This window comes from Trichogramma pretiosum, unplaced genomic scaffold (assembly GCF_000599845.2).
Source record: "Trichogramma pretiosum strain Unisexual culture from Peru unplaced genomic scaffold, Tpre_2.0 scaffold111, whole genome shotgun sequence".
NCBI classification, from domain to species: domain Eukaryota; kingdom Metazoa; phylum Arthropoda; class Insecta; order Hymenoptera; family Trichogrammatidae; genus Trichogramma; species Trichogramma pretiosum.
The window spans coordinates 192,328-332,010 of record NW_019640789.1 but is presented as its reverse complement, the minus strand read 5'-3'; the positions used below and the strand labels follow the sequence as shown (position 1 = coordinate 332,010).

General features: G+C 45.1%; 14 protein-coding genes across 35 annotated transcripts in view; 5 read left to right on the top strand and 9 right to left on the bottom strand.

Annotated features, from left to right (window-relative positions):
• Positions 1-27,332, bottom strand: part of LOC106658401 (bromodomain adjacent to zinc finger domain protein 2B) — a 36,243-nt gene extending 8,911 nt beyond the window's left edge. For 3 of the 8 annotated variants that reach the window (XM_023461198.1, XM_023461262.1, XM_014380335.2), the window contains exons 1-10: positions 20,629-21,426; positions 14,191-14,248; positions 11,067-11,265; positions 6,310-6,732; positions 5,553-6,229; positions 5,122-5,455; positions 4,281-4,990; positions 3,931-4,202; positions 3,775-3,856; positions 1,984-2,448 (exon numbers count right to left, since the gene is read on the bottom strand). In XM_023461198.1, the coding sequence (XP_023316966.1) occupies positions 1,984-2,448; positions 3,775-3,856; positions 3,931-4,202; positions 4,281-4,990; positions 5,122-5,455; positions 5,553-6,229; positions 6,310-6,732; positions 11,067-11,256 (3,153 nt within the window). In that variant the 5' untranslated portion in view covers positions 11,257-11,265; positions 14,191-14,248; positions 20,629-21,426. Of the gene's footprint in view, positions 1-1,983; positions 2,449-3,768; positions 3,857-3,930; positions 4,203-4,280; positions 4,991-5,121; positions 5,456-5,552; positions 6,230-6,309; positions 6,733-11,066; positions 11,266-14,190; positions 14,249-20,628; positions 21,427-25,987 lie in introns of those variants that run through there. The other 5 variants (XM_023461319.1, XM_023461362.1, XM_023461221.1 and 2 more) reach the window with 4 other exon arrangements.
• Positions 27,333-28,676: 1,344 nt separating this feature from the next.
• Positions 28,677-31,589, top strand: LOC106658346 (NAD kinase 2, mitochondrial). Of its 2 annotated transcripts, none has more exons than XM_014380252.2 (6): positions 28,677-29,463; positions 29,560-29,845; positions 29,916-30,236; positions 30,318-30,402; positions 30,470-30,728; positions 30,798-31,589. In XM_014380252.2, exons 1-6 carry the CDS (start codon positions 29,424-29,426, stop codon positions 31,028-31,030), a joined length of 1,224 nt encoding a protein of 407 aa, XP_014235738.1. In that variant the 5' UTR covers positions 28,677-29,423; the 3' UTR covers positions 31,031-31,589. The 2 variants fall into 2 exon arrangements, with proteins under 2 accessions (XP_014235738.1, XP_014235737.1); XM_014380251.2 differs by having other exon boundaries at positions 29,557-29,845.
• Positions 31,590-35,022: 3,433 nt separating this feature from the next.
• Positions 35,023-70,350, bottom strand: LOC106658430 (one cut domain family member 2). Of its 6 annotated transcripts, XM_014380397.2 has the most exons (6): positions 68,040-70,350; positions 63,086-63,235; positions 46,158-46,230; positions 38,857-38,880; positions 38,413-38,528; positions 37,512-37,599 (listed from the first exon to the last, which is right to left on the bottom strand). In XM_014380397.2, the coding sequence occupies exons 1-5, from the start codon at positions 69,934-69,936 to the stop codon at positions 38,414-38,416; spliced, it is 2,259 nt and encodes a 752-aa protein (XP_014235883.2). In that variant the 5' UTR covers positions 69,937-70,350; the 3' UTR covers positions 37,512-37,599; position 38,413. The 6 variants fall into 6 exon arrangements, with proteins under 6 accessions (XP_014235881.2, XP_023315752.1, XP_023315796.1 ...); XM_014380395.2 differs by lacking the exon at positions 46,158-46,230 and having other exon boundaries at positions 35,023-37,599; positions 38,827-38,880; positions 68,040-70,346; XM_014380396.2 differs by lacking the exon at positions 46,158-46,230 and having other exon boundaries at positions 37,366-37,599; positions 68,040-70,345.
• Positions 70,351-75,838: 5,488 nt separating this feature from the next.
• On the top strand, positions 75,839-76,632 carry LOC106658379. Its single transcript, XM_014380291.2, has 3 exons — positions 75,839-75,970; positions 76,043-76,312; positions 76,400-76,632. Exons 1-3 carry the CDS (start codon positions 75,931-75,933, stop codon positions 76,477-76,479), a joined length of 390 nt encoding a protein of 129 aa, XP_014235777.1. The 5' UTR covers positions 75,839-75,930; the 3' UTR covers positions 76,480-76,632.
• Positions 76,633-78,186: 1,554 nt separating this feature from the next.
• Positions 78,187-79,561, bottom strand: LOC106658321 (jmjC domain-containing protein 4-like). Its single transcript, XM_014380216.2, has 6 exons — positions 79,286-79,561; positions 79,076-79,200; positions 78,777-79,001; positions 78,562-78,697; positions 78,350-78,479; positions 78,187-78,276 (listed from the first exon to the last, which is right to left on the bottom strand). The coding sequence occupies exons 1-6, from the start codon at positions 79,559-79,561 to the stop codon at positions 78,191-78,193; spliced, it is 978 nt and encodes a 325-aa protein (XP_014235702.1). The 3' UTR covers positions 78,187-78,190.
• A 2,548-nt stretch (positions 79,562-82,109) lies between these two features.
• On the bottom strand, positions 82,110-105,338 carry LOC106658439 (catenin delta-2). Of its 7 annotated transcripts, none has more exons than XM_023459329.1 (13): positions 103,485-105,338; positions 90,567-90,678; positions 89,160-89,201; positions 88,904-89,033; positions 88,440-88,776; positions 87,831-87,890; positions 86,708-87,721; positions 86,001-86,314; positions 85,615-85,918; positions 85,406-85,544; positions 85,062-85,185; positions 84,674-84,772; positions 82,110-83,356 (listed from the first exon to the last, which is right to left on the bottom strand). In XM_023459329.1, the coding sequence occupies exons 2-13, from the start codon at positions 90,596-90,598 to the stop codon at positions 83,153-83,155; spliced, it is 2,799 nt and encodes a 932-aa protein (XP_023315097.1). In that variant the 5' UTR covers positions 90,599-90,678; positions 103,485-105,338; the 3' UTR covers positions 82,110-83,152. The 7 variants fall into 7 exon arrangements, with proteins under 7 accessions (XP_023315097.1, XP_014235902.1, XP_014235898.1 ...); XM_014380416.2 differs by having other exon boundaries at positions 82,110-83,359; positions 88,551-88,776; XM_014380412.2 differs by having other exon boundaries at positions 82,110-83,359; positions 103,485-105,337.
• Positions 105,339-106,978: 1,640 nt separating this feature from the next.
• LOC106658356 (28S ribosomal protein S2, mitochondrial) lies at positions 106,979-108,024 on the top strand. The gene is made up of 3 exons (XM_014380262.1): positions 106,979-107,070; positions 107,149-107,247; positions 107,325-108,024. Exons 1-3 carry the CDS (start codon positions 107,034-107,036, stop codon positions 107,975-107,977), a joined length of 789 nt encoding a protein of 262 aa, XP_014235748.1. The 5' UTR covers positions 106,979-107,033; the 3' UTR covers positions 107,978-108,024.
• A 23-nt stretch (positions 108,025-108,047) lies between these two features.
• On the bottom strand, positions 108,048-110,107 carry LOC106658355 (dehydrogenase/reductase SDR family member 7). Its single transcript, XM_014380261.2, has 7 exons — positions 109,490-110,107; positions 109,233-109,385; positions 109,049-109,155; positions 108,720-108,959; positions 108,533-108,652; positions 108,296-108,462; positions 108,048-108,224 (listed from the first exon to the last, which is right to left on the bottom strand). Exons 1-7 carry the CDS (start codon positions 109,611-109,613, stop codon positions 108,149-108,151), a joined length of 987 nt encoding a protein of 328 aa, XP_014235747.1. The 5' UTR covers positions 109,614-110,107; the 3' UTR covers positions 108,048-108,148.
• Positions 110,108-110,385: 278 nt separating this feature from the next.
• On the bottom strand, positions 110,386-113,234 carry LOC106658320 (phospholipid scramblase 1-like). Its single transcript, XM_014380215.2, has 7 exons — positions 113,186-113,234; positions 112,942-113,016; positions 112,678-112,821; positions 112,000-112,259; positions 111,254-111,421; positions 111,031-111,177; positions 110,386-110,940 (listed from the first exon to the last, which is right to left on the bottom strand). The coding sequence occupies exons 1-7, from the start codon at positions 113,193-113,195 to the stop codon at positions 110,914-110,916; spliced, it is 831 nt and encodes a 276-aa protein (XP_014235701.1). The 5' UTR covers positions 113,196-113,234; the 3' UTR covers positions 110,386-110,913.
• A 1,852-nt stretch (positions 113,235-115,086) lies between these two features.
• On the top strand, positions 115,087-119,122 carry LOC106658337. The gene is made up of 5 exons (XM_014380237.2): positions 115,087-115,259; positions 115,948-116,264; positions 116,338-116,716; positions 116,784-117,420; positions 117,490-119,122. The coding sequence occupies exons 2-5, from the start codon at positions 115,973-115,975 to the stop codon at positions 118,312-118,314; spliced, it is 2,133 nt and encodes a 710-aa protein (XP_014235723.1). The 5' UTR covers positions 115,087-115,259; positions 115,948-115,972; the 3' UTR covers positions 118,315-119,122.
• A 597-nt stretch (positions 119,123-119,719) lies between these two features.
• On the bottom strand, positions 119,720-120,242 carry LOC106658319. Its single transcript, XM_014380214.1, has 2 exons — positions 120,146-120,242; positions 119,720-120,061 (listed from the first exon to the last, which is right to left on the bottom strand). Exons 1-2 carry the CDS (start codon positions 120,240-120,242, stop codon positions 119,862-119,864), a joined length of 297 nt encoding a protein of 98 aa, XP_014235700.1. The 3' UTR covers positions 119,720-119,861.
• Positions 120,243-121,403: 1,161 nt separating this feature from the next.
• Positions 121,404-129,118, top strand: LOC106658456. 3 transcript variants are annotated; one of them, XM_023459682.1, is made up of 7 exons: positions 121,404-121,660; positions 124,907-125,408; positions 125,807-126,167; positions 126,249-126,545; positions 126,630-127,480; positions 127,565-127,852; positions 127,930-129,118. In XM_023459682.1, the coding sequence occupies exons 3-7, from the start codon at positions 125,931-125,933 to the stop codon at positions 127,985-127,987; spliced, it is 1,731 nt and encodes a 576-aa protein (XP_023315450.1). In that variant the 5' UTR covers positions 121,404-121,660; positions 124,907-125,408; positions 125,807-125,930; the 3' UTR covers positions 127,988-129,118. The 3 variants fall into 3 exon arrangements, with proteins under 3 accessions (XP_023315450.1, XP_014235935.1, XP_023315412.1); XM_014380449.2 differs by having other exon boundaries at positions 121,405-121,660; positions 127,568-127,852; positions 127,927-129,118; XM_023459644.1 differs by having other exon boundaries at positions 121,405-121,660; positions 127,927-129,118.
• A 67-nt stretch (positions 129,119-129,185) lies between these two features.
• Positions 129,186-133,607, bottom strand: LOC106658318 (ionotropic receptor 25a-like). The gene is made up of 4 exons (XM_014380213.2): positions 131,660-133,607; positions 131,110-131,589; positions 130,704-131,027; positions 129,186-130,635 (listed from the first exon to the last, which is right to left on the bottom strand). The coding sequence occupies exons 1-4, from the start codon at positions 132,025-132,027 to the stop codon at positions 130,332-130,334; spliced, it is 1,476 nt and encodes a 491-aa protein (XP_014235699.1). The 5' UTR covers positions 132,028-133,607; the 3' UTR covers positions 129,186-130,331.
• Positions 133,608-133,624: 17 nt separating this feature from the next.
• LOC106658317 (ionotropic receptor 25a) lies at positions 133,625-136,744 on the bottom strand. The gene is made up of 4 exons (XM_023461021.1): positions 136,400-136,744; positions 135,518-136,332; positions 134,104-135,272; positions 133,625-134,027 (listed from the first exon to the last, which is right to left on the bottom strand). Exons 2-4 carry the CDS (start codon positions 136,313-136,315, stop codon positions 133,625-133,627), a joined length of 2,370 nt encoding a protein of 789 aa, XP_023316789.1. The 5' UTR covers positions 136,316-136,332; positions 136,400-136,744.
• Positions 136,745-139,683: the final 2,939 nt, after the last annotated feature.

Sequence of the window (139,683 nt, the reverse complement as noted above, 5' to 3'; positions counted from 1 at the left end):
ATTGATACGCGAGGCGTCACCCTTCGATTTCGAGATATAACTAGTTACCAAAGTAATTGATTTTCAAAAATACTGTACAGTAAAATATAATTTAATAAGAGAGAAAGAGAAAAAATATTATCCAACACCAAACCAAACAAGCTGATCCACCTCCATCCGAAAGCTGTATATGAAAATAATGAGCGTGCCAATAAAAAAGCTTTACGCATGCAATTATTAGACATAAGCTGGAATATTTTTACAGCGCAAATATATCATACATATGAAAAAATATCAAATGATAAATTAGCTTTTCAAATAAACATGGACAAAATACAGAATACATAATAATAATGATAATAACAATTGAAAGGTAATTTTCAAAACACGCTTATACATACATTTACACAGATGAAAGAGTAAATCGCAATCTTGAAGATATAATAATGATGAAAGTTTGAAATATTATATTATGATACGGATGCACAAAATTTTTTTTCACATTATTAACGAAGATATATACACGTACTAATATACGTATACAAATTTATGCAGCAAGTGGTAAAAAAATTACATAATTTCTCAATATGGAAATCACTAAAGCTGCTTACCGTTCATGAAGAGTAACACACAAAAAATCGTCAAAAAAGAGAAAAAGTTTTAATTTCCATAAATAAAGTTTACACACAATTGGCATGCTGCGTGCTAACTTTATACAATAAAAATACAATAACTGATCCAACTGAATATTTAATACAAAGTTACAAAAATAGTGACAGGAGAAGTTATATTTTATAGGTAAGGAAATATTTTTTTTTAGATTTGCCCCTAATTATCAACGCGCATTTTTTTTTGTCTAAAAGGCCCCTAAAACATGTGATTCATATATATCACTCTTTCATCACAACTTGATCTTTTTTTTTCTTTCATTGCTATTATATTTGTGTCTCGTAATATGACTGCTCATCTAAATCAACAGTACGTATCACATATTATAATCGTCACATAATTTTTTATATTTATATATGTGAAAAGGAAAAAACACACAGGCGTTGAAGCATAACACTCTAAAGTGTATGTGTGAAGTATACATAACTAGAAAATAAAAAAGGCTAGTTGATTTCATAAACAAATTTTTGTAAAAAAAAAAATCATCTCTCTCTTTTTTTTTTTATCAAAAGAACAAAATAAAGTAACGTGAAGTCGGTTCACTTACTACAAAAGTAATGCCATAAATAAGCTCATGTTTAATAATAATCATTAAATGATACATTAATCGGAAAGAAAAATCAACAACTATTATGAATCAACTAAAAATTATAGAACTGAAAGTAACCAATTTAGTTACATCTATATAAGACTCAAAGCCATCGAGGAGCGCGCATCACGCTCCCTTCCTGGCAAGTTCATTCTATTATAGTATCATTGCAGTGAGAATTCGTTTTGTGTTTTTTGTATCAAGAGAATATTTGTAAATAATTGATAATTGAGATAAGCGTTCCTATTTGATATTCATGCAGTATACAGGTTTATAATAATATATAGTTCAACTAATTGAAAAAATAAAAATTAATGAAATCATAAAAGTTTAGAGTTTTCATGTAACAGAATAAGATTTAAAAAAAAAAAGTAAAAAAAATAAATAACGAGAGAGAGTCGTGAGAGCGACTAAGTGTAACAAGTAGATCTATCGTCGCATAATCGTTGTCTCTAATTTTATTTTGAACCTTCGTCGTCAATTCATTCGCCGAGTCAGCGCCGAGTGTCACGTTAAAGGTATACTAGTAAACTATACAACAGCAACATTTAAACAACACAGACTTCTCGTTTGTGTGTGGTATAGTGGATGCAGTTTATAATATTCGTGTGTCATGTATAATGTATGTATAATGTATAATGATGTTTTTTTGTTTATATTTACGTTGATCACGCGGGAGAATCGGTAGTAGTAGTTTTTTTTTTTTATAGTAGTTTTCCTTTGTGTGAGCGAGAGCGAAGTCTTACCTCCAGCAGTTCCTGGCCTAGGTTCTGGCTCTGTGCCTGCTGCAGGTGATCGGGTTGGTGGGCCGTCGCTGTAGCGGCCTTACCGGGCTCGTTACTTCTTGCGCTTATCATGGGAGTCGTCAGGGAAGCGGCTTGTTGCTGCTGCTGCTGTTGTTGTTGCTGCTGCTGCTGTTGCTGTTGTTGATGATGATTTCGTTGCTGTTGCTGCAACTGTTGCTGATGATGCTTGACCGCCAGGGAGTTGCTGCTGATGATTTTTTTAGCCGACTCGATGTCGATGTCCGAGTGCATCATGTCGCGATTGCGCCAACTCTCGGCTATGCTCTCGCGATTCTTCCAAATAGTCGCTACGGTACTGCTCGCCAGACCCAGCTCTCGAGCCACGTCGCTTTTGCTCTTGCCCCGTTCGATTTCCTGGATTATCTTCATCTTTTGCTTGATCGTGAACGCTAGCCGCTTTCGACCCTGTTTGTTTATCAGATTCTCTCTCACATGCGATTCTCCATTTTATATATGATTCCGTTTCTTTCTATATTATTTTTTTTTTCTTAATTTATACTGGCCAGCTAAGTTTCTAGATCTAAAGCTTTCTCACACGCACACAGAAGCTCACATATAAGGTGTACACTTACATACATGATTTACGCACACACGCACACACTTCACTAATGCGATAGCTTACTTCGTGTCGGCGCTCTTTTTTTTTTTTTTTTTTAATGGGTCATACTATTGTCATCTCGTGTGATTGTGTATTCAACTATTCATATCAGTATTCTTTTTTCGATTCATGGACTTTAATTCTAATTTATGATGTATACTTTTTTTTTATAATTCAACTATTCAACAAACACTATGATGCGTGATTCTAAAAATGTACAAATGACGGTTGGCATTTGATCGTGTGCACGGTGATATTAGATGCGTGATTTAATTTCATTTTGCTTCATTTGTGCAAGTGTCATTTTACACACGATTCTATTACTCAGTGATATGAATATAAAGTGGTGAAAGTGAAGGTGCGGGAAGGGTGAATCGAATGTTAGTGAGATTTTTATTATACAGGTACATTTTCATGTGGATCTAAGCTGGATTTTCCTTATGATTCTCAGAAATGTTTTTTTTTTCATCGGGTTAATCAAAAGAATGAATGGCAAATTGCTTAAATGTTTGAATGAAAAATGAAAAATTTCATCGGTATATACCGAGAGAGACAAGGCCCTCCTGTCACTACGACATCGTCGAGTGCTCGTGTACTGTACATGTTGTTGTTCATAGGAGATCAATGTCAAGGATTATACATGTATTGAACAAGGGAAAGACTGTACAAATATGAATGTTAAAAAGAAAAATTTTTGATATGCAAACGGTCAAAAAGTAATATCGTTTCGAATAACTATTGTATGGAAATCCAACCCAAATGAAAATGGAATATGTTTACAAATATGTATTGATTAACGAAAAAAAAACGAACGATATTATTGAAATATTATATAGTCAAAAGGTATATATAGAAATATATATACGCAACGAAAAAAATGTGTATTATATATATGAATAATGTAATTAAAAAACGGTACACACAAAAAGCATGCGACACGCACGACAAATTGATATATATATAATATAATGAAAAAAGTATACAAAAAACGTGTATACAAGATATAATTATATGTATATATCCCAAATAGAAAGATAGTAGAATTCAAATGTGAATGTGGAAACAACAAGATTGATAAAAAAAAACGTGAATGAGTTTCAAATTCTAGTAAAATTGCTACAACGTACACTCACCTCAAGCAACTGCTGATTTCTCATCTCGCGTTCTCTCCTCACAGCCTCTTGTCTCTCGTTCTTCTCTTGCTCTTTGATCAGTCTACAAAATATGTTTCAACGTTTATTTCTCATCCATCGTCCTCGTTACGAAAGCAGACGGAAAAAATCGTTTACCTTGCTTGCTCCTTATTTCGTTGCTGCTCTTCCTTGGCGATCTTTTTGGCGTAAGCCAGCTTATCTCGCTCGTATTGATGATTTAATCTGATGTCGCGCATTGCCGAGTGAGCTTTCAGCTCCTCGAGCTTTCTGGCAGTTTCAAACGCGCTCAACTTGATTATTTCAAGTTCAGTGCCCATAGCCGATTGTATAAAATCGCCAACCAGTGGTTTCGATGAGAACGAAAAGTTATTTATTGTAAGATCCATCGAGTTTTGGTGCTCCAAAAACTTACGTTACAAAATCATCATATAATTTCAAACGAATGAAAAAAAAGTAAGAAAAACAATTGTCGAAAGTCAAATTACCTTGGCTAGCTCGATCGAGTTCCGGAACGGTTTGCCACAGGGACTGTAGTAAGAGACGTCGCCGTTGATGGTGCAGTTCTTGCTGATACCTCGAATGAGGGTCTCGCGTTTCCAGCCTCTGTCCAGCGGCAACTGCAAGTCTTTCTCCGTGTGCGAGTACCTGCGACGCTTGGCGTGGCTGACACCGTCGTCGTCGTCCGTGTCGCTAAGATGATCGGTGTTGCCGTCGCTCTCGCTGTTCACCTCCATGTTGTTGTCCTCGAGATTGGCCTCGAGCAGCTTGCTGATCTTGATCTTCTCCTGGAGCGTACGCTGGGCGGACCTCTCGTCCGCCAGTGCCAGGTTCGAGGCGTGCATCTGCGCCGCGAGGATGTTCGAGCGCAGCAGCGAGACCTGGTGAGCCAGGGGCGCGCTCGGGTCGATCGTCGGCGTGGGCTTGATGCCGAGCGCTCGGCTCTGGGCGAGCAGCGACGCCACGGTGTTCTTCTTGGGCTTGGAGACGCCGCGACCGAGATTGCGCGGCCTGTCCTTGTGCGGCGGCTGATGCGACTGGGGCTCGCTGTCCTCGCCGCCGCTGCCCGAGCAGCGCTGGGGCGAGTCGGCCGCGGCGAAGAGCTGCGCCAGAGACGGATTCAACGGCGAGTTACCGCCCGACAGTGGCAGCGAATTTTGCGGCACGCGCCTCGGCTTGGGACCCGGCTTGCGACGCGCTGTAAACGAACAGAAAAAAAAACAAATAAGTCACTCGCTCTTTTCTCTTATCTCACATTGCAATTCGAGACGACTGCAGGGGGACAACGTAGTAGTAGTAGTAGCAGTAGCAACCGACAGATATACTTACAGGAGCGATCGGAAGCGAGCAGCGACTGGCTGAGATTGCTCAGTTGACTGAGCGGCTGATTCGAGCTTATCGTCGTCGACGAGTTACCGCTGCTCATCGTCGCGGAGGAGGGCTTGAGGGACAGATTGAGCGGAGCGTCGGAGTTGTCGCAGGCTGCGGCGGCGGCGGCTGCGGCGCCGCTGCTGCTGTTGCCGCTGGTGTAGTTCGGCGTCACTCCCGGCACGACCGAACCATTAGTCGAGTGATTCGGTAATTTGATAACTTCCACTCGGTCAATCGAGTCGCGGTCGCCGCCGCCGCCGCCGCGATTGCCGTAATCGCTGCTGCTGTCGTGCTGTAAACAACGTACGCGAGAAATTAGTCATAATAATGGCATAAGGAGCAGCAATCGAGTTATTATTAGTGCGCAAAAGCTCGTTTCGAAAACGTACCCTCGATCGATTGTACTTGCTGGCGTCGAGGGCGAGGGCGGGACTGCTCCTGCTGCTGCTGCCGTTGTTGTTGTTGTTGTGGGCCAGACTGGTGGCGCTCTGGTGATGGGCGTGCAGGCTTATGGAGCCGGGCCCGTGCAAGCTCACCGAGGGCGAGTCCAGGGAGATGGTCTTCTTGCGGCCGCGATTCGTCGTGCCCGGGATCTTGGGTCCGACTATGCTCGACGTGTACTTGATGATCTCGGTGTCGGGCGGCAGCCTCACCCCGCCCAGAATACTGCTCGAGTCATTGAGCACGTTGGAGGACGACGAGTGCGAATTGGACTGATTACCGCCGCCGCTGCTGCTGGTCGTGGTGGTCGAGTGGCTGCCGCTGCTACTGCTGTGAGCCGCTGCTGCTGCCGCCGCTGCCGACGACGACGAGGACGAAGTTACGGGACTACTGTTGTGATGATGATGATGATGCTGCTGCTGCTGAGCCGAGGAGGCGGCTGCAGCGGCCGCCGCGGCCTGGAGCTGGCTGCCGAGCGAGGCCGCCATGGCCGCGGCCGTCGAATTGTTCATGCCGGATGAGTGACTAGCCGAGGATGAGTTCTGTTGCGCTGCTGCTGCTGCCGCTGCTGCAGCCGCCGCCGAGGACGATGACGACGAGCTCTTGTGAGATTTGCTTGATTTCGCTGTAAAAAGATGTTACGGAAGAGATTAGACACCTCGAGCTTTGAAGATAGTTAGATAGCCAAAAGATGAGCACACTTACATTTCGAAGACTTGTGCGAGGTCGAGTGCGACGACTGCTGCTGCTGCTGCTGTGGCGGCGGCGCGTTCAGCAGACCCGGCGGATAGGGCGGCAGTATGCCGTCCGCCGCGCCGGGCGGGAACGCCCCGAGTCCGGCGGCGCCCTGCAACCTGGCCAGGTAGTCCAGGTGCGTGGCCATGGTCCACCAGGCGGCCGAGTTCATGCCGAGGCCGCTCAGATGGGCGTAGGGATTGGGCGGGGGCGCCGCCGCGGCCGCTGCTGCGGCGCCACGGCCCAGGATGGCGTAGGCCGACGGCGGTAGCTGGTGGGCGCCGAGCCCATAGGCACCGGGCATGCTGCCGAAGACGGAGGCAGCGGCGGCCAGAGCCGCGGCGTTGCCCGCCGCCGCAGCGCCGTTACCCTCGGCACCGCGAGGCCAGTATGCTGCGAACAAAGAAGAGGAAAGTGAGACAGGTGAGAAAATGTCGATCATCGATTGGTATTAAAAAGTTCGATCGTGCATAATGAAGCGGAAAGTTATCGCGTTACGATCCAATGTACCTGTGTGCTTACAAACTATCGAGACGAGCGAGATAATATAAACTTGTATATAGAGCTGAAACTATTTCAAGTATATAATACCTGCGGCATGTTAATTATATACATAAATACGCGGCACATAATTCAAGCGCGCTATATAATATATATATCGTTTGATTTTTATCAATCCGTCGCGCGCGCGACCTTGACAGTGAGGATTATTATGATTATTTCCTTCTTTTTTTTTCTTCGTCGTCATCTATATACATTCGAGAGACTTTATAACATAAATATACTTTGAGAATAAGTCGGAAAGATGGTTCCTAAGGCGGCGGTGACGGCAATGACGCATCGCGATGTGCGCGTCTGATACTTCTCTCTCTCTCTCTGTCTTTCTCCGCTCGTTCAATGAACTGACCGCGTTTTAACCTTTTATTATACTTCTCGCGCGTCGTCGTCGTGCGCACACACACACGCGCGTACACTCGGACACATGCACAGGAATATTTTATATATATAATAATAATCAAGCTTACATTACATGTTATACGTATACCTCGCGCGTGAGATAAAAGTATATAACACGGGTGTCGGTCGAGAGGCAGGCCGCAGCAGCTTTTCGATGTATGTATCGTACGGGGCACGAATGATGAACAAACATTTATTTTGCGTGTGTATTTCACTCGTGCGTAAACTCGAATTGCTTCGAAATCCAATATGATACGCGCGGATATAGAGAGAGAGAGAGAGAGAGAGAAGGAAAAAAAAATTTTTTTTACCGTACACCACTATCGCGTCGTATTCCAGCTGTTCGGAGCACAACAAAGGCCCTATCATCGAATAATTGTTTCGCGAATCGATACATATTATCTCTCACGGAGAGAGAGAAATTTCCAATTCACACGAGCACGAAATGCGTACGAAATACACGAGCTAAAAGCTCTCTATCTCTCCAACTATACATCTCCTATATACATACATGCGCTATGACAGTCATTCATGATTTCAATTAATTTTACTCTTTTTTTTCTTTCTTTTTTTTTATTCATCCGTGCAATAAAGCTTGCAAACACGCGCCAACCCCGTTCGTTCGTGCGCGGCTGTGTGTGTGTGTGTGTGCGGGCTTCGGATCGATATACTACTTGTAGTACTACAATCTAATAACATGACGTTATAAACTCGTTACACGGCGGCGGATCATAACTACGTTAAAGCTCTCTCTCTCTCTCATTCAAACTTTCCCTTTTTTTTTTACTTATTTAACAAAATTATCGTGTAAATATGCCCAGAGAGTGTATATGTACACAAAAATATGCGCGGGTGAGCACAAGCACACACACGTACAGTAATATGCGAGTTCCCCCTTTTTGGAAAAGAGCTTTAGGGTGAAAAGTAATGAGTAGACGTATAGGTGTGTGTGTGTGTGTGTGCACGGTAGTAGAGAGCAGCAGCAGCAAGGGGGGGAGGAGGGGAGGGTATAGCTTATTTTCAAGTACATTTTGCGTGTGTACGCGCGTGTGTGTGTGTGGATAACGTCCCGGTGACCTAGTGAGAGAGGCTGCTGCTGTTAAATGTGTTTTCCCTCGATTTCCCATCTGCATAAGCTGCTGCTGCTGTTGCTGTGCGCAGGGGGGGAAGAGAAGAGATATCGAGCATTATACATCTGATTAAACAAGCTACGAGAGGAGCTCGAGCAGCTAACCACCGGGTCCGAGTGGAGGAGCTTGAGAGTTTGGAGCAGCGGCGCCTAGCAATAAACTTATCGTATATAAGAAAACGGCGGCGGCTGCGGCCACCCCGTATACCCTGCACACGTATCTATATATATATTTATACTCGGGCGCGCGCGACGTTTCCTTTATAGCCTTAAATCAATATCTTCTTCTCTCTGCTGCTGCTGCTGCTGCTGTTGCTGCTGGTTGTGCAGCTTAGCTCGACTAGCCCAAGCTCAAGTAGAAGCAGTAGCGGAGGCCAGTGGCTCTCGTTTACATTTTAATCGCGGGTAAATGCGCCAAAAGGGATTTTTTAATTAGCACGCATTATCCGCGGAGCTGCTGTGCGCGTCAAATATGCAGAGTCTCGAGGTGCATTTTATATTTGGGGCCCACACGACTGCTGATGCAGCAATGTACGTGTGTGCAAGCACATACAGTATGTGTTATATTACGGGAGAAGGAGAGAGAGAGAGAAAGAGAAAGAGAGAGAGAGAGAGAAGCGCATCAAGCCATTGAAGGGAGAGAAAATGGCCGTGTTATTAAATCGATCGGAGCCAGCAGCAGGCAGGCAGGCAGGCACAGGCACAGGCACAGCCAGTCCGTGTGTAGGTACGCTGCTGCTGCTACGTACAGCCCGAGAGCGTATACGTACAGTATAGAGGTGTATACCTATATGTGTTGCACACACAAACACACGTATAAAGAGAGAGAGAGAGAGAGACGAGGCGAAGGTTATATATGTACATGGGCGAGCAGAGCCGAGCCAAAGCCGAGAGAGCGAGTTGAGCTCTCGGAGCGTAGCGACAACGAATTGCTGCCGCGCCGCACCAAGAGAGAGAGAGAGAGAGAGAGAGACCATACCGTATAGATATATATGTGTATGAATGTATGACTATAGGCACCTATATACATATATATACATACACGTGCAGTATATAGAGCTACAGTTGCGAAAAGGAGAGAAGAAGCAGCAGCAGCGGCAGCGGCATCGGCGCAGTTATACGAGAGAGAGGAGGGATGTGTATTCGTCGACGAGGCTCGTGTCTCTCTCTCTCTCTCTCTCTGTCTCTGTCTTTCTCTGCGTTTTATACCTATATAGGTGTGTATACCAGAGAGAGAGATGCTCCGACGAGAGAGAGAGAAAACGAGATATAATACTTGGTCTGCTTGTTTTTTTTTTCATTTTTTCTTCCTCGTATTCTGCGTGCACACTGCGCTCCGTCCGTCTGTCCGTCCCTCCTGTATATGCCGCTGTCTCTCGTCAAATCGTGTTGTTCGCGTCGCACAGTCGAAAAGTCCTGCGTGCCCCGCGCGACTTAACGTTCATATAATAAGCGATTCGCTCTACTCGACGACGCTACATAACGCGCGCGCACGGCAAACGGCAGGAACGAGCGGCGCGCTTATACACACGGGCTTTCTCTCTGTCTCGCTCTCTCAGCGCGCGCGAGAGAAAGGTTGATAACGGTATATTCGCACCCGCTCCGCGCGTGTATTATGCCTGCGCGAGTACTTCGAGCCTTTCGAGCGTGCAGAGAGCTCTAGCTTATAGCTCCGGTGGACACGGATCCTCTATCTACTACTCCGCGACTCCGTTTCTCGCGAGATGAGCACCTGTAGGATTCGGGTACGCAGGTAAAGAGTCCATTGTTCGGCAGGTCCTCGGCGAGGAGGAGGCGTCCTGGTGCATACGACTTTAAAGTATGTACGAGCAAAGAAAGAAGAGATGCCGCTTTTGCGCGACTTGGCTTGGGCGCAACTACGCGCGCCGATGGCACGAAGCAGCAGCAGCAGCAGCAGCAGCAGCGGCACGAGAATATATCGTCGTCGTCGTCGCACGGCGCAGTAAAGCCAGCAGCAATACACGGCACAGCACACATCGGCTGAACGGCACGAACTCGGCACAAGCCTCGAGTGGAAAGCCAAAACCAAGCGGGGGTTTGAGGTGGCAATCAATAAATATACAGAGGGAGAGAGAGAGAGAGAGCGAGTTGTGTGTGCTGTGCTGTGCCGTCGCTGTTGCTGGCATTCGCTCCTATATATACGCATCTCTCTCTCCTCGCTCTGTATACGTCCGTTTTTGTCGTGTGCTGCACACACACACAAGCGCGGCGCGTTATACTCTCGCAAATGGCGTACGTACGAAACGTACAACGACGCAGCAGCAGCAGCGGCACGGCACAGCACACACGGCTCGGCGCGGCCAGTTTAATGTTATATAGCCCCCGACACGTACGCAGGAACGAGAGCGTCGTCGTCGGCGAAAACTACCGTATAAAAAAACGGGCCGAAGGAACGGGCAAAAAACAGGCGGAATGGTATATATACGATGAATGATTTGGAGCCAAGCGCCAGTGGCTGAACGCGATGAATAAAACGGAAAACGATGAATAAGTATACACGTGATATAATAAAAAAAGCGTCGATGATACAGGTACATTGGCAATCGTATAAGTACGAACGAGATGAAATGCATAAAGCGGAGTTCGAAGCGATCCAACTGTCTCTCTCCGACCGACTTACCTCCGAAAAGTGCCGTGGGATCCAATAGGGGGTTGGCCTGATCCTGCTGTAGATGATCGGGGGTTGAGTTGGCGCCCGGCGTGACCGTCGCTTCGACCCCGCCGCCACCACCTCCCCCACCTCCTCCTCCTCCTCCTCCGCTGCTGCTACCACCTCCGCCGCCTCCCGCCGCGGAGCTCTCCTTCTCCATACCAGTCCCCTGCAACAAACATAAAGCACACGTTCGAGTCACAATTGATGCAATATTTGATTGATAATAAAAAAAAGAAACAAACGTTCCGCATTATTCGCTTTATGAATAAAGATCAGCTGTGCGCGAACATAAAGATCATTTCCGCGCGCGCGCGTGCCTAATTACGACGTGACGCGGGGTCGCACCGCCGCCGTCTTATCGTATAGTATTGCGCGCCCGACGCACACGGATCGATCGATCCATGTCTCAATGAATCTAATCATCGTTTTCCGATCGCGGCGGCGGTGGCTGAAGCCCGAGTTTTGAATAAAAGTGATAATAAAAAATAAAAGGGTGAAAAAAAAGTGAAATAAAAAAATCGATCGGGCTCTTTACCCCTACCATCACCACCTGCACACCACTACACCTCTCTCGCTTTACTATTTTCTCCTCCGATGCTTCAATCAGCTGACTGACTCTGACTCTCGCTGCTCCGCTGCTATATACTTTTATGTATATTGGCGCTTACTACTACTACTACTACTGCCTCGTCTCTCTCTCTCTCCCCTTCGACTCCTTTTCTCTATGCCGTTTCCATCGCACTTTTCCCACTCTCCCTCTTTCTCTCTCTTTCTCTCCGTTCGTCTAAAGACTTGTGTACATTTTCACATTACGTGTCTGAGCAGAATTGAAAAAGAAAGAAAGAAAAAACATTTAAACGGCTCAATCCGCGCGCGCGCACTTTTTTCGAAAATCCAGTTCATCGACCCGAGCGGAAGGAGCTTAGCGCGCGCGTCTGCCGCTGCTCTCGAGTAAACTAGTTCGCGATTGTGTATGTAGGTGCACAAATATCACTATTACTCTCGTCGAAAATCGAAATACGTGCCCCCCGGCGCGGGGGTCAAAGAGTTTAGTGTGTAATATATAACGATAACTTATACCGCCGACGCGCATCGATCGATTCGTTAATTGTTCGAATTTATAGTTGGGACACACACGATTTAAAAACCGGGGATTTTTCCCCGAAAACATTAACGAGAGCGAGCGATTCGGAGTCGTTTACGAATCTCCACCCGCACGAAAATGTACATACAGCCTATATGTATGATGCTATTCCAGCTGTCGTAAATACGTAAACATGCGTTATTACATAATGCGCGCGTACGAGTCGTGCGCGTACGTGATTTATATCGCGACTCGAATTATTATTGAATCTCGTCTTGTAAAGTGTGTCTGCGCGAGCGAGCGGGCATTGGTCTCTCTCTCGCTTTTAATAATTAAAAGAAAAAATCGTTATTTTTAATACATTATCCCGCGCTTCGTTTACAAACATAATTATATCGGCGCACGAGACGCGTATTTATAATAAGCGCGGAGAGAGAGAGAGATTATGCTAATTACGTCATAAAAAAACCACGAGCGAGTATTTGCACAGAGATTTATTTAAAATATCGAGAGAGAGAGAACGTATTTAATAGGTGTGTGTGTGTGTTAGTGTGTGTGCTGTTATGAGTAGTACCTCAATGCCAAGGTTCGAGGCGTTGAAAGCTGCCGTACGCCTCTAAAAGCACCTTGACCGCGTCGTCGTGTGCAAGTATATAGTATACGTGTGTGCGTGCGTTTATATAGAAGCATTATATTATAGATCTCGATAAGAGGTCTAGATAAGCACGGCGCGCTACTACTCATTGGCTTCGATTATTATTAAGGCTTGTTAGCCAAAGCAGGTCCACACGATCAACACACGAGCATGTATTTAACATAAGCATCGCGATTGAAGTTGAAAATTCAACGTTAGTGAGTGCATTTTTAATGGTCCCGAGCAAGAAGGAAGGAAGGCAGTGGCTGTGTGGCTCTGGCTCTGGCAGTATAGCAGTGGGCAAGAGAGGCAAAGAGTCAGAAGCAGGAGTCGCTCTGGCCGGGATGTGCTCTCTACTACCACTATACGTATATATACAGAGGCGAAGAAAGAGAAAGAAAAGCTACATACACACACGTACGTGTATAGCGCGAGAGCAGCGTGTGTGCAGGTATTCGCGCCGAGCGAGCAAGCGAGAGAGACCGAGGCGCAGGTCCATCGCAGTTAGTTGTATGTGTCGTTGTTGGTCTTTGTTGTATATATATACAGAGGCAGCAGCAGCAGCAGTGGCGGCGGCAGCAGCAGCAACGACCTGGATAGTAGCGCAGCAGCAGCAGCAGCAGCAGCGTTGGCGTAGAGAGTAAAGGAAAAAGAGAGCCCAGCAGCAGACACAGGCGGCCATGAAGCTCGCTTTAGCGCCAGCCGGAAGACCAGAGCGAGAGAGAGAGAGAAAGAAAGAGCATTGCGAGGAAGTGAACGTTCTCGTTTTCTCTCTCTCTCACTCGCTTTGCCGCTGCCGCTGCTGCTGCTGCCGAGCGTAGAGAGAGAGAGAGAGAGAGAGAGAGAGAGAGCGCGGCAATCAATACACAGTCAGAAAGAGAGAGAGAGAGAGAGAGAACTGAGCCGACAGCCAGAGCTAAAACCATCCCCCTATATATAATGCGCGCAGCACTCGCTTATACCGCCGCGTGTATATAAGCCTGGAAAGCGCGCCCCGTGTAGCACAGTTATAAGCTATATTGCGCCAGCAGCAGCAGCGACACAGGACCAAGAGACAGAGAGAGACTCGCTCCAGGTTTATAATGCACATTTTGTTGCCGCGATTATATTATTATATCGCGAGTGCGTGAAAACCGCGAGCGAACGATGATTTACAAGTAATGAAATTTCTCCCCTCCGCATAGCCGCCGCGGCGATTATCCGCGCGCCCGAGAGAAACAGGTGGATATATAGGAGCTCTGCGTATACTTTTAACAGGTACCCACTAAACTTACGTAATTCCTTAACGCAGTTTATCCGTGAGTAGCTATACTTTGCTCTCCTTTTAAAATACAAAAAAAAGGTATGACGTACAAAAGTTGGCGTATACTCACAATTAATTTTGGGACCTCAGCTCATACTTTTGTCGCTTTCTCAAATCCTTCATCACACCTGTAATCAAACAAAGTTTAATAGCGGTTATTAGTCGAGCCGAGTCAAGTTTTCATGCCTCCGTGAGCTTCACGAAAATGTCAATAATAAAATATAATGGAATGATTAACGAGCTATAAAAGCTCCGCGGAACAATTGTATACACACACTCTCTCTCGTTCACTCTCAGCGCGTACTACAACAACACGGCGCGTTGTTCATCGATCAATTAAGTGCGGAAGCAACGAAAATACAATAAAAAAAAAAAAAGGAGCGAATAAAGAGAGGCAATAACAACAACAACAACAACAACAACAACGAGAGCAGCAGCGGCGGCGGCGACGTATGGGCAACAAAAATAAATATTACACACGCGCTGGCTGACTACTACGAGTAGGGCATTGTCGATGCGAGAGAGTAAAGAAAAAAAAAGTCGTTCATTCTTATGCCGGCCGCGTATGCCATGTCCACGCACTCGGGGACTGCTGCTGCTGCCCCCGAAGTTTTTGCCATTATACGCATCGAGAGGAAGCCTTCGAGACACACGACGACGACGAGAGAAAAGATTGTATATCCTTGGAAGAGAACGACTTTCGCGCGCACAGGTATATCGCTCGATTACTTCTCTCTCTCTCTCTCTCTGTGTTTGAGAGCGACGATAATAATAACGTCGACCGCTGCCGTCGCCGCCGTTGCTGCTCCGCGCGCACACACCTCGTAAAAAATTAACGATGTTTTTTTTTCTCCTCCGAGTCTCTGCTCCATAAGCATCGCCTGCCTTACCTCGGCCAAATTAATAAGTATAGGTAAACAAGTGCTTATTGAAATGGACGACGACTGTCTCTCTCTCTTTCCGAGTCGAGCCGAGCATTGGCGCATTAATAAAGGCCCGTTAATAGGTTTTATCTGCGCTTGGTAATTTTCAAGTTCAAGGACTCTCTCTGTCTGTCGGTGCTGTTGTTACATGCAGGCGGCGCGAATCGTTATCGTATCGCGCTTTTATAATAAGAACAAAACGTAATCAGCGCTAAATTATGTCAAACAGACAATCGACGTAGCAATACATCGTACACAGTTTAGAAAAAAAGCTCGACAACGAGCCAACCGAACGCAGCAGCAACAACGACAGCCTCGAGGCACGGACTTGCGCAAACTCGATGTAGTATATATGCACACACGAAGGAGCATAAAAAAATGGTTAAAGGCAGTGCGAGCGAGCGGGCGAACAGCAGGAGCGTTGCGTTGTATATAGCTCTACTACGTGCGTGTGCGTGTGTATAATATAACGCGCAACAACAAGGTGCGCGCGCGCGCGATACGAGGATAAGTTTTGCACGCAGAGGCAGGCCAGGCCATGGCGCGCACACACAGCTGCTGTCAGTCAGGTTCGGAATCTTTTCTTTCTCGCACCCGATGAAAAAAAAGAAAAGAAGTAAAAAATGAAACAGCAGCAGCAAACAGCGACGGCGGCGGCATACAGGGAGAGAAGGGAGGAGAAAAGATCGCGTTTCAGAGAGAGAGCAGTTTGAATAGTTTGAATGCTTGGGACAGTGTATGTGTGTGCGTTGGCTACGGTGCGCTAGCACTTATATATCGTACGCATAAGTGCACACGCGTATAAAGTCCTGTATATTATATAGGTAAGAGAAATTGGGTGCAATAGCGTAGAGAGCCATTCGACTATTTAATACAAAGAATGACGGCGATGCGTTGATGATCTACCACGCCACCGCCGGGAGGCAAAAAATTTCGTGCGATAGTCAAAAAGCTTTACTAATTTATCCGATGGCTCGGAGAGCGAGAGAGAGTCAGAGAGGTGCATTTGTGCGCAAAGCTGATGCTGCCTCGCGCGTCTCATCGTGAAAAAGATTCTATATTAATCCTCTAGCTCGCTCAGCTTCTTCTTTTTTTTTTCATTTTGGTCGATATAGGATTTGATTTTCCTCGCGGATCGGGCGCGATTGAAAAAAACCTTCGCCTCCTCGCCTCGTCCGAAAGTACCTGCATTCTCTCTATCTCTCTCTGGAAAGAAGGATATAGAGGAGGAGTGCGTCATCGAGTTATACGCGGCGCGTTACATCCTTTCGGATCGATGTGTGTATAGGTATTATTATTCGCTCGCTTCTCTCTATTCTTACTCTCGTCTATATCTCTTTCTCTCTGTCTGCTGTATATATACCTATGTTAAGCCCCGCCGATGCATGCATATAGCGCCTATATATCTACGTGCATACAGTGAGTTGTGAGTGTGTGTGTATATATAGGCAAGATTATTAATCACGCGAGCTGCTGCTGTGGCTGCTGCGAGCCGTTGTTGCTGGCTCTGCCATTGCTGCTGCTGGTGCTGCGTCGGGTGTAGTAGAGGCGCAGAGCAGCAGCAGCAGCTGAAAAATATATAACTTCGAATCCTACGTACACTGGATGCACACATAGACGGACGGACGTATACCAGCGGTACACAAGCTAACACACACGCACACCGATACACAGCCGAAGAGAGCGAGAGAGAGAGAGAGAGCGCAGAAAAGAAGATCAGATCGATAAGCCATGGACGCGCGAGGACATTGCTTGCCTATTGGTTCGTTCTCTCTCTCTCTCTCTCTCTCTCCTGTCTCTCTCATTCTCCTATTCTCTCGCTCGCTCGCTTTTTTTTTCGTGCTAGAGTGAAGCGCAGGCCGGGCGTATAGCGTGTGGGTATACGATGTGCGAGTTTGTGTGCTGCTGCTGCCTCTCGCAAGCGATTGAAATTACGCTCTAAATCATGGACTTTTCTATTATTCGCTGTCGCGCGCGCTCTCTGCGGCTCGGACCCGATGATATTTGCTCCCAAAAATCCCTCTCCTCGTTTTCTACCTCTCTCTCTCTCACTCTCTTTCGCGCGTGTGTGTGTGCGGTGCATGTGTCTCGTCTCGTTGTCGGCTGTGGCTGTGCGAGAGAAAGAGAGAACTTTGGTGCCCGTGCACACCACAGCAGCATCAGCATCAGCGGCAGCAGCAGACACAACAACAAAAAAGGCTTCTGCATCGAGAGACGAGTGGAATGCAGTAGTAGACGCGCATATATCTTTCTTTCTCTCTCTCTCTTGTGCTTCTCTTTAGCTTCTTTCTCTCTCTTTCATGCAGCGCGAGATGGCTTTTGCGAAACGATGCGCTGCGCTAAACGAACGAGAAGAAGACCAACACCGAGAGAGAGAGAGAGCGGGAGGAAGAAGAGAAGGAGGCGGAGGACCAAGCCGATCGACCAAGAGAGCGAGAACGAGTGAAACAAAAAATTTTCACAAAGTACAGGCGCATATACGTATAATATGCAAGAAACGAGCCGAGGAGGCAGCGGCGACCAGCAGATATGCGTGCGCGTCTGGACCATCCGAATCATTTCTCTCTCGCTCGCTCGCGACAACTATTTTTCGAAACTCATCTCTTCGCGCGCGCGTGATCGTGCGTGCCAGCGCCGCAGCTTAACGCAGCTTTTATATATATACGTACTTTAATACATGAGCAGAGTGTGCGGATCGCGAAATATATATACTCGCGTGTGCGCCACGATGAGTAAGAAGATCAACGATGCTGCTGCGGCTCTCACTTATATATGTAACGTCGTCGTCGTCGTCTTCGTGTTTCGCTCGTTGAACTCGCGCCGCTGCCCGCAGAGCAGCGAGCTGCATCAGCAGCACACAAGAGAGAAAGAAAGACTTCGCGAGCAGAGGCGCACATATATATACGTGCATATAAGTAATATTATATATATAAACGCGGATACACGTACTCTGCTGCGCGTTGTTGCTGCAGGCACACACATAAGCATAGCGAAGCAGCATATACAACGAGCCGTGGCGGTGCTCTCTCGGAGCCAGAGCTCGAGCTGTGCTCTCTTCGCATATGCCGCTGCTGCTGCTGCCTGAGCACAGTGTACGTCACGCTCACAAATAATACGTAATGTATTTTGTCGAAACGTTCGGAAAGCAGCAGCAGCAGCAGCAGCTCGTGTTTTGCGGCAAAAGGCAGAGAGAGCGTTTTTGTGTGTGCGAACAGATGCGACGTACTGAGCCGCGACCTGCAGCAGCAGCAGCGGCAGCGGAAACCCGCGTGACTCCGATCTCTGCTGCTGCCATTATAATATAGTGTAGCGCGTTTTTAAATCTCACGCACGCACGCGAGAAACAACAACGATTACCCGGAAAATTCGGCTGCGCTTCTGGCTGTTTCCTTATCCTCGAGCGATAGAGGCCGCTTACTACAGCCGTGTTCAGTGTGTCTCTGCTCCGTTTTCTCGTTATAGCACGCGTCCGATACGAGTTTGCGTGCGCGTGCGTGCGCGATTATTATCTTTGTCATCGCGCAGAGCGAGAGCGAGTCACATATATAGCAGTCGAGTCGGGTACGCGACACTTTTCGCCACCGCTCGTGTGTCTGTCCGTCTATATACCTACGTGTGTGTGCGCTCGTGCGTTTTTGCCCATACCAGTCGCTCGTCGCTCGTCGTTATATGTATTGTGTGTGCCCATATAGTCTCTCTCTCTCTCTCTCTCTCTCTCTCGCAAACGCGTACAGAGACAAATGCGCCTAGTCGTTGCTCGTGTATACGCGCGCAGAGGCACACACACACCTGGGGGCTGCTGCTGCTGCTGCTGCTCGACCATATAGCATTATTACCTACACCTATTTGCAGTATATTCCGCATGCGATATATACGTATATAGACGGGCGCGCGCATATAATAGCGTTTTACTCCGGACAACTCTCCCCCTCCGAGGCAGTACAGACACACACACACACGCACGCAAATGACGCGTTGTACATATCCTAACGTAGAGTTGCGCTTATATATTTTTTTACATTTCCAACTGGCCATCGCTGCTCTTCTCTCTCTCTCTCTCTGCACTACTATAAGTTCTACACACGTTGCGTGTACATAAATAGAGGCTCTCCTCTTTTCTCGCAGTTCGCGCTCCGTGTGTGCCTTATATATACACCAAGACGATGACGACGACGACCGCTGCATGGGCACACACGAGTATAAAGAGCAGCAGAGAGCTATATGCTCGAAAGACAGAGAGAGAGAGAAAGAGAGAACGAGACTGCAGTCGCGACTGCTAATGCTTAGCTGCTGCGCCTTCCGACTGTATATATACAAGACGAGTTGACAATTACGTATCGCAGCTTGGTCTACATTATGCTACTGCTATGGTACGAAAAGTATCGAGAAAGAAAGAGAGAGAGAGACGATCGACTTCGTCGTGGGAAATGAGCCGAAAACAAAACAATAATATCCTCCCTGACACAAACTCGCGTCGTCGTCGTCGTAGTCGTCGTCCAATATTTCCGAGTTCGAACGCGGAGAGAGAGACTTTTTGGAGAGCAACGCGAGAGAGAGAGAGAGAAAGAGAAAACGAGAGAAGACACGGAGGCACAAAAATGAGGCGAAATAGCGAGCGCGCGCGGCAGCGGCGGCGGTGCCCGAGTATATAAAAGAAAGAAGAGCCGGCGCCGATGCTGCTGCAGCCCATCATCCCGAAAAGGACGAGACTATAACGCAACGACGATAGCGCGCGGCAGCCTACAACATTCGAGAGAGAGAGAGAGAATGTGTGCGTGTGTCGTCGTCATATATATAGATTATATATCGTGCGTGCGTGTGTGTGTGCAGAAAGAGCGGCTACTGCTTTGGGAATCTTTATGACGCTCTCTACGTGTTGTGTGTGTGTCTGTATGTGTGTGCGTTGCTGCTGCTGCTGCTGCCTGCCAGCCTGACTGCGTGAAGGGGAAAGAGAGAAAGGCATTCGATTTTGCTCTGCTATTACGTACGCCTCGCGCACGTATACACACACGTATTGTATCCTACGTGTGTGTCTGTGTTCCGTATTTTATATATATACGCCGCCGAGCAAAAGAGAGTAAAGAAGTGTACGCACACACTTGACTCGCTGCCTGGCAGCGATATATATAATATATATAAAGTAGTACGAAACGAGAGCGCGACGTTATTTCTTTTTTTTTGCAGCCAAACTTTCATTGTTAATGCACGGCGCGCGACTGGGTAAATACTTACAACGCGGAGAGACGCGTATATTATCGTTGTCCGCGCAGCCGAAAAAACGGCCGAGGCAAGCGGCAACGATGCCATCGGTCGCGTTTCGCCTCGACGCGCGAGCTTTTGTTTATAATTATTCTCATACCCTGACGGATGAGCCGATGAATCAGAGAAACAGCGATATAAACGTATCTACTCCAAAGTGCATGGAAAAAACGTCGGTACGTAGAAACTGCCGAGATAGCTACTGTGTACTACGCGTGTCCGTGCGCGAGAGAGGAGAGCTTTAAGAGAGACGCGGGATATTCAAATTTTCTGACGAACGAAGACAGCGAGAGAGCTTGTGAGTGAGCTTTTTTTGATTGACTTACGCATGCGAGTGATGACGACGACGTAGACGTCGAGATGTGCTGCGACGATTTATACTAGACTAGAACTTGCGTGTGTATATTTTCGGGGAAGACTCGGTCGTTGAATCAGCCGATGACAATTGCGTGCTTGACCGAACGTTCGTTCGCTCGCTCGTTCGTTGGCGCATGCAGCTGCAGGAGACGACGCTCTGCTGCTACGTATATATATATTTCGCAAGAGAGAGAGACACACTCACACACACGGGTTTTCTCACTGGCTATACGACGTTATTTCGTGCACCACTGCATTATATATAGAAAGAAGAATATTGTATTATGCACAACACATCGCCGCGCACACTGGCTAACACACAACAACACACTGTCGTCGTCGTATAGCTGCTGCTTTCGAGCAAATATGCAGCACTGCACACATGCAACACAGCACAACCGAGGTAGAGAGAGAGAGAGAGACACGGACTGCAGTCAGGCAGGCAGAGAGAGAGACGACGCACAAATGCACGCAATGACACTTGGCCAGGCACGACTCTTTCTGCTGCTGCTGTTGTGTTACTGCTTCGAGCTTCAATTAAATACTAGACACACACGATCGCGATTGTAGTATTTCATACGCAAAAATATATAAGCAGGACGCGCGAGCTCTCGGCGCGGCACCGAGACGATGACTACTACTATACGATCGAGTAAGTATATGTATGTGTGTGCGAGCGAGAGAGAGAAAGCCTGTATAAAGCACCGTAATGTCCAGCGCGCACACACGGCACTGTGTACTTCGTATTATACACACACTCGGCTCGTATAAGCACTACGGGGCGACTAATGCGAGAGAGCGAGCGAGAGCGAGACTCGAGTCGACGACGACGACACACACTCGCTCGCGTACACACACACGTACACACGTACACAGAGGCCAGAGAGCGAATATATAGCACGCTGTACGCGAACCGAAGAAGCAGAAGAAGAAGGGGGGCTCGTAAACGCGCTCGATATCTGCTGCTGCTGCCGCCGCCGCCGCCGTTGCTGCCTCCGCTGCTGCTGCTGCTACTATTATATACGTAGGTATAAGAGAGAGAGAGAGAGAGAGCCGCGCCGCAGCGTAGCAACGACGATGCACTGCCGCTGCCGTCGAGGCTCTTCTCTGCTGCACGCACGCACTATACGGGAAAAGAGGAGCAGCAGCTTCTTAATGCAGCTTCAGCGGAGAACTGCAGCGAAGCTGCTACACCTGGCCGCGGGTATCATCGTCATTCATCCTAGTCCACACGCGACTTTTGCATGACAGCAGGACTCGAGCGCAATGTATATAGGCAAAAATCAGCCAGTGTGTTGCGTGCGCGTTAGTCGGCGGCTCCGCGACTTAACCTCAATCCCCCCTGCATCAGGAGTAGAGGTATAGCGGCGACCATTGCGCGGATATAATACGGAGTGCAGCACGCAGTCGGAGGCGCGAATGAGTCGCTGCTGATCGCGGCGCCAGATGCGGCTTGAAAATCTGATGATTTTCGGAGCGAGAGATATTCTATATGTATCCATTAACTTTATTATATGTGCGCCTGTCGTGCGACACTCGATGGTTTGCGAAAGCGTGTACCTGTATAGACATTCTCTCGCGACAATGACAATTGACATTGCACGCCCGATTAAAAGGCGCATACACAGGGCTCATAACAATATTGCCTCGGAGCGTATCTGCGCGGCATTAACGCGTTTGTTGCGCAGCAGCACCGCCGTCGCGACACACGCTCGGCCTTACCTATCCATACAGAAGACAACAAAAAAAAAAGAAAGCGCGGCGCAAAACCTATTCTCTTTCTTGCGCTTCCGACTCTGCTGCAGAGAATCGCATCGAGCCATGGGTTATAGGAGTGTGTCTGTGTGTGTGTGTGTGTGTGAAAACTGTGCGCGCACAAGCGGCGCTGCTGCTGATGGCGGCGGCGGCGGCGCGCGGTGGTGGATTGCGGAGGAACCGAGCGAGGCGGCGGCGGGGGGGAGGGGAGGCTGCTGCCGCGTCGCTGCTGCACGATCACAATTCGCACAGCGCAGCACATAACGCTCACACACAGCAGAACCTGCAAAAGTGAGAGAGAGAGAGAGAAAGAAAGAAGAAAGAGCCTGACTCTGTCGTTACGTTATGCGTGTACCTGCAGTCTCAGCCTCTGCCCACGAGAGCACCTTTAATAATCTTATGGAGGATGTATTGCTCGTAATCACGAGAGTAACGCGATCGGAGTCGAAATGGTCCATTGGCTCGAGTTTGAGTTACATTCATATGTGTATACGAATTTGATGTCGAGAGACGAGACGAGACGAGTCGGTCAGTTTTTTAAGACCCGAGCGCAGGAGAGACACGCATTATATTATATAGAAGGACACGGAGGACGGCAGATATTTTGACAATGAGACGCGAACGAGCGAGACTCGTCGCGCAGCCAGTCAGCCAGCCACAGGCAAGGAGGGAGGGAGGGAGGAAAAGACACAGGAGGGGCCTCCAATGTCACCGACCGACGAGACTAAGCCTTATACTATACCGATTCTATATACATTGGGTATAGAGCGAGTATCGATACTGATTAGCAGGACCTTACAAGTGCAGTAGTCGTCGGCGGCGGCTCGCAGCAATTTCGAGATCGACACAGAGTGAAATGCCAAGTGTGCACTTGTGCGAATATTAACTCGCGAGTTACATCGAGCACACGGTATACGGCACGCACGCACGTGGGGGCGGCTTTTGACGCTTTTTTACGTTAAGCTCGTTTATACACGCGCTCCGGATTCGTGCGATAAAATTATGTTATTATTACCCTCTTCTCTATCAAGAAAGGATATAATAGCGACGTTATTACGAGATTTTTACAAATTCGTCGATAACGTCTTTGACACACTTTGATAATCATTGTGCGCTGCAAAACGCATGCCTGTATACGTAATGAAAATGCCTAAAACGAGAGACAGAGACAGAGAGTGAAAAAGGAAAAGCGTCGGAGCGCAGTCATTGCGCTCAGGCGCGCACGAGTCGTTCGTCGTTCGTCGTCGTCGTCGTTGTCGTAAAGCTTCGAGGAGGCTAACACACAGCCACGCGCGCGTTATATACTACCCCTCTCGTTTTTGCATTTTTCTCTCTTTCTCTTTCTCCGCGTTCACCTTCCCATTCGTTCGCTCCGTTCGTTCGTTCGTTCGTTCTCGCTCTGCTCCTCCGCGCCCCTTTTTCCATGGCCTAGCAGCAGCGGCAGTGCGCGCAAATGTGTGTATATGTGTGTATGTATATATAAAGAAGACAGACACGCAGCCGGCTACACACACACACATATATACGTATAAAGCCTCGCTGCTGCTGCTGCTGCTCTCGTACATACATATACCTTCGTTGCGGAGATCGGGCGCGCACGCGGCGGCGGCGGCCTGTGTCTGAGTCTGTATGTGTGCTCATCTCTTGCTTTGCCTTGCTTTGCTTTGCTCTGCTCTGCTCTTCTCTCTCTCGTATATTTATAATGAGACTCCTTTTATTTGGCTCTCGCAGCTCGTTCTCTCTCTCTCTCTCTCTCTACTCTGCTCTACTCGTCTCCTCTTCCTCCTCGTGAGTTCGGAGCAGAAACTGCACACGTACATAAGAGAGCTGCTGCTGCTGCTGCTGCTTCGTCGGATGCGCTTCGGTATAGGTAGCTCGATATTTCGCGTGCACACTGCACTCGGCTTTCTGCTTTTCTCTGTTACGCCGCTTACATATAAGAATCTCGACGATATAAGAAAAGACACAACGGCATAATATTCGACCGTCGATCCATCGCAATGACAATTATCCTCAAGAGCATCAGCAGCAGCAGCAGCGGATGTCTGTATGCGCGCGCGCGAGCTCCTTCGACACAAATGTGTCTCATTATCTCGGTAAGCGCGCGTGTATTGGCGAGATCGGCGTCGTAGCTGTCGTCGCGCTAAACGCGTTCGCTTATTATCGCTCGCTATACATAGGATAGCCCCCCGCTTCTCGCGATGATAGAGCGTCGCGCACGCGGCTGTATATATTTTGACAGCTAATCGTAAACAACAATAATGGCAGCGGCTGTAGCACGAGGCAAATTCAAATTACGACACGCTTCATCCCCCGTGTAATGTTATATACAGTGTTCTCCGTTTTTCTCGATATGCGCGCTGCTTTCCGAGAGAAGCGCAGGTCTAGAGCAACAACAACAACAACGACAACAACAACGACAGTCGCGAGCTCGAGAAGAGAGTTGCAGCAGCAGGAGTGTGCGTGGTGTGCTGCACACAGCACTGGGTGAAAACAAAGAAGCCCAGTGCCTGCGCGTTATACGAACGCGTATTATACGAACAGCCGTGGCAGTAACGGCGGCTCGCACGTACCAGCAGCGGCAAAACAGCACACACGTACGTATCGTATCGTACGTGTATATAAAGCCTATATACAGTGTTGTTGCTGCTGCTGCACGCAAGTCTCACTCGAGCTCGACGAGAAATATACGAATGTGCGAGTGTGTGTGTGTGTGTACCTATATATATACGTGTGCTCTCTCTCTCTCGCTCTGCGCCTCGCTGTGTGCTGTAATATCGCTGTATTCGCTGCTGCTGGCTCTCTTTTTTGGCCCGCTGGTGCGCGCCGCGACTCTCTGCCCGACGAGCGTGTGTATAAAGGTTTACGCTCGGTATTATACCTATAGCGGTTCCTTGGCCGTTCGCTATACCTATATTACACATACCTACGCTCTCTCTCTCTCTCTATACGTGCATTATGTATACCTATATTACGTTCACTCGGCTTCGCAACGATGTAGCATTGAAGCAGCAGCATTCGCGCATCCTCTTTCTTTCGGACTCTCTCTCTGGAGAAAAAGTCTCCGCAGAAAATCGCGCGTGCACCCGCGAGATGTTAATCAACGTCGTCCACGATGATATGTATACACGCGAAGGAACAACAACGATTGCAGATCGGCTAAAATACCTATCCTCTTTTGTGTCATATATACTCGCGGCTACAAAATACGCGCAGTGTGTAACCTAGTGCAGTTGGGGCCACGAGTCGCGTCGTGCTTTGTCAGAGAGAGAGAGCCGCGTTAGATATATATTATTTTATAATGTGCGGAAAAATTGCCTCGCGTCGCAAGTCGCGCAGAGCACAACACGTCGCTCTCTCTCTCTCTCTCTCTGTCCGACACCACCGCTTAAAGTCGACGTATGCGTATTATATATAAAATGTGCGTATATAATATGCGAGAGCTGCTGCTGCTGCTGCTCGCAATATCTACGCCACGGCTCGGCAAACACACACTCACACACGGTATATACGGATCTATCTATAGAATTGTCAAGAATATATGTATATGTAACGTGTATAAAGCTCTCTTACCTCGATATATGTATATCCGAGTTCGTCTCCGCCGTATTTCTGTGTTATATGTATGCCTCCGTGTTGTATATATCCGCAACGACGACGACGACGACGAACTACGACGGCTGTGCTTGTCTATATGCGTATCGCAACGCACACGCATGCACTGATTGATGGTGACTTGACTACTACTACTACTACTGCCGCACCAACGCACTGGACTGCGTGATTTTTTTTCTCAGAATCCTTGATAGTAAAGACAAGCGCGTGCTGATGCTGCTGCTGCGTCTGTCTCTCTGTCTGGGAGAGTTGCTCTGATGCTGCGACTTTACACTCTTTCTCTCTGAGCGCAAGTTTGCCGACGAGAAGAGACAACGACTTTTCACGTACTTTTTTGTTTCTTCCTTCCTTCCTCTCTCTCTCTCTCTCTGTATATTTTGAGGTGTCGTTATACGCGGTTCTCTTCAATCGCGGAACATTTGAACGACGCTATCAGCACCTAAGTTTACACCTTTTGTCGCGTTGCTTGTGGGCTATTTTCACTGACACGGGTATAACAACAACAACAACAAACAAACAACACGCACACGCACGCACACACTCATCGAGAGCACATTCGAACGATGACACTTTTTATATCTGTATATACGCACGATTAGAGGCTGTTACGATTTTTTTGATTGAAAAAGTATATGACAAACAATATATCGCTGCGGCGTTGTCGCGCGCTCGCGCGAACCGACTCTTTTATACTACTCTGACTAATGCTGCTGGCTGACTGCTGCCGAACGCACCACGAGCCGCCGCCGCAGCGAGCACAGCAGATGCACAAACATATATAGTACTATATAAAGAGAGCCCGTGTATAAGCGCGCGCTTATAACTATATAGGCGCACACATACACACACAACTATAGATGTATACTGCCTTCGCGCTTGACGCTCTCCGCTGCTGCTTTTGCTGCTGTTGCTGCTGCGCTATGACAATTAGGTTGAGAGTAGCGTATAGGCCTATAAGCATATATATCGCACGACTTGCTCTCGTACGGTGTTGGTGTGTGTATTCGCACACACGTACACACACTGGCGCGAGTCAGCAAAGAGATCCGACACAGCTACTATATCCAAGAGAGCGAGAGAGAAGAAGAATTACGCACACTCGCGATCATCATCGCGCACGCATATAATACACGCGCGGCAGCGGCGCATCGCATGCAGCAGCACCAGAGCTCGCTGCAACGACGACGAGGCTTATAACGCACAGCAACTACATCGAGAGCAGAGCAGAGAGCGATGCATGCGCTGCACGTATATTATAGCCTCGCGCTTATTATGTACACACTTGCACTGCACGACGACGTTGTTGATGATGATGCACGCAGCACACGACGGCACGAGGAATTCCCTCTTATTCAGCGATATTCGACCGTGTGTCTCCGCGAGTTTTTTTTTTGGAGCAGAGCTGCCTCTTATCGCGCACCAACAACAACGTGCAAAATTACGTAGAAGCGCACGCGGTCCGTAGCTCGAACACACGCACGCGCGCGCATGCACTATAACTGCAATAACAACCACGAAAACAATAACAATCCTTGCGTATATAGGTAACTCGTGCCGCTGCTGCTGCTGCTACAATACTACTACTGTACTGTACTGCTGCTGCTTCTCTGCTATATTATAGTCCTGCGAGGCACAGGCGATCGTCGTCCTCGTACACATATATATTCTCTCCTTGTTGCTTTGTAGCTCTCTCTGCTTTCTCGGCTCGCTGCGATCGCGTTTTTTACGTATATAAGTATTATTATACAGTGGCCGAGTAGTAGTGGTGGTGGTGGCGGCGGCGGCGCGTCAGCGACATTTCTTCTTACTCCTCTTCTCTTATATTATTATATATAATAATAAACGCGCGTGTACGCTGCTATATACCATCGCGCATTATTACGCGATTGCTCTGGCTTTGCTGTGCGGTGATGCTCTCTCTCTCTCTCTGTGCTAAACTCGCGCGAGTATAGGTACGACGACGACGACGACGAGAGGATCGATAAAAGCGTGTAGGTACTTCTCTCTCTCACTGCTGTGTGTGTGTGTGCAGAACTACACCAACGGGCTCGACGCTCGTGTGTTGTGCCCTGTGTTACTGCATGCACACGGCTCTCTGTCTCTATATATAATGTGCGTCGTATATATGCACACTACGATATTGGCTGTGTACTCGCGACGCCGTTGCACTCGATGCAACGACGAATTGTATTATTATTGCATAGCAATCTCGACGCTGTCGCTCGCTGACCGCTGCGCTGCTTAATTATAAGCCTTCTCGCATCTCTCTCACGCGCTCGCTGCCAGTCGTTTGGCAGACACTCTTTGTAACAAAGTTCGCTCGTTCGTTTGTTTTGGTCGTTTATGCGAAATTGTCACACGCGCCACGCGATTGTCTCTGTACATATGTACAAATTATTTTATTTAAACGATGTCTCGCGCACGAGTCGCGGACGATTGCTTGAATCAACTAACTCAAATGCAACTCGTGCAGCCTATACTACTCCTCAACCGACTCTCGAGTCTCGCTCGACTGCATGCATGCCACGGCCTCACGCACTGCACCGCTGCTGCTGCTGCTGCGATCTGCCACTTCGGAGAGCATATGCCTATTTAAGTTTGCGTGCGTGTGAGCGTGTATGCAGTTTATAAAGAGGTGACTCTCTCTCTCTCATATAATACGTCGTATCTCGAGAGAGGCAAATCTTTTGTATATAGGTGCGTGCGGAGGAGAAAGAGACACCTCGCGAAGGTTTTTCAACTCCGCCAAGCTATGACCCGCCTGATTTAATGACAAAGGATCGTGCGCGGCTTCTGAGCCTCTTGCTCCGATCTTATCCCATACGACCTATCATCCAACTGACCATTTTGACTTTTTGATTCATTGTCGTCGTCGTCGTCGTGTATATGTAGCTCATCCTAACGTTATCAACCGCTGCCGATGCATCTACTCTCTTGGTTTCTCTATCTATATCGCACACGGTTATCTCGACTTTTTTCGTGCACTGGTGGCGCCACGACGCTCTTCTCACCTGCACTCCGTGCCGCGCGATCGAAAATTGCCTGTTACGCTGCATCGCTGCGAGAGATTTCCTGCATCTCGGCGTGTATCGTGCTATCTATATACCTACGGCGGTCGCTCGGCGCGCTGCTGCTTTTAGCCGCGCGGACTATCATTTCTACTCTGATCATGGCTAGATGTCGCCTCGCGTCGGGCAGCGCGGCCGGTTTTTTACGCCCACTCCGGCCTCCGCGATTGCGACGTCTCGTGTGTAGCAGCTGCTGTGCTCCATGCTTATTAGATGACACACACGAGGTATTTTGTGTAGTAACCACGAGATACCGCAGTCGAGGTACTACTTTTGACATGTGAGGCACACAGCGTCAATAACAACAAAAATACAAGCATACAAGGATGACGGCTCTCGCTCATCTCTCCAAAGCTACAGCTTACCGTGAGTTTTTGAATCTTGCGTTATTGTCCTGCAAAAAAAAAAAAAACACCGACGTGACAGGCCTGTAAACGATGATAATTCGACCGCTTTCAGCAGCGGCCCGATTGATGTTCAAGTCGAGCCGAATCAATCTCGAGTCGACGAGGCGCTGCGAGGCCAGCTTCGTGCCCCAGAGGGTTCTGGTGCTCACCAAGGTCTCCAGATACATGATAGAAAAGCTACACAATCCCAATCTGTCGGAGGAGGAGCTGAAGAGGAAACTAATCGAGAGGGATATTAATTTTGATGCCATTCTTGGTGGACACAATAGGAATGAAGCTACTGCTAAGAAAACCATAGATACTCTGAAGAGTTTAAATATTGACTTTAGAGTCAAGAGTCGGTGAGTACTATCTCTGCATGTGCATTAATTAATTGGCATTGTTCTAGTTTTTAATGGTTTGTCTTTGCAGATACAATGTGGACATTGACAGTATAAATTGGGCAGATTTAGTGATACCTGTTGGCGGGGATGGAACATTTCTGATGGCATCAAACTTGATGAACAGTAACTCCAAACCTATCATAGGAATCAATTCAGATCCGGAATTTTCAGAGGGCTTTTTATTGTTGTCAAGAAAGCACTCTAGTGATATTCCAGGAATATTTGAAAGACTGAGATCTGGAAACTTTGAATATCTCATGAGAAGCAGAGTTAGAACCACTCTAATAGGTGAAAATATTTGGAGAACTCCATTTCACATGCACGATCAAAGTTCATCGTTAGGGGGAAAGTATGTTTGATGATTGATATCTTTGCTGTATTGGACTTTGTGGTAGCCATGGTTTCCTAATGAATCATAAACTTGTTCTAGGTTCTATATTAGTCATCACAATTCTACAATTCCAAAAGGCAAACTCCCCAAAACAAGAAGAATACCCTGGTTAGCTCTTAATGAAGTAAGTTAATCAGTGATTAACTAGAATATTTCAATTATTCATCTCCTAATAAATGTTTGTATCATAGGTATTCATTGGAGAATCTTTATCTGCCAGAATAAGTATTTTACACATAGGTGCAAATGGTGGAAAATTGCAAAAGGTTAAGAGTTCTGGGATGTGTGTGAGTACAGGTACCGGTTCTACTTCCTGGTATAGAGCAATCAATTGTTTGAATCCTCAAGTGGTTCAAGATGTTTTATCTTCGGCTGGACTAAAAGATCAGACGAATTCCGACATTGAAAAAATTTGCTCTGATTTTAATTCAAAAATTCAGTTCCCAGCTGGTAAGATTCGTCAAAATAGTTTTTGCATAAAAAATTCAATCAAAACGTACATCAACTCTTTCTCTTCAGATGAGCTACAATTGAGTTACACGATCCGAGATATGATTCTTAAGCCATCCAAACCTACGCCAGAGCACACGTTTCCTCGCGGCTTTACCAAAAAGTTAACTATCCGCTCTCAATGTTACGACGGTGGTTTAGTAATTGACGGTGGAATTGCTATACATTTTAATGCAGGCACTACAGCAGTGCTGGAGACTCTCAAAGAAGACGCCCTACGCAACATCGTTTTCACTGATTGAATCCTAGGAAAGTTTATTGAAACATTCCTCAAAGTTTCAACTTTTGAGTACCTTTTATATGTATAAAACGGAAAACTGTCCTGGGATTTTTTCCCTACATTTTTTAAACTGTAGTTTTAGAGATTTTACTCATTACTGATAGTAATAAGATAACGAATATATATGTCAATTGTTACTGCCGAAATTGATCAATTGACTCGTCTTAAGAACGTAAGATCTGTATTCTTAATGTATACCTTTTGTACGATAGCTTTCGATACTCGAGATAAGTTTTTAAAATTTAAAAAAAAATCTAACTATTTTGTACGAGCTGGTCAAAAACTTGTCGAATTCAATGACTGTACCATTGAGACGGATTATAAAAAGAGATCATTAGCTTTTACCGCTGGATCGGTGTGGCACGCGCATTTTTATCTATTGTAATTTGATGTTTGACCAGTTGAAAACCGCGTGGATATGTTAAATTCTGGGAAAAAATGTGATATATTGTAAAGCACTTTGATAATCAAAATCGCTATTTTCACGTATCAAGACTGCTAATAAACACTCTACTCTGTAATATTGTCTTTCTTTTGATTTCCATTTAATCCATCCTCGAAATCATATTAAAAAAAATAAAAAACGTAGGATATCAGGGTCGTTCAACGGTCTTCAAGATATGGAATAAATCGTTGAAAATAACCATAAATAAATGCAGTTTTGTTTTTAATTGCTAAGTAATAAAATGTTTAATAATTACATATTTTTCATCGACTTTTTAATCAATCGATCCAAATAGTTTTTTTTTGTTTCTTCATCATTATATAAGTACAGAACACACACGTCTCGTGCAAAAGTGTAAAGAATTCAAGTGCTACACTCAGTATCCGTCGTTATTTTTTTCTGGGTTTTTCTCTGTTGCTGCTTTTTTTTCCGGGGGGTGAATTTTTGCCGTCAAATATATGATTTTGCTCGTCGACTGAATTAATTATCCATTAAGCGAATCGTTTGTTTCGAAGGTTGTGTGGTTGTTGTTGTTGTTGATTTTTTTTTTTTTGGATAAACAATGAATTAATGTTCTCGTGATTTTTTTTTCTTCTTTCGACTACATAATAAGCTCTTTCGTAAAACCGTAGTAACATCATTAATAAAACGTAGTTTACAGTAGTTTATTACAATGGTTCGCTTCCACTTTTCATCGTATATTCGGCACACACGCATTCACACGCACACAGACAGGCGCACTCTTATTTATTTATTGTAAATCGCGGGGGGCGTGATCTCGTCGACATAATTATACAATGTTATTTTATGTGTATCTATTTCATAGGTACACAAACACACGCACAGGTTCATTTATTGAATAATGTCTCATCGAATGCCAGGATCGAATCGTGCGCGCCACATGTCCCAAACACACTTTTTTTTTGCAAAATAATTCCGCTCGAATTTCGACGATCCTCTCAATTCCTCTCAATTCGATGCTAGCATGCAATAAAACAATTCTCTCTCTCTCTCTCGCTACAATAACACACTAAAAATATTCGCAATTTTGTCGCTTTTGACCTCCTTTTAACTACGATGGTAACGAGCTGGGGTTCACAACCCCTCTCCTTCGAAATTTTGAAAAAAAAAAATGAAAATCCAAAAGTTTACAATCATAATATCCAAGCTATCGGTGTGTGCACACAGGCACACACGCCTAAATAACGTTCAGTCGCTCTCACACTCCGCAGGATTATCCCAATTTCACCGGCGAGACATGTATAATAAATATATAATCGTATGTATATAATGTATTATATACTTGCTATCGTATGCTTTTTGTATAATATCATACAACTCCCTTATTTCTTCCCTCTTTTTTTCACGCGCTAGCTCTCTCTCTCTCATTTTTTCTCGCTGCTGCAAATCGGCTATACCATCGCAATTTTTTTTCTCGTATAATATTTTACCTTTTTTCTTTATATATAATATAGTAGCGTTTATTGTCGTGTGATCTATATAATTTTTTTTTTATACTTCACATTCTTAAATATGCGCCGCAGTTTATTGTGTGTGTTTAACTATGCAATCGGGTTTATTTCGCATGTTTTTCCTCGAAATTTAATTATTTTTTCTTTTTACATAAAGCTCTCGAATTAAAAATTACGCTTTAAATATAGAGATTCTGAATGGCTGAAATATATAGGGGGGGCTTGCTCGTCGCCGGGGGGGAGGAAGCACGCTAATATACGTAATGGTGATTGTGAAAAATTTTCCGAAAAGCCGCAACGATATGTTTCACATTTTTTTTTTGGCTGATAGAAAAAAAATTAACGGAGGCGTGCGTAGTTGAGGAAACAAAAAAAAATAATAATAAATAAATCAGCGTGTATATTGAGAATTTTTTGTTGTCTGTCCTTTTCATTGCAGAGTGTAGGTGTGAGCTTATTTATCGTTTTTGTTATTCGTGTGTTGAAAAGTGTTCCTTCGCTAGGCACTTCGATTCGACAGGGAGTATTATAAATAACAGACAATTTCGAAAGAAAAAAAAAAGTAAAAAAGAAAACGAAAAAAAAGTGAAAAATTAGGTTTTTACTCTTTGTACATATTATATTATACTCGCGAACTCGGTGGTGTATAATATTATATACAAGTGTACCTGTCTCCGACCCCCTCCCACGCGAAACGGAGGCGATCTACATATGTGTATATTACTGTACGCGCGTGGATCTTTCTCTATTATTAAATACTCGCATTAATGACCCTGACGAATGAACGTTGAATTATCTATTATTTCATTTTTTTTTTATCACAATTACAAGTTTTACTCTTTGTTCGACTTATCATTCACATTATTTATTTTTTCTTTTTTGTTTCAATCGATCGTGTGCCAAAAAACTTGATATTCTCTCTCTCATTACAAAATCATCATTACTATCGTCGAGAGAAAGTGAACGAAAGTCATTGTATTAGTTCATTCTCTGCTGTATTGCAATTCGTACGATGCATTTTTATTACGTTTTATTTTTCTTGTATTGTTCTTGTTTTCTTCTTCGACTGAATTTATAAAAAATACACATGTGTACAAAGACAGGTTCAGAAATAATTAATATCTCTCGTCGGGCTTGCGCACAATTATACATTATATATACCCCTAGCATGCGGAGATACACTCAAGATATGCACGACGTCATGACTCGGGGTGCTCTTATACGGAAAATTAATCTCAAAGCGAATACAGCAACAAGCAAAAATTTTTATTTATAATATGTATAAGACAAAACGATTGATCGTGTGCACGTGTACGTGTCTGTATGTTTTTTGGTTCGTGTATTTGTTTGTCGATATATCGTTATACATTCAAACGTGTCGCTCGTCCGTATAATTCGTGTAATCGTAATTCTTTTTTTTTGCTTTTTAAGTAACTTTGCCGCAGGTCCAACAGATTTTCAATGAATGAAACCTCGAGTTATCTTAGAATATAGGTCGCTTATTGATATCGTGGCGATCACGCGAAAACAATCGAAATAAACGTATAATCTCGCTTCTTCTTTCAGCCTAGTTCGATAATCTGGTCAAATTCGTTCAACGGTAGAAAAAAAAGAGTCTAATGATTTCGCGCGGTCGAGCCCTCTCCTCTCGCGTTCTAATATATTTCATATAATGCAATAATAGAAATTCATCTTCATTGTTGTAACTAATTTATTTACAGTATTTATAATACAATTTTTCATCGTTTTTTGTTTTGTTTATTAATTCTATACTATACTCTCCGCGCGTCCTTGTATTTTTCTTAAATATATATGTAACTACTTCTTATCGTTCATTCTCATATTTTCATATAATATATATAATATATATATAGATTTTCCTTTCATATATATAATCATATCTATATTTTATATAAATAATTCTGCTTATTTATATATTATATATATGCATACACGTGTGTGTGTGTGTGTGTGCACGGTACAACACGTGTACAATATATATATACCCAATGACTCACCACGGCACAAAACTTATTCATTTATTTATAATTTTTTGTTCTTGTTATTATTATACAAATTCCGTCTTCTTACCGACTCGGAAAAAAAACTAGCACTCGATTAGTATTAGTATCCCTTTTTTCCTTGTTATACATAATATTGCGATTGCACGTCGTTTTTTTTTTTATTTATTTTGCTCGATCGAACGCATCATCCTTCGGAAACTTCTTTATACCCCGCTTTTGAGTTTTCACAATTGCTCCAACGTTCAACAATAATACACACTTGCGCGATCCAGATATTACAACGTAGATTATTTTTCACAAATTGTTTTTGTTTTTTTTTTTTTTTACAAGAGTGCGTGCCGGCAATCGAGGCCAATTCCTTGACATAATGTTACATTATCAATAAATATCAATAAAAGTAGTACTAATAATAATAATAACAATTCGAAACAAATGGTATTATTATTGCGCGTGAGTTAATTTTTATTTTGTTTTCGGTTCGTTCGTCGTCGTCAGGCAGGCAGACACAGAGGAGGATATTCCTTGACTAGGCGCAATACACACATGCACACGCAGCTGCAGCCTATACATATATTAACACTACCCACACGTATACACGCCGCTCCGGTCTCTCAGAGACGAAAAAGGTATACACACACGCACACGGACACACACACACGTACATATACGCGGGTGTGCATTTGAGGGATGACGTCGTCCTTTTCACGCGTACATACATTTTGTTGCAATACGCTGATGCACATCGGTATACTTTTGCGCGTCGTGTGTGCGTGTGTGCGTGTGTGCATGTGTAATATATTATAAATATACATATACACCACCGCAATAATTGTCTCGGTCGTCGTCGTCGGGCTCGTAGTACACGTACACAAGAAGAGCAGCACAGCACAGCGCACAGACACATATTATAATCCGCACACGCAATTTTTCTACACACATAAGAGTTCTCTTTCGCTCTCTCACCCAACACCTCACACATTGCTCGAAAAAATTATTTTTATTCTGTCTTTTTTCTTTTATTACTCGATTTATTTTAACCCTCTTTCTTTATTTATTTAATTTTTTTTGTTCATTTAATGTAATTCCCTTTTTCTCTTTCTGTAATATTTTTTATCATTTAATATCGTCAGAGCGTCGTTTATCACCGACGCCCATTTCTCTATATGCATATGTTTACTTTGTACTATAATATGACATTCGTCGACCTGTGCGCGCGGCGCAGGGCGGGCGGCGGCAGTTCGAATGGTCTCGTTTCTTTTTTTTTTTTTTTTTTGCCGCGACCACCAGCGACCACCAGGCGATCGTTAACTTTTTCCCTCTTTTTTCTCTTTTTTTTTTTGTTAGTTAGTTTGTTTGTTTGTATTTCCCGTTTAAGTAGTTTCGTTCGCGAAGATTAAAAATTTAAATCGTTTATTATTTTTTCTCTCTCTTTCTTTTTTTTTTGTTCTCTCCAATGTGTAATTTGTTTGCTGAGTATAAAGTGCGTGCGTTTTATATATCATCGCGTCACATCGTCACATCAGCGCAGGCAGGCAGGCATTCGGTTTCTTTTTTTTTTTTTTTTTACTTTAATAATAATAATTTTTTAAAATTGTTTTCTTGTAAAATCCTACACATATACTAATCCGTATATGTTACGTTTTGTTTCATGTATATTGCATTATCACCTTGTGTTTCATCGTAATAGTTTTTTTTCTTTTTTATAATATACGTAATAATGGTCTAATTTTTTTTTATTTAATTAAGGTTTGTTGGTCGCGCTATCCATGCGCGACCGCGACCAGCGAGGGTTCCGACGATCCAAGCCTCTCTCTCTCTCTTTCTCTCTCTCTTAATTTCTCTCTCTTCTTCTTCCTGTTTCTCTTTTACTCTCTCTCTCTTTTCTTACAAAGCTATAAAACACAGGAATAAACAATGAGATAGCAAGTAGAGTAATTAACAATTAATAATCTAATGGTAGTATCAATTTCGACTAGATTTCGTTGGAGAAGTCTCTGCGTACGTACATTAGGATGTTGCATGTGTAATTAATAAAAAAATAAAACAGAACAAATGGACTAGCGGTTAAAACGTCAACGACTGCGTCGAGGGGGGGCTCAATACATACATGGCACAGGGTAACGTAACTGCAGTACAAGACTCGATGATTACGACTAATTATACATTATATCGATAATAGTAATAAAAAATAAGGGCTCTTTTTAAGAAGAGAGAAGAGTATACAAAAAGAGAGAGAGAGATAAAGAGTCGAGGCACGTAAAACGTCGAGGATTCAGGCCCCTTTGTCTCTCGTTTAAGAGAAGGCCAGATCCTCGTCGTTGGAGTCGTCGTGATACTCCTCCTGGTCGGACGTATGTCACAAAACGTCGCTCGCCTGCCTCGGGCTGATGCCGATCGTCGGCGACAACTGGGCCTCGTCGACGCTGCTCACGCTGCCCTTGCTCTGCTGGGACGAGGCCGGCTCCTCGTCCTTCCACTTGTCCATGGAGCGGCGCCTCGCGTTCATGAAGAAGTTGCCGACCGTCGTCGGCTCCAGGCCCAGCTGCCTGGCGATTGTCACCTGCATCTCCTTCGACGGCCTCTTCGTCTCCTGTTGTGACGTTGTGTTCAGCAGCGGCAGCAGCAAAAAAAAAAGGCAAACGAACTCGGTTATCGTACAGAACTTCTCGCTTCCATACAGCTACTAACTACTACTACTAACTACATGTGTGTGTATGTGTTTGTGGACATTGCAGAAGTAGGACAAACGTTTTGTTCCTCTCTCCGTGTATATAATACGGAGCGTCCGTCCGTCGGCTGTGTTGTAGTACACAACGAGCCGACGCCACCACCGCACCGCCGCTCGAGAGATATGACACGACGCGCGGCTGTATGTGTTGTGTTGTTTTTTTTTTTTCATCCCTTCGCCCCGAGGAAATCGATATTCGCAGTGGCGCTCGGTGGACTACTCGTGTATAGTCGCCACCGCTACTACACAACTACCACCACAACTACTACAACTACTACACGTGCGCGGCACATTTTTCTCTTTTATCTTTTTTTTTCCAGCCGAACAATCGTTTGCTTTATTCGTCGCGCGCGCGCGTGAATGTATATTTACCAATTTTCGCGTCGCAACCGCTGTACAGGTTTCGTATATATATATATATATAAAATGTGTACGAATCGCCGAAAATCGACGCGCGCGCGCGAGCGAAAAGCTCTCTCCGCCGTCGAGATAAACCCTCCTCGTCCTCCCCGCGCGCTCAACAGGTGTATTTTATTTCATACGCGCGTTTATCTTCGTCATTATCATTATCTTTCTCTATGACGTAGGCACACGTTTTTCGGCGGTCCGATATGGTAAAATAATCGAGAATTTCGTATACGTTTGTGTATATAAAATACGTTATCGTGTGCGTACCTTAAAAATAGCCTGTAGAGTACGGCGCTGGAGGTCTGTGAAAACCAGTCGGGGCTTCTTGGGGGCGGGCTGCTGATGCTCGGACTGACTCGACATCTCGTCTTTCCTCTTGCAGGCTGCAACACGCGCAGGTGCACAAAAAAAGAAAGGGTTGTCGGTTAATTTTCATCGTGCTTATTGTTTTTCTTCTCGTCGTGCGAGAATTGGAAAATGATAATAATTAAAATAAAAATCACATGCTCACTAGCTCGCTGTTTATTTCTATTTTTGTACAAATTATAAACAATTACTGTTAAAAAGGTTAAATAATATTTAACGTAAAAACGACAAAATCATAAGAGCAAAAAAAACATGTAACGAATCGAGTGTGCAGGATTGATATTTCGCAAATAAAACAGAAAATGAAACACATACAATCGTAGTCGGAAAATTCGTGGTACTCACTTCCTCGTTGTGGAATCTGTGCAGCTGAAAGCAGAAAAGAAAACGTCGAATTAGTCTTTTTCGAGATTAGCTCGCCCAACCTCATGCATATGTTTTGCTTGTTTGCGTGTGGGTGGGTGTACGTATGTGTGTGTGTGTGTGTGTAAAAATTACACATTCGTAATTGAGTCTTGCTTATTTCTTAATAATTCAGTCAATCATTATATACGATTATGTATGGGCTATGATAGCAATAATAAATAGTTAAACTAAGACAATGTAATAACCGTAAATTATGAAAATTACAAATACACATTCAGAGGCATGACATTATATGCATTAAAGATATATAATATATAAACGAGTACAAATAAGAAAAAGAAAAGGTAATAATTTTGTATGATAATAAGTATATGTTGGATCGAATACGTGTGTTTATATTGAATGTATATAAACGACGAGTCAATTTGTTGCATAGCATTAAATAATGTATCAGATTCATTTCCAAAACTACGGCCAGTAAATACATTTCCACTAATGAGGTTGAAGGGGGTACACAGTACGGAAGGCTCTACGAGGAATAATACAAATATATATTAATACTTATAAATTTCATACGTATACATCATCGTGTGTATGTATTATTTCGTGTATTTATATCAAGAGTTTCTGTTATAGTTTCAATTATCGAGTTCAATGTGCATTTGAATGTGTTTTTGTGCTGCTTTTATCGTATACATAATACGAGATAGGCGTAGTTACGTATACGCAAACATTCGTGATGCATTTGGTTTCACTATATACATGATACAAATGGCAAAAAAGGCTTTGCGAAGAGCGGCGAGCGTGAAAAATAGTATATTTCTCAACGGGTGCACATATGGTTTTTTAGCAAAACGAGGGATTATAGCACGAGCCGAAGGCGAGTGCTGTAACGAGTTTTGTTAAAAAACCATATCTGCACCAGTTTGAGATACTATTTTTTCCCACGAGAGCCTAAAATTAGCGGCAAAGTTGCGTATTTTAGGTTAGAGTGGGGAAAAAATTTTTTTCTACAATCGAGGAAATATTTAATTGCATATCCTGTCGCGCGATAGTTCGGCCGGCCCGATAACGTACGCTGATTAACGGTAAAGAATAAAAAAAATAGAAAGAAGTTCCGATACATCGAAATCCGATTTCGCGTGTATATCGGGCAAAGAGAGAGAAAAGTATTACGCGTCCAATGAGTTTTTGGACAAGTTTTTTCCCTTTTTTTTTTACTTTCCGTTCGTTATCTTCTTCAACGGGTCGTAGTGGTGGTGGGCACATAACATCCTGTGGCTTAACGTGGATGGGCGATGCGCGTGCAATATAATCGAGGCCCGGGCCGCGTTTTTACTTGTTTTCAATTAACGCCGATTTACACAAAATATATAACCCGGGAAGGAGGAAATGAAAATTTATTGCAAACTTCCGTTTCGAAGTTGTTTATTAGGACTTGCGCGCGAGAGGCTAAGAGGTCAGCAACCCTCGATCCTCTCGCGAAACGTATACATATAAACCGTTTTCATCGAATTTGTGCGCCGCGGCCATACGATGTGTACACTATTTCAATAAAATCAAACTTCCAGAGCTCGGAGCTTTTCGGAGTGAGACAGGCGCGCCGATTACACACACACACGCGCGCGCGCGTGTTGGTGCACACGATTCGTTTGACTGTCGCGAACGTCATTTTTAGTACATACATATATACACTTCGGTGCAGAGGATGCATCACGGCTCGCGACAACGCATCCATATCCGTCCTTCGTTCATAGTACACTACCACCAGCGTAATACATACACTGCACTCGGCCTGTCCGCAGTTATACATACATATACAGAGAAGGAAGGGACTCTCGACACGGCACACGAGAGAAATTCAAAATAGCCTTTGGTCCATCGTCGGAGCGTCAAAGTGTCACTTTGTTGTATATATTTCGAGCGCCGATTTCTCGATGATATACACAATGTGTGCGCTGCATAGACACGCGGACCCCTCCCCAGAGAGATAGATATACCTAAACCGACCATACTGTCACTTGGGCGCGTGCTAAGCTTTCCGCGTATAATGCGAACGGACGTTTATTATATTTTATTTATCATTATGATAGGTGCGCGACGATTTTGGAATAGAGAAGTTTTTCCTTTTTATTTTCTTTTTCAGGATCGTTTCGCGCAATGAAATCCGCGTCGATCATTCGTGACGACCACCTCCAAGTTAGGAGCTTTCGTATTTCGCTTTAATAAAAAGAGTAGGTACTCGCGGCTGAGTATATACAAACTACATTCGGTGAACACGCGCGCGACTCTCGCGATTTACATTATAATATATTGTCTTCACAGAGCCTTTTGTGATTTATACCTTGCCATATTCAAAGTGATTTTGAATGTTTACGTTATTACGGAACGCCATGAGTTTTTTATGTGTTTGACATCCAAGAGAGAGAGAGTCAATATGTGGTCACTGAAAGACGAGTAATGTTGGTTAGTATATATCAAGTTCATCATCATGTATCAAATATGTGTTAACAAATGGATTAAATAAATAATGGTTGTAGTATAAATATAATAATAATAAATACTTATTAGCTAAGGTTCATTACATGGTTGTATTTACTTTTAAATAATAGACAGAAAGAGAGAGAGGAAACAGAGAGCATATCCGACGCCATCCGAACAGCCTCCCTTCGTTACTTTTTTTTTTCAACAAGAAGCAAATTCCTTCGAATTTCATATATAAAGTATGTAATAAATACGTGTACTGGAGGCTATTGCGACGGGCGATACAACAACATATTTGCCACAAAATATTTTTTCAAAAGGGGGGTGTGGAGAGTAGTAGTAATAGTAGTAGGGGGGGTCGAGCGGGGGTTGGTACACCATCAAATACAGCAGATATGTATACTCGAGAGGTTTCGTATCAATATATAAATACTGGTTTTACGTGATTCATGCTATGTATATAATGCTTGATATAATATAAATATATCGTAATATAAATATAAGAATAGTTCAAAAGGGGTTCGCAAATTGTAAAAAAAGGGGTTGTGGGCGAGGATTGCATTCTCACTGGAAATACATAAGCCAGATGTCTTTTTTGTTTTTGGTACATTTATATATTACGACCCTTAGGGTAGACACGATTCGGCAGGCAACGCAACTATTTTACGTATTTGCTACCTTTTGTTTGATTTTGTTTTTTTTTTTTTTTTTTATATCGATTAGAGATGCGAAGTAAGGACGATTTATAAACACAGTCGCAATACGAGGGGATGCGTGGATGGTGTTTAACAAGATTCTCGTCGCGCGAGAATGTGAATCTACGTTATATGTATGTATTTTCACCGGCGGCGATGGTGCGCCGGGCAGCTGGATATATATTATACAAAGACAAATAAAAGACCTCGCGAGAAAACGAGAATCTTGTCGTACACGATTTCAAGTAATTGGCGCTAAATACAAACTGGATTTTGTCGTTAAAATTATTGATTAATTATTTTTTTTGTCTGTCGTTTCAGCCATGCAACTACTGCAATTATTACAATACATATTACGATGTAAACACAATGCCCGGTGGCGTTTTATTGAGAATCAATCTCGTATTTTTTAATATATTTTTGGTCAACGGTCTCAGAGCCGATATCATCATCATTATAAATTAAGAAATATATCAGTCCTAAACGAGGTATGATGTTTCTCGATCGACGCGTGGTTTTATGAACATACACACATTTTTGATCGATATAATCAGAAAGCTATATTATACGCATATCGGTAAATTGCCGCATCTCTCATCCCCCCTCTTTTTGCTTACATTTCTCTCAAGTTTTTTTTTCCTCATTTTTCTTTATCTTTTTTTTTTCAATAAATATGTATGCATGAAAAACATCTTGAAGCTACTATACGTATACCAATAACCAATCCGTACGTTACAATAAACTCGTTGATCATCATCATTATTATTATTATTACCATTATTATTATCATCATTATTATTGTATCATTATTGCGGGTCTCTCGAATCATCTCCTCTCCGCGGCGCAGCCGAATTATTATACAATTCGCGCGCATATGGCACATCTTTGTACACCTATATAGACGTCAAATGAGTATTTCAAGCTCACTCTATATACTTGGGGCGCTCCTCGGCACACGCTTCGCGACGCCAACGAGTACAGCGTGTGATAACGTATTTATAGAAGGCAGCTCGCGAGATTCGTCGATTTCGCGGATTATATCGGTGATATTATAATAACCCAGTGGGGGAAGGGGGACATCTTTTCGCGGGGGATCTCCTCGAGAGAGAGACAATTAATTGACAAAAGCTCGCGAAAGCGAGAGATAATTCGGTTGGGTGGCGGTGGTGGTGGTACGCGACTCGAATTTTCGGCTATTATTATTTTATTCCTTCGAAATTGGCTGGTATATTTTATATTTTAAGGAGAAAAATTTACCCCCGTCTGCGTCATTATCGAAATGATTTTATTCGATCTCGAAACTCTTTAGATTAATTTCGATACGATATCGCCGATCCCCGGGTGCGTTTAATTAGATTCGCAAAAAGTAAGAAGAAGCAATCGCGAGTCGCTTCGTCGTCGATAATGCAAACGAGGGCTTGAAATACACATTGGACCGATCTCGTGCGACCAAAATGTGGCCCGCAAAATTTTGTACAGGAGAGAGAGAGAGAGAGAGAGACCGCACGAAAATCGTTATCGTGTGCAATATTAATACAATAATTGTGTGAGGCGCGTCCTTAAACGATTAAATTGTATACGCCATCGACTTATCTTGCCGTTGCAGTATATATTCATGAAAAGATTTATGCAGTGACATCGAACACATTAATTTTTAGCTCTTTTATCTTTTAATAATGCATCGCATTATGGTAACATTTGTTTTTTGTTTCATTTCACACTGGACGCCAAACTTCGAGTTGAACGAGGTGTTGAGCGTGTGTACAGTCGAGTGAGAATAAAAGCGCAAATCAGAAAGCGAAAAATGGCTACTTTGAGTAATTTTTTTTTTTTTTTTTCAAGAAAATCATAATAAAAAAGAAGCGCATAGTAATACGTGTGAGAGCAGCGAGTCGATTTTGGGCGTCTCAGCGTGAAATGTCTTTCTTTTTAATCTACTCTGTTGGCATAAAGTGCACTAATGAATATACATGCTTCGCTGTTTTTTTATTAGCTTTTTGCTTTTAGCTTTTGCGCTAGCGCTGATGGATTCGAGGAATGATGAAAGATTACAACAACTGCGAATGCAAACTCTAATTTTTCAACTATTTTTTTTTTTTTAACTCGAACATCGTGTGATATAAAATTTTCTCAATAAAATGCCTCCGTCGGAAATACTGAAGTAACACAAGTGTCGAGTGCACGTGAGTGTGTGTGTCTTGAGTATGTTGAATGTATGTTTCCATAATTTTTTGATTGTCAATTTACTTCTTTATTTTAAACGTGTATGATGACTTAGTTTACAATGAAAGATCTCAAAAATACGTTTTATGAAGCAGTAACAGCAAATAAACAGGTTACATATGAACGAAAAAAAAGATTTTTATACAATATACATGTTTCGTTTTTTTTTCTTTTTTTTTAATGCTGGCTGATTAATCATAAAAAAATATATATAAATGAAACAGCGAACGTGCAAGGATCATTAACAACGCATTATAAACATTGTACTTGCGTCTTGCCTTGTTTTCTTTCATTACTCGTGATTTTTTTTTATGCAGTTAATGAAATTGAGAAAAAAAAAGAATGCAAAAATGTCATAGTGTCCAATGTTCACGACCGAAAAAAAATACGCGCGGGCGACATCGTAACGAGCCACACGTCGCGCGACGCCCAGCAGGTACACGAACGAACTCCTCGTTGCATCCGAACGATAACAAAAAAATAAAAAAATTGCATCGCGGTCCGCTTGATCGGTCAAGTCAAGACAAGCCGTGATCGAGGCCTGCGATCACAGATTATCAAAACTATCGGCCCAAGCGGTCCAACGAGGCGTGGCGAAAAATATCGGCCCTTATGAACGCGCGGGACGCGCAGCGTACGTCTGCGCGCACCCACGCGTTCGACCCTTACGATTCAAAGTTTTTTTTTTTTACCAAAAATAAATAAAGAAAGAAAACGAGGAATTCGTCGTTTACGCGCGTGCAGCGCCGCTCGTCGGTGATATATTTTTTTTGTCCGCGAGGCAACGTTACGATGCGCCGCAAATAATTGATAATAATAATGATAATAATGTTCCCCGCGCGCGCGCGCGAGAAGTATATACAGCGATGACAATGGCGCAAAACAATGACTGATCTGTACAACTGCGCACCAACAGCAACAGCAGTAACAGCAGCAGCAGTAGCAGTTTCGCCCGAACCGATCGCGCGCTCGCGTCGTGTCTCGAGTGTCAAAACTGTCTTTCGCGCGCGCGCGCCTCTCAAGAATTCGATTGTCCCTCCCACCCGCGTGCCAACAACAAAAGATGCGAGAGGCAATAATAATACCCACTCGATGCTTATTATGCGTTACTCTACAGTGATACTTATGCGCCGATCGCTGCTAATAATTTCACTCGTTACGCATTTGTACACGGTGCGCCGAAACGAGAGTTTGAAAAAAAAAAGATGAGATACTCGCGATCGTGCATGAGGGCAATTGTCATTATTATGCGACGTCAAGTGTGCGCAAGTATAAATATGTATGTGTGTGTGGGCATGAATATTATGTGCGTATATATATCGAGATACGTGTAATTTTTCCATCCAGTCATTCCATTTACATATTGTAACCATCAACAACATAAGAATATTTATTATATCAACTAAATCGGTGTATCATGTTTTGCTTTATTATTTATAATATAATAAATACTGTATGCAAAGGCAAGTTTAAATCGGCAAGTATACAAGTACAGAATAGGTCGGGGGGTAGATATTTTTTTTTTCTTTTTTTTCTGGTTAATCAATGTAATAATAACAATAATATATAACAAATTAAAAAGTAACGAATAATGGTAAAGAATAATCAATAATAATAATAATAATAAATATGGTATGCAATATACGTACGGTAGCATATATAGTATTAAAATAATATATACGTTATATATTTTATTACCAACAACATTATATATAAGATAATATAAATAATCAGATGCATATATATATAGAGAGAGATGTGTAGTTTGGTATATAAATAAGGTTTGGTATGCATAATATTTATATATAATTAGATTAATTATGATTAATTAATAATTATTATATAACTTTGTATTAACACCGAAACTGAGAGACTCACAAGCAGGAAGAGGAGGGTGTTTTCCTTCTTTTCGAGTTGACTGATCGCACGTTAACATTGCGCATCTGGCAGTCTGCAATCCAAAACATAGAAAAAAAACATTTTTTTTTTGGGGGTGTACGGTCTATAAAGAGTAGGCATCCACAACCAAAAACCCCGCTGCAATCTCGCATCTTCAACAATCTTTTCACTGTATCATGTATGTATATATCTTTCTCCTTCTTCTTTTTTTTTGCAACTTTTCAATTATTTCCTACCAAATTTTTTTTGTTCTGTTCTTATACATGTGTGTATACGGCCGCTCTTATACAATGGTCCACAATTTCTGGTTCTGGCAGGGTGATACTTACTAAGACGAACCATTGGTCTAAAGTTTTACTCCTCATCGTAAATATTACCCTCGTATCATCTCTCTCTTTCCATCTTATGTATCGGATAATGCCAACGATCGTCGTCATTTTCTCTTTGCAATGTAATCGTATTGGAGGGGAAAAAATAGGTTGGACAAGTCGCTCGCATACGAGAGAAATAAAAATCAAATCTTGTTATTTCACGCAAATTTGTCACAAGTTCATAGGCAAAGAGTAATAGAATAAACATGTAACACGATGTAATGATGTAACGATGACAATAGAAGTTATATATTATACGTAGTATAAGGTCACACGTACGGTCGGATAGCACTCGAAAGTTTTTCGGCGGGGGAATATAAAAGAGAGCTTGAGTGGTGTATAAGGATGGAGAGGGAGAGGGGGCGGAAAAAAGCTCGGCGCGATCGTCGTCGCCGGCACACGTTCGACGTTCGGACACGTAGACACGCAGAGAGAGAGAGAGAAAACTTGTTTTCAGCAGGGGGTGGAGAGAGAAAGCACTCGCGGTTTATATCGTCGCATTATTATTACGGAATATATATGTATAGAAAGAGAGACGTCGTCGTCGTCGTCGTCGTCGAGCCAAAGTTACGATGTTACAATATTCGAAAACTTGCGCGAGCGAGCGAAGGCCATTCATTCGATCCTGCTCTCTCACTCGTGGCTGATACATACATACATACATAGAAGCTCGCGCACACGAGTGTCAGAAAAGAGACAGAGAGAGAGTATCCCGAGAGTAGCAGAGAGCGCGTGTGTCAGAAATAATAAAAAGACCATCACGCAGCAGCCAGCATCAGTAGAGAAAGAGACTCCACACACACACACATATACATACAGAGAGTATGAAACAGCGCCAGTGTTTTCATTAGCTTTTACCATTCTCCTGACAGAAGCTCTCTGTGTGTGTCGCGGCGCAGAGAGAGAGAAAAGGAGGCGAGAGAGAGAGAGGCTCGGCGGATTACAATTCGCACAAATATTGAATCCTCGTTCTAGGCACACACACACACACACACACACACATACAAACGCGCGCGAAAGCGAGGAAATGGATGCGCGCCACGTCAGTTTACGGAAAGACGCTTCAAACCAGTCTCTAACCGTTTTCAATGTGTCTGTGTTGTCCGTGTGCTGCTGCTGTTCGCACGACGACGACGACGACGACGATGGCATCTAAAACGATCGTTACCCGTCGTCGACCAGAGAGAGAGAGAGAGAGAGCAGAGCATAAAAGTCCAGGGCTTCCTTTGATCGAAGAAAAAATTAAAAGCCAAAGTCACGCGCGACAGCCGGAGCTCTGACTCCTTTTTGTAACTATTGCCTATCAGAAAGGACGCGCGGGACTCTGTTTTATTTTCTCTCTCTCTCTATCTCTATCTCTGCTGCAGCCTTGCTCTCGAGTGCGGTGTCTCTCTCTCTGTGTGTGTGTATTTGCAGCTCTCCGCGTTGCACTCGGCGCCCGCGCTCGGATTTTGCTATTCCTTTTTTTTTAAGCTTTTTCCAAAGCAACGCACACGACACACTGCACAGAGAGAGAGTAGTTACAGCATCGCGCGGGGGAGTTCGTTAAACTGTCTGCTGCATTTATTGGCTTGTCCTTAAACTGCTGCACAGCCATCGTCGGCTCATTTTTCGCCTATCTACTACTGCCTACGCGATGTGCAGCCAAAAAAGCTCGATCGTCGTCAATCTTTCTTCTTTTGCCTACATGTACGGTAGATAAACGCTACACACGTGCCGGCGCGTCTGTTTTGACGTTTTACATGCAGTTGCGCTGCGTTACATACGCGTGTATATATACGTTAGGCTCGTTTCGCTCGAAGCGATGATAGATTTCTTAATAATTTATACGTAGAGCTGTGTAGGTGAATAGTATATACGTATATGTAGTGGATAGGTGTGCGTGGGCGTGGATGAGTTCTCCGTACGTATCTATACGTATGCGCGCCGAGAAGAATAAAAAATGAAGGGTCAGAAGAATCGACGAGCTCGAAAGTGAGCGAGATAGAAATATGGAAGCGACGGTGCATATCGAAGCCTCCTATGAAAGAAGGGCTATAAATGCGAATGTTGCTATATGCTCGTGTGTGTGTGTGTATGTGTCTGCGCATTTGGTTCACGACTGGCCACTGCTGCTGCTAGCTTGGTATATTTTTTTTACTTTTTTCCTTTCTCTCTCGCTTGCTATATATGTCTATATATAGCGCATATAGATATATTTTTATTTCTTTTTTTCTTCTCTCCTTCAGCCTCTCACTCGCTCGCTCGCGTGCTGTACCCTTTTTAGCTGCTGCCGCTGCAGTACATTCGAAATATCTCGTTTCTGATGCGCATTACAGTTAATTTCTTATCGATCGGCCCAAGCGAAATTACGCTTAGGTTTTTCTCTCTCTCTCATAGGAAAAATAAAAGGCTTTCTCTCTCTCTCCGCTACATGGAGCAGCAGCAGCAGCAAGAGAGCAAAAGAGAGAGAGAGAAAGGAAAAATGCGCGCACACTGGAGCTAAAGCTTATAATAAATGCTCGAGAGTAGGTATAGCGACGAGGGAGGAGGTGAAGCGGGGGCGCGCAGAGCGAGGAGGCAGCACAGGCTGCGCGCGGAGATGGGGAGGTGTAGAGAAAAAGCTAAGTGGAAAGGGGTTCTCTCTTCCTCTTTCTCTCTCTTCTTTCGCCGGACCGTTCGATTTTGTCCAAATATGACGCTGCTGCTCTCCGTATATATGCGAGAGTAGCTGGAGTGAGAGAGTGAGAGAGAGAAATAGCAACACAGCAGCGAAGCTTCGGAATATTGGAAAATGCCAGGATCCCCCGTGAGATATGCATATAAACACAATACCTACTCATCCCGAGGCCCCCCCTCCCCTCCCTCTCGCTCTTTCGCCATCCACCTCGCGTTATACCCTCTTCCTCCGGGGGGGGAAAATATAGATATAAGCTTTCTGGCAGCTATCGCGTGCTCATTTGACTCCCTCCCCCCTCTCTCTTTACTATCTCTCTCTCTCTCTCTCTCTCTCTCTCTCTCTCTATGCATGTTGCACATCCGCATCGAGTGGCAGAGACAGTCGCGCCCGGCTTTCAAGGCGTTTTCGAGTAGCGAGTTTATACATATACGTACATCTCTGCCTCTTTCTCGCGTGTGTGTATACGTACACGCGTACATGCCGCCCAAAGCATCAGTCCACTAATCCGCGTATACCAACCAACCAGCAGCAGCAGCACCGGTGCAGTGTGCCTTGGCTAGCTCTAGCTGGTAGAGTAGCAGCTACATGCATGCACACGCGGGTTTGTTTTCCCTTCGCTCATAATCTGCTGCCGCTGCATCGCTCGCGCGCGCCGAGCTCGAGCCAAGTTTCGAGCTTTCTCTCTCTCTCTCTCTATACGTATGTATGTGTGTAATACGTATATACCTGCATGTCGTTTCGTTCTAGCTATTTTTTCTTTTCCTTCTTTTTTTTTTTTTTTATACATTTCATATATATATATACATAAATGAATGTGCATTACGCGAGCCTCTAGCCGTAGTAGCAGTAGTAGTACCACCCCCCTTCCGGCTCGCCGCGCGCCGAGCCACGGGGCTTCGAGAGCAAATTAATACATGCATCTCTCGAATATATATACTTTCTACCTCGCCGTTAATTTCGAACCTTTGATAATGTTTTTCCATTTACGAGTATATAAGGCTTTTACCGATCTCTCTCTGCGAAATATGTGGCAATGCAGCTCTACTACCCGGCGAACCAGGCTCAGTCCCACCCCCTCGACGTCCCTTGCACCCGTGTTCCTGATTTCCTTTTTTAATTCGCGAGCTCTAATCATAATAATAATTCCGTGTGCGTGCATGGTATGTACTGCATACATGTAGCATGTGCATGCATACGCGCGCCGAGCCAAGAGCCAGAGGTATATATATGCGCGAGGCAATATTTATTATTACACCTATATTCCGCTACTTTATTTCGCTAATGAACGTTGTTGCGCGCGCTCGCGCCTTTTTTATTTTTTTGCCTCGCTCTCTCTCTATTACTGTATACGACTGATTTGTAGCGGTTTGCTCTCTCTCTCTCTCTCTCGATCGCGCGCGCCTCCGGGCAAAAGTTCCCTGTTACTCTCTCTATATATATGTAATGTATAAAGGGCTCTGGACGCGCTCGAGAGCTTTTTTCCGCGAAGTGAAATTTCCCAATGAAATTTTGATGAAAAGAAGCGCTGCTGCTAGCCCTCCCTATCCCTCGGCTACTGCAGTGCACAGTCTGTCTAGTACAGCTTTTTGCATAAATAATCGCCCCGTTGGAAGCTATAACCGAGAACTTATTGGGCTATATATGTGCATTGTGTGTGTGTGTCTCGACGACCCAAGCTTTTCGGGCGAGCTTTTTCCTCCGAAGTCGATCGCAAGCTCGCTGTCGCTGTCGTGCGCGCGCGCGAAGGAAATCATCAATAATTTTGCGAAGCTCGTCGATTTGTCGGACGTTTTCTCAACTCCTTCGGTCTACGCAGCATCTCGAAAGACGAGAGAAAGAGAGAGAGAGAGAGAGGTGAGACATTTTAATCGACGTTGGTATGTACGCTAGAGATGCTGGAGCTGCTGCTGGTCACGCTCTACGCTGCTTATAACCGAGCTCCTAGCAGCAGTAGTAGTAAGTACAAGTTGGGCACCGAAGCACCGGCTGCTGCTGCTGTTTGTACTTGGCTTGGCCTCTCGTGCATGCACAAGTAACCGGACATGCGGATAGTCGCTCCCCCCGGCTAAAGACAGCCTATATACGTTATAACAAAGTTTGATCATCCGCGTACTGTGCAGCGGCAGCAGTAGAAGTCGCTGGTATAAAGGGCAAGTTTAAACGCGTATTGGAAACGATAGCGCGTCGTCGTCGTCCTTCTCCTACATAACACCCCCTTACATCCCCGCGCGTGTACGTATATTCTTGCTTCATTCGAAACTTTTCGCTTGATGTCTGCACACGGCTATATGTACGTAAACGTATATGTGCAGCGCGAGTACAGGAGGGACGACGACTTGAGTTGGCTGCGCGTACTACTATATATATATACCTCCTGCGAAACCTGCACCGGTTTACATGCGTTCATAATACGAATCAACGACGTGTAGCATGCGCAATAATATATAGACTAGCGCGTGGTATAGTGTACAGCGGCAGCAAGACAGGAGTAGCTGAAACGCGAACGTATGTATACACGTATATCGTGTACGCGCCGGACTTTGGTTTCCCTTGATGATCGGCCTCATTTCCGGTGGTGCGTGTGCGCGTCGCTGAGCTCTCTCTCTCTCTCTCTACTACTATATACCACTACTACTACACTGTATATATACTGCCTCAGCTGCCAATCGATCCTCGATTGAATTACTCCTGCACTGTACTGCACATACATACAGTAGACACGCATGTACATGTACAAATACGAATCAGCAAGTCCTATACGTCAGCTAGTACAACAGAAGCGGCCCAACGCGCGTCTCTTTTTTCCTCTATATACGTATACCAAATTACGTACCACGATCCTCTCACCCCTTTAAGCGCGCCTTAAATATATACGCAACGTCGACTTTGCGACCCGAGTATATACAGCTATATATACCTCCCACAGAGAGAGAGAGAAAGAGTAAGAGAGAAAAAGAGGAAACGATAAAATTAAGCCGAAAAGTAAGCGTGAAAAACGCGCTGGAATTTTTATCAATACGATTTACGATCGCTCGCCCCGTTACGTTATATATAACATCTCGCAGCTAGCTCTACGCTCTGCTCCGCTCCCTCTCTCTAAGTGGTCTTTATTAATTAGCGCTTACTAATAACGATACCCTCGAGGCGGCGGTAACGGCGGCCCGCACCAATGCCACCACTGCCGCTGCTGCTGTTGCAGGTGTGTGCGGGGTGCCCACCTCCGCCGTAATAAGCCTCGATATATTTATACCTATACCAGTACCGAGTCCGGGCGCACAACGTATGGCTCGAGCATATTCTCGCCACGCGCGCGTGTGTGTCTTTATCTTTCGCGATAAATTCGATCAAAAGTATCGCTGCTGCTGCTGCGGCTCCTTCTTATTTATATATATACGAATAATAACGTACACGATACGTTACGAGCTTGCGCGCGCCGCGAGCTTCGTTTGCATAAATATCCTCTCGTGTGTGCGTGCTTGCAGCGTCGCGCAAGCTCGCAGTCGCTTAGTTAGCCCACGCACGATCTCACGTATACGAGCTTTTTATTTAATTCCTCGGGTCATGTGACTCGCGGCCTCGGAACTCGAAAAATCGGTTATGAACGAGCGATCGTCGTTATGCCTACGCTATACGAATGTATCGTATAAGAGTTGAAAATATGCGATGGATTCGAGGATTCGAAATTTAGCGGCTTTTGTCGTTGGGCTCCGCGTTTTTTATCCGAAGATCGGTGAGGGTCGGGGGGTTTGGGGAGGGGGTGAGGAAAAAACTCGAAAGCTCGATGTATGTATAAGCGGCCGCGCATACGCGGCGGTGTACAGTGACCAAGAGCTCGAGTCTAGCTGTGTACGTTATACGAGCTCAGAGAGAGACAGAGAGAAAGAGAGAGAGAGTTTGAAATTTTCTCTGCGAGCTTTTGCTATTAAAAATTCCAATTGGAAGCTATGCGTGCGCGCGGGGGCGTATATAAATATATGCGTACATACAGGATTCGTATGTAGTGCGCCTCTGCAACAGCAGTAGCAGAGAGAGACGAGTAGTAGTAGTAGTAGTAGTCGAAGTACGTCAAGCTCCAGGGAAAGGACGCGCGAGCCGAGTATGTGTTCGTGTGTGTACGTGCAAAGGGAGCTACTGCACTATGTATGTACCCTGCACGTATGACTACATAAACGCACGCGGATGATGCGGCGGCCTGGCCACGTCGAAGTATATGTTTAATAACGCTCGTCGCTCTATCTCTCCCGAGTTTTTTGCATCGTGGAAAAAATTTAATTACAGAAAAGTTTTGGCATTCCATCAGTTTGGTTTTCATATACAAACTCGTTCTCTCTCTCTCTCTCTCTCTTTCTCTCTGTCTATGCGATGCAGCACACGAGTATACACGTATGCTTGCTACGCAGCGCCGATCGCCAAGTGATCCGCGCACCTAGATATATAACATATAGTACAAGCAATAGTAGTAGTGGTGGTAGTGGTAGTAGTGTGTATGCGCGCTGCGCTCGCCTGACTCGCACCAGGCCTTATATAAGCGCCGCCGCCGCGTATACGTTGCTGCTACTTTGCCTTCGTACGTGGGCATTTTTTTTCCTTTTTTCTTTCTGTTTTTTTTTTTTTTATTTTAACCCCCTTTTTTCACTATATATCTATATAAAACGCCGTTATTTCTCTATCTAGCAAAGGGGATTGCACACGTGTGCTGCTGCTGCTGCCTCCGATGTACTACGTTATATATATAAATACAGCACATATAAATATCGTTCGCTCGCTCGCTCGCGCGCGCGCGTATCTGTGGTTTGTTCACCGCACATATTCCGCGCGTAACCTCGGTCCGTAGTAACTTTTCTCTCTCTCACTCGTTATATACCACACCGCTACACCAAAGTTTTTTTTTCAGTCTCTCTCTCTCTCTCTCTTTTTCTGTACTCGGCCAAAGGTTTTTGCAATATTTTGTTAATAATACAATATGCAGGCGCAGCACAGCTTGCAACGCGCACATGTCTACGCTAGCCTAGGCCTCTCTGTCTGAGCCCGATCCGCGTGTGTGTATGTGCGCACGCCAGAGAGAGGGTGTTTTGTATACGTATTGGGGGATGACTTTGCGCGCGCAACGACGACGACGTCGACGCAGAGCATCAGGCGTGAGCTTTTCGTTTGGCTGGCTCCGCTTTTATATTTTGCCGCTCTTTTTTTTCTCTATATACCCTTCTCCGACTCTGCGACTGACTCTCTCGCTTTGCTCTTTCTTCCATCTTTTTTGTTTCGCCCAACGCATTTGGCTCGATTCATTTTCTTTTTACATCGCCCTGAACCACACACAAATTTATTTATGTATAAAAATTGAGCGCAGACAGAGCGTTTATTAGTTATACACGTATCTCGATTTTTCATTGACGCGCGTCGCTATAGCTCGACGCGGTTCCGTGTAAAACGCGATGCGGATCGCCGTGGCAGCTCTCTTGTTTATATTCGCGTTATATATACGTACAAACACATACATACAGCAGCAGCAGACGTAAGTATAAGTAGCGAAAAGTATCGACGCGCTCTGTTGTGTGTGTGTGCGCGCGCGGGAGCTAAACTTTACGATCGTGCAAAAAAAAAGGAAAAAATTTTTTTTTCTTTCACTCGTATATACACATATACGCTGCTGCATTGCCTGAGCTGCTGCTGCTGCTGCCGTTGGCTGGCTCGCAAACATGTATTTTTTTTTCGAAAATAAAAAGGCTAATTATCAGGGCTTTTTCAGCGTCGAAGCTATTTGACCCCTCGCAATAATATTTTCTCCATCCCTCCTCTCCTCTTTTTTTTCTCTGCCTTCTTTTTTCCTCCAACCTATAATACTATCGCGAAATTTTCTGCAACTATATGAAAAATTCCTAAGCTCGCGCGCCGTACGATGGAATATACATATACTCGATAAATGAAGTACGCGCTTACATACGTGCATGCAGGTATATGCATATATGCACGCATGTGCGCGCATACGAGATATTGAATCTTTTAATAATCAGAACCAATAGCCCCTCGTGCCATGACGGGCTTACAGAATTTTCGCCGAAAATAGAGAGAGAGAGAGAGAGAGAGAGAAAACGGAGGGAGGGAGATGAAAAAAAGAAGAGAGAGAGAGAGAGGAAAAAATTCGATCCAAGAGTTCATAGAGAAAAAGATGAATTCGTTGGTAGCCGATGGTACTCGAACGGGAGAGGTGGAGCAGCAGCGGGCAGCAGAAACGAACGAACAACGGATGGACGAAAATTTTTTTAAAGAGGTTAAATGAAAAAAAGGAAGGAAGAAAGTTGCCGGAGTAAGAGGATGAAGAGGGTATATACGTATATGGGAGGAAAAAGCGCCAGCCAAAGTCCAGCTTCGCGTATATATACATATAAGCTATATACGTATATGTATGCGATGGTGTCGGAGGAGGGGAGGTCGATATATGCATCGCGCGCGCACACACATGTGCATATACACGCATACGCGACGTAATACAGCTATACTATATAGGGTAGGCGCGTGCTTTGTACCGCGTATATTTAATCCACACGCGTGTAAATACGCGCCCGCCGCGAACGAGTAAACTCAGAGGCGCGTATCGTAATCCTCGTGTGTCGGTGCATCAGCTCGTGGCTAATGATGATTCGAGCGTGCAGCCACTTTGTGTTATCGTACGACGACGTTTAGCGCCGCGAGCCAAATGTCGAGTCGTCGTCGCGAGTCGCGTATACGCCTAAGACAGTGCAGAAATCGACTGTACAGCATATAAGTATATACGGTGTAGCAACGGGCATGCGACGTATGCGCGCGGGTAAAAGCTACTTGGCCGCCGCTATACGAGCCGATGCTACTGCACTCGCGACGACTACCCGGCTATATATATAATACTCGTGGCATCGACGGCGGCGGCGGCGGCAACGGCGACGGCCGGCAGGAGAGAAGAGAGGGGACTGCTGCTGCACACAGAGCACGCAGTACAGAGAGAGGCCTGTGTGTGGCGAGGAGGAAAAAAAGGAAAGGAGAGTGGATATCGGGAGGGATGGAGGAAAAAAGAAAAGAAGAGAGAAAAAAGCAGCAGCAGCGAGGCTCTGAGGGTTGCGCGCGAGAGGCGCAGGGAGCTGCTGCCGCTGCTGTGTGCAAGGGGGGTAGAGGTAGGTATAGGTAGGTATAGGTAGTGGGTAGTGGGAAAAAAAAAAGAAAGAAAAAGAGAACGCGAGAGTGAGTGAGAGAGAGAGAGAGAGAACAAAATGTATATACATACATAAAGGTATAGGTGAGCCCAAGCGAGCGAGAGGAAGATGTAAAAGATTGGTGGTCGGCTTTTTTTTCCTCTCTCTCTCTCCCTCTGAGAGAGAGAGCATATATACATATATAGAAAGAGGACAAAAATCAATATGAAAGCTATCTAGTTATTCAGAAAAAAGTGTGCGCGCGGCATCACCGGTATGTATATGTATATGTATGTATATAGGGAGGGATGGAGAGAGAGGAGCGAAGTGAGAGAGAGAGCTACGTAGCTCCAAGTGCATATTATATATAATACACATTTATGTGTATGCGCTCTCTCGTGCGTCGGTGAGGGTAGGTAGTTAAAAAAATGTAAAAAAAATGAAAATCAGCCGCGTACAGCTGGCTGGTATATACGCGCCGCGTACGGGACTAATACCGCGTACGTACGTACGTACGTGTGTGTGCTGGGCTGCAGGTGCAGCAGCTACGACGAGGGGGACCGTCGTACGTATATACCTATATAGGTAGAGAGAGAGAGAGTACAAAACGTATACACGAGGCATATATTCGGGGTGGGCATGAGGCGCGCAGGGCGTTGCGGGGAGGAGGGCGGCTCTAGGGTGGGATATATAGATTATTGATTGGGGCAATAACTCAAGGACTGGATGGCGGTGGCGGTGGCGGCGGCGGTTGCTGCTGCTACTACTGCTGCTGCTAGGCTGCCTATATATATGCGGCTCTCTCTCTCTCTCTTTCTGTATAGCTCCGCCGCTACTACGCAAAGGTGCAGGCGCGCACATATTAGCGCCATACCGGAGCTCACCACGCCGTTGCTGCTCTCTCTCTCGCTCACTCAGTCATGTACAGAGAGAAGCAGCAGCGGCATAGAGGGACCCTATGGCCTATATATGTATATCGATGTAAGGGCGGCTGGATCGTCGTAGTGGTAGCAGTAGATACAGAGCCTCGGCTCTGGATCGTAATGTATGCGAGCGAGAGAGCAGCAGCAGCCAGCAGCCCAGAGCTCGATGGTTAATTAAAGCTTTCGGAGAGAAGCAGCGCATTGCAATAGGCTCTCTCTCTCTCTCTCTCTCTCGCTCGCTCTGCTGCCACTATCTACTACTATTGCTGCTGCTGCTGTGCTAGAGGAGCAATGCTTAGACGTCTGTGTATATGCCATTTCGAGGCGCAGCTATAGAACTGCTAACGTATCCTAATATATGTACGTTGGCCAGCCTAGCGCACACGCGTTGCTGCGACGGCTCGTGTGCGGGTGTACACGTTATAATGCCGCAGGTGGAAAAAAAACGACGACGACGATAGGCGCGTGTGCGCCAGGCTGCGTGTGTGTTGTTTTGACGCGAAGGCGCGACACGTTGCCCCGCGCGACCGCACCAAATGCGAGCCGAGCTGTCATATTATGTAAAGCTCTTGCTGCGGCTGCATGACTACTGCCTACCCTCCTCTGACCCCCCGATTCACCCTCTCTCTGTGTTTTGCTGCACACAGCCCTCGCTCGCTCGTCGACTCGCGTATATAGAGGTGGGCTACGTTGATATGCCACTACTTTTGTAGTCGCTGAAACCGGTCCCGAGGTAAGAAGAAGAAGAAGAAGAGGCGCGCACCGAAAGCGCGAAAATAAGAATTGCGAAATGGCTGCTACTCTGCTGCTGCTGCCGAGCTGCGTGCGTTATACATGTGCAGCAGCAACGGTGCATTTTCCATATTACAAGGGATCCACCAGCTAGCTAGCTAGCTAGCTACCGCTGTTCTCTTTCTCTCTGTCTCCGATCCTCCGCGCCAATACAGCACGCATAATCAGTCGTTGTAGTGGTAAAGGCAGCAGCAGCAGCAGCTACCACTACTCTTCGATACAGCTAGTCGTGCGCGCAAGCTCTCGCTCTTTCTCTCTCTTTCTCTCTCTCGCGCGACTCGTATCTATATAGACGTATACACGTACACAGTAGTACGTGTGTATATAGAAAGCTCACTGCTGCTGCTGCTGCCGTCGCCGTCGCCGCTGCCTGCCTGCCTGCTGCTGCCGAAGGTATAGAGAGAGAGAGAGACCTATAGGTAGTATAAGTAGAAATCGATAACTGGTACGTAGCTGCTTGCAGCTCCCTCTCCCAAAGCGTCCTCCTCTCTCTCTCTCACTCTCTCAGTAGTCGAAGCAGCGTAGCTAGAAGCAGCAGCAGCAATAGGCGGCCGCATACCCGAGGGCGAGGGGGTGAGGGGGGGTCGAAGGGGCAGAGAGAGAGCCTCTATATACTTATATATATACGCGCGCACACACGAACGTACACATGGCCAGTATACGCGTTGGTATTATATACATATATAACGTATTATATATATATGTAGAGCAAGACGCGCACACATCGAGAGGGGGGGAGGGCCTTTTACACGAAGCCAGTCAGCCAGCCCTTGCTGCCGTGCGCAGCGCATATAATACACAGAGAGAGAGAGAGAGAGAAAACACACATACACACAAGAGAGACTTTCCGAAAATTCCCTTATCTTCTGACCTACTTTTTATACCGCGAGAGAGAGACACAGAGAGGGTGGCTCGTAAAGCTCCGCGTCGTGTAGTAGCTGTGTGTTCTGTGCCTGTGCCTGTGCCGCCGCCGTCGCTTTCGCCTCGATATGCCTTTAGCACCCGCAAAGCTCTAGCTCTCTCTTGCTTGCTTTCTTGCTTCGCTTGTGCTGTGCCGCGCCGCGCGCCACGCGCTTATACTCGTTAAGTATCCATTAAGTCAGCCGAACCACCACCACCCCCGTATCCCGAACGAGCGAAACGATGACGACGACGACGACGACGAGACCCCGTGTAGTACGTGCACACGATCATGACGAACGATTCTCTCTCTCTCTTCCTTCTTCTTCTTCTTCTTCGTCTTCTTCTATTATGTACTTTTCTTTTTTGTATTCTTGTGTGCTTGCGCGCCACTCACTCAAAAAAAAAAACAGCAGCAGCAGTGAGACGAGACAGAAGGAGAAAAAAATAAAACATCGGCTACATTATACGTTGTACATTGTATTATATCGATCGAACGAGTATAGAGTAGCGTTCCGCAGTCGTGGCCGTAGCCGCTGCCACCACCGCCACGGTAGTATAGTAGTAGTAGTAGTAGCTGTTGCGCTAAACGGACGAGGAAAGACAGAGAGCGAGAGGCAGAGCAAAAAACTACTACTGCTACAAGCCGCGCACAGTAGTACAGCCAGAGCAGCAACATCAGTAGTAGTAAGCCAGTTTGGTCAGACGTTAAGTATATAAAAGCTAAACATTCTCTTGAGCTTTATGCACGCCGCTCTATACGTAAATCCTGTGCTCTCTTCTCTCTCGCTCTGCATTTTCGAAACATTGACAGCTACCTTACCTACCCCATTGAGGCATTTCAACCCCCGCCCCGCGGCAGCGCGCGAAAGTAACCACACACTAGCCTCTGTACGCGTATCGTCCCTCCTGCGCTTGTATGTACTTACACGTATACACGCACGCAGACACCCGTAAAGCATCTTATATATAGCCTGGCCGAGATCTGCAGCGCATTCCCTTCGGATGACCCAATTGTAAGCGCGCAGCACACCTCCGATGGTATATACGTGTGTGTGTGTGTGTGTGTGTGTGTGTGTGTGTGTGTGTGTGTGTGTGTGCAGCTGTACCGAACACGCCACCAACAAGCCAACCACCACTGCTGCTGCTGCTGCTGCTGCTGCACTTTGATAAATTATGAATCGCCGCTCCTCGAGCTCTATAAACTCGAATTAAAATATGTATATCCGTCAAAGCTTTTCCTCCGAAATATACACGCGGTGGCGGCCGTTGTACTATATGTGCCGCCGCCGGCCCTGATTGCCCGTGGCGGAAACGAGAGACGATCGCAAAAATTAAATATGTAATATCGTTGGAGCAGCGAGAGTGGAGCACGTTATACGCGTGCAGCGCGTCGTGTGTCTTCGTCTTCGTGTCGCGCGATCGGAGAATCGAGATTTCTCGCGCGCGCAAACTGCCGTAGGTACAGTGATTTTGCCGGGAAAATGTCTCTGCTGCTCCCCCCTGAGGCTGCTGCACATCTCGTTTTATTTATAGACCGAGAGAGAGAGAGAGAGAGAAAAAGTCGCGCGTGCTTATGGGTGATTATTCAACGCGTTTATTCAATGGACCGCGACGAGGTTAGCGAGTCTATATAGATACGGGGCGACGACGATCATGCCTATGTACGGGCCAATCCACCCACGCGTCGTTGTCTATCGTCGTAGTCATAGTCGTGTTCTTCTTTTTTTTCTCTCTCTCTATTTTCTATCGCTCTATGCGCGCTGCATCGGAAAAACTTAACGTCTTACGTATACGTGCACCGCCGCCGCTTACGTGTGTGATGTGTGCGCGTGTTGGCACTCTCAGAGTCATTCCCTTCCAGCCGCTTCCACCAGCCGTGTTTTGTGGTATTTTGCCATTAAAAGTCGTCTCTCTCTCTTTCCGCTTTGTATTGGAAATTAGTAAGAGACAACGAGGTACTACTATACTGCACATCGATACGGATGGGGGGCGAGCACGAGAGAGAATGTTTTTTTCCTCTCTTTTTTTTCTTCGCCGAGAATCGGGTAAAATATATCAAGAAACACGGGATGCGACTTTAAAAGCCAGACTACTGCTGCTGGCGCGCGCGCGGGAGACTTTTTGACCACAATTCGACTACTTAGAAATTTTATTTTCCTATTACGCTACGTCCCCGCCGTCAGACTTTATAGCAGCGCGAGTGTCTTGTGCCGCGCACAGCCGCAGCAGCAGCAGCAGCAGCATTAGCAGCAGCAGTGGCAGCTGAAGCAGCGAAAGAGAAAGAGAGGCAAAGAGAGAATCCTCCTTCATTATCGAGAAATTGATCCTATTAGACATGGAAAGGCATAGAGAGAGAGAATCTCCTGCTGCTGCTGCTGCGGTCAATAGCCCAAACTTTCTTCTCTATCTTTTGTCTTGGCTTTCTTTTATATATCTATTATAACGACTGCGCTACGCTACGCGAAAGGTGGGTATGTAATATGTATATAGGGTTGGCCCGGCTGCCGATAGTAGTACAACACGGTTGGCGGAAAAAAGCGAATCCTTGTTAGGCGCAGTCGGGAAAGAGAGTTTCTCATCCCGGTGTGGTTGACCACTCGCTCTCTTTACCCCCTGCCTATATACCATATCTCAGCCCCGCGTCGCTTTGTCTTACTTTACCTTCTCTCTCTCTCTCTCTCTATCTTTTTTTTCACCCTTCATTGATTTTTCGCATCGAGTCGCGTCGGGCGCGAGAAATTGTTTAAAACGCCCGAGCCCGAGACTCGCTCGATCGGACTCGTATAAATAAGTCCAAGAGAGAGAGATATATATTTTAAATTGCCCACTGCTGGTACTGTTACTGCTGCTAGCTTGTATCACAACGTGCGCTCGAGATAGAGAGTATATACGTGTGTGTGTACGTGTACGTGTGCGGGGACGTCGAACAAAGCTCTTTGTTGGCCGAGAGAGAAACGGAGGCAGCTGCTACTGCTGCGGAGAAGAGCTTCGAAAAGAGATCGAACTCTGTACATATAACTATGCACGTTGCTGCTGCTGCTGTATGTGCTGCAGACCAGACAACTATAAACTCGTGTGTGTTGGATCGAGAGTCGCATGCGAACCACCACACCGGCCGTCGTAGTCGCGCGCGTCCTGCGAGTAGTAGAGTACACACACACATACTCAGAGTGGAGTGAGACTTTAATTAGGATACGTCAAGAAAGCAGGCAACCGATACAACCAACGCGCAAGCCAAGGCTGGACTGACTTTTCCCGCGCGCCCGTCGTATTATAACAAAAAAAAAAAAAAAAGAAAAAGGGAAGGAAGGAAGGAGAAAAGGAGGGAAAAAAGCTCGCTTCTTCATTTTGCGTCTGCTCTGCTGCTGCTCGCTCTCTACGCGTATTATGCATACTACTTTTCTCATCGTGCATCCGACAATGGACGCGTCTCTGCACACACACGTGTGTGTAGTATACGTCGGCGTGGGGAGGGAAAAGAGAGAGAGAGAGGCTTGATTGAACACAACCATTGGGAAGAAACGAAGAAAAACGTCGAGATTACCTTCGGCGACTAAACTTTTCAAATCGGACTTTTTCATCCTTCTTCTTGGGAAGGTTGAGGAGGAGGAGGAGGACTGCTGCACGCGACTCGTACGACGAAAATCCACTCGGCTACGCGCGTTTCCACATGTAGTACGTACGCGAGTATACTAATTTTCTGCGGGGGCCGCAGCTACTACTGCGCGCGTCTCTCTATCAATCCTGGCGCACAAGTTTATTACTCGACAGATACACGTATCCTCCTCCTTCTTTTTTTTTTATCTCTGCTCGGCTCCTTTTCAACAACGCCAACGGCAGAGGCAGATGGAAGATGAAAAAAAAAAAAAAAATACGGCATTGTGATCGTCGATAATATAAACGTATACGTATATGCGTGTATACAGCAGCAACAACAAAAAAAAACATAATGACGACTAGGACGACTAGGACGATGATGATATGAATATAGTAATATATAGAGCATATATAGCAGTATAACAAGTATGCATATATAAGAGTGAGATGAGAAAGAGAGAAAGAGAGAGACAGATTGAGAGAGATTGAGATCAGTTACCATATGCGTTGTGAAACTGTTGATGATGCGAATTGTCGATAGTGCCGGCTCCGTGCTGGATATCCATCATTCCGTCCGAGTCCACGCTGCTGTTGCCGCCACCTCCGCCGCCGCCTCCTCCTCCACCGCCTTCGGAACTGTTGCTCAGGGCTAAAACCAAACCGATAGACAAACACCTTTTGGCTTGTTTTCCTTTTTTTTGTTTGTACTTTAAACAGCAAGTTTTTGTTTTTCAAATTCGATTCCCGTCTCGATTTATGGCAACAATTTAATTAAAGAAAAAAGAGGCACATGCGTACAACTGGAGTACGCACGTGTACTACCTTTTTTTCTTTTTTTTCTTTCGACGTACGATTGAACGTTTGTAAATCATATGATCAAAATTATATTCGTTCAGGTAATCAAATGAGAAAAAGGCAACAAAAAAATCTTGAAAAAAAATCACTCGGTTGCACACACTTTACAGGATAATATTGTAAATCTAAATTATAAATGTACATACATGATATATATATTACACACACGCACACACGAAACAAACTGTGAAAAGTAAATCAAACTCAAGGTAATGGAAAAAAAATGAAACGAGAGAGGGGTTAATGAATAGTACATGAAAACAAAAGATGGTGTCATTTGTAGTGAGCGTCGAGTATAGTTTGTACGAAATTTAAAATAATATAATAATAACTAGAGAGAAAGACAGAGAGAGGCAGGGAATAAAAAAAAACAATCATGTTCAATCGGGGTCCGAAATGCACGCGTATACGCGCATCGAAGTAAATTCAAAATCATTCGACTCGATTGCAGAAAAATTTTACATCATTTTAAATACATCGAGGACACGAAGTGCATTTGTCTATCCGTTTGGTTTTGTATTTTCATATTTTTTTTTTTTTTTTTAAGAATTTTGAAAATAAAAAGAAATACAAAAGAAAATAAAAATATGAAAAAAACCCCCAAGAACAACAGCGAGGACAGCGGACAATAACAAGCAAACAGCAGTGACGGTGACACGAGTATATAGAACGGAGAGGGTGGGGACCAAATAATTCGTGAAAAATTAGACCGTCATCTTCGGAGCAACGACGACGATGATTCGGTACCGCGGGATGATTATTTCGTTTTTGTCACAACGATTCAGCGCCTATCGTATACACGTTCGTAACTCGCCTATATATAATATGTGGCGCGTGTGTTCATAATATAGCACGCCTCTGTTATATAGGTAGTCTGTCGCGAGTCGCAGCAGCAACAGCAGCACCGCAAAGTGACCATATAACAAAACTATGCTTTCAGCCTACATCTGTTCTCGGTAAAACTGCTACGTCGAGAAAGTCGCTTACGCGCGCACACACACACACACATGCGCAATTATTAAACGTTAACTTGCGTCGATTGGCGCGTACGCGAACTTTCCTCTTTGTGCACAGTGGCAACAGCGGGGCAAAAGTATATACCACTGCACGTGGCGATGGTGTATAGTGGTGCGCGCAGCGTCGTATAATAATAATAATAACAATCGCGAACGATACGATCGCGCGCGCGCGCGGCCGAACAAATTCGTTTAGCCCCGAAATAATCAAGTACGCGTATAGACTCTACTTCCACTACATGCCGTTTATACGTTCTATAGTTGTACAGGTAGAGAGAGAGAGACAGTCCTGCTCTCTTAATTAACATCGGCTCTGTATATGAGTGCGTGTGACTCCGTATATGCGAGCCACCCGCACACAGTCGCGCATTGCGCAATTTTATATAGCCGAGAGAGCGAGAAGCCCATTTTATTATATATATCTTGGTAGAGGTGCGCTCGCACGCATTGTACGCGCGTGGCATACCGTAGTGTCAGTTTACTTTTATCGCCGATCACCTGCGTACTGCTGCACACGGACACGGACACACACCTACGCACGAGTATATACGCTAGTTGGCTAGCTGCAGGCCTCTCTCTGACTACTCTGCCTTATATTGTGTATATATACGTGTGCGCGGATGATCATTCGATACCGTTGGCCGATGGCTTCGTTATAACGTACGACTACGACGACGACGATCGCAAAGCTCTCTCTCTCTCTCTCCTGCTGCTGCTGTCGCTGATATTACTCTTTTCCTTCGCGAATACGTTCATTTCCTTTTCTTTTTTTTTCGTTTTTTTCATTTTTCGTTCGTCTCAAAAACGCACGCGCTTTCTCCCCCCGAGTCGCGTTACAGTTTGGCGCGCGTAATATTCCCGCCTATTTCTTTTTTTTTTTTTCATCTATCTTTTTATTTAGCTTCGCGCGCACACGTGCGTGTGTGTGTTTTCCCCGCTGCGTTTGCATGGGAAAACGTCGCTTCTCCACGCGCGCGCGAGAGAGAGACAGAAGATTTCGCTCGATTTTTCTCATCGATAAAAGCAACAAGTGCAGGTGCAAACCCGTCGGCTTCGGATTCTGGCGCTCTCTCTCTCTCTGCCTATATATACATCGTTTATCGACGAATCGTGACGTATACATATCGACGACGACGAGGAGAGCGTCGTGCGTCGCCCCCGCCCGATCGCACATGTGTCGTTGTTCGTTGGGTCGCGCGCGTGAAAAATCGGCATTTTCTCTCGGGGAGTCCTCGACGTACTTCCGAAGGATCCCCTGTATATATACGAGCAAGGACAGGATATCCCGAGGAAGTGCGTGAGCGAGGCGACCCGCAGGCAGGACTGCGGTAGCTACTTTAACATACATTATACATATATGCTACATATATGCGAGTGCTCGGTAATATGCGTGTGTGCGTGTACATAAGAGAGATAAAAGGTCTGTATGTGTGTTGTGTGTTGTGTCGAGTGCAGCACGACGACGACGAAAATGTGTAAGGCCTCGCTGCTACTCACGCGCCTACCTCGACCGACCGCCATCCCATCTCGAATTACCTGATGCGCGCTCGGCATGAAAAGCAACACCTTCGCAGTAGCAGCATTACATACGTATATAGCAAATACGAGCGCGTCTCTCTCTCTCTCTCTCTCTCTCTCGATGTACAGTTGCTACATTACGCACGTAAGAACGAGTATATTACGTCGCGACTGTCTATTCGTCGAGTTTGAGATTAATTATTGTCATCGTCCCGTGTCGATTTTTGCCTTTTCATTTTTTTTTTTTTATTTTTTGTCTTTCGTTCGGAGAGCAAAAGAAGAACGAGAGGGTATGCCCACGACGATACTCGCTGACGTTTGTTTTGCCCGGTGGATAATATACATATATTTCGCAGTTCGGTGTATGTATATATCGAGTGAAAAGACTAATGAAATGTCACGGTAAAGTTGGAAACTAGTCGAAGAGAAGCAGCAGAGAAAGAGAGTGAGAGACAATGCAGCGGCATCATCGAGGCAAAAAGGAAGAAGCAAAGAGAGAATCGAAGAATAAGGAGTCAAGGAAAGTCTAATCTGAAGGGTTGGCGAATATAGAGAGAGAGAGAGACTAGTAGTTCGCAAAAGAGAAAACCTCTTGGAAAGCAGCAACGTATTGTTTCGATATACAGGCAGTAGCAGCGAGTCCCAGAGAGGAAAGAAGAGGAGAGCTATATACAGGTCGCGAATAGTTTTGCTCCCTTATCTCTCTCTCTCTCTCTCTCACAGGGGGAGGAGGACAAAACTGTCATATTTTCCGTCTTTGTTTTCCTCGGTCTACGAGGATCTCTAAAAAGAGGCGATCGCATCGCGTTCGACGACGTATAGCAGCTCTCGCGATTTTACTCGTCTCGATCTCGCCAACGACGACGACGACGTCGACGACGGAGTTTCGTTCGGTGCAGCCAACAATCGCACGCGCAGAAAGAGAGAGCGAGAGAGAGAGAGAGCAATAATATTTTGAAAAAGTCTCGTAGCTCGTTGTGAGCTAATACACACTCACTCGCACACACACAGCAGAGCACAGAGAGTACCTGTGCTTTGAGAAATGGCTTTTTGTCTTGTCTATACGTCGTCGTCGTCGTCGTCGTCGTCGTCTCTATGTGTCTCTTTTGCCGAGTATATAGAGTGTGTTATATACGTGTGTGTGTGTGTATGCGCGAGGTCGTGACGCGCACCTCGTGACCGTAAAGCCGATCAATAAATCGGCGCCCGCGCTTATATATACTATATATACCTCGAGTTATGTGTATACGTATATATTTGCAACGAGGCGGACTCGAAATACTGCACGCGTTATATAGCGTATATACCTGTGTGATAATATAACGCCGAGGAGCACACGAAGCTTTTCCGTCTCTCGCATGTACGTGTATGTCGAGTAACCACCCGCCGTTTAGAACACGCGTAAATATACGTTATATACGCGACCGCAAAGGATAGCAGATATAGGTAGGTTGAATCGCGAAAAGTGCTGCACTGCACCCACATAAGCTATATAACGTTTGTATGTATGTCCTATGTGTAGAGTAGCAAGCAGCCTCTCTCTGGCTGGTTGGCGGTGCGTCTCTCTATCTCTCTGCACTTGTGTGTGAATGATATGGAAGGGAACGCCTCTCTCGGTCTCTCTCTCTCTCTCTCTCTCTCTCTCTCTCCACGTGGCCAACACGTGTGTGCAAAAGTACGCGCGCGTATATGTACGTACCGAAATTTTATCTCGCCCGCCGCAGCGTGTCGAGCTTTTTCGGACTATCTTTATCTATCGTCTATCTATCTATCTGCGTAGGTGCGAATCTCGTTTCGCGTCCGAAATCCTGCGGCGATTGCCGACACATCGATCGATCGATATAATGAATAGAGAGGAAGAAAAAAGCTCGAGAAATATCATAGCGGTTACGAGGTTAAGATTAGACGAGAGGAAAGTTTGACGTATGGATAGAACAGAGAGAGATAACGATCGTGATCATTTTGTCTTGGCCTCGAGATGCTATATCGATGCGGTGCGATGGATGAGAGAACAAGATGATGAGCCTACCACAATACGCTTTATTATATCCACTACGTACTAACCTGCCAGTCTCAAGGCCGACATCCTCTGGAACTCGGGCTCCTGCAGCCACTTCCACATGCGCCTGAAGGTCTCCCGGCCGCTCTTGAGCTTGGACCAGGGCTTGGGGTTGCGCAGCAGATCGCTGAGCGTGCCCTGACTCCGGCACAGCACTCGCTGGGCGAATATCGCCTGGGGTATGCTGTACCTCTTGAGCTCGGCGCTGATGCGCTGCGCCAGCTCCTTCGTGTTGATCTCCTCGACTTCGCTGCCGCCACCTCCACTGGAGCCACCACCGTTACTGGCGGCCGTCGCGGCCGCGGCAGCCGCCGCCGCTGCGGACACCGACACCGTCTTCATCACGACCGACGTGTGTTGCACGTGCTGCTGCTGTTGCATGTGTTGTTGGTGGTGCTGCAAGCTCGGCGGCGGCGACGAGGCCGGCCCCAGAGGCGAGTGATGCTGATGCTGCTGCTGCTGATGATACTGTTGCTGCTGCTGGCCGGGGCCCGGCGAGGGTGGCGACAGACCCTGGGGGCTCTGCTGCAGCCTCGGCAGAAAGGCCGGCTCGTAGCCGCCGTGGCCACCGGGCGGCGAGGCGGACTTGTGCGGCGAGTTGAGGGCGCTCTGGCTGTAGGCGCTCTGGGGCGAGAGCGGCGACGGCTGCAGACCACCCGGCCCTGCCCCGGGCGAGGCGTAATTGTGGGGCGGCGACATTCCCATCGAGGGCAGCTTGTCGTAGCCATAGGGCGAGCCGGCCATGCCGCCCAGGCCGATGTTGGCCAGGCCGTTGTTCTGCATGACGGCGAAGCTGCCGCTGACGTTGGACTGCGTCTGCTGCTGTTGACTCTGTTGCTGTTGCTGGCTCTGTTGCTGATTGGCGCTTTGGTTGCCGCCGGCCGAGGAGCCAGCGTTACCGGTCGCGCCGGCGTTGCTCGCGGCACTCGCGTGATGCGCCCCGTAAAACTTGTCGAACTTGTCGCTTACCGTGGAGATCGGCGGCAGCGGCTGCAGCGGCGTCAGGGTGGCGTAGCTCGAGCCCGGCGAGAAACCGGGCGGCGACATGCGCTCCGCCACGCTGGTCAGCGTCTGGTAGGTCGGCTCGGGCTGCATCGCCCGAAAATCGCCGGCGTCGATCATGCCGATACCGGCCGCCGACGAGGGCGATAGCTTGCCGATCTGTTGCTGCTGCTGTTGCTGTTGTTGCGATTGTTGATCGTCGTCGGGATCGTCGGTCGCTCGCGAGTCGCACTCGCCGTGCGACGTCTGCACTATCACTGAGGTCTGTTGATGGTGGTGATGGTGCTGCAAGTGGTGGTGGTGCTGCTGCTGCAAGTGGTGGTGGTGGTGATCAGTGGTAATGAGCTCTCGCTCCTCCTTGACGGGGCCGAGGGCGCCCGCGGCGAGCAGCTCCAACGGAATGCTCGCGCACGCGATGTCGGGGCTCTGTGAGGCCGACGAGCCGGACATAACCTCGGCCCCACCGCCGACGACAACAACCTCTTGCTGCTGCTGCTGTGGCTGTGGTTGCTGCGTCGTTGGCTGCTGCTGTTGCTGCGTTGGTGGTGGCTGTTGCCGCTGCTGCTGCTGGGCTTGTGCCGTGGGCGCCTGCTGTCTCGGCTGGAGGCGCGAGGAGCTTGCGTTGCTACCCCCACCGGCCGACTGCTGCTGCTGTTGGCTTCCAGCGGCGGCAGCGATCTGCGTGCCAGTGGTGGTGGAGGTAGGGCGTCCTCCTCCTCCGCCGTTACCACCACCACCACCTCCGGCAGTGGCAGCGGTGGAGGAAGAAGTCGTCGCGCACATGCCATTGGCCGGGGAGTCGGCGAGGGCGCCGGCGCCGAGGCTGCGCAGCTGCCGGCGAGTCTGTTGCTGCTGCTGGTCGGGTAGTGGCGCGTGCCGCGCGTCACCTGGGCCCTCCATGCATGTATCGCAGCCTTGTGTGTTATCGTGTACGCTCACGCAGTCCAGCGACGGCGGCGGCGGCACCACCGCGCGACGTCTCTATGATAATATCGCCTTCTTTTCTCTTCTTCTTGTCGGGTCGTGCGTGCGTGTTGTGTTTCGTTGCTGCTGCTGCTGTGTCGCTGCTGCAGAGAGACGCGTTATCCGCGATGGCACTGCAGCACCGATTCGCGGGGGGTATATACTCCGAAAAACACACCACCACCGACCGAGTCGACGCGCGGCAGCACACGCGTTTTATCGTTCGCGCTGCAGGATGCAGGCGGCGTGACCGTCGTCGCTCGCACGCGCGCGCGCTCCAAACAGCCGCTATTTATCGATTTTCGCAACCACCTTATAAGAGCTTTTCTATGTGTATGATGATCGGGGGTGGGTGGGGGGGGGCAACACTGCACACTCTCTCTATAACTGCACACGATCGAGAGACACAAACGGAGCTAAACTGCACTGGCACACACCACAGAACGTCAAAGTCAATGTCCCGCGAGCGAAGTATAGAGGTGCAACGACGACGACGACGACGACGAGCTGCAATGCGGGCTTCGCGCCTGGCGCCTGCACAGAGCCGCCCTCGACCGATCACATGCAGCACAGCGGCAGCGGTGCTAACTGCTTATGATCGACTCGACGAGGCCGGTTGATCGAAATGTTATTATCGTTGTCGTTGCCGAGCTCGACCGGCGAATTATTATGCAGCGCGAGGCATTCCGCTGCGACACTGCTACTAGCCCGCAGCAGCTCCGAGCTGATCTCGTGGTCGATTTAGCGATTGCCATAGATGACGATCGTCGTTGTTGCGTGGCTTCATTGCCGGGTGCGAATCAGTATACTATGCTAGTGGTGGCGTCGTAGCCGACGTCGACCCCCCTGGGATGCCATTTGGAGTCATCTCACTTACTCACTCAAGTCACTCGCGCGAGGTTTTTTACAGGTGCCCAATGTTGTGCATGGCCAGCTCGCACTTCTTTCGAATCGTCTATCTTTTTCTCGAGGAAGACGAGCACACGCACGTATTGTTATTATTATTACTGTATATACGCGACGCACTGCACGCGACTCTCTTCGTATATAACAACACAAGACACGCACTCTACAGCTCTTCCTCGATATTATCGCTCCAACGCCACTTTTTCTAATATTTGTTATTGTTGTTGTTGTTGTCTATTATGACTGCAGAGTAGTAGCACCTCGTGCAGCAGCCTGCGGGGGGGTTGCAGTAGCTCGATATAACAACACACAAACACACACGGAACACATGCACTGCTCCACCGCGTCTACGTCTCTCTAGCTCTGTTATGGATCACGAATCACCGCTGCAGGTCGAAGCTCTCTCGCTTCGACGCGCAGAGGAGGAGAAGAATTTCGATCGCTGCTGTCGACGCTGCCTCGCGCGCGCTCGCCTCGAGTCGATTGCTATTGCCAATTTCTCTCTATCTCGCTCTCTCTCTCTCTCTCTCCTGTATTATAAGTATATATAGAGAGACGTCGTGTATGCGCGCCGAGCCAAGCCGTATTCGGACGGGGTATAAAACGTGTGTATTGAGCGACAGCATCGATCGGACGATGCCAGGCTTGAGAGAGAGAGAGAGAGAGAAGCAGCACAGTAGCGCTCAGCACCACCACCACCGCCGCATCGTCATCATCCCCGTGCAGGCAGGCAGGCCAGCGAGACCTCCAGCAGTAGAAGCATTACCAACCCTCTGCGCCCATTTCTTGGTCGAGCTGCTGCTGCTGCGCCGTCGCGTGCACCCATACACGTTGGTAAATCGTACGTATATGTGTATGCACATGCACACGCATACAAGTACAAGAGGCAGAGAGAGAGACGACGTGCGAAAATGTTGAAAGGGGAGCGGAGCTACCCCCAATCGAGAGCGCCTGCGCGGCTATCCCCCTTTTGAACTGCTGCTGCTGCTGCTGCTGCCAGTGCCAACGCCGACTTTGCAATCGCGCAAAACGGATGTCTGTGTGCAGCACTGGCCAAGGGGTGGCAGCTGCTAGACAGCCACTACATACACACACACCCTAACGTATACGTATGCGTGTGTGCGTGTGTGTGGGTAAGTATGGCAGCTATACAACACGGCAGCGTCGACGTTGCTGTTCGATAAGGCCGATCAATGTCGTTTCGAATATGCGATAAGAGGAGACTCGGCCGAGTCGAGAGTCGAATGGAGCGCGGCTTCGAACGCTCGTTTCGATTATTTTTCCCTGCTGCTGCTGATGCATGTATAGACTATATGTACCCCTGTAGGTGCGCGCGCTGGCCGATCTCCGCTGCTGCTAAGCTGCTACTGGCTGCATGCTGCGCGGCGATTTCTCTATTATGATATAAAATACGAATCGCGGATACGATTTTACGCGCGCTCGCCAGATCCGCACGCGATTCCGGACAGTTATGTAGTTATCCTGGTTTACACATTAGCTTCAAAATTTCAGAAAATTTTTAGTTGTTTCTCGTTTGCCTCGGAACGAAACGGGGCGGACGACCAATAAGCACGGTAAACTACAACTGTATACAGCTACAAAACAGCCGGTCCAAGAAGTACAATAAGTGCCGCGCGACACTGGGGAGGCTTACAAACCATAACGCACTTCTATATGTGTGTGTAATATTTGTATGAAAGCGGCTCTGCAGGATCTTGCAAGAAAGCAAGAGAGAGAGAGAGAGAGAGAGAGTAGAGCCCAGTACAGTAACGAACTTTTATTATTCTTCGCGCGGTGTGCGTGCCTCTATTATATATGTGAATGCTAATATGTTCGGGTCCACTTCGAGTCGTACCCTCTATACATTGCACGTTTCAACAACAGCGCGAAGCACTACTTTTGACTCTCCTCTCTGATAATATACACAGGAGCGATTCTGGTTTCTTAACGAGCACGAATCGCGCGGTTATGCAGTCAGTTTTTTAAATATCTCAGAAAGACCGATTCATCTGCGATTTTTTTCGTCTGTTAAATATTTCATGCATAGCACTATTATTAACGCATTTGATCTTCCCTTTGGTCGAGTTTAAAGGGCAGCTAAATGCTGTAGCATTGAATCGTCATCACCGATGCCCAAGCTCACGCCAGCTGAGTCACGTATAAATACTATATATTGTATTTGTATGTATACGATCGGGAGTTTTTGAATCGGGCCGCGATCAAAGCAAATAAGGAAGGAGCACATGTGTCAGATGTCGCGTGCGTATATGACTCCAAAGAGAGAGAGATCTAAGCCACGCGAGTCTCGGACAATCTGGCGTCGAAACAAATCATTCGACAGATGAATTATCCTAATAAGTTAACCGAGTCGGAGTAGATCGCGGAGTGGCTCAGCTTTATTCGTGTAAAGGTATGTATCATCCGGTGATCGGCAAATATCCCTCACCCGAAGAATCGGTTGTTAAGTACGTATACATTACGATCGCCAGACGCTTTGCCGAGAAGAGTACCGATCCGTATCGATATGGCACATATTTAACTCGGATCGCTGGTGGTGGTCCTTTGATTAATCGACGTAGCGAGCGTATAGTACGTTTCACAGATCGAGCCCTACATATTGCTGCTGCTGCTGTTGCTGCTGCTTCTGGGCAAATACAAAACACACACACACACGCTTGTGCGCGTCTCTCTGCTGGGTAGTATGGGTGTATGCGTGTGTAGCTTTCTCTGCACGCTGCTACTGCTACGGGCAGTAGTCTCGCAAGCCTCGGTATTATACACACGCACAGACACGCGTCCGTGTTCGTGTGTACGTACGTATCGTATAGGGTGAGTTCAAAGATAGCTCGTGCGAGCAAGAAGCGAGGCGCGCAAGCAGCGGCAAGAGAGAAGGAGAATAATCGATAACAGCGACCGATAGGCGTGTGTGGCAGACGCGCGCCGAGCACCAGCTACATACACATGTGTGTGTGTTCTCTCTTTATTGTGTATGGGTGGCACGCACACATGTGTATAATATTACACGTACGCACACTTCCGAAGCACAACACACGAGACAGGCAGACTCAAAGTTTCTCACTCAGTCAGTCTCCGAGCTATATAGTATATGGGCTGGCGAGCGAGCGAGCGCGTGCATGCGTGCGAGCGACACGCGCCACCGATTACGACGCAGCTACGAACGAGCTATATAGCCGATTCCAAACTATCCGTCGTACTTCGTAGCCAGCTATGTATTACCCATATAGACTCCTGGTCTCTTGGCTTATGTGTGAATTATAATTGTGTGTATATATACTTTGTTCCTACCTGCATATATATCGTTGCGGGACAAATTAATGCACCTGAAAATTTGGCGAACGTTGAAGGGATGACACCTGCGGAATATTAAGCTAGAAAAATAGCGAGAATAAATTTCACGATCCAATTAGTATCGCGAAGTAAAAAAAGGCTCCGAACTCTCTCGCGACTCCGTTTCTTTTTTTTTGTTTCTTCACGAATTGATTACGCACACCACATCCGATTTCCAAAGCGCGCGTAGAATACGATGCCCTGTGCACCGATGGACTTGAAATCCGCGCGTTTGTTTTGCCGCGTGACGCATAAGTTCCGAACGAACAATAGTGCACTCGGCAAGCACTGACGTATCGAGGAAGGATTTTTTTCCTTTACGCGACGAGCCAGTGAATCATTGGGCAGAGAGGCCGATGTACATCGTACAGCACGCAATTACCATTTGTCATATTGAATATCAGAAAGGCGGGGGGATGAGGGGGGAGAACCGATCGTATTATCCGGACTCTACTGTGCAGTACTAGGCAACAGCAGCAGCCTATATATATGTAGCTGTATGTAGTGCAACGAGCTCTCCGTCGTCTGTGTATATAGCGATTATCGTACTTAAATACGGCCGAGTGACACGCGACGCTCCTCCTTGTGTACACATATATAAGTACCTACACACGCCACCACGACGACGACGATTCGTCCTTCGCACGTAAAAAAAAAAAATAAGTAAAAATGCGCGCTGCGACTTTGAGCGACGAAAAGTATGAGCGAGCGTTACAAACATATATTATATACGGGCTCGGTTGCGGCTGCATTTTAACTTCTGCGCCGCGTGGGTAATACGCCAGGCTGATGAGCAAGCGCGGACTTGATGAAAAAGAATACATAAAATGGGGGAAAAAAGGAGCAGAAAGAGAAGAGGTAAAGTATACGCGGGCGTGTAGAATGGAGTAGGAGAAACAAGCTCGAGGGTGGAGGTGATGGTGCGGCGATGGTCGCGTGTATGTATATTGCGCCCGATTTGACGGTGCACATATAATAAATTATTAGATAGATTCGTGGGCTTACACGTGTAGGTGAAAAATTTTAAATGAGATCTTACTTTGTTTTGAGAACTGTTACTGCAAGGATACGAGGCTCGATCATTTGAACCGATTTAAAATACGGTTTTGAATAGTTCACTTACATTTCCGTTACCATAATTTTTGCTAGCGGCTACATATGTAGGTAATAATATTTGTTTATATCTGACGTAAATATAATATCATAGAAGAGTAATCAAGAGAAATAATAGTTTTACAAATTAATGAAATAATGAAATTCATATCTGTAATAGGTTCAACTTACTTATTTCTAAATCATATATTTGGAAAAAAAGAATCATCGCTATTCCAAATTTGTTGAATAAAAAGTTTTTCAAAAAAAATAACAAATAAAGCAGAGTTTCAAACAAACATCACTATAAAATTCCGCCTCATATACATTTGTCTTTAATTAGATTTGCGCATTAAGAATTGCGTCAATTTTCTACCATTGTAAATTGACTCGGGCAATCAAACAATTTTATACGTGATCAAAGACGCAATCGAATAATCAACACGTCGTAAATATTAATTATGAACGTACAATAATGAATATTTACGAGCATTATCTAAACTTGATCGCGGTATCGAATCAATTCATTCAATTGACCATCGCAGAGCTCGTGTCAGTATTTGTAGCTCTTAATTGGTGACAAAAATGTTCAAATTTACGATACTGTTCGTAGTTCTCGTGGCTGGTAATGTATACATTTATACATTCTATTAAGTTAAGATATTCGTATTAAAGATAACATTTACCTTGAGCTCAGGTTGCTTGATGCTGTTGAATGACATCGAAGCTGCTAGTATAAAGACAAAAAATAAGTCGCGAGGAAAATCAAAGACCCAAAATAGGTTCATTTATCCCAAACATGGTCCAAACCCACCCGCACCCCCTCGAAACGCGCCGAACTCGTATATGAGGCAAAAAGTTGATCAATTTGGCACTGAATTGGCCAATAGTGTGGCTCGAGAAGTTGGCAGTCAAGCGGTCGAAGCTGCCGCCGATGCCATAAGGTCACCGTCGTGTTCCGATGGCAGTAAGTGCGACTCGATCTACTTTATAACAAATTGCATTTGCTCTGAGATATCAATGATGATTTCGTTTGTTTTTTTTTTTTTAACAGGTTGCTCGGGACAGCCCGCCGCCGACGGTCAACAGCCGCAAGTCCTTCCAGCGCAAATGATGAATTCACAGCAGAGATAGGATTTCTTTGACGAAAGAATCGAAGAATCGTTGCCTAATATTTTTAGTATTTAATGCATGTAAGATTAAGTTCATAGCTCGTACATTTGTTTTCCAAATGTATGCGGCACACGAAAGAAATAATTGCATGAAAAACTAATCATCGAATATCAATACCGATTTCTGTTGTCGTGGTTTAAGGGGAGCTCCGATTCCAAGGTAAAAATTACAAAAAAGTTTTCTAAGGTTTTCACTAAATATATGTTCCTTAATTAAAAGCTATTCAACGTAGTTTCGTAAAAAAAGTATTCAGTGAAAATTTCTAAACATTCTTGGCCTCGTTAACTTCCTCCACTGCACCTCTTACGACCTAACACTGAAGTTTTCAAAATCAAAACGTAAAAATTAGCCAACTTTTCGGTGCTTTTAAAAGGAATGAAAAAAGTAAAGGCCGATTTTGCACCAGAGCGAGGGAGATAAAAGTTCGTGCGTCGATCTGCCGTGTTTATACACAACATATAAGTGTACAATATGCAACATATGATCGACTGGTATACTATAAGGCAAGAGAGAGAGAAACACTGGGCGCGGGCAAAAGGGGATCAGCCCCACCTGCCACCAGGTGCGATGCGCCAAGCACACACATACATTTTGTATATGCACGGCTAGTGCTATACGTACGTATACCATAATGTAGCGTTAGTCGCGGCGACATCTGCATACGGGGCCGTAGATATATATGCGTGTAGACCATTACTAACGGCAGCGCAGGACTGTATACCTATATATATACTATTTGTAAGGAGTGGATATATGGTTATATCGCGACAAGAGTTAAAATAGGTAAGCAACAGCAGCTTCCGAAAGAGCAGAGCTACACACGGTGAAATTTATCCAAGACCGAAGGTAGTTTCGAATCAAGCTACATCAGCTGCAGCTTTGATATAAGTATACGAATGACCGATCCTTAAAGAGCACGACGACTCGTCGTCGTCGCGCGGCTTCTCGTACTTATACTTATTTACTTTTTTTTTCCTATGTATATCTATACTTACACACGAGCGTCGAGGCACTTGTTGAAGCAGCATCGATCTCCTCTTTGCTCGCGCGCGCCACTCGATTGGGAAATCGAGTACACATAACACAGGCGCGTGTATGAATCGTATATACCTACTCATCCTCATCCTTCTCCGCAAGCGTGCGTAAGAAAACTTTCGAAAATCTCGTATCTATACGAAGCACGCGACGCAATTGTCATTAGGATCGTGTACGTCTCGTCGCGATCTCCTTTTGATCCCTCCCTATACGCCCTCGACCCGAGTCCTTATAAGAAGCGTATACACATAAACACACGCACAAATACGCGTGTGTGCAGCTGTTAGCTGTCACACAGGTCAGCAGCAGCAGCAGCAGCACACGTATAGCCAATGGGCTCGGCTGTGCCACGCTTACGTGATATTATAAATTATGATTGCCGCGCGCGTTCCCCCCTCGACACCCTCCTGCTGAAATCTAATTTTCTGATTCCTCCTTTTTCTAACGAAGCGCTCGGTCGTGTGCGCATCTGCGACGGCTGCTATGCTGTTCCTAAATATCGTACGCGAAGAACGAGATTAGACAAAGAGATTCGTTTACTCTATCATATTTCTTTATTCAATCCGAGACTCGAGACTGGCTCTAACATTTTCAAATATATTCTATACATTTATATCACACGTACATGGCTTACAATTTAATCGTACTCGGCCCCGATGGTGATGCTTATGTCCTCGGAGACGATGCGGGTCTGATGGTACCACTTGTTCGTGTCCAGCACGACTTGAGATTAAAAAAGAGAGAAAATTTATCTTACGCGTGACTTCGTCGCGTCGCTGCTTATATTGTAACTCACTTATTTCTCCGGGCTCGACGACTATCTCGAGCCGCTCGCAGCTGTAGTGGCACTCGCGGGGTGGCTCCAGGATCCAGCGCTTGCGGCCCCTGATCTGCGCCTGCCACGACGGATACTCCACGTCGTCGACCTGTCGATGTTGTTGTCGTTCGTGATAGCCATCGTACTTTCGTTGGATTATATAGAATGTCTTATGTCTTATAAGGACTTACGTGCATGGGAGCACCGTAACCCGGACTACCCATGAATATCCAGTCGGTCCTCTCGCTCTCCGACGTGTCCGGCAGAAAGTACGGCCTGTCGTAGTGCCGCCTCAGAGTCGAGCCGATCGCCTCGTCGCAATTGCTCCTATATACATGCACAAATCCCCTAATCGTTACGCGACCTATAAAGAGCCTTCCCCAACTATCCACGTCGAGATACGAACCAGCCGACGTACCAAGCCTTGGCGCCGGCCTCCAGTCTGGCCCGACTCTCGCTCATGTTGAAGACCTCGCGCAGGCTGCGGAACTCCGTCTTGTAGGGGAAGAATTGACAGTTGGCCCCGCGCTCGCCGTACAGATTCTTGAAGAATTCGTAGGAGAAGCTCTGCATGGCGGTCCAATTGGCCGTGGCGTCGCTTATCACCACCGGCCGAGCGGAGTACGCGTAGCTGCGCGAGTTTTTTTCGTGTCATCACAGAAAAAAATGAAGAGAAAGAAATAATTGCTATACGGGGCGATTTACCGATCCTCGAATTCTTTGGGATGTATCTGCGATAGTCTGTCGATCCGATGCACGTCCTGGCAAATGGAGCAGTCCTGCGCTGGTCGGAAGATCTGTTTGGCCAGCGACGGTGATTCGATCAAGCACTGATTCAATTGCGATCGTGAGAAATCAACTCGTTCGAGATGGCGGGGGGAGAGAGAAAATCGACCAATTTTATCTAAAACTCACTTTATCCCGATCCAAGGTGCGATAGTAGTGAGCCAAGGGCCTGTACGACATCGTCAAGAGCGCCACGGCCAACAGGTAGCAGGATAAACGTCGGCGACGATCGGCCGAGCGGACGATCGGCTTGAATCTCCAGTGAGCTTTCGACAATTTGTAGCACTTGATCAACGCGATCGATTTGGAGCTATCTACTTTGCGGATCACGTTCTCGAGCTCGCGTCTCTTCTCGATCAGAGCCGAGTTACTGCTGCTGCTGCTGCTGCTGCTGTTCGCGCTCATGTTGCACGAGTCAAACTGCAGCGATACGAGCGAGGACACTTCTTCCCAGCCGCAGCGTGTATCCGCGGCGAGGATAGAAGAGAGACGCATCTGCCGATTTAATGCAATTTTAAAACTCGCAGATAGCGAGAGAGAGAGCCCATCGTCTGGAAAATTGGAAATCTTTTATTACGTGGCGTAGTTCCCGGAGAGAGCCTTATCGACGCGACGCACACGCTCGGCAGCAGCTGCAGTTTTCGCGCGCGCGAGCTCTCTTCTTCTCTTGCACTTGGCTGGACAGCGTGATCGAATATACCGATCGTCAGTGAAATTACAGGTGCATTGTAGTAGTACACAATAAAAAAGACGCTGATATAATATGCTTGGATATATTTATACGGTGATATAATATAAACGTCATGTTGAAATTTTTACAAATAAATAAATGTTCACGCTCGAGTGTGTGTGTTTGTGTGTTCGCTATAACATTACAATGCATACGAATAGGTATCTAAACAAAAACTTTCATTCTGTTTTAATTATGTATATACGATATAATTAGCATCGTAGGTATGTATATAAAAATGTGTTCTTTCAACATTCACTACTTCGACTCTTGCGCTTTCTTTGATAAAATTAATAATAAACAACCGCCCAATAATTGATTCTGTACATTGCTGTATATTATCTCAATATTTTTATACAGTTTTGATAAAACGAAAAAAAAAGGCGAGTGGAATGTGTAGCATTGCGTTTTTTTCTTCTTCTTCTTCTTCTTCTATTTGTTGCGTATTCCCATTCGCGAATCAGGGTTTCATTAAGTTTATAATATTATAATTAATGTTATTCGAGTTTATAATCAGTATTTGCAGGTGAACTACGAGAGTGAAAATTCGGTGTTGGTGCGAAGCACGATTACGCTCTAAGTGGCGAGTTTGTTATCTTTTTTTTTTTTGTAATATTTCGTTTGCGTCCCAAAGAAAACTTTTTCTTCTTCAGTTTTATCAATATAGTATCGCTTTGTTCGATGTTTAAAGTATCGTTAACTTTTTTTTCTCGTTTTTTTTCTTTATATAGAAAATGTATCAAGTTAAAAATCCGCAGTAAAATGACTTTCAGAAATATTTTTTTGTTGCCGATAAGTTATGAATTCGTATTTATAAAAAATTGATATTTGACTTGATTAGTGTCTAGAATTATTTTTCGATTAATTTTTGCTTTTCTCTATCGGACTTGATTATGTTCACTTTTTTGCAAATACTTCTTCTTATCTTTATATCATAACCGAAAGAGAGATAAACTTTGTAACATTAAGTCTATTGTACATAAGTTGAAAGCAGTCTTTTTTTGTAGAAAAATTATAAACATAGATTTTTTTACACAAAGAAAAAGCCTTATAAAAAGATTGGATCACAAGTGTAAAGGGGTGTGATCAGTCCACAAAATCGATTTTCATACCAACCATTTCATGTTCATTAATGCTCACTTTATAACTTGATTTTGTTTCTTTTTTTCTATCATATTTAGGTATTTTTACAGTCCAAAGCATCAGTATAGGAGCATTCAAGCTTTTAAAGCTTTAATTCATTCAAATTCGCATTTTATATAACTTGTTAATACTTGTTTTATTTGCGACGGGGTTAAGTGCGAATCATAGGTGATAGTCGAAAAATGTGAATATAATAAATAACTGCTCAAGTATGTAAATCGTCTAAAAATTTGTTGTCAGATTTTTTTAGGTCGTAAGATTTGTTACATAGAACTCGAACTTGAAAAGTCGATGCATTGATCTTTATCACCTCGCTTAATTTCTTATAATACAACTGTGTCTATTTTTCATTCTGGTTCATGTTCTTAAAATCTAGATATATCATATATTCATGTTTATACTTCATTTAAAATTGGTTTTGGTGCACGTAATAACTTCTCAAACCACTCTCTATTTTATCAGAAAACCTTGTCCCCGATTTTTTTATTTCATTTCTACTTTTTTTTTTCATTTATTTTCTCATATCACTCGATAAAAAAAATTCGTGGAAACTCTCACAGAGACAATCGGCATCTGACGTTTTATCTAATTTCGAACTTTAAATTATACACGCCACACTTTCTCACCCTCTTTTCTTTCAATACTAACAATTAACTCAAAACATCTACCTTAGGATTTTTCGTCATATTCGATAAAATTCTATGCAATATAATATATATTAAAAATCAGTTTCAACGAAAACTTATTTTCATCTGCTTATTTTCTAAACTTCCAATATTATACTACGCTACATTAAATAAAAATCCTCTCTTGCTTGGTATCATTTAGTTAGGTTTTTATATCTTTTATAAATTGACGAAATGTCTTTAGTACATTATGGACACAGTTTTATATGCAATGTACAAAATCACACTTTTATTTATTTTAGTTGATGTCAATACTTATGTCTCAATATTATTCATTCATATGATCAATGTCAACTAATCATAGTAATAATTTTTCATTCCAGTAATCACTCATAACTACTATTTATAATATATAATATTATATTCAAGAAACGGAACGAGATTTAACTTTATATGCTTTATATATATAGGCATTTTATTCTTTAGTATCTGTCATTAATGCCGATAATACATGTACATCTTAAAGTATATTATATAGAAATCTTTCATCGCCAAAATTAACAATAATATTAAAAAGCTACTCGGTTATTTCTTCCTCACCGTTCGTCTAATAGTAAGCTAATAATAATATGTTCGTTTGAAATGTACAAATAAATCTCCTGTATACGATTTTTGTCGTTTTACATACTAGTATGTTTTAAATCTGTGATTACACTCATAATCATGAAAATGAAAAAGTCCTGTGTACATGCATATCATTTTCCGCTTTGAACAGCACGAATTACACAATCTGTGGCGTGATAAATTGTAAAATGTTACAATACTAAATGATTCGCGACAAGTTACATCCACAACTATTCAGTACGAAACGATACACGTTACGAATCGTTCGTTATACTATTGTAGCGCTCGTTGTGGATTTGATACATGATATCAATTACAAAGCGAGCGTGACAAGCATTTTTGATCTATTGGTTACACGATTTAGTAAATACACATAAATTAAAATTAAAATTCCTACATCAATCATTTTACAAATGATAATTCGTCGCTATTAACAATTAAACGCTTGCAAATATTTTGCATATGTGTTTTCGTAAATGAAAAGTGTGTACATGTATTGTTATGTTTAATATTCGTACAATCTCTATCTATATATATCATATAATATATACCATATTCGAAAGTGGATATATATATTTTTGAATATGTGTTTTTGTCCATAAATATATTTATATAAAACGCAGGCTCGTCCAGAGAGTAATTATAAGTGATAAGGTACGTATTACAAACGCCGTTACGATGTGTTTGCATTATTAATAATTTATAATATACATATAAACGGTGTTTAAAATAAGAGCCATGCCCTTTTTTCTGCTTGAGCATTTCTTTTGTGGCTCGTCAATAATATGGCTCATCGGAAAAGTCATTTTACTTTCTACGCGTGAGCGTTCCGTGATGATTGAGCGTCGCCCCGTGTTGGGGCTGCTCGTGACGCTAGACCCAAGAGTCGCCGGCTGGTGCCGTGTTGCTCGGCTGCACCTGATTAGCTGCGCCGTCTTGGTTCCCGTCGGCCAGCCACTGACCACCGGCCACGGCTCCGCCCGCTGCCGCGGCGGCTTGACCTTGGCCTAGCTCGTATTGCCTTTTCTTTTTCTTCTCCAAATTTACTTGCGCGTAGAGTGGTTCACCGGGTTTGGGCTGCTGCAACACATACACAAGCACACCATAATATGCTTTGCAACTGACTTCTCACTGTTGGTTTTATTTATCCCGCAACCATAAGGAGATAATGTTTTTTCTAATGAGTATGTTATGCGAAAGAGTAGCGTGAGTTTGAAAATATTTTAAGCCCGATGGCAAGGGGTTGGACCAGGAATAATTTTTTATCTTACCCGCCTTGATCAACTCGCCTGGCCATATACAATACAAGATGCCAAACATAAATTAAAGTGGTGATGAAAATAAAACATAAAGTATGAAAAAATGAAAGTCTGAATATCATGATTAATTACAACGTCGTCAAGTAATAATTATTCTTTATTCAATTTCATGCTTGATCATTTTAGATTTTATTTAACACAATACATGATACATAACGCATTAGATGTTCTAACGTATTCGCTGGCCAAATAATTGCTTCACTAATCTCTAAAATATTAATAATTTTTAAAAACACCATTTTGTCCATTTTGAATACAAATAATATGATATAATAATTTACCAGTACAGTAAAACCTACTTAAAAAACCTAATAAAATATTATTAAAAAAAATTATAAAATAAATTCATAAGTTTTTAACTTGTCACCTAAGCTTAAATTGGATTAAAAAATCTATAAGCATGATTTCAGACATTATTTCAACGTGATAATAAAACTATTGATCAATTAAAAGTTTGTTGCCATGGAAACATACAGTGCTCATGATGAAGGCCACAATATGAATTCGGACGTAAAAAATGCTTTAATGAAAACCTTGTTTGAATTTTAATGATGAATAAACTTTCCAACAATCAAACTATCTCTTTGTATATTACACAAAGTTTACGATCTTTATATGACCCAGCTCACCAATACATGAATTTACATTAATATAAATTATTATATTGATCATGAAGCAAAGTATGATTTTTAGTATTGCTATAATATGTGTCATTGCGATCAACTACATTATATCATACATTTACAATGAGCAAAATTATATCTCAAGAATAGAGATAAACATACCATAAGTCCTCTAGTTACTAAAATTTCATTATTTTATCAAGTTTCTAAATTTCATCGCTTATGTGCAATTAGATTCAAATTATCGATACAATAAGTACCGTATTGTTTTTAATGAAGATTATACAAAAAATTATGTAATGTAAAATTTAATCGCGCTAGATACCACCATGGATAGTTTTAGAAGTATGTATTTCGACTAATCACGTGTGAAAAAACTCGAGGTTTTTACTTTAAGCCATTACATAAAGACGAAACAACGACCAAACGCAACTTTTAGTTTACTGACTTACTGGATTCGTAGGAAACACGCATACGCCACCAGCAGGTACTGCGTGACTTCCTTGTTTTGGGTACTGCATATCGGACATAGCGATCTCTTCATTTTGTTGCTATCACAAACAGACAATATCAAACATTGTTCTCATTCAATTTTATCTTTACCGTCTTCAATGACTTAAAAAACACACAGAAATAATATATACGTGGTTAGTCGAGCATATTGGAAAAGCTGTCAATGGCTAGGCGAGTTATTTCGTTAATAATTACATGAAGCATTGTCATAAATTAAAGTTTTGATTAAAATTATAGCGTCATCATTATTAAATATTTTTAATTAATGTGGCTGTGTTAATTTCTATAGTTTCTGTGATCTTGGTTATTTGTGTCCCCTTGACTTACCGATTGATAAATATTCGGTCGGCCAACATTATTTGAGTTTGCAGTACTTCTCTGAATTGTTCTGTCTTCGTACCTCGTACTGCCTTGGCTTGCCATAGGTCGATTCAGCGTACTGCAATCATAACTATAATTAAACGTAGTATTACGAGCTGTATTTTTGTTCGGGACTCTTCAAAAAATATTAAAACTCAACTAAAAACAATATTGACAATTACAATATGGTAAAATAATAAAAAACAAGAGTCCCAAATAAAAATAATCAAAATTAAACCATGTTTACTGTTCAAATTAAATAAAAATTGAAAAGACATAAACTAGTTTGAAAGACCTAACTTTGAACTTACCTGTTGGCATTGTTAGGCGAATTCGGGCCTGAATTTCTAGCTGCAACCGTTTTTGTTACAAAATCTTGCTCTTTCCAGCCATGTTTTTTATACACGTCTCTCAACTCTTGATGCTGCCACATCGTAAATAATACTTGACCTAATCATAGGATTGTATTAATATTTAAGTGCAAATAGGAAAATAATAAAGCAATAATCAAAATATTTACCGGCAAATTTCAAGACCCTTGGTGTATATTTTTGTCTTTGTCTAGTTATGTTCATCAGTCTTTCGACACCACCAGCGTCCAAAAGCGACCTCGAAAACTCGGCATTTTTCTTAATTACTTCGTTCAAAGTCGCTAAAACAGCAGCGATTGTATCGTCACTGGTGCCTTGGTCGTGTTGATTATTTCCTGAAGGCAATTTCTGAATGAGATCCCTCATTGCATACTTTCCTATAAGCTCTTTGTTACGTTGGTCTATGGCTAAATTTCGCAGGGCCGTTGCTACTGCGCAAACTACTCGGTCGACCTGTAATAATGATATTAAAATGTATTAGCGCCTTAATAACAGTGAATAAATACATTGAATTGAAATCATAATTTTTACTCACCTCCATTCTCAAAAGTTCAACAAGAATAGGAAGTCCTTTTTCTTTTCGAACCGCTGCTCGAATTTCTATGCTGGGCTGCCAGTAGCAAGCAGCAAGATTCTGTAATGCTCCAGCCGCTGCTTCAAGAGTTTCTGGATTCGAACAGTTGTGCAAGAGGCTTAAATAAGACTGGACTACTTCGGGTTGCCAGAGCAACTCCATGCCCTTGACTGGTTCTGTCCTCGGACTCGTAGTCCTAGTCATACTCGTCTCCTTTTGTACGGGCTGTCCATCCTTTTTCTTTTTGCTGCCACCGAAGCATCCCAAATTCTCACCTAAAAAAGTCAAATTTATTAATGATTGATCTAAAAAAGAACTCGCATGTAAATCAAACGGTGCAATGGCACTGTGGATTTGTCTTAATAAAATACTCTGCTCTTAAATTGATTGTAAGCGATTTTAAGCGTTGTATTGGTGATATCACGAATATTGTGGTAAAAATTTCAATTTCATATAGTGCCAAAGTAACAAGATTCAATCGCTTGTAAAAAAAATATTCAGCGTTTAATTACGACAGATTGTCTCTAGCAAACTTGGACAAATGTGTCTTACCTTGACACAAACTGTACGCTATGAGAAAATTCAAAAGAAAGATTTAATGAAAATTAAAACAAAAGAAGATATCGACGGTATTTGAAATTGCAGCGTGAAGGAGCTGACGTTTTTACCTTTAGCCGGTGCGGCGACCCTATTTTGCACATTGGGCTGAATGGGATGCTTGTCGTAATTGGGATCCTCGACCTCTTGGCATCTGTAGCTGAGATTGCGCAGTATGCAGACGCAATTCTCGACGATCTTGTTGCCGATATTGGATTTGTCGATGGCCGAGCGCACGACGTAGAGCAGCGCGTCCACCAGTCCGTCGCATTCCCGCAGCTTCTTGCGCGCGTACTCCCCGGCGCTCGAGACGTTGCGCAGCACGCCCGAGGCATTGCGAAAGACCGTAGACCAGCAGGTCTCGCCGGAGCCGGCGCTGGGCTCCCAGCCGCTGTGCGGTATGATGATGTTGTTCACCACCAGCGTCACGCCGTCGTCGATGATGGACTTTTTGAGATCCTCGCAGGACGACAGGTTCCACAGGACGCCCGTGACGAGCTCCTTCACGTCCGAGTCCGAGATGCGCCGCAGCAGCGCTATGAGCGCCGGCACGCCGCCCGCGTTCTTGATGGCTCGCTTGTTCTCGTCGTTCTGCCGTCCGTACGAGAGATTTCGCAGAGCGCCGCAGGCGTTCCGGTAGACGTCGGGGCTCTCGGACTGCAGCAGGGCCACCAGCGGCGGTATGCCGCCGAGGCTGCGCGTCTTCTGTTTGTTGGGATCGTCCATGTAGCAGAGATGCTGCAGGTAGGCCGCCGCGTTCGCCTTGATGACATTGTCGGGATTGCTGAGGAAGCCGATGACCTCGGCCAGGGTCGGATCTCTCCAGCGCATCTTCTGGCCGCCGCCGGGCTCGAGCTCGTCGAGCGGCGACACCATGCCGGGGCCGGGGCCCATGTGCCGCGCGGCCTTCAGTCTCTGCAGGTGCAGATCGTCCTCGTAGATGCTTGCGCCAGCCATGCCGACCACGACTCCGTCCTCGTAGCCCGGGCCCAGTTCGGCCGCGAGTCCTCCCATGCCTGCGGTGCCGTAGGTCACCGGACCGTAGGGCGAGGGCGACACGTAACCGTAGGCCACTTTGCCTTCGTCTGTAATAACGCAAACCCAAATTTTGTCAGTATTGCTCGTAGGCGAGCTCATCGCGCACTGCAGGCGCAGAGCAGCACTGCTATAAGTAACGCGTCGAGCGATGCTTACCGATCGGGTGCTGCGACGGCTCGCCCGCGTCGTCCATGTTCCACGAGTTGCTAATTTGATCTAAAAGAGCAGAGAGGTCTTGTTAATGCGCGACTGCTAATTCAAGCTCTCGGCTACGTAATCCGAGTACAGAAGGCTCGTTCTTTTTTTACGTGCTGCAGCTGATCAATGAAGGACGCGATTGCAAATTAAATATAAATGAATGGAAATTTGAAAGCAAAAGAAAAAAAACATTCTGTAACTGGAGATCATATGATTCGCTCTACTGCTACTTCAAATCCTAGGATCAATATGACTTTACAGTCGTTAATTCAGAATTGTAGGTTTCAACAAAATATAACGATAAAAATAGACAACTAATAAAAGCACTTATCTGACACAGTAATTGTTGACTGTTAAAGTTGACTGACGTTACAATAAGTAATTATAATTAAATTTTTGAGTTGAAATATAACGTCTTGTAGAGAAAGACGAGTCGAGCGAAAAATACGACGAGCTTTTTGCAAAAAGAAAAGAGTTGAAAGGATGGATTAGTTAAAGATTAATCAATGATTAATGAGTTTTAATAATGAATGTAAAAATAAAAAATAAAAAGCATTTGCGACGTACCGTGCGGGGTTAGGGGCGAGGCACGACTGTGCTCCGAGGGAGTGGGATGGGGGCTGCGGGGCGAATGAGGCGGATTAGAAGAAGTAGGAGTGGGCGCTTGATGATAGGTACCGTGAGGCGCCGGATAGCCCGGCTGCGGCGGATAGCCCATCGAGTACGGGTCGTAGTGGTCGAAATTGACCATGTAGGGATCGGCCGCGACGCCGTAGCGCGGATCGCCGGCCGCCTGATGATGATAGTCGCCCTGGGACATGAGCGGCATCGTGACGTAATTCACCACGCCTGGATCTGGCTCCATGTGCGACACCTCGCGCACGACTTTCGTCACCGTCGTCACCTGTAAATGTGTGTGCAAGAGAGACAAAATCAAAGGCGTGTTTTGTTAGCTCGAGAACATATATCTATATCATCGAGTGTGTGTGACGCGGCGGCGTCATGTGTGTATATACGAGAGCGATGTTTACCTGCTGAGACGTCTGCTGCTTGTGGCTCCTTATGAGTAGAGGATCGTCCTGCACCGACAGATGCGACGAGTGTATGGAATGTGTATCTGCTTGTCCGTTGCTCCCGTGATAATCGCTTTCACCTTGTCCCCTGCGCAAGTAGATACAAAAAAAAAAAATGTTACTTCAATCTTGGCGCGTTCTCGGGTGACTTCTTTCTTTCTTTTTTTTTCGTTTGATACAAAAAGAAGTCATTAAGGTTTATTTGTTTGCTTACGTGTATTGCGGCATGTCTGATCCGTTTTCGTGAAGTACTCGTCTGCAAATAGCAAAGATTAATTACTTCGTTAAATACGTCTCTTTCTCGATTGTCACACGTCGATTTTTTGCTGCTGTGCTTTTCTCAACAAAAATTCGATTTTCAAACTTGTACAAAAGCTACTTCTGGTATGTATTTATCAATAAAATAGAGAGATACGTGGTATACTTCATTACTTTGACATATCGTTACTCATCGACAGTGCGTGTTTTCATACGAAATTCGTGATAGCGACGATTCCAAAAATGTACCACCACAAAAAACGACAGTGTATTTACTTCACAAACGACGAGCTACCATCAAAGAGGATAATATGCGACAAAATTAAATACTCTTAATCAATTGCGATCACAGATACACACACACACACACGCACAAGTAATACTCCAAATCGACTGATACATCACAGAGGCCAAGAGAGGCGCAGATCAAACGCAGAAATCGTCTGATTAACGAGCTACTACTGTATTACTTCAAACAATAATAATGCCGAGAATGAGGAGAAGGAGAGAGAGGATAAGAAAAGAAGGAGCTGCGAGAGATAAATATTTACTTAAAAGCTTTGCGCGGGGCTCTTTAAACGACGAACAACGGCCTTGCGTGGTAGGAAAATAATTACGACACACATACACAACTGATTCATTGTACGAGATTGCACTGCTTTTTTTTTGTGCTCAAACATAAAATAGCACACGCGACTAAAAATTGAAGAGGAAAAAAGGAGCAAGAAAAAAAAAGTAAAATAAACTACAATAAGGAAGCAATTATCCACGCATCTTTTGTATTTGGCAAATGTAATCTCGCTCTCTCACGCGATAAAAGTACAACAACAGCAACGAGAAAAAAAAAGCTGTGCCGCATAGTCGCCGAGATTTTTCGTTGATACATTATATAGAGCAGACGCGACGCTAATGTGCATGCAGAGTAGTACAGTGAGAGATCTCGAGCTCCAATGCTAGAGAGAGAGAGAGAGATAAAAATCATATTATATTATCAAAGCTCGCTAAATACAAAGCTCGCGCGCATTATAATATAAAAGTACAAAATACAACACAAGCAAATAGAGAGAGAGATGCGCGCGATATACACAAGGACAATTTTCTATATGTAAATTTTTGTTCGACTTTTTTTTTTTGTTTCTTATGCGTTTAGTCACCTCTGGGTTATTTCGGTGCGTGTGATGTTGTGTTCTTGCCGCTGCTCGACCCGCCGGTTCACCAGCCTATTTCATCGGCAACACCGGATTTTTCGGTTAAGTATATCAATTTTTTTGGTTTTTTCTTTCTTTTTTTTTACAGATCATCGCAAGTATATAATAATAAAGGAATAACAATGGCATAACGAACAAAGACAAATTATACTCACAAGCAAGAATCAACGAGATGATTATTTGACATGCCAAAGGCTGACGAAAGGTTATTGCGTAAAACTGCTGCTGCTGCTGCTGTCGTTGCTTTCGCTTCTGCCTCTGCTGCTCCTGTAAACGACAAACCAAGAGGAGAAATTAGACGTGATAATATGTATATAAGCTCAACACTGTGCATATAAACAGGGAGTACCGCGCGGGCGTATTTGTCTTATGGCTGTTAGGCTAACACTTTAACGCAATAAACATTCTTGGTGGTGTAGGCGTCAACGGTGGCGGCGGCGGCGGCGGGCCCTCTCGAAAACGCGCGTATCCTCTCTATATAGCAGTGGCAGCCAAGCTTCAGAGGCACTCGGCTATATAAGAGCAAAGCGAGAAAGGGAGGATATAGAGGCAAGAGGCAGTGAGAGAGAGAGACGACTTAATTTACACTCCGTATAGAGGCTGCTGCTGCTGCAACTTCTCTCGTTTTCTCTCAATGCGCCAGCATCAGCTCTCTTCGCAACGTTCAACAATATTCCATAAGGGAGAGAGAGAGAGACCGACTTGACTCTGCGCTCGAGTTTATTCATCGTCGTAACGTATAATATATAGATCGTTGTGCCCTGTCTCGATAAACCGCAAAATAGAGAAGCCGAAAATTGTTTTAGAATCTTTTTTTCTCTCTCTCTCGCTTCTTTCAATTGTTTTTTAATTATCGAGCTCGCTCGAGCTTGTTCTAAAATACCTAAAATTGCGTATTATAAATGAAGGGAGAGAGAGAGAGAAAAGTTTAAATAGGATGCGGCATAGAGTGACGGTGTCGGTGTTGGTGGTGGTGGTGGTGCGTGGGTGCTGCTCGTGCAAGAGCGTATATACCCTATGCAACGCGCGCACACACAAGTGTCGGAGGTTTAATTTTCGCAGCAACATCGCCCGCTGCTGGTTTAGCAGTTAATTGACTTTTGCACCAAAGAGAAACACGCACACACACACACACACTGTGCTGTGCGTATAATACTACATACACGCGAAGCTCTCCTCGTGCTGCGGCAGTAGCTGCAGCAAGAGCACTACAAAGGAGAAAGTGAGACCTGCTAGGCTACTATACGAGCGTGTGAGTTTCCTCTTTGTTTTTCGATACGTTATATGTAGGATAGGCGTACCGCTAGGCCCGAGCATTAAGGATCGAGTCGTAAAAATTTGGAGCGACCGAGGAACGTATTATAACGAAGGCTCGTCTCGGAGCAAAGCTCGAAAGACGCGCTTACAGCACGTTGTACGAAAGAAATCATGCGCGCTTGAAAATTATAGGCGCGACGCGGGTAATAGTCGCAGAGGAGCGCGCGATTCGCGCTATGCGACTGCAGCGCAGCGTGCATGGAACTGGATGCGCCGCTGCTGTGCTCTACGCGAGCGGAGATATCGTGCGTACTCTCCTATATAAAACGAAGTACAGAGAGAGAGAGAGAGAAAAAATAAATGCGAAATGCTCCTGGACTGTGAAGCGAGACGGAATGCGCACCGAGCGGTGTTGCGCGCCGAGAGCCAGAGCTCCTGGAAATTCAAAACTACCCGGTTAGAGCAACATCTCTCTCTCTCTCTCTTGCTCGTTGTATATAATGAAACGACACGAAGCTGCATTTTGCGAGAAATTATTTATATATACATTGACCGTCGTTTTTTTTTCTTTTTCCTTTGCCCGTCACACATATACGTATATACGTATAATATGCGTGCTCCGCGGCTCTTGTGGGATATAGCTATTAGCTGCACGTGACACACTCCGCACAGAGTACACAGCAGCAGGGCATAATATTGCACACACACAGGAAAAATAAGGCATTAAAAAAATCGACGTTTCTTTATCTCCGCGCACGAGAGTCAGAGTTTAAGCTCGTATATGCGCGCGTCTATACATGATTCATTCCGGGCCCGGTGTATTATATACACACACGCACACATGGGCTTTTGTGCCGCGCTGCCTTATCAGCCACGAGTTTTGCTCTTTCTCTCTCTTGACGCACCACCACCGGCAGAGAGAGAGGAGCGCGAGTTATACACACGGCACGTGTATAATAATAATCGACTCGGTATGGCTCACTGTTACAACAATGCCTATACTCGGCTGCTCTCGCGCGTATGAGTCGAAAATTTATTATCGCAGTACGCGCTATATCGTCGTCGCGTTGGTGTATCGACGACGACGCCTAGAGTAGTACAGGTATATTATAATATAAACACGAGTACGTGCCGCACGAGCACAATGTATGTATACGACGTGCGCCGATTCGATGACGAGCGACACAAGGAACGCAGCAGCGGCACAAACGTAGCTCGCTCTAAAATGAATGTAATCATACTTTGCGGGCTCGCGCACGATATACGTATATCGGGAGCGAGTGTATACTATACGTGCATATACATATCAGCTGTATAATATAGTTTAATATATAATTGCATATAATCGTCTGAGCGCGCGCGCGTTTATGTATGTGGAATTGCGACGACGCCGACGGAGACAGAAGCGGAAATGCGATCCTCGCACATTCGTTCGTATTATACAGCGGCGGCAGTGCAGACCCACACAGTGGCGCGATTGATTTGCCAGCGCGCGCCTCACACATTTAAATACAAAGTCTGTCGGGTCAATTATTGTTTATTAGCTCTCTCTCTCTCTCTCGTTGGGGCCGTATATATATAATACTTTACAGAGATATATATATACGTTGCACACATCTCGGTAAAGATAAACGAAAATCAATAAAAGCCTCGCGCGCGCGCGAGTTCTTGTACGCAGAAAGCTCGATGACGAGAAATGAATAAATAAAATTTGAAAGGAAAAAAAAAGGAAGAGGAGAGTACACGCAATGCGCACGAAGGGGGTCGAGCTTTAAATCAATCGCATGTGCCGGACAAAAAGACCATATAACGTATATACGTATACGCGCACGTGCGCGCTCGCGCGAGGACATTTTTTTTATCCTCCCTATCCGCTCTATACCTCTCAGTCTCTCTCGCTTATTCGGCGCTTTCCTCTCGACGCGAGCGCGTATACTAATGACCCGTGCAATTAAACTCCAACAATAAAGTCTTTAATTCCTCGCTAGCTCTCTCGCTCATACTTCATTAATGAAAATCTTTCGACACCCATACGTACGCCGGTACGCTGCAGTGTGTACACACTGTCTTACACAAGCTTTATACATCGGATATGTGTGTATAATACGAGTCCGAAACATTTAAACTTCAATAGCCGGGCACTGATCGCGTAATTTTCTATGCGTACAGGTATATGTTACTGAACAAACACACGGGCGACACGCACACACACACGTATACGAATGCATAATACGAACGGTAATGGCAAAGCCGTGAGCGAGTTTCGTCCCGCGCATAGTATTTCTATGTTATAACAATATATATATATATAAAAACGAGAAGAGAAAAAACAGTTAAAAAGAAAGAAAAGAAATGAAAAAAAAACAAGAAAAACACAGCCGAAGAAGAAAGGAAGGTGTGCCTATTGCGCGATGGCCCTTTTGTGTTAGTTCTAACTGTGTATGTATACAGAGAGAGAGAGAACCTTATATAAAAGCCGCGCGTGTAACAGCGACGGTCAAAGGTGCACATGCACATCTCGCTCTCCGTTACTGTGTGTGTGTGTGTGTGTGTGCGTGTGCGGCTGCGGTTTTTTTCTTTTTTCAGCTCTTTCACTGCGTGTACCTCTATATAAGCTTACGCGCTTGCAGCAGCAGCGGCGTATTTATGTATGTGCACAAGCGCACCGCTGCACCCACACACGCGCGCGATAGGGCCGTGCAGTAGTAAGCAGCAGCAGCACGCGTGACCTTCGTCAGCAAGCGCTGGTATACATCAACGTCTTTTGCGCTCTTTCTTTTGCCTCGCGCGCGCGGCGCGGCGCGTGCTTTCGCGCTCAACCTAATAAATACAATGAGCGCGTATATATCTATACAGTTGTAAAAGTGTATACGTTTTTTCCTTTTTTTTGATTCAGTCAGCAGTCCCACCGATAAGCATCAGCTCGCGTTAAAGATATGTATACGTATACTGCAAAGCGCGTGGATTATTTGTAAAAAAGCACGTATACGGCAATCGCTGCTATATATACATCAACGAGATGCGCGCTTCTCTCTCTCTCTCTATAAAAGATTCGTCCGCGTGCACTCCTTTTTTCCGCGCTGCGCGTAAAACCAACGCTCCGAGGCAAGATAGTGTATGTGTGTGTGTGTATGTATAGCTTTGATGCTCCGGATAAAAAAAAAGAAAGAGAAAAAAGCATGCAGTAGCACATAGTAGTGGCCTATAGCCTCGCTCGCTCGCTGCTGCTGCGGTGCGAGCGAGCTCCCGAAGAAGAAGCAGCATAGTATTCGTAAGAAGAAGGCCTGAGAAATTGAAGCTATTTAAATACTAAAGACAAATGAAGCTGAAAAGTTTCTCTTTGCCACTATACTACTACTGTGTGCAGCAGCAGCCATAGTGCCGTGCAGTGCAGCGCAGCCGCGCGCTCAGGAAGAAATACTGGTGTACTGCATAGCTACCAGCACAGATAGTTGCACAGGAAAAGAGTATTCAACTGGTTTGATAGCTCGCGGCTCTAGGCCGACGAGGCTGCTATGTAGCGAGGCGAGCTGCACAGAGCAGAGCAGAGAGTTACTACGAGACGAGAGAGAAAGACGACCGATTCGCTGCTGCTGCTGTATTAATGTAGGTTGTATCATCGTCGAGCAACTGCAGCAGCAGCAGCAGCAGCCTGCATATATAACAGCAGGCTAGATATATACCATACATAAACGATCCGTATAGCAGCAGCAGCTCGTACGTCAGATGTTTATTACTACCTCGTTGCGAGTCTTTTTCTGCGCCTGCACTCACGCCGTAGCAGTGTAGCAGGAGTCGCTATATAAATGAGCGCGCGCGCGCCTGCCTGCCTCTCTGCTATACGTAGCGGAATCAAACGAATATCCGGTTCTTTCTTTTTGCGCCAAAAGAGAAAAGCCGGAAGCTTTATTATATTAACCCATATAATAAGTACTGCTGCTGTGGCTGCATACGCGCGTGTTTCGACCTGGGCCTCGTCCACTCTATGCTACGAAAAAAATTGTCATTTCCGTATATGGTTGATTCTCCCGAAATCTGCTTTTTCGGGTATGGAAAACGAAAAAATGGTGAAAATTTTTTTGTCATATTGAACGGCGCGAACTAGTTTACCCTTTTTTAAACCATAAAATATGAATAATTATTGAATCTGGCGCTTTGAGATTTCGTTTTACGAAAACTATGTCCGATTTTATGCTTAAAATCGACTATTTTCGGTTACGGAGGTGACACACACGGAGGTGACAAATCGCTGCTTTGATCAACTATGTAAGAAAAATAAGAAACGCACAAAATTTTCCGCACAACCCGAAATTTGGTCATGAAAAACGAGTCTTTTGACGGGGCGAGCGGTTAAAAAGAATGATCATAGCTCGAGATATTCATGTCTACGGAGGTGACCGTTTTTTTGACACACGTGAATTTTTCAATAGAATAATTATCGCAGCATCGATGAAATGTAAAATTTGAACCCGCAACCTACACCAATCGAAAGCTGGGCTATAATACTTGACATTTACGTATCTAGCGACATCAAAAATGAGTTAGAGACCCTAAGCAGGCGGTATGTTTGAAATTATTCAGAAGCATGATCAAAATCCGAGACATTTTTCAATTGCGTGGGAAATTTTTTTAAAACATTTTTCAAAGCCCTATAATAGACTTAAACTTTACTCTGGATGTATAGAAGCTGGTCTCATAGTTATTATAGGGTCAGGTGCTAATGAGAATGCATGGTACATGCAAATAGAGTTGATTTTGAGATGTAGACATGCCACGGAGGTGACATTTGGCATGTATATCTTCACGGCAAATTTAACTGACCCTAAAAAATTGAAATATTTATGTCCTATCATGAAGAATACAACAATATTGAATGAATGACCGAGCCAGTTTTGGCTCATCTTCACTAGTTTAAGAATATGGCATAAAGACATGCAAAAAGCAGATTTCAGGAGAATCAACCATATACGTATCGAAAAACTCGTATATATATATCGTGCGAAAACGAGAAATTGATACGGGCCAAAGTTCGTTGGTTGAGAGAGCTGTATAATAATAGCGCCGTTGGTCAGTGTGTACCTCGTCCGCGCGGCGCGAACTCGAAGAAGGATCGATTCGTCAACAACACGCGCGCGGCTCGCGCGTCAGGTCGAGTTAAGCCCCGACCATGATGAATAATTGACGGCTCTCGATTCGCAGAGTGAGAGAGAGAGAGAGAGGAAGAGATACTTTTCCGATTAGACTTGCGCGCGCCGCGCAACGTGTATACTCTGCGCTACGCTCAACAGCTGTCAGCCGATCGCGAGAGAGAGAGCTCGTCTTCGTAAGTATTACGTACAATACGCCTCGAGCGTTGTATATGTATACAAAATGCAGATTACTCCAGAGCTCCGTAATACCGAAAATGTTACTTTTACTCTCTCTCTCTCTCTCTCCCCCAAAGCTTCGTGATGAGCGACTGCAAAGCTCAAGACGCGCTTGGGTGTGTGTGTGTGTGTGTGTGCCATTCAAGCACATTATACGCACTACTTGGGCGCGAGCGAGCAACAATGTGTTGCGCGACGACTATAGGATATATTCTATAGCTCTATACTACTATTAGTACTACTACTACTCGGTGGCTGCAGCACGCGGAGCCAGCTCTGTGCACGGAATACGAATCGCATTTCTGCGGTTCGGGGGTTAGCGAGGTAAGCCGCTCTATTGCGAGCCCGCCTCGACTGTATTATATACCGCGTGTATGGTATACCCACCCACCTACCTATTGGCTTCATATATAGCCCAGCAGCAGCTATTGACGGCTCAACGATCCCTGCTACGACGGTTCTTGCAAATCGCTTACGTATTGTGTGTGGCTGATCGGGCGCGCGCGAGTCATCGGCCAATCGACTTGTTATCGTCGTCGTTGTCGTCGTCGTCGTCTTAGTCGACGTTTATCTTTACGGCGAATCGAGTATGAACGCGAGCTCTTTCTCTCTGTATCCTGCGAGGCCGACTCATCGTCGTATCGTTAAATATTTGAGAGTGAGCGAAACGTCTCGGAAGTATATCTTCGGTATATATGCATAATAACAGGAAGAAAGAGATAGGAAGATTACACCACTGGAAGCGATCCTCTCCTCGTTTCGCTTAATCCTTTATACATCGAGTGTCGCCCTGGCAAAAGCTCCGCGCTTCCACTTTTCTATATACACACACGTATAACGCGCGACACGAGCCTACGTGCATTATTTCTCGGGGACACGGCACGAGGAGGAGGAGCGCCAAGATGTGTGCGTATAGTGCAGCACCTTTAGGTGTACTCGGCCTCGGCCCGTCCCCGAGCTGCGCGCGAGCGAGAAATACGAGGCTACTTTTTGGAGAAAACTTGAATTATTCAAGCCGGAGAGAGAGAAGCGCGTTATGCGTTATGCAGCCTATATTCTTTATGACTTTTATTATGGAAGCAATGGATGTGCAGCGGCGCTACTACTGGAGCACAGCTGCGCGCACGGGACAAAACTTGTATGTTTTCAAAATATTATATATTGTTATCCACAGGACGAACTAGCCGATTCCTTTCGGCGACTCCGTTTTTCTCGTTATAATATTATATTATATCCTGTGTATATTTTATATACCGAGGGCGACAAAACAATGAATTTCTCCGAATCGATTTTGGGCGCAGTCACGCTGTTGCTGCTACTCAGAGAGAGAGAGAGAGAGAGAGAGAGAGAGAGAGAGAGCCGGATTATATTTGCCGATGGGGCATGCGTGCATATATAGCTGTAGCGCGTATAATACATACGAATTAATCGGCGTACAGCAATAGTCTCTGGGCTATAGTATAGCTGCGGAATTATCGATTCATCGTAGCGCTAAGAATTTACTAATTTTGCGTGTTATACGCGACACAAAACGATGACGACGACGACGACGACGACGCGAGGCGACTCACGCATGCACGTACACACATACACACACAAACTCAATAATTATGCGCCCGTGGCAAAAGTGGCATTATCGTCGTGCAATATAACAAGCGTCGTTGCGAGCGCTTGAAAAAAGTTCATGCATTCCATTGAAATATAATCCCGCCGATCGTGAAATTGGCGCGAGGAACGCGCGGAATTCATCACGCAAGACGAATTAGCCGTCAATTGTTACGAATCATATAAATGTATAGTGGATGACGCCGATGACGCGCGCCCCGAGACAAATACCATTTTGATGTATGGATTATTGAAAGAAAAAAAAAAATTATCATCATCGTCATCTCGTCGAAGCGTAGCCTATAGCGGCTGCACAGGCCTCGCCGACACGAGCCGCGTGCGTGTGCAGTGGTGCTACTTATACTGTTTGATCGATAAAATAGAGCAAAAACCTCCTCGCGCAAAGAGCTGCTGCTGCTGCTGCTCTGCGTAATTGTCGTGCGGCGCTTTCGAATGAATTTTTGGCGCAGCAACGTGTACACGAGCTGACTTCTCGACGGTGAACAGAACCAAAGTTCATTTTATCACTCGTTGGGCGCGGCAGGCGCGTTAAAAGAGAGAAAGAGAAAGAAAGAAAAAGATGTATAACTCGACGCAGATCTTTGGTTTCGCGAGATGCAGCGCAAGTAAACGTGGTTCGCTGCGCGGCGCGCACGACACACAGGAAATGTGCACCGCGTCGGTAGTAGTGCCTAGATAGAGGTGTACGAGGCGCGTTTTCTCTTTTTACCCGAGCGTACTCTTTTTACGTGTTTATAATGTATGTATATAGGCGTGCAGCGGAGCTAGATGCATCCACAGAAACGCCAGCGCGATTAAATTCTGGGCTCTTCATAGTGTATACATATAAAAAAAAAGAAGAAGCCGAGAAGTAGCAAGAGAACATCGCACGATTTAAAAGATATACACAATAACATCGGGCGAAACAACGAGTCTAATTGTTCGCCGGTGAGAAAGTTTGATTGTATCGAAAAAAGGAAAAGCAGCGCCGGGTTATATGTTTTGTAGGAGAAGTAACGTAGCGTTGACTCGCTCTCTCTCTCTCTCTCTCTATCTATCTATTTCGGAGCAAAAAACAAAATACGAGAAAGAAGAATCAATCCGACGAACGAGTTAATATTATCGATCCGGGCGTCGTTAAAAAAAGTGACGACAAGCCAGCTGAGAGAGAAACGCAATGTAGCTGAGAGGTGCACACGTATAGTGCTCCACACACGCGTTGATAGGATACACATACGTATTATATGTATGGAGATTTGGTCGGATGAGCGCGTGAGAAAAAAGTCGGAACTACACTGCTACTGCTGCTGTTCTCGTTGCTACCGTTGTTGTTACTTTACAAACAACTTTCCGAATGAAAAACTCGCGCGCGCGCGCGGTTGCGTCGGGCTCGTTTGCTCACAGCTACGTATAGGCTCATTTCTCTATTATTGTAATTAATTCGCGCGGGCGTGCGAGAATATAATAATTCACTGTATGGATACCTGTGCGTTGTTGTTGTTGTTATAAACAGGTGCCGCGCGTTGCATCACCACGACATTCATGCACGGAGTGGTAATCACGGCTCTCTCTCGCTCGCGCGTGCGGGAAAGAGAGAGAGGGAGAAAATTCGCTCTTTTCGCGCGGCCGCAGTTGGCATGCTACACTCGGGGGCGCGATAATACATATAAATATCAATAAGCGGAGCGCGCCCGCGTCTATATAGGTGCAGCGTCGTATATATGTATTATCAAATGCAGCAGCAGCAGCAGAAATTGCCGCCACCGACGCCGCTGCAGTTATAATATATTACATCGTACGTACGCGCGATGTCTCGAAAGTTTCTCTCTCTCTCTCTCTCTCTCTATCTCTCGGCATGGAATAAGTAGCAGCTATATAGTAAGTACGGGGGCACAAATAGTAGTAGTAGCAGCAGCAGCGATGGCTAGTGTGTGCCGCCTAAGTATATACATCACGCGCGCGAATATGTAAGAGGGGAATCTACGGTGAAAAACCTCCTCCGCGGCTTTAGACTTACAAATACGAGCAATATAGCACATATAGACTGCTCGGCCTGACGTTATGTATATGGCCGATTTCATGTGAAAACTGGAATGACCGAAGAAATGTTCGCTTGACTGTCGCAGGAGACACTTGTTGTTTTTATATTGTCGCATGTGTCCCTAAATTTTATTAGACAGTTTTGTAGATCGTCTATCACTCATCTTTCGAAGGATATTCAAAATTTTCCAGTTCAGTCATGAGTAATTGTAGGTAAAAATTGCTACAGAGCTTTTTTACTCGATATTATACAAAGTGCCAGAAAAAAGAGTCTGAGCGCTTTTGGAGCTTTTTATATTAAAGAGAGAAACATGAAAGTCAAAATGTCATTCTGCTCGATCCAGACTTTCATCAACCAAAGCATCCATAGAACTTTCTTACCACATTACACTTTTGTAATGGGCCTTTAAATCGAACGTCCAGGAAAAATCTGAGAATCTCTAAAAAGACCGTAAAAATGCTACTTTCCGCCTTTTTGTCGGAAAAATTGTCGCAGGCCATTCGATTTCACGGAGAATCTACCATATGTATTAAACGCGCAGTGCGCCGAGCACACACCACCGACTGTCTGCACGTACTATATACGATATACGCGCGTAGGGGAGTATTATTTTCTGTGCAGCATAAGCTTTTCATACAAGCACGTAATATAACGCGTGTCTTTTGCTCTCTCTCGCTGGCTCGTCTCTTCTTCTTTTTTTGTTTTTCTTATAAGAGAAGGTGGAGCGGGCATTGGATATGGAAACGAAGAAGTGCAAAAAAAAGAGAGAGAGAGAGACGCACGCTGCAACGAGAAAGAAAGGAAGGAAGGAAGGAAACGCGGGGATGTTAGGTATATGCTCTGCGCCTCAACTACGAAAGATGAAGCAGAAGCAGCTAAGCAGCAGCAGCAGCAGCGGTGACGAAGACGGCGGCGGCAGTAGTGGCGGTGTGGCCGCTCCGCTGCGCTACAAGAGAGAGAGAGAGAGGACGGGGAGGAGGCCTGCACAAGACGAGAACAAGACGGAGAGAAGATAAAGAGACGGAGAAGAAGAACGCGAAGAAATCGCGAAAAAGAGCGAGCGAGGCGTACGAGCAGCTAGCAGCAGCAGCAACGCGAGGCATTGCCCAGCGCCATCTATACATATTCCAGCACCTTATATACGTTGTACACAAGCACACATGTACACACACATATAAACACACATACAGAATCGCACTCGACGCACGTCGTGCCTACTACTCGGTGTGCGTGCACTAGCGCAGCCACAACAATATATATATGCAACGCAATCCTACATGAGGACTGTGCGAGGACATGGTACGAGACGCAAAAGGTGTACGAGTGTGTGCGTGTGCACGTTTACATAAATGCACTTTTTTCGTGTGTGTGTACGCTACAATATACCATATTACGTCCGTTTCACGATGCATAAAGCACCGTATATATACGTACGTTTATGCCACATGTTATGTCTGTATCATATACGGCCGCGCGGGCGTATGGAGCTATCAATGAAACTTTATATGCGTACACGATCGAAAGGTAAAGCCGCGAGGGTTGGCAATCCTCTCCTCGATATAGCCTACTCTTTCTCTCGTCGTCGTCGTCGTCTATCTGTCTCTATCACGCACGTATATAATACCAGTCGAGCGTTTGCCGTGTATATACAGTATAGTATATATATGAGTTGGGAGGCTATATTGAGGTACGGAGCACACGGTGAATTTGTAGCGCGCAGGTATACATGTACACCGCGACGTATTGGGCCGTGCAGGTAGGTAAGTAAAGGTATATAGTGGTGCACCTCGTGCGCGCGATAACCATCCACGCCCCTCGCGCGTATATATATTCTTTATATCCGCGAAAGTACAACGTATATGGTTGCTGCTACTGCTACCGCTGCTCCGAAACTGACTAGTTGTACACGTGCACTTCGCGTTCGCATTTAAAATCGTTATTGCAGGATGTGAAACTAGTAGTCTCTCTCTCTATCGTATCTATCCTGGCTCAGTGTAATATACCGCTGCTGCAGTCGTGTTAAAAAGCACGACGACGGCGGCCTTATATCGGAAATTTTTTCGACTTGGTGTCATCGAGAGAAAGAGAGAGAGAGAGAGAGACCAGACGCGGACGGACAGCTATATATATTGTTTACATTCTCCAAATCTCTCTTTCTCTCTCTCTCTCTCTCGCTCTCTCGAAATTGTAGTACCCGATGCCGCGCGGCGGCGGTGGAGGCGACGGCGGCGGCTCGATTATATTATGTGTGCCTTCGACGGCGATATATACGCGAGAGCGTGCGACATTCCATGTGTCCGCGCGCCGCGTCTTATATACCTTATAATATGTACCGAAACAGCGCGCGAGGCGCAAACGTTTGCCCGAACGAGAGAGAGAGAGAGAAAGAAGCGATTCTCTCCTGCTCTCTCGCTCGTGCGTCTGCGAAATCTGCCTCGTGTTCGTCGTCGCGTATATATACGCGGCACAGTCGACTACTATGACTCGTATTCGTGTAATAATGTAATGTATATAGGCAGCAGCGAGGATAGGTCGTCGTCGTCGTCTACGTCTATCGTATAAGTATATAGTCTCGTCGCGAGTAACCGGCGCTCCGCAGAAGATATATACGGCCAAGGGCGGTGTCTCTCTCTCGCTCTCTCACTCCCTTTCCGCATATATACATGTGCTGCTTTGCTGTGCTATATAGAACGACGACGACGACGACGCGTGATTCGGATAAACAGCGACGCGACTCGAGGCTACTCTCCACGACGAGATGCGATGATAATGTATATAGAGAGGGTCGTCTCTCGACTACTCACCAACTGAGAAGAAGAAGAAGAAGAAGGTAACTGTCCCGAAGAATGTCAAGACTAGGGAGGAAGGCGGAGGAGGACACCTCTCACGTCTTCCACGACGAGGCTGTCATCTTTGGGGGAGCTTTTCAGCTGCTGCTGCTTTAACTATTGATAATAGGCACTGTGCACTGGCAGAGAGTAATCGTTGTCGTGTCTCACGTTGCAATGTTGTCGCGAGGAGCAGCCTCAGCTCCTGTCCGGCTACCTCTACTGCTGCTGCTGCTGCTGATTCGGGCTACTTTTTCCAACGACGACGAGAAGACTATAGCACACTTTTCGCAATGGCAAAATCCACGGCAGCCCATGTCTCCTCATGGACTTTCTCCCGATGACATATCATCGGTGCGTGTATTAGCACGGCGGAGCAGCCGCCGCTGCAGCGAGCTGACTACTACGACTACTATCGCGCGTCGCGGAAGCGCCGTCCGCGGGGCCGCATCAACACTCTTTTCTTCCTCTCGCACGTATATTATATGTATACAATCTCGATGCACTATACGTATTGGACGAGGCACAAGTCACACTGGCGGATGAAGCACGAGTACTATTATCTATATAATGTGAACGAGGTGCAGCACAGTCGGCACGCGACTCCGATTTCGCAGTCCGCACAACTGGCTTGCTGGCTGGCAGGCAGACTGGAGTCGCCGTGCGTACAGTAGTAGTAAGTCGCGTAGTAGTAGCCGCTCGGCAGAATACGCGTACGTGTGTAAGTGTGTGTGTGTACGTGTGTACAGAGTAGTAGCAGCAGCTCTCTGCCGTATACGTAGTAAGAGCTGGATACTATACGACGTTAGCAGCTCATTCCTTCTCTCCTCTCGCTCCGCCGCGATATTATATACCTGCGAGGCGAAATAGCGACACACACGCGCGCGTTACGTGGCCTCTCGGCTCGTTGCTGCTGCTGCTGCTCGATTCTTGCTTTTTTACCTCTCACTCGCGCCTCGCATGGCGATCACACACTACGAAACACTCGCGGCAGAGATATATTCGCCAAGACGACGAGTCGTTAACTGCTTTAATACGACACCGTGCGGATTCGCGCAAGGTGTGCGTATATCACAATATGTGTGCGCTACGCTCGCGCGTGTGTGCGTCAACCCACGACGGCGACGAGTATACACAGAGCATTTATGCACACGCCAACACTACTGGAGTCGTCGCGCGGCCTGCAAAGAGCAGTAGCCAGCCCCGGTGGGAGTGAAACGTCGCACAGAATCACATGTCCGCGAGTCCAGTGAACTTTGGCCGTCTCTCTCTCTTATACTCTCTTGCTCTCTTCCGAGTTTCGGGGGCGAACCTGGATGCAGCGGGCCGAAAGTGGCCAGATGCACGCGACGAGATACACAGAGTCGCGCAGACTATGCACTATCAGCAGTAGCAGCAGATCTCTCGCTCTAAGGTGTGTATGTGTGTACGCGATGCAAAAGGGCGCTGCGAGCACACCAGCCAGCCAGCCAGCAGCACGGCACAGAACACTCAGCTTTGCAAGAGAGAGCGAGTGCGAGTACGAGAGAGACAGAGAGTGCAGCGGCCGGAATGTACTTTTCCCTCGACGATGTGTGTATATAGATTCGCGGAGCAGCGGTGCCGCCGCTGAATCGTCGTCGCTGCCGCAGTTCTCGTTATCGTTGAAACGCACGGGCGAGCATCCAACGATTGTTGACGACGAGCCGCAGAGGATCTTCTCTTTCCTCCTCCTCCTCCTACTGCTACGCTGCGTCGGGAATCTTTTGCTCTCGCTCTGTCTCGTCGCGAAATTTTCGCGTGCAAATCTCGCCACAGCCGCGCTCCGCTGCCGGGGTACGTGCGTATAATACTGCTGCTGTTGCTGTTGCTGCTGCTGTTCACCGCCGCCGCCAACGCCTATATGTTATAGACACACACGCGCGCACGCAGCCGAGCGAGCGAGAGAGAAAGAGAGAGAGCGAGTGAGAGAGGTATTGGGCTAAAACGCGACGCCCCTTAGCAGCAGGCAAGAGAGTGGCGGTGCGCCAGTGTCTGGACGACGACGACGACGTCGACGACGACGATGCAAACGTCGAGAGTAGCAGCTTGTAGACACATGCCTGGCCCTGCTGCTGCTGCTGCTGCAGAATATATGTTGGTGTATGTACATCCGACTTGCGCCAGGGGTTCTCAAACGACGATTTCGGAGCTTTGGCTTGTCGTCGGCGAGAGTGCGCTACGTCGCGGCGCGCGCGCGCGACTCCGAAATCGCTGCTGCAGAATTCCGCAAAAACTCGCGCTCGAGCGGACTCTGAAATAAATCAAGATTATCGGCGAATTTCAGCGATTAAGACATGAGACTCACCTGCTTGCTTCTAAATTATTCCTCGTCAATTTCCCTCTCAGAGTAGAGTTATCTTGTTCGGGCGATCGACCAACTGCTCCGTTTTTGCAAAAGCCAACTGCAATGGAGCCGCCGATACTCGTCGCTGCAGTCCCTTCTAGATTTGCGACAAAGGGCCATTTTCTTTTGATTAGTCGATTCAGAGGGACGTTATCCTCGAGAAGTCCTGTTTCTGGGCAAAATTGATCAAATTTACAATCATGTATTATGTTAATAAATATTTCAATATATAAAAAATGTTATTCGAGTACAAATAAAACTCAATGGGTATATTTTTTTTTATCATCGGATGGTTTTACCGTTTCAAAACGAGTTGAATTGTTCACCCAAAATATTTACAAGGATTTACTAAACAATCGTTCTTATCGTTTGATCTATAGCGGTGGAGGTGAGTCAGGTTCGGAGCCTCGAGCATCATATCATAGTTTTCAAAACTTGCGACTACTTAGTACACTTACTAATCAAAAAATAAAAACTGTTCTTTTGCTAATAATGATTATAAAATATACCTTGAGGTTATTCGATTTTTTTATCAAAACAATTGAGTCTTCGCACTATCCTAGTTGTTCCGTTCGAAGATGACTGTTTAGAAACAAAAAACGGTTAGTATTGGACAACGGGTTCGGCTACTCATTGTTACACTCAATGAGTCGATTTCTATTTTGGTTTATTCCAAGCCTTTTTTCCACCTGTCTCTGATCATATTTTTGGAGTCTTGAACGAATATAACATTTATTAGATGTTGGATGCATACCTTGAAAAAAAAAACGTTTTGAAAAACTCACCAAGCCGCTATAGAACTTTGTTTCGCAAAAAACAAAAAGTTAACGGTTATCTATTAAGTCTCCATAAAAAAAGCATTTCAGTAAAATCTTATCTCGAACACTTGAATAAAAACAGATCCACAAAGCGAAGATTGTAATAATTTAGAATCACAATTCTCTCCAAGTATTAATTAGGGCCAACTTACTTTTGCTATTCGAACTTCTCCGAACGTTTTGCGCGTGAAAACGTTGTAACCATAAGATGATAATCTCTCCTACGGGTCGCGAGAGGGCGCCCGTCATCAGACCCGTTCGCCGGGAGACGAGCAGAATACTTCTGAAAAATATTGATGGTTTGTCGAGTGCATAGTCAAAGTCCATACATGCAGCAACATCATGGCCACAACAGTGTCGTCGATATTTAGAAACAAAGGTAATTAAATCACCATTGAATACGTTGTCAGTGAATTTTTTTTACACAAAACAAATCGTAACTCTTACTTTTATCTAGTGTCGGAGAGCACGAGACTTATGAGATGTCTGGCGAGAAATTCAATGCAAATCTGTAGGTTATCGGCGCAAGCACAACAACCCGCTATCAAAGAGCCTGGTGTGTACACTTTTTTTATGCGAAATGTTAATATTTTTCGAATGCATCGTTGATCATCGATGATATTTGTCTTTTAGTTGATGCAGAATGTGAACGAGTGAGGATCAATCCTCTGAAGCATCCAGATTACTTCAACGTTCGGAAATTGTTTACACTTCAGGATCTGTTCGATGCAAGAGTACATTTTGGTCACAAAGAAGGTACCTTGAATAATAAAATGATACCTTTTTTGTATGGATCTAGACTTGGCCATTTGATATTCGATCTTGATCAGACGGTTGAATTATTAAGGCAGGCATTAAATTTCACTGCGCATATAGCTTATAATGATGGAATCATTTTAATGATTGCGAGAAAACCACAATATGCACATTTAGTTGAAAAGACTGCTAAAGAATGTAAAGAATTTGCTCACACGAGAAATTGGAAAAAGGGTATATTTACCAATTCCACCAAAGAATTTAGTGCAACCACTAGATTGCCAGATCTCTGTATATTTTTCAACACCCTGAATGATGTGATGCAAGAACATCAAGGCGTCCGTGATGCAGCCAAAATGAATATTCCTTCGGTAGGAATCGTAGATAGCAATTGTGATCCAAATCTTATTACTTATCCAGTGCCTGGGAACGATGATTCACCTTGCTCTGTTGAACTTTATTGTAAATTATTTAAACAAGCCATTTTGTTAGGCAAAGAAGCAAGAGCTAGAGATAATTTGCAAACATAATATTTTATTGTACAAAACAGAACAAAATTATAAATATATTTGTAGATAGTATGTATATACAATATCTTTTTTTTTCACCTTGTATACATTATCACAACTCATTTATGGCTAACAAACTCACAGATACGTAACAAATAGTGTAAATACAAAGTTTGTGATTTAATTTTAAATTTAAGGTTGGACATTCACAGTTACTTTGGCATCTCTTATTCGTTGAATGAAAGCATTTCCTATGTAGGGCATAAACCTAGAGAAAAAAAACAATGCATTTAAAATTTTTGTTTCCAAAGAATAATGCATAACTTACAAATAACTTACAAATTTGTTAAATTTGGATAATATTTCACTGCATAAGTTAATTGGATACTGTTAGAATGGCCTATCCATACTTCTTCTAGTTGATTGGCTATTGCTGATCCAAATAATTTTGCACAGCGAGCTGCTGATACTTTATTTGATGCTACTTCAGTTTGTTGACCATATTTCTAATTTTTGGAACAAATGTTTTTAGCAATAGAAAAAATAAAATGGATAATTTTTTTTAAATCAACTTACTTCTCCAGCATTTTCTGTGAAACTCTCAGCTAAGAAATCAGTTTGTATAGGTCCTGGACAAACAAGAGTGATTGCAATATTTTGATTGATTTTTTCCATTCTCAAAGATTCAAAGTATCCCTGTAATTTTTATAAATAAATCAGTTTAAAAAATTATTCAGATAATTTGAGGAAACTATGTGCTTACATGAATAGCGTGTTTTGATCCAGTGTAAGACCCTGAAAATGGGGCTCCTAATATCCCTGCCAAACTGGATGTCACAGCAATATGACCTCTACCTTGACGATGAAAGTATTTAACAGCTAATCTACTCAGTGAAACAACAGAAAAAGTATTCAGGTCAAACACTTCTCTATCAACAGCAATATCTATATCTTCCCACACTGCTCGTTGACTTCTGCCAGCATTGTTGACTAGAATGTCCAACTAAAAATTTACAAAATAATTTTAATTTTGTTCAGTTGATTTTACTCAAGGATAGAAAAGAGAGATTTTAAATTATACTTTTAACTTACTCTTCCAAAAGTTGTAAGTACATCATTAAATATTCTTTCATGAGATTCCATCACTCTGACATCAAAAATCAAAACTTGAACATCATGGTCTTGTAGCTTGGGATTGGCTTTGGAAAACAAGATTAAAATTGATGAAAGTTAATTGGCAAACTGGATAAGAAAAAAGAGCACCGAAAACACACACCTGTTAAGCAATTACTCTTGACCTTTTGCAATTCGGCCTCCCTCCTGGCCGAGAGTATGAGCTTGCATCCAGCTTTGGCTAAAACATAGGCCAAATGTTCGCCGATGCCACTGGAAGCGCCCGTGATCCAAACGACTTGACCGCACAGAGTATCTACATATACGTGACGTATAGATCGAGCAGATGTTATTATGATTCGACGAGACGTTAATTAATGAGAGCGAATAAAATTCTCATGGCGCACAAAGAACACTCACCTGGTGACTTTCCAAATTTGTCGTAAAAAAAGAGCTTCAAATCGCAATCGGTGAAGCGCGGAAAAATCAAGTAAAACAGATAGTACAGCAGGAGACATAATCCTATGAGCGGCAGTATAATCATCGCGCACGTGTGTAGAGCAGCTACTGGTTAAATGCTGTACAATGGACTACCGTATGATATTAAACGAGGCGTGCAGCGTCTCGCCGAGTAAATATAAACACTGTGGCGCGCACTGCTTTTAATATGAAAAAGGAGTCCTGTCCTGCGCTCGGAGCAGCAGTGTACAGCCAGCCACAGCGCCAACGACGCACAACCACGACACGCGGGGGGTGCAATGACTGATATACGTATACGTACGTCAATAGCACTTAAGCCAAAGAGTAAACATCGACGATTTATCGGAAAGGGATTAAATTTCGCGTCATTTAAAAAAATATATACGTGTCAAAAGTCGAGCGCACTGATGGTCAATCGGCGATTGTATATCAAAGCGGAGCAGCAGCTACTCGCAGCACATACATACGAGTTGCAGCAGCGGCACACGGTAAACAGTTATTATAACGCGAACGCGCGAGCGAGAGAGTCGAGCTCGGCGCTCGGCGGAGCCACGGCAGCTTGTTGCGCCTTGGACGAGGCAGCTCGTCGTCATGACCGCGACCTCTGCTGAGCGAGGAAGGGGGGCGACGGCGCGGCGGAGGCCTCCGAGCAGCAGCAGCAGTAGCTGCTGCTGCTGCTACACTTTTATTGCTTGTGGGCACTCACACACACTTGGGCTATACCTGTAGAGCATAGGCAGTAAGCCCAACATGTATACCTATATCAGTGTGTGCGAGTACGCGTGCCCGGGACACAATCTTATGGCGAGATTGGCAGTGGTGGTGGTGGTGGTGACTCTGCCTCTCTTAATTCGCTAACACATGCACGCCAGTTATCAGCCAGAGATTACCGCATCATCGTATATAAAGTATACATATATATGAAGCCTCGAGTCGGTCACACGTCAGGCAGGAATGGAATATTAAATAGACTTGATTTACTGTGCTCGTGTCATATTTTTCTTCGTTCTTTTTTTTTTTATTCTCTCGTATCATCGCGTTTACGATGCTACATACACGAGGCGCAGCTAATGAGAACGTCGATGCCATCGCTACACGGGGCCGCTTATGTAGCAAAACTTCGCCAACGTAATTATTAATAATGCTGTTATGCACCTAACTGCCACGTGTAGTAGCCAACTTGCAAAATTCATTTGCAAAAAATTTACTAAAAAAAAAGCTTGCGACCCCTTTACGACTAAACTGAGTAATTTACATATTATATGGCTAAGCATTGATTGCAGTGTCCTTTTAAACATTTAAATGGCCCCCCGCATTCGTACGAGTCCGCAAGGTCGAGGTGTACCAGGAAAAAAATCGCTGGGTCATCGGCGCTCGAAATACAAAAATTCCTACAATCACGGAAGAGAGAAGTAAGAAATAAAATATTCGAGCGTTTGTGCGTCAAAAGTTGAACTTTTGCAATTGGAATTCATAATTACCAGAAGAAAGGCCGCGCCCAGTAGCAGACTCTTCAGTTTGGCCTCAGTTTCTGGTGTGTAGGTCAGCAAGATCGAGTAGTCGACCAGTACGTCGTTCCAGTGTCGAATCAGGGAGGCTATCTGTCGCGATCTGTCGACCGAGACAATCTGCGATTGGAAAAAATCATCGTCAAATCCTCGACTCTTTTGTCAATAGTTATTTATCGTTCATTATTATACCCACTTGGAACTGAGTCTCGGTGGACATGCAGCACGAGTAGATGCTGGGCCCGTCGATGTGGCACAGGGCCTGCCTCGTCTCGTCGTAAACCGTGAAGCTAACGCCCAGCAGCGTGAAGTTTTGCTCGACGCTGCCCAAGCGTCGTCGGTCGCTCGACTCGACCTGAACTTTCTGCGAGAGAAGAGAGAGAGAGGGAGAATGAATAAAAAATAAGGTTTATGGAAAGAAATAAAGTATACAAGTTATGCCGCTTCCTACCAGCGGGGGTATTTTTCATTCCCTTCGCGCAGGAAGATCAGAGGCGAGAAATTGAAATAACTCGCGAGCTTCGTACATAGCCGAGCTATATGTATACCAACGCGCACCTATAAAATCTACCTATACGTATAAATAAAAGTAAAGCTCCAATTTTGCGGCGATTCGCGCTGCCGTTTATATACGTAACTTTTGATATACATTTTTATTGCTCTATCATTTATGAGCTCTATCTATGTATTTCGCTGTTATAATTGTCGCTCGCGCGCGCGAAAGTTACCCGCGTCATTCGTATGCGCGACACGTTTTCATACGTATGCGAGTCCGTGCAAAAACGTACAACGATATATCATACGGAGGTCGCGCAGTCACCCACGACAAATCCACGCTCTATACGAATTATTACGTATACCCATTATTAAGGGCGAATCATGTACATATATGTATGCGTGCGTGTGTGTTTGGGTATGTGTGTGTCATGAGAAGTGGCGTACGTGCAGAAATCCAGGAAGACAAGCGCAGCCGAGGGTTTTTCTCACTACTAAAGCCGTCTCACCCGAAAGGTCCATTAGGTTGAGCCTGAGCTCGCGGCAGGAGCCCCACGACGACGTAAATGGCCATCGACGGTTGTTCTCCGCTGCTGCTGCTGCCGCTGCCGCTGTTTGCTGAGAGCGATCCTCGACCGCGAGAAACGTCGTGTCGCCGTTGTCGACTTTCACCCTGTACTGGGCGCCATTTTGCCTCTTGCCGAGAACTGCAAAATAACAAAGCACATATCAAAAAACGTATCAAGAAATATCGTAATTGTTGAATCAATTTTTTTAAATTCGTTTCTTTAAATTATTATCTGCTTTCGAGAATATAATTAACTTTTTTTACATTTCTTCGAAGTTCTAAGTTTCTCATCGTAAAGAAAAATATTTCATTAAAAAAAAGTCTGGCATTGCAGAAAATCATCACATAAGACTGCAAGTTACAATCCTTTGTTGCAAAGAGCTTGCAAAAAAAGATGTAACGAACTTTCATGCTTTTTACTCTATTTGATCTTTATAATTGAATCAAGGGAATGCATCCAACCCAGGGTAGAAAAGAACCTTATCTTTTCTTGCCTTCGCCCGGATGGACGCATCCCCCTTAGAAATTGAAAAAAAATTAGGCCTGCAGACATTTACGAGAGCTTAATTCGACGACTTGCTGAATTTCCACTTGATCGGCTTGAGACAGGAAGTGGCGCTGCGACCCGAAGCCGAAGCGCGTCGAAAGCGTCGAGATCCAATCGTGGCTCGACGTCGTCGTTGAAGCCTGATGCCTCGAAGCTGCACGCATAAACACACACACACACACACGTGATTCAATTAACTTCATTTAATTAACTGGAGAGAAAAAGAGAGCTAGAGAGTGTGTTGGGTATAGTAAATATAGAGCTATTACGGTACCTCGATTGGACGTCGGCTGAACGCTGATAATTGGAGGATCGACGTGTATCGGCGGCAAGGACAAGCCATCGTCGTCTTCACCGAGATAATACAGAAAAAAAAGAAGCAAAACGTGTACTTTGAGTTTATTATTAATATTGTTATGTACGATTGTTAATCACTGGCCACGGCTTAATATCGAGCTTGCACACATGCCGATGGAAAATCGAACGCGTGCGGTCGATCAATAATACAACTGACATACCTTCCTCCATAATATAACGATGGAATGTGTGTCCACGCGAATCGTCGCTTCAAAATACAATTAAACGCGCTATACGCAGACGACGGGCACGGACTTGACTCGCGCGCAGGTGAGAATCTCTTTTTTTTCACTTATCGCGTAAAACTGTACATGAACGCGATAAGCTGCTCTCGGACACCTTATCGGCGATTTCAGGCCTTATAGACCCGATGATACATCGTATAGCACAATTGTGTGTCATTTTAAGTGCGGCCGCGATGACGGAAAGAGAGACCGAGAGAGATACGATCGTTGTATATATCGGCCGCAGCTTTGCATATCGAGGACGATTCGTATGTGTAAAACTATAGTGGCAAGTCGGGTTGCAGAATGCCGAGCCGAATGATAAAGTAAAAAACTCGGTTGCAGCGAGATTCGAGGGACTGGAAAAATCTGATTGTTGCATCGGAAAAAAATTCAGGCTTATTCCGTAACCAATTCTACGGATTTTTTTCGCAATTTTTCGTTCGAATCGTTATTTTTTCAAGATAAGAACCGTCAAAATTAAAAACGGGATTTTTTATTAAAGCGCGCTTGATATATTTCAGGTGAAAGTCAATCTAGAATCGACCTAAGAAGTGATGAGGAAATTCAACTATTTATTTTAAACAGAATAACGAGACGGTTATGACAGGAGCTCGGGTATAGGGAGAACTAAATTTGACAACAAAATTTGATTATCACGATCGTTAATAACGAGAGTTAAAAAAAATTATTAATGAAAAAATTCTCATAGTATCGATACGTAAATATACACCGTTAAAATTAGTCTGAGAAGTCAGTTCAACTAGATCAATACGTACGCGAAATACCTCCACGAGTCGCTAGATGGCTTAATCCTGACTTTCTAGAAACCCTCAAATGATGTAATAAAGGTCGGGAATTATATAGGAGCACAACAAGCTCAATGTACAATTTTTGGTTGTAAGTGTTAAAATTTATACAACATATTCAATTTTGTAGTTGTTAAAAAATCGAGATCACAAACTTAGTCAGACCTTCGTGTACCTTCACTACAGCACACAACCCCTCGGTCAAGCCGTTCATGAAAAACCGTTCGCACAAAAAAAAGAAAAAATCTTCGCTTCGCTCAGCATCGATAAATATATAAGTTGAGCTATTGTACGCGGCTATATAGAGTTACGGCATTTGCTGCGTTCTTCCCTCTGCACTCGATCGAGGATTCCTTTAAGAAAGTTTCTCGCTCACTTGGATCCAATATATATGCGTACGATATATAGGCGACCCTTAGCCGAGTCTTCGGACTTTTGATTAAATTCATTACAGGCGCTTGTCAGATGGAGAGCTCTAATCGAGTCTCTGCTTCGTGTCATCGGTAAATCCCAATAAGTCAGTATAATTCTTCCGAGTATATCAAGAGTTATAAAAAATCGATCGATGCGTGGGCCATGCCTAGATATACGAAGATACATCGAGATATATCACTCACGCGAGTGAGATGATTTCTGTGTGCGTGCGCTCTTCCCAAAAAAAAGGATGATTGAGTAAAGAGAGAGAGAGGGAGGCGCAGCCGCCCCGCAACGGCAAAGCTCGCACGCACTAGCGGCGCTGAAAGCTCCCGAGTAGTATAACTTGTTGCTGCTTATGCTGTTACACGCGCTATATATAGCGATAGATTGGCAGGAAGATGGGTGGGTGGGTGGAGGAGAGCATGCGCCAGGCTTTCCCTCTACCACCACTCACTACCATCGTCGTAGTCTATCGATCGCGAGCCTCTTGCTCGCAGCTTTTCACACGCACAACACACCTACCTCTCGCATGTGTGTATATACATGGATATACACAGTACGCAGAGAGCAGAGGCGAAATTTTCCATCGCTTCTCGAGGGTGTGCGCGAGCGAGCTTGCGTGGCTCCTCGCCTCAGTCTCTCCTCGGACTCGGATCGCGCGGGTCACGTGCACACGAAGCTGAGGAAGGATCCGTCTACCCCTTGATACAAGAAAAAGAAGAAGCAGGAGTCGTGTAGCAGTTCCGAGAACGATTGTGGCACATATACTGCGCCGCTTCTATAAGGTGAGTAATTCATCTCGCGTGGATAGCACACATACTGCACTCGTGAATCGCAAGCTCATTTCCGTACCGAAGCTCTATTACGCGCTCGATGCTGTGTACTCGATGTACGTCAATCCTATATTCTCACATTGGCTGCTTTTTTAGGCAGACTTTTGCTCGCCGGCCGAGCGAAGAGAGGGAGCAGGTGGGTGGGGGGATTGATTTTTTACGTCGCACTCATTAACGCGCTCCTGTCAGCTGCATAATAGCTTCTTTTTTTTTCTTAATTGCGGCGCCTCAGGGCGATAAATTAGTCGACGATAATTGCGCCACGTAAAATCCAATCAAAACGACGACGACGACGACGACGACGACGACGCGCAAAAGCGTCGAGACAGCGATGATTGCGATATCTATAATCTATAATACTTTTTCCGCTAGATACGTGCCAAAGTCCCGATCGAACTAATATATAATATATAATAGGGGTCGCGGGCGCAATCGCGAACGATAGAGAGAGATAGAGAAACGCGAATTCCGATCATCATCGGGCGCGCGAGAGAGAGAGAGGCACGTCTCTCACGCAATAAGTAGAGCGCGGCAGCGATTCGAGCTTTCGCGAAAATCGATAGATATATAATGCAACCGACAAAAAAATACCTCACATGAACCGACTGAAGTTGGAAAATTATTCTGACTGCTGCTGCAGACGCCAGAGACAATAGAAAAGGATCATGACGAAGCTGACGTCGACGTTGGCTTGCAATACGCTGCTGTTGCTGCTGGTGGCGACGGCGGCCCTGTCCGTGTCCGGTCTCGGCCCACCCACGCCCCACCGGACGAGCGAGGAGTCGCTCCAGGGCGCCCTCAATGCTCTCACCCGGAAGCAGCGATCGCTCAAGACCAACGCGTACTACGAGCTGCCGATCAAGTATCAGGTGCGACAGCGCCCGAGAGACCAGTTGGACCTGGACGGACCCCTCGATCTGAGCGAGACAGACGACGGGCTCGAGTTTATTCCAGTTGGTAAGTGTAATAGTTGAAATATCTCTAGGTGATTCTCGGAGTTCGATGTAATACTTTAATTCATTGTCGGCAGAAGGACAATTGGAGACGATCGGCGATGGCTACCAGCATCTCAATAATAAACAGCTCAACAAAGCTCTCATGGACTACTTGAAAAGTAGCAGTCACAGCGGAAGCAGCGTCCAGGAACAGCTGCAGCCAGGCGAGCCGATCAAGTCGCTCTTCCGGGAGCGGACCGCGAGCCAGAAGAGGGCCAGCAAGAGCAGCACCTCTACGAATCGAGACCTCAGCGACGCGAGTCGCGCCGAATTGGCCAAATTGTTGGAGGAGTTCGATACCAGGCGGGACGACTCGGCGTCGGCGGCTCAACTCCAAGACGGAGAGTATCGCAGGACCCTTGATCTGCTTATGGACAAGTACAGAAACGCTGTACCCGACGCCTCGGATCTAGGGTAAGTCTGGTTCAGATTTGACATAGTGATTTAATATTTGATAATAATTGTTAAATCTATGTACCAGGGATGACCGCTCGATGATGAACGACGTGCTGTTCGGCGAGCAAGAGATGCAAGAGCAAGACCTGAATCCCCGTTACGCTCGGCTCATCTCGGCCGAGAGGAGGAACGTCAACGCCCGGTATCCGCTCTTCAACAGCGATTACTTCAACAACAATTATCGCGACGCGGCCAGCAAGAGGTTCCCCGTGTCGAAGCGAAGCGCCTCCGCCTCCGCAGCCGCTGGCAACGACGACAACGACGACGCAAAGGCAACCGACCCACTGGTAGCCAAGGATCTCGGCTCGCTCTTCGGTTCGACCCAGTCGACCACCACGACGACTTCGACGTCGACGACGGCCCTCGAGACGACGCCGCTGAATCGCAGCCAAGAGCAGCAGCAACAGCAACAGCAGCAGCACAGTCACAATCACGATCGCGATCACAACGTCAAGCAGGGCCACAGGCAGCACGAGCACGAGCGACACCATCTGCCGGCGGTGCTCGCAGACACGAAGGATCGACCGATCACCGTGAGGAAGAAGAGCGTCGACTGGTCCCAGTACTTTGGCATCGATAGGAGGAAGAAGAAGGCCACCTATCTGGCTAGGCCCGATTCCCAAGACCAGGATTTCCAATATTTGCTGCAAAAGTATTACGAGGTAAGTCGGATGTCAATTTTTTGGTTTATGTATTATATACGATGAAAAATTTTGAAAAATATATTACAGACCATGGCTGAGCACTTGAACCCATCCGGTGGCAACGGTGGCGCGAGCTCGAGCAAGGATGCGAGCTTGAAGCGCGACAAGCTCCAGCAGGTCGACGCCAAGCTGCGCAACATGAAGAACCTCATGCTGGAGGAGGCGGCCCAGATCGGCTCGCAGCCCGACCTCGACGAGCAGGCGCGCAAGGACGAGATCCTCGAGCGCATGGCCACGGCCTACTCCCTGGAGAAGCTCAGGCACGCCCTCAACGATCTCGCCGGCGACTCTGCGCAACAACAACAGCAGCAGGCCAAAAATTACCCAATGAGGCTTCTGGCGATGGAGCAGCAGAAACGCAGTCGCGGCGGCGACAACGACGACGACGACGACGACGAGAGCTACGGCATGATCGACGACGGCGCAGGAGGCGGCGGCGGCGGCGGCGGCATGGCCGAGGATTACGAGTGTCCCCAGATCGAGATAGTCGAGCGCCGCTGCCGCGCCACCGACGCCCTCATCGGCGACTTCAAGCAGGTCCTGTTCGGGCCCTGCGTCATGTATCACGTCTGCAACTCGTGCGAGCACGAGGACTGCCTCGACAAGTTCGCCTTCGAGGCCGGCAAGGTGTGCGCCGGCGAGCCCGACGACTGCATGGAGGCCGCCCTCCAGCTGACCCGCTATCCGCCCTCCATCGGTCCGGCCGATCTCTGTCACTCGGCCGAGGGCGACTCCTGCCTCCTGCAGTACTACATTCGCTACCGATCCTACAACAACAATAACAACAACAACGTTAACAATCGTCATCGCGGCAGTCCCGTTTACCCGGCTTACGTAAGCGCTCAGCGATAAAGCCAATAAATTGCAATTGGCCAACGCCGCCGCGCACACTTTTAATTACCTCCCGCGACCCGACGATCTGTACGTGTGTCCCCCCGGCCTCGGTTCATTAAATTATCGCGCAAAATTTATTACGCAATCGGCCCCGCGCGCGCGTGAGCGATAAACGATACAACACGCCTTTTTATTCCATGTAGTTTCACAGAGCTAACATATAGCTGAGGCCCATTTATTCCCTTTTTATAATTTTTAATTGTTTATCCAGGCGTAATTATATGTATATCATGCAGTACAAGTATCTCATTGCTGTAGTCACTGCATAAGAGATGTATTAATTATATTGTAATCACTCTGCGTTAATATACATGTATGTTTAGGGTGCATGTGCCCAAGCGAATAGATAGACATACATCCATACTATATGAAAAATTATTCAAAGACTTGGTAAATTATTCTTAGAGAGAATTTTTATTCAACAGAGTATGAATATATATGTTACGTTGAACTATCGCATTGATAAATCAAAACTTTATTTTTCTGACAGTAAGAGATAAATATTGTATTTTTAAGATAAATTTATTTATTGTTAACTCAGTACAATGCTACTTGAAACTTTAATTTTTTATGACGATACGAGTCAAGAACCAAACTATTGCCTGTAAACGTCCAAATACTGGGATCTACTCATAATTTTTATGCTAGCTGACGGGAGGTTCAAGAGAATATTTTATTGTAATGTTACTTGGAAGAGATACACAGCGCATTGAACCAAGCAGACTATTTTTTACTATTTTATCTTACTGTATACAAAAAAAAAAAAGAGTACTGTGCTCTGCAGGTATCCAAAATCCACAACGAGTTAAATATTTTGTTTATATCTAATTTATGACTACTATATGCCTAATGATGAAAGTGAATCTACCGTAGATCAAGTAGTCATGGTTAGATCAAATTTTAACAATCATATTGCGTGATAAGAATCTTTTATCTATTGTCCTGTGCATCGGCTGAAAATGTTTTAATATATTTGTTACTTATATAAACGATGCAAAAGTATTTTAACTGAGTGAGTCAACTTGATACAAGGCAGACTGAGTTTTGCATCTTGAAACTATAATACAAAAAAATAGATACAAATGAAAAGCTCTGAAGATTTCATCGTGTAAAATTTTATGAAGTCATGTTACATAAAAATACATAATATATTTATATAAACTTGACGATGACAGCCATCACCAGTCAAAATACTTTATTTTCTCAGCCCGCAGAGAATTCTTCAATTAACACAAAATTACAAAAAAGAATTCCGAGGCGCAAACGAACGATATTAATGGTGCTGTGCTATTAAGAATTGCTGTTTAAATATTCTACAAAGAGAAAAGTTCTATTGAAAAAAAAAAGATATAAGCTATATATATATAAGAAATTTGCAACTAAGGAAATGTATATTTATGTTTCGATTGAATGTACAAATAATAATATATTATTCGGCGACGTTAACGTCTACAAATAAAATCTGTTTAAACAATGGACAAAAAAAAAAGTTTCGTTCTAGTATCTCACTGTGCTCGATTGTCGACCGGCTGAAATCTGACCTTTCCGAATTTCTTGTCGTAGTAGCGCTTGACCAGGATCTTTTTCGCCTCGCCGACGTCCGGACCATTATTGTCTCTGATGCACTCGTTGGAGATCTCGAGTATCTTGACGCAGACGGGATTGAACAAGCGAAGCAGCTCCATTTGTGATCTCTGGCATTCCACTGTGGGACGACGAGTCACAATGATTTATAGAGGGGGTGGTGTCACGTTTCGTTATATTTGGAAGCATCGGATTATATACCTACTTCTCATTTTGATAACTTTATCGACCAAACCCTTGGTGTCGTTGATAAAAGCGTTCAACTCTTCGAGAACGTCCTCTTGAGTATTATTTTCCGACATGTCGGGATCGACAACAAAGGATCAATGAGCAGTCGTCGTACGATGCGAGAAAAGCATTCAAAAATCGAACGCGCGTGCTTTCGACTGCAAACGGTCGCGAACACAGTTTTGCCAACCGATGCAGCTACCGCTGCTCGCCCGACTGTAGTACTATTGGCGCGCTCGCCGTGCGTTTCGCAGCTGTGCTGCTGCAGCCGATCATCCAACCCCTGTATTGTGTCTCTCCTCGTCGAATCGTAACATCGTTGGTTTTTCACCATTATAATCATAGAAAAACCGCGAGATGAATGGCAAATATCGAGGAGCCGCGTCATGGCCGACGACGAGCTCTGAATTCTCTCACGTTACGTCATCGTGCGTTGCGCTCACGATCGGGGGACCGACGATCGGGAGAGGCAACGAACGCGCGGCCGAGCATTATTAGGTCTTTTTAACGTAATAATGCGCAAGTAGTAGAGTAGTATGAGGCTGTTACGCGCCGCGCGCGATTAGCTGTTATCGGCGCGAGTCGTTGAACGCTTTCTATTTTCGAGTATAGCGGACAAGCACGTAAGACTCGGTTCGCGCGTTGCAGCAGCAGCAGTCGCGGGAACCCAAGCAATGACTGTTTCTGAAGCATAAAATGTACACACACACACGATACGATGCGCGATGAACGACTGCGCACAGCGAGAAAGTGTCAAGCGCAGGCCCGCCTCAAAAGATGGAGGAGCCCGCGACACGTTTTTGAGATGATATACAAATACGAGTTACGATACGAGGCGTGGGCAAATGGTCGTTGTATGGAAAATTTTGAAAATCGAGCTCCGTAAAATTCGGATGTTATACGCATCCTATCTATGTCTGTTTCCATGCTGATACGCGCGAAACTGTGCCGCGTGGGCATGTCACTTGACTCGGTGCGGACGTGCCGTACCTATATACTCGTATTCGTCGTGTGCAGCAGGGAGTCCAACACGCGGCACGAGTCTGACAGGGAGTCGCGCCATCCACCAACGAAGCCAAGCAGCAGCAGCGGACTCGTCGGTTTGTGATGCTACCAACCTTTAAAGAGTAAATAATAATACGCGCGCGCGCGCGCGCCTCCGAGTTTACTACTATATGTACATATCGTCGGGCCGGAGTCTGTCGCGCGAAATATTGGAGGGGCGCGCGCGAATAGAGACGTGTGCTGCTGCTGTTATCGTGAGCGAGAGAGAGACAGCAGCAGTGCGAGTGGAGTAGAGTAGTGTGTTTGGGCGCACTGGCTCTTGGCTCTACTGCTGCTGCTGGCTCCGCGCTCCGCCGACGAAGCTGGCGAGGAGAGTTACTACTGCTGCTGCACGCGCGCGACTGCTTCAGTGGCTCGCCATGTTTTTCATCAGGTGGGGTGTTTAATTTGGTCCGGGCCGAAGCTCCTACGATCGGGCTGCATGCAGGTAAGGACTTTTTTAAAACACTTGCTGTCTATTAATAAACGTATTATGATCGTCGTGTTCGACTCGCTTATCGCCGTCGTCGTCGTAAGAGACGATGTACGCAGAGCTGTCGTGTCTGACTCGGGAGCAGCACACGAGCCCTCCACGGCTGCGATGCATATATACAATATAGCAGGCAGCGTCTCGCGAGCGCGCGCGAATCCTATATTCGCTGTATACGCAGTGTTGTGGTGCTTTACGATACTACTATGTCGTACTATACGATGTATTATACGAGTGGCCGAGTGTCTTTCGTGCGTGCCAAGTTACAACGACGTCGTCTACGCGACGTGCTGCCGTTTCTGTCTCGCGTGTGCTTGTAATGTATACATATGCACATCGTGTCCGTGTACATGTACGTGTGTTTGTATACGTGCAAGCGCGTCGTCGTGTCGGTGTGTGCGAGAAGCTCTCGGCTCTCTCGCCGCGGCTGTGATACGACGAGCGCGTAGAAGAACGCCAGTCGATTTTTGTCATTATATACAGTAGTAGCAGTAATGTCGTACGCTTTAAAAACCGTTTCTCTCTCTCGCTCGCTGGCATTTCTCGGCTTTATATTCTCTGATTCTCTGACCGACGACGACGACTCGGTCTCGGACTTTGGGAGCTTGGCTATTTACTCACACACGTACACCCACTCGCGCACACACGCGCGTATCTCATATATATGTTCGTGTGTATACGCGGACGCGCGCGCGCACACGCTAGTAGAGTTTCTCTCTCTCTTTCTCGCTCTTACTCACTTTTTACGCGTAGATGTGTGTGTGTGTATGTGTGTGCATGCTATATACGCTCTCGTGCGCGCCTCGAACTTCTCGCAACGCTGCTGCTACTTTAATATGCTATGTATCTCGGTTGTATTATATACAACATTGTGTGTCACAATGTCATGCATTCGGATACATCTCGCACCTCGGCACCTTCTCGCGAGCGCTAACTACTCGTAATACCGCCTCTCTATTGAGTAGGAGACGACGACTTCGTGCATCATGTATGTGCGAGCGCATCTGCATGCTCCGAGTTTATAAGCAACAGCAGCAGCCATGCGTTATGCACCAAGTGTGACGAGAGCGTAGCAGCAGAGCTTCGGGATAAATGAGCCGATAACGCTCTACTGGCTACTGCTACTGCTACTGCTTATGCTACTACTGTTTACGATCGGATGTAATGTTTTTTTTCCTTCCGATGTCTATTGTGCTGTGCAGAAGTATCTTAAACCGTGGCGAGCAAAAACAGGCACGAAGCCTACGTACGCACACACACACACTCGCGCGTCACTGTGTGTGTATGTGTTCGCGCGCGCGCGTAAACGCAACACTAAGATGCCGTGCACTTCTGCACCGTACACGCATTATATACAAATTCTACTTGGCGCGTTCTTCGCGCCGTACGCGAGGTATGCATGGGGACTGCGTGCATCTGGTCTCTCTTCGATCATTTTATCATCATTATTATTACGCTCGCTCTGCATTACGAAGATGAAACGCGACCGGATTTCATGAATTTTAACGGCTATTTAGCCCCCGCGCGCGCGCGCGTGTCCGTGGCACTGGGTCACGGAGCCGCGCCGCCGTTGTCGAGAGCTTCTCGTTTTTCACGTGGACGGAGTTTTTAACGCTTGACCCACATGTCGCTTGGTTGGCCGTGCTTCGACCGTGTGCGCGGGCAGCTCGCGATGACACGCGAGTTACAAAAAAAAAGAAAGAAAGAAAAGAAAACAGTACGGACACGTGCATGTAACGCTGCTATACAACACGAACGCGTGCGCACCGAGCGATGCACCAACAACAGAGCACACCTATATAATCTTCCTCTCCACTGTCTCTCGGGCTCGATTACATTAAAGTGAAATTACGATCTCGTGCGAATGCATTTCCCAGCTGCAGCAGCAGCAGCAGTGCCCTGCGGATATATATAAGGGCCACTCCGCAGTCATTACTATACGTTATTGTTATATAGCTGTCTCTCTCTGTGCATGCAGCGTGCGTGTATATGCACACACACATGTGTATGCGACTGTGTGTATTAGCACCTGTCATGCGCTCTTCTCCGCTGCGCACCGTCGTCGATGCACAGTACAGTGGGTACGGTAGCTCGTGTGCTCTATTGCAGCTGTGTGTATACACGCGAAACTCGCCTGCTTGGCCTTAAACTACTAACCAAGCAAAATATCGATCGATTTCTCTCAACTTTACTCTCTTGATTTTTTGTGCACTGCTGCTGGCTGCTACTGCTCTATGCGACGACGATGACTATATACTCGGTGTATAGCAGTGTGCTGCTGTTTGGGTGGGAGCGCGCGCGCGCGACGCTCCGTCGTATATATTTTAATGTTTACAACCGAATGCTGCTGCTGCTTACTGCTCCGATTCGCGCGCGCGGGACCGTAGCAGAAATCTCGGGCTCTCGTGCTGCTGCCCTCTTCTGCTACGCGCGGGGAGGTTGTTGCATTTTTGACACTTCTTGGGCGTTGTGTAGTGTATACACAAATGTAACGGGATCTCGTGTAAGATCTCGGGGTTTCGGACATGCGGCGCGGCACGTTTCGGCGCGTGAATAATCTGTCAACGCTCTTTTGGCTTCTAGAGAAATGACTCGCTATCTGATCGTTACCATTCATCGTCATTAATCTAATGGGAGAATTAGAATGAGTTTGGTGGATTATTATAAGCACTAGAAGTGACGAAAAGTTGACAAATGGATTGAATTACCTTTTCTCTCCATTTACTTAGAAAGCTTCCAATTTCTTATCTGCGCAACTTGATTCAACGAGTTGAGCTATTTTCTCGCGCTTTTGGTCAAAAATTTCCGATTTTAATGTAGAATTGATGATATTTTGGGCAGAATATAATGACTTGCAACTGTTTTATTGTTTTCTCATTACGATTTTTTATCAAAAGAGTGGGGGATATCGCGACTTCTTTGGGTTATGATCATCGCACTCGGAGATCGGTCCGCTGCCTGCACTCACTACTCGCGTGTCTCTCGACGTGGGAGTACACACACGACTTTCGTTCAATCGTGAAAATAGTCCGCATGTGTGCAGTGTGAGTGTGCCGGAGTGTCGTGGTGTGTTGCGGCGCGCACGTGTGTTCGGAACGATTTCTTTTCGTAAAATAGTGATTATGGAATGCAAGTGTGAATGCAAATAACAATAACAACATCAACAATAAAAAATAACCCTGTATATATGTATTTTTTTTGCAGAGACAAAATGGGAAGCGGATACAACTTCTCGTTTTGCACTGAGGCTTGTCATCCTGGCGACGACACTGCTGCTGCTACCATCGCTCGTTCCAATGAATAAAAACTCCCTACAATTCTAAAACACACATTACACACATTACACACATTTCTCTCTCTCTCTTCTAAATTAAATAATAATTAACACAACACGACCGCGAAAGGATTTCAAGAAGCAACGACTCTACGAGCTTAGCAAATCCCTTCGCAACATCAACACATCTTCGAAAACTCAAGAAAAAAAATTCAAGAAAGGAAAAAAAAAGTCAACAACAAACTCATCACACATTTGATATACATGCAAAAGTGACCCCCCCTCGAGTACTATATTCATTTATTTTCGACGTTTATTCGGTATCGCACACGCACACTCACACATCATACACGGTACAGACGGACGGACTTGGACTGGACAGACTGGGACGGATTCACGATCAGACCACCGAGCTGCTTTGTTTATCAAAAGGTTAGTAAACATTTTTTATTTTTCATTATCAATTAAATGACCAAATCGATTTGACTGTGTTCGTGTTGCACCTAGCGCCAACGTAGCGCACGTTTGATTCGGTTCACGGCTGCGGACAAATTTTTAGCGTAGTAGGGGCTTGCGCGATTTTCGATGCGCTTTTTGACTTGACGAATCAAAAATCGCGCAAGCTCCTACTACGCTGAAAATTTGTCTGCAGCTGTAAGCCGCATCAATCGATTTCGAGTATGTATGTAACGCTGCTTCAACTTTGAAGTTCGGGGAAAAATGAAAAAAAGTATTTGTACTTCATAAAAAGCTACCCTTACAGTTGTAATATTTTTTCAATAAACGAGTTAATTAGTGAATCACAAATTAACTTCTCACATCATTTTCAGCTTGTTAAAATGGCAACAGAATAAGAAGGCGAGGGAGAGAGAATATGCTTGTATTCGGATTTTGCTCAAAGATCAGTAGAAAGAACATCAACAGCGGCAGAAAGAAGCCGCCCGTTCCTGAGAAATGAGGCACCCGGCGGAGAAGAATCTAGCTGGATTAGCGACATCGACCGATGGACGCAATAACGACATTACCAATCATCCAGAATTTCAAGAGTTTCAAGAGCTGCTGCGCGTATTAAGCAAAGGATCGGTAAAAAGCAAGTCGAACTCGGTTCCCGCAAAGTTGCGCCAAAAGCTTGCGGGAATAAGTCGACTTATATCTACTGATCTGATTCGAGAATGGCGTGCTTATAGAACGGTAAGATTTTAAGAAAAAAATCATTTATTTACTCTTATCGATGTTTGTATGAAGATGACTGAATTTTTTTATCCATTTCAGAGGAGCCTCTTGAATCCTCCAATAGTATCTCAGGACGAGGAAAATACTGCCTACGAAGAAAAATATCCTGCCTTGCAAATAGTTTGGTCTTTTTATAAAAATAGAAATTATGAAGAAAAGCAGTCTTTTTTAAAGTATTTAAGATTTTGTTCCGGATTATCTGAAGAACAGCTCAAATGCAGAAAAGATAAGAGCGCCAAGAAAATTTATTTGAAGAAAAATAAACACTACGAACGAAACCTTTCTGCAATTTCTGAGAAGGCAGGATCTACACAGCAGATTCCGAATAGTAACAATGTATGTCATTTCTAACTTACAAACTTATCGAATTCCAGTTATTAATTCACTTTTTTTACTTTTGAATTGATTTTTATTTTACAGAATACATTTTCGATCGACCCAATCGGAAAAAAATCAACACCCACTCTAGAAGAACTTAAAGAAAAGCTATATTACGCTACACTTTATTCACAAGCTGAAGAATATTGTTTAGTGACGCTCTCAATGGATGACATTCAGCTTACAGCAGCAGAAATGTACGACAGACGACTTGCTAATTTTCAAGCTAAATTTACTGACAGCTTGAAAGAGTTGTGGGATAATGGAACAATAGTTTCACCAGGATGCGAGGAGGACATCCAAGCCAAGTTTACACCAAGGGTGAAAAAGTTGTGGGATGATGGAACGGATGGGTCGCCTGGGTGCTCTATATGGTCTAACAGCGTACCCGTTATGGATAACTCTGTATGGCCAGGTAATCATTCGAGTGCATCGTTTTCCAATTCGGCTCTCTGTCAAAAAATTGACAAGACGGCTGATGATGAAAATTCCGATGACTCGTCGATTTTACCGCTGAGCGTTAATTCATTTGTTCTCGGAGATTCATTTGACGAGAACAAAAATGAAGATGACAAAACACCTCAAAACCGAAAAAATGATCGGTTTGAGGTTGAGCCGACTCAAGAAGCTACTTGGTTCTACGACAATTTTGATAACAATGATGCATTAGATCGCAGTGACTATTCGCAAGCTTGTTCTTTGAATTGCTGCAAGCAATTTCAAAGTCCCGAGGAAGCTCAGCAATTGAAAAGAATTCAATGTATTGAGCCCGTTGATGAAGATTTGTTAACATCAGACCGAACTCATTTTAAACCAATAAAAAGTGACGGTCATTTGACAGATGGGACTACCTTTTCTGTCGACAGCGAAGTAGAACAAATAATGTATCAGAGGTAATATTAATCTTTTCTTTTTTTATCAAAAATTAAAATTTTCTCGGTTTTATAACAAATATTCATTTACGTTATGGTTTTTAGCAGATCGGAGTCAGAAAGAGTGTTTTATCTTCCTGGAGGTGAAACTCCATACATGAATTACTCAGCTAATGAAGAGTCTTCTAACAGTTCCGCCTTAGTTCCAAAATTCAAAGTAAAACAAAACAATGTGGCTACTCAAACTGATTTTGCCGAACCCATTCGTGTACCAGCTGCACGTAGAATTTTTTCGACGAACTATTTTGCTTTTGACCGAACTGGACAAACTGCGAACTGTTCTTTTAATATGTGGAATTCGCCAGAATGGCAATTACGGTTTGAAAGGAAAAGGTACTATTAGATTAGCAAATGTTGATTATAAATTTGTTGTTAAACCCGTGACTCACTGGAGTATTATAATTTAGAAGACTCAGCTGTAACTTCAAAACTCGACCACTAGCAGTGTTACGCCCTTTAACACTGTGAACGGATCAGACGGGTGATCCTGTCTTGATAACGATTCATCATAAGCAGTAAAGAATTGTGTTTTAGTCTAGTAATAATCGTCATGCAACATGGATATATCTTATTAATACGATGAAACGGCATTTTGGGGTCCTCTTGGCATGTGGAATTTGTTATGCATGAAACCAAGACGGCTTGGTTAAGCCCCTTATGTTATTATAAACATGACGATAAAAGATGGATTAAATATCAATTCGTTTAGGAAAATTAATTATAAATATACATCCATTGCGTGAAACCGAAAACTAATTGAAAAAAATTAAAAAAAAAAAAGTTGATGGAAGCAAGCAAATTCCTTTTACAAAAATATCTCGTTTATTGCGAGTATGTTGAAGGTACTTGTTCTTACACTTTTTTTGAATTTAGTAAGAGTGATAATTGATTTTCTAGTTGTTGATAAATGTTTACGTCACTTCTTTATTTCTTTGAAGTTTTCGTTTTTTTCGTGACGAAAACTTGACCTTAAATTTTATTAAGGAGCTATGATGCAAGTCGTGGCTGTTAACCTTTATTTTATTTATTTCAAAATTAGAGTTAATTTTTATTTCTTATAAATATCTAAGGATACTGTAAAGTGTCAAAAAAAATTATGGAATATGCTGCATATCGAGAGTATGGACAGCTATATTTGACGAAATTTAATGTCGAAAAAAAAGACAAAACAAAAATAACAAGAAAATTTTTAAGTTGGGTTAGGCTTTGGAAGAATAGGTATCATATGGAAAAGAGAACTTAATAATTAATGCTCACAAAAGCATGTTTGCAGGAAAACAGAGAAAATTACTAAACTGGTAAATTTTCTTGTTTTCCTTAGATTATTAATGAACTTACCATAGTTATATTTCCTTAATATAATTTAACTTCGTAGTGTACAAAGTATCCCTTATAAGATGATCTTCGCGACATGTGCGTTAAAATTTAATCCAATTACACAGGCCATGTGTGCCTGAGTCTCTTTATGGAAAATGTAATTGGTATTTGCGCACTTGTAGCGAGAATTACTAGATTCCCCATCTTTTTTCTTGCTGCCTGGTACCTCACAATTCTTCTCCCTCGTATCCTTACTTGAAAGAATAAAATGAAAAAAAAAAACAACAAAATTTAAAGCAAAATAAAAATAATTTGAATGAGTAAGTGGAGTGTTTGAGGAAAAAGTGAAAATAAATCTTGATTCAGAATAGAATGAAAAATTTTTTGAATGATGTAAGAACGAAATGCAAAAAAAAAAAACAATACTGTAATACAAGAAATGCATTTCGGGGTGAGAATATTGTATGAAATATAACAAAATAAATATATTATAAAATTATGACAAGAGTCATATAACAAAATTTATAAATGAAGTAAAAAAGAAAATAATGAGCAGAGATTCGCATCAACGAAAAAGAGAAAAAGATGCTATATATTATATATAAAGAGGCGAAAACGTATAAAATTGCAAGGTGGATTGCAAACTTCGAAAAGATATTCTTAAAAATTTTGATTCTTTTTAATTTACAGTCTGAGAGAAGAGTATGTAAGCTATATTGATTACTATGGAAAATTTTTATCCAGTTGTTTTGTTATAACTTTGCTCATCATATTAAAATTATATTTTAAATGTCAGTTTCTGTTGTTTTATCGATTGGACGTTTATTTACGAGAACTAATGTTCGTAACAAAGAACAATAATTTAAATCGCACTTGAATGTTATTTTTAATAATGTATATACATCATATCAATTGAGAATATAAATTAAAAAACATTCGAATCAAATGATGAAAAAATTTATCGAAAAATCAAAGTGACCATTAGGAAAAATTATCAGGTTATTTATTGAAAACTTCATATTCAATTGCTAACTGAACTGATCGAAATGTCGATGTGGTCATTAGGGATTAACAGGTCACTAAAAAAATCTATACAGTTGATATATAAGTTGACGAAAATTGGGACGACTTTTTAACTATTACTTAATTAGTGAAAAACTCGAGAGATGTCAAAAAATGTATGAGTTTAAATAAATAAAATAAATGCTCGAAACCAATTGTATTTTCGAAATCTAAATTTTTTACTAAAAAAAAAAAACAAAGAAATATAAGATTAAACGAACACATGCATTCATGTAAACACAAATAATAAAAAAACGAACCAAAAGTGTCACGAACGAATAAAAGAGAGCTGTAAAATGTGAAATGTGGAATACACACACTATTCGAAATGTATATAAAATCTAAGAATGATGAAATAAACTTATTGCAGACTATAAGTTTTGTTATATTTTATATTGAATTCACCCTACTTATACATGTTACCAATGGATCATCATGATATCAACTTTCGCCACACTTTCGTAGCCATCGCTTTTACCCGTTCCCACGCGACGGTCGAGAAATCAAGCACGTTTTTGAATTTTCTCTTGAATTGGGTAAAGTAAAAATATTCAAATATCAATGTCACCAAACTCAAGCCAATCCCGATGAAAATGAAAATAAAAAGCCCGCCGATACTCTTGATCGTTATTCCTCCTTTGAGCTCGTCCGTGTCGCAAAATTTCCTTTCGGGATTTTCCTCCCACCATTTGGTGCGAACGTTTTGCATCCATCTGTTGTCGAACAGCTCGTAAATACTGCGAAAATAAGGCGTAATCGTTAATCGAGCAAGCAATCAATGTATCGCCAGACTCGTTCGACTCACGCATTGTTGAAAGCTTGCGTGAGATTGGAATTCTTCTGCAGCGCTATGGCGTACGGCTTCTTGGCGAATTCCGGCCCGATCTCCTTGTACTGGCAGTCGGTGAGGGCGCGATACTTGACGTCCGTGGCCTCGGTGATGAAGGCGAACTTGGATTGGGGCGCCTCGAGGCGCTCGATGGCCTCGTCGAAGCTCTTGAGCAGGCCGTGCTGCTTGAGGGCCGCGAATATCCTGATGAACTTGTCGCTCAGCGGGTACTCCCAGACGGCGAGCTGGGCGCGCTCGTAATGCGACAGGCTGTCGTTGAGCGTCGTATCCTTCCAGATCCTGCGCGCGCTCGCGAGTTTGTTACGCGTCAATTTTTTTTTTTTTATCGGCTCCACTCGAGCGACCATTATAATATACTCACTCGTAGAAGCGCATCTCTATGTCGCGCATTCTGAGAAAGTAGCGATAGGTCGTGCTGTTCTCCACGACGCTGTACGAGAACTTGTACTGCTCGACGAGGTCGTCGAAGCTCTCGATGACCTTCTCGAATTTGCTGATAGTGAGGAAGGCGGCGAGATTGGCCGTGTACGAGGCCACGACGATGAAACCGAAGAGCCACCAGGTCGCGGCGACGAGCTGGCCCGACAGGTTTCTCGGCGCCTCGCCGCCGCCGTGGGGCGTCAGCGACGTCAGACAGAACCAGAGCGACTCGCGCAGGCTGAAGATGCGCTTGCACTCGTCGTCGATGTCCTTCTCGTCGACCCCGGCCTTCTTCGGATTTTTCACGACGTTCTGATAGCTGTAAGGCGACCACGCGTCGAATATCCAGATCAGCAGGCTCGTCAGAAAGTAGGCCCCGATGATGCAGAGCCACACGTCCACCTCGAGGATGGTCAAGAATCTACGCATTAAAAGTACATAGTTTTCAATATGGAGTTCGATGGAAATCGTCGAATCGCATTATAGTTCACCTGAACAAAGTCGTGGGCACGACCGGCTGACGCATCAGCACGGAAATTCCCACGGACGGGAAGATGGCCTCGGTGAAATCGACGACCCTCCTTCGCTCGGACATGATGCTCAGAGCCGCCAGACCTATGTCGGCCTTGCCGTTCTTCAACATACCGATCATGCCGTCCCACTCGCCCTCGTCGTTCATGATGCCGTACTCGTTCTCGCCCAGCACCGTTATTTTGTACCTGAAGCGCAGACGTCTTGCCAGCTCGTTCAATAGGTCGATCAATAAGCCGCTGAAGCGACCGTCGACGCTGGATTGCATGACGAACGGGGCCTTAGGTATGGTTACCACCGAGTAAGTCGGAATTGTTCTCGTCGCCATTCTCGCGACGCGAGACGATTACAATGAGCCAACTGATGCTCGCACGATGGCAATCGTTGTTTTGACATTTGTCTCTTCGTTCTTCTCTCGCCCCCTTCGACCTTTTTTTCTTTTTTTTTTTTTGTTGAAAAGTCGGTGAAATGGGAACGCGCGAAATGTATAGCTACGTAATAATTGCAGGTAGTTACATCGCAAAACAACAAGAGTATCGCTTCGAAAAAAAAAGAACATATTAGCCGAACACAATCGTATCGATAATCCATAGCGCAATTGCAACACCGAGTTACGCGGAAATAATAATAATAATAATAAACACATAAACTGCAGTTGTAATGATTTTCAGTTCTCAAAGCCAGCAAGTGAATCGTGCGTAATTATTTATAATTATTCTAGTCGCTAAATATTTATTGAAAATCAACAACGGCACCGAAAGCTATTTGTGAGTGAGTGAGTGAGAGAGAACATTATTATTATTATACATTAAGTACATACATAATGTCAAATTTCAAGTGCTCTTCAAATATTCAAGTTAATTGCGTGATCCAATACACACTCTCGACTCAACAACTTATGCATGGTATATTTGAATTTCCTTCTAACCAGCTCGTATTCTGCTATAGCCTGGCCACGTTTAACAAAAGCTCAATTTTTATTTTTTCATAGATGTACTCAAGTCTCTACAGTAACACACTTATAGTGCATTCAAAGGGGATTTAAATTTTTCAAAAAGAAATCTTATTTAAACATCGGAAAAGGGAAAAATGCATGCGGTCAGCAACTGTGAAATTTTTTCTCGATGTGCATTTTCATATCCAATAAAAGATTAAAACGGCGTGATTTTTTAAATTAAAGTTTCACTAATATCATTATTAGTTAAATTACGTCACGTTATCCCTAATATTCTTGATTGATTAAACGCATTGCAATGAGAATCTACACTACTTGGAATATGATTGAAATTGCAAATTTTCAATGTTTGCTTCATTGCCGCATTCAAATTCCATTTCAAATTCCATGCATCAAAGCCATACCGAAATGAACAGTTTGCGCGTTTAAACCGTCAATTTGCGTTGAAATTACGTATCGATAAGCACACCCCGTCATATTGGCTCACTACTGACTCTGCGCGATGAATGTCAACTTGGTTGTTTTTTTCTTACGAGTTCAAATGGTCGATTATGCGCGAAGCAATGCGCGTAAACTTGCATAGCCGTAATTTGGGGGGTGCACGATATTATTGAATTCTTACTCAAATTTGTAAAGCGCTATAAACCGTCCTACTTTCACGGGATCATTATTTTTCAACAACATTCGCACTTGATAAAAAAATTGGTAAAAAAAACTCCACGCGCTCTTGCAACTGCACACTCGTATGCGTGGCTTTAATTGAAGGATAACATACGTAATCGCGCGCAGCATTACCGAAGTATTACAACTAATACGTATAGCTACACGTATACGTACACGAAGGAATAATTGGAAAGTTATACTCTCGACGTTGCAGCTACGAGTCGCGAAGTTACGAGTTACTAATGCGCAGGTATATTACGACGATGTGTGTTTCGCGCGCGAGCTGGCCTCGATATCTCTCTCTCTCTCAATATCTCGATCTGTGGCCGACGCCGCCGCCGCCGCCGCCGCCACCGCCACCGCCGCTGGTGCCAGTAGTGTCGATCTGCTCGAAACTCTGGGTAGGCGCCGGTCTCAGGTTGAACTTCATGGGCTTGGTAATGCCCGGGGCTAACTTAGTTTTCGAGCTGCGATCTTGATGGCGCTGTCGGGCCTGCGGCCGATAGCGATAATAGTAGTACTCGAAAATCAATGTGACGCAGGCGAGCCCGATCCCGACGAAGATCACGATGAAAACTCCGCCGATGTTCTGGATGCTAATGCCGTCGCTCTGGTCGTCGGCCTTATCGCACTGCTGCTTCAGGGGATTCTTGTTCCACCACTGGTCCTTGAGCGCCTCGAGCTTGCGCTTGTTCAGCATCATTAGAATCCTGCAATCGCGTTGATTCAGATTATATAATACAGTTCCGCGAGGGGTTTAAAAAGCTCGATTATTATGCCTCTTACGCGTTATTGAACTGATCCTTGAGGGGCGAGCCCTGCTGCACGGCGATGGCGTAGGGCTTGCGCGAGAACTCGTCGCCCACCTGCATGAACTCGCAATTGGTCATGACGAGGTACTTGATGTCCGTGGCGTCGCCGATGAAGGCGAACTCGGTCTTGTCCTCGGCTCTGACTCGCTCCAGCGCCTCGTCCAGATTCTTGGGGAAGCCCGTGTCCTTCATGGTCTGGAACATCTTGGTGTACTTGTCGCTCACCGGGAAGTCCCAGACGGCGAGCTTGGCGCGCTCGACGTCCGACAGGCTGTCGTTCAGGCTCATGTCCTTCCAGATCTCGTAGAAGCGATTCTCGATGGCGGCCATGCGCTCGAAGTAGCGATACTCGGACGAGTTGATGATGGGCGCGTACTGGATCTTGTACTGCTTGCTGAGATCCTCGAGCGATTCGACCGGGGCGTCGAGTCGCGACACCGTGAGGAAAGCGGCGAGATTGGCCGTGTACGAGGCGATGATGATGAAGCCGAAGAGCCACCAGGTGGCGGCCACGAGTCGCCCGGAGAGATTCTTGGGTGCCTCGCCGCCACCCTGGGGCGTCAGCGAGGTCATGCAGAACCATAAGCACTCCTTGAGGGTGAACTCGCGCTTCTCCTCGTCGTCCTTGTACTTCTCGCGATTGTTCTGATAGCTGTAGGGCGAGAACTTGTCGAAGATCCACATGAGGAGCGAGGTGAAGAAGTAGGCGCCGAGTATGCACAGCCAGACGTCCGTCTCGAGCACGGTGAGGAACTGGAAGAGCGACGTCGCGGCCTTGGGCTTGCGTCGCATTATCGAGATACCGACCAGGTCGTAGTACGGCACCGTGTAATCGACGACGTTCTCGCGCTCGGCCATCACCGCCAGCGCCCCCAAGCCGATGTCGGCCTTCTTGTCCTTGAGCTCGCGCACCATACCGTTCCAGTTGCCGGCCTCGTCCATGTTGCCGTACTCCTTGTCCTCGACCTCGCGTATCTCGTACTCGAACTGCACCAGGTCGCGTATCTGATTGAGCAGGTCGATGCAGTAGCCGGACCAGTTGCCGGTCTGATTGTCGCGCATCACGAAGGGCGGCTTGATGACCGTCACCACGCGGTAGCTCGTCACCGCGGTGTGGCTCGCCGCCATCGATGCCTTTTCCACCTGCGCAAGAAGAAGAAGAAGAAGTCGGACAACGAATGAGTATATATATATAAAAACGTTGATCGGCGAAACCGGAGGAGCTCGCGCGACTGCTACACTCGATTGCTATTTACACGTAGGTATAGAGCAAATTGATCGCGTAGTCTCTGATCGGGCGATAAGCCAAAGTACACAACGCACACGTACACGGGCCAATATACATTATACGGGGTTTAAATAATTGACGAGCCGCGTCGTCGTCTCACCTTGAGCTTGTTGTCGATGCCGGCCTCCCAGAACGCCACCTGATCCTCGTTCACGACCTTCGAGTCCTTGACGATCCAGAGCTTGACGTCCACGTCGAACTTGGCGTGGTTCTCGCCGTTCTTGTTGCCCCAGTGGAAGCCCGCGTAGGTCGGACTGAAGCCGCTGCCGCTGCTCACCTGGCGCAGCCGCCTCCTCAGGTCGACGTTGCGCATCGCCACCGTCACGTTCTCGTTGAAGTCGTCGCAGTCGACGAAGCGCGGCCTGCGCCACTCGCCCGCGTCCAGGGCCGACTTCATCGCCAGCACCGCCAGCTTCGCAAGGTCGTAGTAGAAGGCCGACATGATCAGCGGGATCTGCAGGAGGCCCTTGCTCATGAGCTCGTTGAGCTGCTGCTGGTTCTGCGACTGCTTGGGCTTGAACAGCATCAGGGACATGCTCGAGCAGTCCTGGCAGAGCAGCGAGAAGTCCTGCACGAGGCTGATGCCGAACCAGCCGTACTTGTGGCCGGTGAAGTTGAGCTTGCTCGCCGCCGACAGGGCCGCGGCTATGGTCGACTCGTCGCCCAGCACGAAGAAGTTGACGATGTCGAGGTCGCGCAGACGCGAGATCTGCTGCTGAAGCGGCTCGCCGGCCTCCCGGGTGGGCACTATGACGTGGCGCGTGGGCACGTTGAGCAGCAGACTCTTGTACTTGTGGTCCATGACGAAGTTGTCGTCGAAGAGGATCGCGGCGTTGCTGATGTTGAACTCGAGGCACTGCTGGCGTATCACCTGGGGCATCAGGTCCGCCGGGTTCATCACTTGGATCAGGTATTCTGCGAAATAAACATACACGATTGGTATCTATATATACGATGAAAAATCATAATATATTTTCGTTACGTTTCTGCTCCTCGGTGATCTCCCTCCAGCCGAGCAGATCACCCTCCTGGCCGAACTGTGCCGAAACCGTGGGTATGCCGAGCAAGGCCGTGAAACGATTGACCGTCTCGGCGCCGGCGCCGAAGGTCGTCACGTCGAGCACGAAGTCGGGTATCTCGTCCGGATTGCTGCGCAGGGCCGACTTCCAGACCGAGCAGACGCTGTTGATGGTCTCCTCGCCGTCGCTTATGTTGACCAGGGCCACGTAGACCTGGCCGAGCTTGTCCGGGCTCTTGTCCTTGAGGGCCTTGAGGGAGTTGCTCACGCTCTTGTTGGCCAGGTCGTTGTCGAAGTCGTTGATGACGACTGCGAGGTGTAAAAGTAAAGGTAATTTTGATAAAACTAAATATATATATTTTTGTAAAGCTCCTATTTTTTCTATACAAGTGGAAATCTCGGTAAAGCTGGGTTTTGAAAAATTTTCATTTTGTCCCCACGCGCCACTCCGGTATCTCTATCGTAATAGAAAAGCTCGTAAAAAATGCTCCGCTGACCAGCTAGCGCTCGAAATTCTCAGGCATTCTATAGCACAGCAGCTATATACAGAAGAAAAGTAAAGAAGCATCTCTTTTCCGCGCGCGAAACAAATTGTATAACGCGAATGCCGCGCGCGTGATAAGCGCGTGAAAAATGTGTCGCCTCGTATACATTCTTTATACACACATAGACACACGCGCGCGTACACAAATAAATTATCTCATTCGCGTTCGGCCATTTATCTTGGAATTAATTGCAAATATTTTAAGCCCACTACTATACGGGGCACATTGTGCTTCGCGCGATATAACGTATAGCTGCTGCTGCTGCTGCGAGAGAGTAAGTATGTCTTTCTTCTTTTCCCAGGCGCAGGCGAGCATGAGCTTCTCTATTATGTACTGCGTATACTCGGCTCTCCGATACGTTAACTGCGTATCTCTCTCTCGACTCGCTCGCCGTATGTATAACTACGAGTGAACTTGATACTGTACTCGCATGCGAAACGCAGGAGTAAAACTTGCTCAAAGTGAGTATACTACGCGTCGGAAATAACGTCGCGCGTATTTACATAGGTGTTACACGCGCTGCGCGCTTACGACTTCTCTCTCGCGTATATAGTGCAGTAGTGGCACCATCAAAAGTTACATACAAACGCGCTGCAGCTGTATACTCATGTGTGTGAGTGCGAGTTGCAAAGCACGAGCTTTTTTCGCTGTTTTATTATCATTTTTTTTTCATCTAACTTTTCGTACGCGCGCGAATGAAACTCGAAGAACGGCTCTATAAACCCGCGCCATTGATGTCGCGCTCGCGCTGAAATGAATTCTCGTGATGTAGCCCTACTTTTTCCGCGCGCGAATTGAAAGCGACGTCGAGGCGTTGCCTCGCAGCTCTATGCGGAGCTTTCGTTTTTGGCGAAATTTACCATAATATATACACACGCGTTCGTTTCGAGGTCCTTTTGATTACGAGGCGTGTAGCTGTGTACCACAAGGCGCTTTTCTTTTTCCCGTTGCGAAATTTATGCTACTCCAGTACATATAACGCGAGAGCTGCTCAAAGTTCGAGTATAGGGGGTCTTCTGAGGAGAGTATGAGTAAGTGATGAGAAAGAGCAGCAGCGCAAGTCGAGCTGCGGCTCGTTCGGCTAGAGAGCTTCGGCTTATCCCTGTTTTTCTCTCTCTTTTTCATCTATATATAGCGTGCGGGTGCGTGGGCGTGCATTTTTTTGGCTCAAATTAGTTATATATACGTATATACTCGAACTTGGCTTTACTTTTCGCCCAATCTGAAGTGCATCCGATAATTTTTCAGCCACTATATATAATACTCTCTACAGTGGTATAGCAACAGCAGCAGCAGCAGCAGCAGCTCGTGGTTATAAAAAAAATATGAATGGGTCGGAGAGCTGGAGCGCGGCGGGGGTGGGAACCAAGAGAGAGAGCAACGGGGAGGGTAAATGTAGATAAGCGCAATTTCCACAGCTCAGGCGTTTTATCAAGCCACATAATACTTATATACATATGCATGAAAACACAGCCGAGCCGAGCAGCAGCAGCAGTTGCACACATTTTAGAGTCTCGTGCAGCAGCCATCCACTTTTGGCATTTTGAAACGGAAAAAAAGTTTGCGCACGTGTGCCTGCCTGCGCCTGTATGCACGTGAGTAGTAGTAGCAGCAGCGGCTTTCCTCGCACGAGTTGGCTTTCTCTATATGAAATACTTATTATGCGCTTGTACCAGGAAAAAAGCTGCGACACACATACACTCACACACATTCGTATACACGCGGCGAACAAGGATGTGACCTTTTTTGTGCAGTGGCAGACGAAAAGAAAAAAAAGAAGCATAAAGGACTCGACGACGCGTTTCTCTCAATGATATTTCGTGCCTGCGCACATAGATATTATACTACTACTCGGCACAGAGCTCCGTTTATATCCTCGGATATTATACTCATTCGACGTGGTGCGGAGGGGGAGGAAAAAAATCACACGAGCGACTTTTTTCGGAGGTATAGCGCGCGAGCAGGCCATTAAAGCGTCGGTGGCGGCGGGGAGCCGAGGTTGGCTCCTAAATGTGGCACACGATCGTCGAAAAGACGATTGCGCGCGCGATTTTAAAGAGGAGCTAGGACGGTGGTGGTGGTGGTGGTGGTGGTGGTCGGCTGCGCTATTACGGGACAATTAAATATCCGATGTATTCCGTCGAACGGAGAAAAGATAAAAAAAAAGGAGCGGAATTTTCACTAAGAGCCATTTTTCAGTCAGCGCGGCGGTATAATTTCTCTCGCTGAGGTCTTCAATGGCCCCGAAGAGAGAGAGAGAGAGAAGCGTTCGGGTGCTTAGCTATATACTACATATATAACTAGAGAGAAAGAGAAATGAACGGAATGATTACATAGTCCGGACAGTTGGAGAACGAGAGAGGGGCTCAATTAGCCGTGCTTCAGGAAAAGAGAGAATATAAAAGGCTGACGAAGAAAAATTACGCGAGCTGATGCTGCTGCTGCTTCTATATATATATAACGATAATATGGAGTATCCTTTGCGCGATCAAACACCCAGTGCAGTTTTTTTGTATATATGTAGAAGAGGACCTCCGCTGCTGCTGCAGCACAGCAGTTCAAATACTATATATACATTCTATATAAATAAGCACGGCCAATTTGCCGCAGCAGCAGTTCCTATTCCTTCAGTACGTATAGCATCATCATCGATGTGTGTGCCCTTGTAATATTTGTTCTCCGAGTGCTGCTGCTGATTGTCCT

Coding starts and splice junctions, on each gene's coding strand:
- LOC106658439 (XM_014380412.2), bottom strand. CDS start 90,598: ATGTCAAATAATCATCTCGTTGATTCTTGCTT. Junction 87,891..88,439: donor CTCGCCCCTAACCCCGCACG/GTACGTCGCAAA, acceptor CTGCTCTTTTAG/ATCAAATTAGCAACTCGTGG. Junction 86,315..86,707: donor GGTCGCCGCACCGGCTAAAG/GTAAAAACGTCA, acceptor TGACTTTTTTAG/GTGAGAATTTGGGATGCTTC.
- LOC106658320 (XM_014380215.2), bottom strand. Junction 112,822..112,941: donor TCAGCCGACGTCCAATCGAG/GTACCGTAATAG, acceptor TTATGCGTGCAG/CTTCGAGGCATCAGGCTTCA. Junction 110,941..111,030: donor TGGGCGCGGCCTTTCTTCTG/GTAATTATGAAT, acceptor CCGTGATTGTAG/GAATTTTTGTATTTCGAGCG.
- LOC106658337 (XM_014380237.2), top strand. CDS start 115,973: ATGACGAAGCTGACGTCGACGTTGGCTTGCAATACGCTGCTGTTGCTG. Junction 116,265..116,337: donor GCTCGAGTTTATTCCAGTTG/GTAAGTGTAATA, acceptor CATTGTCGGCAG/AAGGACAATTGGAGACGATC. Junction 117,421..117,489: donor TGCTGCAAAAGTATTACGAG/GTAAGTCGGATG, acceptor AATATATTACAG/ACCATGGCTGAGCACTTGAA.
- LOC106658356 (XM_014380262.1), top strand. CDS start 107,034: ATGGCCACAACAGTGTCGTCGATATTTAGAAACAAAG. Junction 107,071..107,148: donor GTCGATATTTAGAAACAAAG/GTAATTAAATCA, acceptor ACTTTTATCTAG/TGTCGGAGAGCACGAGACTT. Junction 107,248..107,324: donor ACCCGCTATCAAAGAGCCTG/GTGTGTACACTT, acceptor TTTGTCTTTTAG/TTGATGCAGAATGTGAACGA.
- LOC106658355 (XM_014380261.2), bottom strand. CDS start 109,613: ATGATTATACTGCCGCTCATAGGATTATGTCTCCTGCTGTACTATCTG. Junction 109,156..109,232: donor CAAGAGTAATTGCTTAACAG/GTGTGTGTTTTC, acceptor TGTTTTCCAAAG/CCAATCCCAAGCTACAAGAC. Junction 108,463..108,532: donor TCACAGAAAATGCTGGAGAA/GTAAGTTGATTT, acceptor TCCAAAAATTAG/AAATATGGTCAACAAACTGA.
- LOC106658318 (XM_014380213.2), bottom strand. CDS start 132,027: ATGGCGACGAGAACAATTCCGACTTACTCGGTGGTAACCATACCTAAG. Junction 131,028..131,109: donor ATAGAGATGCGCTTCTACGA/GTGAGTATATTA, acceptor GAGCGCGCGCAG/GATCTGGAAGGATACGACGC. Junction 130,636..130,703: donor ACGCAAGCTTTCAACAATGC/GTGAGTCGAACG, acceptor TTATTTTCGCAG/TATTTACGAGCTGTTCGACA.
- LOC106658430 (XM_014380395.2), bottom strand. CDS start 69,936: ATGGAGGGCCCAGGTGACGCGCGGCACGCGCCACTACCCGACCAGCAG. Junction 38,881..63,085: donor ACAGTTTCACAACGCATATG/GTAACTGATCTC, acceptor TTCTGCTTTCAG/CTGCACAGATTCCACAACGA. Junction 37,600..38,412: donor CTCTACAGGCTATTTTTAAG/GTACGCACACGA, acceptor ACGTCACAACAG/GAGACGAAGAGGCCGTCGAA.
- LOC106658317 (XM_023461021.1), bottom strand. CDS start 136,315: ATGAACCCGGCGGACCTGATGCCCCAGGTGATACGCCAGCAGTGCCTC. Junction 135,273..135,517: donor GCATCGACAACAAGCTCAAG/GTGAGACGACGA, acceptor CTTCTTGCGCAG/GTGGAAAAGGCATCGATGGC. Junction 134,028..134,103: donor AAGGATCAGTTCAATAACGC/GTAAGAGGCATA, acceptor ACGCGATTGCAG/GATTCTAATGATGCTGAACA.
- LOC106658346 (XM_014380251.2), top strand. CDS start 29,424: ATGACGGCTCTCGCTCATCTCTCCAAAGCTACAGCTTACC. Junction 29,846..29,915: donor GACTTTAGAGTCAAGAGTCG/GTGAGTACTATC, acceptor TTGTCTTTGCAG/ATACAATGTGGACATTGACA. Junction 30,237..30,317: donor AGTTCATCGTTAGGGGGAAA/GTATGTTTGATG, acceptor AACTTGTTCTAG/GTTCTATATTAGTCATCACA.
- LOC106658456 (XM_023459644.1), top strand. CDS start 125,931: ATGAGGCACCCGGCGGAGAAGAATCTAGCTGGATTAGCGACATCGACC. Junction 126,168..126,248: donor AATGGCGTGCTTATAGAACG/GTAAGATTTTAA, acceptor TATCCATTTCAG/AGGAGCCTCTTGAATCCTCC. Junction 126,546..126,629: donor AGATTCCGAATAGTAACAAT/GTATGTCATTTC, acceptor TTTATTTTACAG/AATACATTTTCGATCGACCC.
- LOC106658319 (XM_014380214.1), bottom strand. CDS start 120,242: ATGTCGGAAAATAATACTCAAGAGGACGTTCTCGAAGAGTTGAACGCT. Junction 120,062..120,145: donor TAAAGTTATCAAAATGAGAA/GTAGGTATATAA, acceptor GTCGTCCCACAG/TGGAATGCCAGAGATCACAA.
- LOC106658321 (XM_014380216.2), bottom strand. CDS start 79,561: ATGAGCGCGAACAGCAGCAGCAGCAGCAGCAGCAGTAACTCGGCTCTG. Junction 79,002..79,075: donor CCCAAAGAATTCGAGGATCG/GTAAATCGCCCC, acceptor AAACTCGCGCAG/CTACGCGTACTCCGCTCGGC. Junction 78,698..78,776: donor AAGGCTTGGTACGTCGGCTG/GTTCGTATCTCG, acceptor GCATGTATATAG/GAGCAATTGCGACGAGGCGA.
- LOC106658379 (XM_014380291.2), top strand. CDS start 75,931: ATGTTCAAATTTACGATACTGTTCGTAGTTCTCGTGGCTG. Junction 75,971..76,042: donor GTTCGTAGTTCTCGTGGCTG/GTAATGTATACA, acceptor CCTTGAGCTCAG/GTTGCTTGATGCTGTTGAAT. Junction 76,313..76,399: donor ACCGTCGTGTTCCGATGGCA/GTAAGTGCGACT, acceptor TTTTTTTAACAG/GTTGCTCGGGACAGCCCGCC.